At 37.3% G+C, this 128,396-nt stretch overlaps 1 protein-coding gene and 9 non-coding genes across 12 annotated transcripts; all 10 read right to left on the bottom strand.

The window, feature by feature from the left end:
- Positions 1-9,423: 9,423 nt before the first annotated feature.
- On the bottom strand, positions 9,424-85,329 carry chn1 (chimerin 1). 3 transcript variants are annotated; one of them, XM_067410325.1, is made up of 13 exons: positions 80,121-80,171; positions 79,960-79,998; positions 79,783-79,838; positions 69,880-69,911; positions 69,016-69,129; positions 64,644-64,932; positions 31,041-31,118; positions 28,847-28,931; positions 19,140-19,313; positions 16,519-16,596; positions 14,938-15,075; positions 13,730-13,832; positions 9,424-11,418 (listed from the first exon to the last, which is right to left on the bottom strand). In XM_067410325.1, exons 1-13 carry the CDS (start codon positions 80,146-80,148, stop codon positions 11,247-11,249), a joined length of 1,386 nt encoding a protein of 461 aa, XP_067266426.1. In that variant the 5' UTR covers positions 80,149-80,171; the 3' UTR covers positions 9,424-11,246. The 3 variants fall into 3 exon arrangements, with proteins under 3 accessions (XP_067266426.1, XP_067266425.1, XP_067266427.1); XM_067410324.1 differs by having other exon boundaries at positions 9,455-11,418; positions 13,730-13,835; XM_067410326.1 differs by lacking the exon at positions 80,121-80,171 and adding an exon at positions 84,983-85,329 and having other exon boundaries at positions 9,456-11,418; positions 13,730-13,835.
- A 14,232-nt stretch (positions 85,330-99,561) lies between these two features.
- On the bottom strand, positions 99,562-99,632 carry trnag-ccc (transfer RNA glycine (anticodon CCC)). Its single transcript has one exon. It is a non-coding gene; the product is annotated as a tRNA-Gly (tRNA).
- Positions 99,633-99,932: 300 nt separating this feature from the next.
- On the bottom strand, positions 99,933-100,014 carry trnaa-agc (transfer RNA alanine (anticodon AGC)). Its single transcript has one exon. It is a non-coding gene; the product is annotated as a tRNA-Ala (tRNA).
- An 872-nt stretch (positions 100,015-100,886) lies between these two features.
- Positions 100,887-100,968, bottom strand: trnas-uga (transfer RNA serine (anticodon UGA)). Its single transcript has one exon. It is a non-coding gene; the product is annotated as a tRNA-Ser (tRNA).
- A 726-nt stretch (positions 100,969-101,694) lies between these two features.
- Positions 101,695-101,765, bottom strand: trnag-ccc (transfer RNA glycine (anticodon CCC)). The gene has a single exon. It is a non-coding gene; the product is annotated as a tRNA-Gly (tRNA).
- Positions 101,766-102,002: 237 nt separating this feature from the next.
- Positions 102,003-102,073, bottom strand: trnag-ccc (transfer RNA glycine (anticodon CCC)). The gene has a single exon. It is a non-coding gene; the product is annotated as a tRNA-Gly (tRNA).
- Positions 102,074-102,310: 237 nt separating this feature from the next.
- trnag-ccc (transfer RNA glycine (anticodon CCC)) lies at positions 102,311-102,381 on the bottom strand. The gene has a single exon. It is a non-coding gene; the product is annotated as a tRNA-Gly (tRNA).
- A 245-nt stretch (positions 102,382-102,626) lies between these two features.
- trnag-gcc (transfer RNA glycine (anticodon GCC)) lies at positions 102,627-102,697 on the bottom strand. Its single transcript has one exon. It is a non-coding gene; the product is annotated as a tRNA-Gly (tRNA).
- Positions 102,698-103,265: 568 nt separating this feature from the next.
- trnag-ccc (transfer RNA glycine (anticodon CCC)) lies at positions 103,266-103,336 on the bottom strand. Its single transcript has one exon. It is a non-coding gene; the product is annotated as a tRNA-Gly (tRNA).
- A 367-nt stretch (positions 103,337-103,703) lies between these two features.
- trnas-uga (transfer RNA serine (anticodon UGA)) lies at positions 103,704-103,785 on the bottom strand. The gene has a single exon. It is a non-coding gene; the product is annotated as a tRNA-Ser (tRNA).
- Between the last annotated feature and the right edge of the window lie 24,611 nt (positions 103,786-128,396).

Below are 128,396 nucleotides of genomic sequence, written 5' to 3'. Positions count from 1 at the left end.
GGAGTGATTTAGATTTTCGTTTTCCAGATAGTGGAGTCTGACATCCATTTCACCGCCGCCCGCCTCCAAAAGATTCAACACAACCTGCCCCCACCCACAGACCCGCTGCCCAAAACCACAATATCACTGGCTGATGATCCCAATAAAAGCACAGCCAACCACCACCAACTAAATCTATTGCTTTTTACCTGCCAAACCCCAAATCTCCAGAATGAAAGAACTACCCCCACCCCTGCAGTGTCTGAAATCCTCCCCCATCCTGCTGAGCTGCTGATGGGGTAAGCTTTCCCCATTCCTCCCCTTCACAGGACACACTCAACACCATGCTTCATTCATCTTACTTAGACCCAGACTGTCACATTTGGCAACCTCTGAATTAAGAGAGATCAGTACTCCACCCGCCCTTCAACACCCTGTGCCGCATGGATTCCAGCCCCCACACGTGTCCCCTGCAAATATTAAAGCCATTCGACCTTGACCGAGAGGAGAGGAGTCAAACGCAGAGCTTTCTAAAGCAGAGCACCGGAGCCCTGCGTCCCAGCAGGGGCACACAGCCTGCCCTTTTCTTAATGTGCTTTTTACATTTGATTACCGGCCTTGTAAAAGCTCACTCTAACATGCGGACCATGCTGAACATCTGTTAGCCATGCTGGGAGAGCCTGAACTCACCCCTGTGTCCTCTCCTGTCCCACAAGCATCAGGCTCAGTCTGGATTATAGTTTACTCTATGGGCATTGGAGTGTAATTAAATATTTTTCATTATTGTTTGTTCTACTGTCAACAAAGACATGCATTAGACAGCCTGCCTGTCATCATCTACTATTAGGAACATTTTAAATACATGCATGAATGGTTAAAACTGAAATATTTAATCGTGTACACCAGGATATATATATTTAGAGGCAATATGAAGAGTGCATTATGTATGTAATGCGCAATTCTCAAAAACATTTTGTCCTATGACTTAGTACTAATTTAAAACCCTTTAAAAATGGTATAAAATGAATAACGAAATTAAAAAAATATATTATTATTAATTCAAATTATTATTTTTATATTAATCAGAATATAAACTAATTTGCATGTTTCCACATATTAATGGGAAATTTACAATAGAAAAAAAGATTTTGTCTTAAAGGAGGCTTTTATTCATATTAAAATGTCATTTCATTATCAATATAAAAAACTTTTTTTTTCTAAAATTATGAATTTTCGAAAAATTGGTTATAACAAACTTTTCTGACTATATTTGAGGAAACGTTTCTTTTTACCATGATATATCTCTAGCAAAAATCCGTTTTTCATTTTTAATATTTTTAACATTTCAATGGAAAAATACATTCACATTTTCAATGTTTTATGGGAAAATACTTTACAATAAGGTTTAAATGCTTTAAAACTTATTGTCACATGTCTTATCTGTGTTTCCCTTCTGCATTGTGTTTTTGGTTCAGTCATGTGACCTAGTTTTCCTAGTGTGTCTAATTAGTAATTATGTTCACCTGTGTCTTGTTCATTATCTTGTTAAGTTTCCTTTGTTTGCATATATATATATATATATACATACATACATACACACATACATATGCACACACACCCTGTGTTCTCCCTTTCTCTGTCGGTTCTCGTTCGTTTGATTGTAATGTGCTTTTCTCCTTTGTTTCTCCTGGTTCCTAAGTATTTTGTTATTAAAGTCTGCCTTCTAGTATTATTCCTCATTGTGAGAGTTTCTACACACCAGTGGCCCATTTCAGAAAGGAGGTTAAGTGAAAACTCTTGAGTATGTTAACCCTGAAATGAGGGAAACTCCATTTCATAATGGGAGGTATGTCAAACCCTAGAAAGAAGGTTAAGTCAAGCCTGTTTCTGAAAGAGAGGTAACTTATACCCAGAGTCAGTTACCATGGTCGGGAAAGAAGTCAGGGTCAAAGTGAACAGTGCATCAGTGGCCTCAACTAGTTTTTTGTGTCAAACAGATGAGACAAATTGAAGTATATAAACAAGCACACAGCAAATACCAGTCTAGAAACATATGGTGTGTTCGCGTGAATGGTGTCTTAGTTACCAACCTAACCTGGTCAGGAGCAGGTTTTCTTTTCAGGTTTCTTTCGGTCTCCTCCCCCCTTTTAAACTGCAAGTGATGTTTAAATAGTTCACACATTCATTCACGCTGCAAAAATACAGTATTTTTTTTACTATTTCAAGTACAAATATCTAAAAATTCTTAAATCAAGTTGGATTTTGCATATAAGAAAATTATATAAGATATTTAGTCTTGTTTTCTGAGGGGAAATTTTAAATTAAGTGCATTTTATTTAAGTAAAAGGATCACTATCTCCCAGTGTGGTAATAAAAATAATCTTAATGCAAATGGAAAACAAGATTATTTGGAGTGTCTAAAACTAAGTGCAAATTTACAGTAGCTCCACCCCCCAATGTCAGACCAGGTTAAAATTGACGGGGTTCGAATCCGCCTTCTGGTGAGCTCCCTATTCTCCCTTTTCCCATCAGTACATTGCCTAACGAGTGTTTAATAATGATAAAATCATTTACACTCTTATTATTGCATCCAGCATGTGGGATACCATGAAAATTAATATTAGTTCAATAACTTACCATTCTACCAGTTTTCACCTTTGATATTATAAAACTTACATTGACTCAGAAGTATCCGGACATCCTTTTGTCATGTGCTGTTGCCATGGTGAATCGTAATATCGGAGCTCTATTGATGATGGCTTTTCATAGTTGCTTAACTCCGAGTCAACCTACTCAGAGTCGATTGAACTAGCTCAATTCAGCTTTTATGAAACTGAAAACTCAGTTTCCCATCTCAGAGTAAGTCAACTCAGAGTTCAAGTTTTAACTCAGAGTTGGTTGAACCTCCTTATTGAAACGGGCCCCAGGTTACGTAACACATATATCGCTCGTTGTCAGTTCATGTTAGCTGATGCATTAACTACAGTTGACAAATGAAACCTTATTATAAAGTGTTATCGGAAAAACAAGTACGAAAGATATTGATTGTGAATAAAGCGGAGTGGTGCAATGATACAGTATTTGCTAGGACATAATGATCTAGTAGCCACACTGACCCCTGACTTTCAACTCCAAAACATTTTGAACAGAGTTGTTTTGAAGGAAAGACGCCATAATGTGTGATTTAGAAGGTACACGGAAACAGAGTGATATTACAATACTTTACTCAGGTCTATATATTTGATTTCAAAATATATATTGAATTACGAACATATGTGAATTTGTTGCCCTTGTGCATCGATGAGCCTTGGGAGCCCAACATCCTGTCGCCCGTTTGTAAAACTGTTGGTAAATTCTCACCACTGACCGGGAACAACACACAAGCCTTGCCGTTTCAGAAATACTCTGACCCAGTCACTGTGCCATAACAATTTGGCCCTTGTCAAAGTCACTCAGATCTTTATTTCTGCTGAATCCAACACATTGATTATGAGAACTGATTGTTTGCATCTAATCTACCCGGACCTTAATATGTAGCCTCATTAGGAGATGATTAATGATATTTGCTTAATTGATTCACCTGTGCCTGATGATAATGATTTAGCTCACCAGTGTAATGTACCACTGTAGGGTTAGTAACAATAAATAGCTTATGGCACTTTGCAAGGCTGTTACTATATGTTTATAGGTTTGGAGGTAATAAAGAATTAGCCATTGAAAAATATATATTTGTTGGTCACTAATCTTATTAGGGGGTGGCGGTGACTATGCACTATGCAAGTAAATAGCTCATGTCCAAGAGTCACAGGACATCAGAGCATTTGAGGTCACTACAACACCTCAGGTTATTTCAATATTCATTGTTAGCATTTGCCTAGCGAGCACACCATGTGTGGAAAGTCTGAATTAATGTCAATCGGCCCACAGAGAAAGGTCACTTATTTCATGGGTCACACACAAACACAAATACCTATTCCTTCAAATTGTAATTTATGATTGTGCTGCAGCCGTGGCACATGTCATGTGATGCATATGGAGTGTAATTCAAGCATTATGACATTACCTTCACAGCAGCCAGGCGGAAATCGCCTTTTTTATTCAGTAGACGGACTCTTTACTAATGGAGATGGATTACTAATTTAGACAATAATTCTCACCATAAATTATTCTGTTTTGGTCTATTTGATATAAAGTCAGTGGTGTGAATCCGAACTGTGAAAATAATGTATTCAAACCGTAGATGGAAAATGATGTAGTCAGTCTGTTAAAAGGGGAACAGTCTGACTGCGAGATATTTCAAGATAGGAGTGTGTGTTTGCGTAGAAACCATCCTACATTTGATATAAGACAGGGGTGTCCAAACTCTGTCCTGGAGGGCCACTGTCATGCAGAGTTTAGCTCCAGCTTGCCTCAACACATCTGCCTGAATTTCTAGTATGCCTAGTAAGACCTTGATTAGCTGGTTCAGGAGCAAAGACTATAAAATATCACGAGATGCGTCACTGTTTTGAATGGGAGAAAGTGCAACACATAAATAGGGCGGAATAAGTCCCGCCTTCTAAATAAGAGCCAGTCACCGATTGGTAAAGTCACCGCATCACTGCAGCGGCCGTTAGAAGCTCCGGTTCCTATAGAAACAGCTAGACATGCACTTCCTATAGAGATGTGCACTTAGGTCTGCGCATGCGCATTAGCTTGATCCAGCCTGAAAAATAAAGTTTTTTGTCGTGATTCGAGTGTTTAGAAACAAAATTAATGAGACAGTTGTTGTCAGATTTCATTGGTGATTTCAAATATGAAATTTAATCGAAAACTTGGCAAACAGCTTTGGAGAATTTGATGTTTCCCCATTCAAAGAGAATGCCCGAGAGGCATTTCAAAGATGGCTGCCCAGTGAAACGATTGTCTTAAAGGGTAAGTTCACCCAAAAATGAAAATTCTGTCATTTATTACTCACCCTCATGCCGTTCCACACCCGTAAGACCTTCATTGATCTTCGGAACGCAAATTAAGATATTTTAGTTGAAATCCGATGGCTCCGTGAGGCCTCCATAGGGAGCAATGACATTTCCTTTCTCAAAATCCATATAGGTACTAAAAACATATTTAAATCAGTTCATGTGAGTACAGTGGTTCAATATTAATATTATAAAGTGTCGAGAATATTTTTGGTGCGCCAAAAAAAACAAAATAACGACTTATTTAGTGATGGCCGATTTCAAAACACTGCTTCAGGATCAGTGAAATGAATCAGTGTATCGAATCAGCTGTTCGGAGCACCAAAGTCACGTGATTTCAGCCGTTGGCAGTTTGAAACGCGATCCGAATCATGATTCGACACGCTGATTCATTGTGCTTCGAAGCTTCCTGAAGCAGTGTTTTGAAATCGGCCATCACTAAATAAGACATTATTTCATTTTTTTGGCACACCAAAAATATTCTCGTGGCTTTATAATATTAATATTGAACCACTGTACTCACATGAACTGATTTAAATATGTTTTTAGTACATTAATGGATCTTGAGAGAGGAAATGTCATTGCTCCCTATGCAGATGTCATTGCTCCCTTTCCTTACAAAACAAGTGTAGCCCCTCTAGTTTGCACCTGCCTGCTCCAAGCAGGATGCAAACCCGGTCCCTTCCGCATGGGAGGTGGGCGCTCTAACAAGGAGGCTAAAGACTGCAGTTGCTAGAGCAGCTTTTGAGTTCAGGGGAGTGAGGTTTACTTACTATCTTATGTCTGTTACACTCACCCCCCTAAACCTCTCTCCCATCCGGGTCACGGCACCAATGAAACCCCTCTACCCAGGTCCTACTCGCCCCGCTCTGCGCGGGCCTCGAACCTGGGTCTCTGGCGTGGAAGTCGGACACTCTAACAAGGAGGCTAAAGGCTGCAACCTCTAGCATCATAGCTGACAGTTATCCAGACTTTAAAAGTTTCTACAAAATATAGTGAAACAATTAGAATATCCCATGAAGTACATTCAAGCGTCAAGTCAAACTTATTCACAATAGACCTACACATCGTTTCCAAGCATTATTCCACAAAACCATAATGTTGTCTATAATGCATTAATGCTATAAAAATTTTTAGAGATGAACGATATGACGATATATAACGATGATATAAGCGATCATCCGGATTTAGAGCTACCTAAATTGTATTTGTAGTGTTGTCTAGCAGATAAAGCGTTCACAGGCTTTGCTGTTTTATTTTGTTTTCAGATCTCCGTCTTGTAAACGCCCCTAATTAATGTCATTATAGCATATAAAAGAGCACAAGTCAACACCCAAATATTTTACATGGGAACGGCGAGCTGCTAGAATTGCTTAGATTTACAAATACCCGTAGTACTCCAACTCTCTGCCTCAAGGAAAAGTGCATACATAAGCAATTTTCCACGTCAAACACATTTATATGTTTATGTTTTTATAAATGTTAAAGTTAGCATGGAGTACACACACTCTAAGATCAAATCTGTGCGTACATTCATTTTTGTCAACTGATTCTGGAGTGATTTGGTTATAATACATTTGTTTTATTACAAAATTTTGAGGTTGGTAAGATTTTTTAAAATGTTTTTGAAAGATAGTTTTTATGTATGGAAAAGGATTAGGGCCAAGCAATAATAAAAAAAAATAAAACCATCTCGAGATTAAAGTTGTTAAATTTCGAGAAAAAACTCGAAAAATTTCGAGAAAAAAGTTGAGAATAAACTTGTTAAATTACGAGGAAAAACTCGTTAAATTTTGAGAAAAAAGTCGAGATAAAATGTTGAGAATAAACTCATTAAATTACGAGAAAAAAGTCGTTAGATTATGAGAACAAATTCGTTAAATTATGAGAAAAAAAGTTGTTAAATTTCGAGAAAAAAGTCGAGATAAAATGTTGGGAATAAAGTCATTAAATTACGAGAAAAAACTCGTTAAATTATGAGAACAAATTCGTTTTATTTTTATTCAAATTAGTTTATTCTCATTTTATTTAGACTTTTTTCTCGAAATTTTATGATTTTTTTCTTGAAAATTTAACAACTTTAATCTCGAGATGGTTTTATTTTTTTTATTATTGCTTGGCCCTAATCCTCTTCTATACTTGTGCTCTACAAAGCTGCATTTATTTGATTAAAATACAGTAAAAATGGTAATATTGTGAAATATTGTTACAATTAAAGATAAGTGTTTTCTATGTCAATATAGGCTGTTAAAATATATTTTTTCCTGTGATGCAAAGCTGAATTTTCAGCATCATTACTCCAGTCTTCAGTGTCACATGATCCTTCAGAAATCATTCTGATATGATTTGGGTTCAAAAGTTCAAAAGGACAGCATATTGAAATAGATTTTTTTTTTTTTTTTTTTTAGTAATAATGCAAAGTCTTTAATGTTTCTTTTTCCAGATTAATGCATCCTTAAGTATAAAGTATAAAAGTATTATTATTTTTTTTTAAAGTACTGACCCCAAACCTTTGAATGTTATACATGTTGTCTGCAGAATTAATATTTTTACATTCATATATGACAACTCTTAGTTTACAATGAGGAATGACATTCAAATAATCAACAAAAGGTCACACAATCTAAAAGCATGGCTCATCAAGCTTCATGGATTTTTATGAGTGCACCTCTGGTGGCCATTGGTTACCAGCAAAAAGAATGGGAGATAATTTAATGGGATTTCATGGAAAATGAAGGCTCTGCAGCTGACAGAAGGGTCGTGACTGAGGGAGAGCTGACTGACCTGAAACACAGAGCTCTGGGAGAACGGCGAAGAAACACACAACCTGCTCTGATGCTAATGAATGAGGACGTGATCTAAAGGCTGTTACTGCGGGACGAGCCATACAGTGCTATGTAAATCTCTTCTGAAGCTATACATGTACATCTAGCAATTAAAACAGGGATGTAATGGGAAGAGAGCTGCCGCAGGACTTCCTCTCTAAACACATCAGCATGATTGAGACAGACCTGGAGGGCAGTGGGTCTTCAAATCAACCGTCACACTAGATATTACACACAGAAGCCCTGCTTTATCAAGGTCATCTGCTATGATTAAAAAAAACACAATGCATTTTTTTTTTTTGCTGACAATAATTTGACTAACAGGGTAGAATGGTTTATCTTAAATGTAGTCAACATAATTTGTGTACAAACTGAGAAAGTGAAAGTGACATTATTTACTTCGTTGCATCCCAAATGATGCACTATACACTGTGCACTATGTACTTATACACTATGTACTCATGCATGTAGTGCGTGAATTGTATAAGGTTATGCTTAAAAACTTCATAGAACAGTGCATAAGTACGCGAATTGGGACACACCTCGTCTTCCCATCATGCTGCAGAAAGGGTCCATGATGATGTCACTTCCTAGATGTCACAATATTATGAAATATTCCATATTTTAAACAAAATATTATTTAACAAACAAGTACTGACATTATTTCAAGCAAAAAAACAAATTAGGGATGCACCGATATATTCGTTAATATCCTCCAATAATCCGTTAATAATGGCAATTATTGACTGTTAGCCATTGGTTGGGGTCGATTATATCAAATGGGGGCGGAAAAACATGTCAGACTGCAACTCATACTGTGTGTGAAGAAAAGGACCCTTGTGTCAAAGTTAACGTGACAATAACGCATTAAAGGTGCAGTATGTAATAATGTTGTAGAGGTCGCTAGAGGTCTATTCAAAACAAAGGCGTAGTTTGATGATGCCAAGTTTGAGAGTGGAATCTTGGGACATGTGGTCTCCACCTCAACGGACGGTGCAAAAGAATAGGGATAGGACTCGGGAAGAAATCATGTTCATGGATGCGATTATTAACGTTACTGTAGTATGAAGCAGAGCAGGAGCGAGTGTTGTGGAGCTGAACGAGGAGCTGGAGCGATTGATCAACACACGCCTCACGAGCAGCGGGACTTTTATTATGACACAGTCGCCGGCGCCGCTTCCGCTTTTCCGGTCATGAGTATGAGGTAACACAGCTCTGTTTATCATATTAGATACATCTGAGTGTGTTGAAAATGCATTCACTCAACGGCTGCTGTGAGACACTGTTACACACTGCAGTAAGATAGATTGATTTTACAATATCAGATTAAATGCTGGATGATTGTGTTGATAAATGACATGCAATTAATTTTAAAACGTATTGTATGATGGAGAAAATGCTGTATTACTGTTACTAAAAATAAAGCTGCATCTGATTATGCTATGTTAGCCACTTCACAAAAGTGTTTTTCTCTGAGGCATGGTAAAGCATGAGACTCGCAAATAAATCAAGAAAATTAGATTTAAACAATAAGACTAAACGTGTTGAGCTATTTAACAATATTTATTTTTCTCTAAATGAATATATCAAAACAGTTGTTCCCTTGTCTATTAATACATGTAAATATTAAAGCGTCTATGGTGTTTCCATGGTTTCTACAAAATAAAACCGGAAACCGAGGGTATAACGCGAGTATGACGTAATTGACTCCTCATATAGTTTACTCCTCACACGTCCTGGAGCCTTGGGTAAAATTGCAATTTTCTCACGATTTACAAATAGTTGGAAACATTTGGGATACTGAAAGTACTCAACTGAACAAAATATATAACACTGGCCTAGTGGATTTTGGATATTTCACTGCAAAAATATTACATATTGCAACTTTAACAGTTAAAAAACAGTGATGTTAAAGCAGGCTGTATCTGACCCTATGAATCAGCCGTAGTTCAAGTCAGGGTTGCCAGGTCCAGTTTTTCCCATACCAAACATTATTTGTAGTGCTCATCACATCCAATAATCACAAAGAGCTTTGTTCTTTGTTACTTCTGATAAGAAACAGTCTCAGCTTTCAAATTCTGTCGCTGTAGCGCCTCAGTTCCAGCAGCAGCGGTTTTATACTTTAATAGCAGTTTTACACTTTAATACTTTTACGTTTAGCACGCACAAGCATGAATTAACATCAAAACATGTTGAAAGTTACAGTACAACTTGGCGTCTCATGTAATAACTCAATTATTCACTGTTAATTACGTGTATGTTTGAATAGACACTTGCCTTCATGACAAATTTATGAAAACTACCTTTTGTGCAGTTGAGTTGTATACAAACATTTCGGTTTTTATTTGAGTGCATTATATCTGAAAATATATAGCAGTTGAATATAATAGCTCTGTTGTTAATTTTAACATTTATTGTTATAATAATGTACCAAACGAGTTCCCTGTATAGTTTACAGCATTAGTTGGGAGAGATTTGTTTTTCCCTATCATTAGGTATCATTCTGAATAATAAGCTATCTGCATCGGTGGAGAAATTTAGTATCGGTGCATCTCTAATTTTAAGAGATATCTTTCTGAATCTTTATTTTTATGAATTAAATGACTCAGAACACCATACTAAAAGTACATTTTAATAAATTAACGTATTCATGCTCAAATCAAATACAAAACACAGAACTAAAAACATCAACCAGTCATGTTGAGAGCGTAAGAAGGTTTTCTAAAGTCGAGTCTAGATCAAGGATTGTGAAATGTACATGGACTGTAAGTATTCCTCCTGAATGTGTGTCTACAGTAGAAGTAATTCTTTCGACTCTCATGTAGAGGTCTGGCATGTGAAGGCAGAACCGAGTCAGATCAACCTGACAGAAGGAATAAAAAACAACCAAAAAAAAAATAAAAAAAAAAAATCACAGATTTTGAAAAATCACTGGTGACGCTTTACCTGCAGAGCCAGAAACGTGTCACAGAAGATAAACATTCATAGCGTACACAAACGCTGAATAACAAACCTCTCGTAGTCGAGCTGAAGAGTTTATGTATCATATGAAGAGATTATCATGTCTGCACAATGTCACCATCTTTATTTACGGCTCTTCAGATAAAGCGTCTCCAAAACTGACAATATCAAATTCACAATGTTTTACAAAAACAAAACAAAAACGGCCATTTGTAACAGAAGCGCGATCTGTCGGACTCAAGCGGCAGACGACCATCCCATAATAATGCTGAAGTATGCCCCGCCCACTGTGCTGAGCTCCACACTTCAGCTTCAGCGACCCCCGACAAAAATGGGGAGGAAGACATGCAAGATATAGGAGCATAACCCATCAGACAGGGAAAAAAGGGTAAGTACTGCTCCAAAAAATACTATAATACAAGAGTCCTTCATATTCAAGTCCAGACAAAAAACAAGAGCGCAGCTCTGAGCGGCGGTAAACAGTATCGTGGTTCATTCGCGCAACAGCGGAATGACGGTGATGCTAAAAGAGGATGTCTTCATTCTTGATGAGTAACTCCACCACCTGTCTCTGGTAGCGGATGTCGTTCAGAGCCGTCATGGCGTCCAGATCGGGCGCCCGCATCAAAGTTGGGCCAAACACGATCCCGAGATTCTCAGCATTCATCAGGTTATCCTTCTCGTTCTGAGTTACCCTGCAGACACACACACACACACACACACACACACGTATATCAGTATGTGACATACAACTAGTGTTCATTTCGTTAATGAAATCTATGATGAAAAATGAACGTTGATGACCTTTTTTCCTTGACTAAAATGAGACGATGATGAGACGACACCAACACTATTAAATGATAACTGTGACTAAATCAATATGCAATATTACTGATGAAAAAAAACAGACAAAAATATTTCAGGCCGTTTTTAAAGGATTAGTTAAAATTTCCTGATAATTTACTCACCCCCATGTCATCCAAGATGTTCATGTCTTTTTTTCTTCAGTCGAAAATAAATTAAGGTTTTTGAGGAAAACATTCCAGGATTTTTCTCCATATAGTGGACTCATGGGATTCAACGGGTTGAAGGTCCAAATGTCAGTTTCAGTGCAGCTTCAAAGAGCTCTACATGATCCCAGACGAGGAATAAGAGTCTAATCTAGAGAAACCATCGGCCATTTTCTAAACCCCTAAAAATTATATACTTTTTAACCATAAATGCTCATCTTGCACTGCTCTGCGATGCGCCACGCATGACGTAATCATGTTGGAAAGATCATGTGTAACGTAGGCGGAAGTACCGCGGTAGGGCGAAAAACTCCATCTCATTTTCTCCTCCAACTTCAAAATTGTCCGTTATCATTGTTTTACCTTTTTTTGTAAAGGCTGTTTGACTTAGTCTTTGCACGTTCGCTTTGTAGACACTGGATCGGTACTTCCGCCTACGTCACGTGACCTTTCCAACATGATTACGTCATGCGTGGCACATCGCAGAGCAGTGCAAGATGAGCATTTGTGGTTAAAAAGTATTTAAGTTTTTATTGTTGGTTTCTCTAGATAAGACTCTTATTCCTCATCTGGGATCATGTAGAGCTCTTTGAAGCTGCACTGAAACTGACATTTGGACCTTCAACCCACTTTTATGGAGAAAAATCCTGGAATCTTTTCCACAAAAACCTTAATTTCTTTTCAACTGAAGAAAGACAGACATCTTCATCTTGGATGACATGGGGGTGAGTAAATTATCAGGAAATTTTAATTCTGAAGTGAACTAACCCTTTAACAAACCCCTTTTACGAGCTTTCATGGTTGCGGTTGCCAGATGTCAAGATTTGAAATCCCTCAATCAGAGCTTTTCTTTTAAAGGTGCCCACGAACGTTTTTTTTATAAGATGTAATATAAGTCTAAGGTGTCTCCTGAATGTGTCTGTGAGGTTTCAGCTCAAAATACCCCATAGATTTTTTTTTTATAATTTTTTTTAACTGCCTATTTTGGGGCACCATTAACTATGCACTGATTTCACTCGACGCCGCCCCTTTAAGACGCGAGCTTCCTGCCACACGAGCTGTCAACTATATTACAGCGCATTTACAAAGTTCACAAATCTAATATAACCCTCAAATGGATCTTTACAAGATGTTCGTCATGCATGCTGTATGCATGCTTCGAATTATGTGAGTAAAGTATTTATTTTGATGTTAAAGTTTAATTCTGAGTGAATCTGAGGCTGGCTAACGGCTAATCCTACACTGTTGGAGAGATTTATAAAGAATGAAGTTGTGTTTATACATTATACAGACTGCAAGTGTTTAAAAAATGAAAATAGCGACAGTCTTGTCTCCGTGAATACAGTAAGAAACACTGGTAGCTTTAACCGCATTTAACAGTACATTAGCAACATGCTAACGAAACATTTAGAAAGACAATTTACAAATATCACTAAAAATATCATGATGTCATGAATCATGTCAATTATTATCGCTCCATCTGCCATTTTTCACTATTGTTCTTGCTTGCTTACCGAGTCTGATGATTCAGCTGTGCACAGATCCAGACGTTAATACTGGCTGCCCTTGTGTAATGCCTTTGATAATTGTTGGGAACGAGGGCTGGCATTATGCAAATATTGGGGCGTACACCCCGACTGTTACGTAACAGTCAGTGTTATGTTGAGATTCGCATGTTCTTCGGAGGTCGTTTAAACAAATGAGTTTATATAAGAAGGAGGAAACAATGGAGTTTGAGACTCACTGTATGTCATTTCCATGTACTGAACTCTTGTTATTTAACTATGCCGAGGAAAATTCAATTTTTGAGTCAAGGGCACCTTTAAAAGGACACATTTTTCTGCCTGGTGTTTTACTTAACACAAACAAGCAAGCTGGAGTTCAGCGATCTACATTTAAGATATTCTGCTTAAATGTAAGTGTCATTCAGCCAGTCTGTTCCTTCACGAGTTTTGATGAATGATGACAGATTTGATCACTTGATCAAGTTTCTCACCTTTTTAAATGTGCCATTAGATAGCGCAGTGTTTCGCAGTGAGCAGGAGGCAGCAGTTTCAGCGCTTCATGAAGAGCTTCCAGACGCTCATCGGGGTCTGTCACTTCTGACACAAACAAGCAAACAAGTCAAAAACTGTGATCTCTCTCCACTCATCTGCAGTATGATTGTCAAATGATCTGAAGACACATACAAACAGTAGCACGCACATCATGTGCAGATAGCGCGCACAGAAAAATTCAGTAGATTTTATTTATCGATAAAATGGCTTAGAAACTGAAAGGTTCTAGCATATATTTCTTAGTAACTAAAACCCTTAGTAGAGAGAGAATTAATTCACACGCAATCGCTCTCTCACTAATGCATTCATATAAATGTAATCTTTATCTGTAAATGCTACTTTATCTGTATCTGATTTAGGACGTAGAAATCTGTGAGAAAAAGAATGACCCAAATACAAAAGAACTGATAAAAATAAGCTGTTATGTACAATAGCCTTGTGGGCAGCACTGTATTATATGCCATTGCTGTGCATAAGGAAACCCGTGTTCGAGTCTCAGCTCGAGGTTTTAGACTCATTTGTTCAATAATGACATCATCAGCGACTAGTCGACATCGACTTGACTTTATTCACAAATGTTGATTTAAAAAATAATCTGAAGGCATTCAACCCCTACTGTAGACATCTCAACAAGACTTAGCAGGCAGCAAGACTTCAGGATATCAAATGAAATATTATATGAGCTGCTTTATTTTCTATTTATTGTATTTGTGGTCTGCAATTTTTTCAATCCTGTGACCAAAATTTGGGACCATTTTAAAGTTTAAAACCTTGATGTCTGCAATTATTTTCATGGAATAAACTTTAAATAACAATGCAAATTAGAAGATAGATAGATAGATAGATAGATAGATAGATAGATAGATAGATAGATAGATAGATAGATAGATAGATAGATAGATAGATAGATAGATAGATAGATAGATAGATAGATAGATAGATTTAGATAGATAGATTTAGATAGATAGATAGATAGATAGATAGATAGATAGATAGATAGATAGACAGATAGATATGAAAATTGCATTAAAAATAGTCAGAATGGGTAACAGGGATGCAAATAACAGGGTTGCAGATTTTAAATACGTAGGAAAGAGCCAGAATTCAGTGTCAGACACATAATAGAGAAATCTAAGGTGTGACTCACTGGCAGCCTCGATGAAGCGTGGATATGCGTCATATGTGATGACGGGGATAGGCAGGTCCCTGAAGTAGAGTTTAAGAGCACCTGTGATGACGTTGATGTCTTCATAGATGTTGACGGAGATGTCTGCTTTCTCTCCATCTGAACACATTGGAACACAAACACATTTCACCCACGGCTGCGGGGAGAGCGAGTCCTCTGCCACTGAAGTCATGTGATGTGATGGGAACTGCAGTGATCAGCGCTCTTGTTTGGCTCTAGGGATTGAGCATGGAGACATTCGGCTAACTTTGTCTTATTCTGGGTTTGTGAGGTGTATTGTGAAGTATTTAGTGTTATGATAACTGTTTTCTATGTGAATAAGTGTTAAAATGTAATTTATTCCTGTGATCAAAGCTGAATTTTCAGCATCATTACTCCAGTCTTCATTGTCACATGATCCTCCAGAAATCATTCTCATATGATGATTTGCTGCTCAAGAAACATTTATGATTATTATCAGCCATCCTACTGTAATTCTGCTTTTTCATCACATGAATAAATGACATTATAAAATATATTCAAATAGAAAACAAATTTCACAATTTATAGTTTTTCAGTTAAGTAAATGTAGCCTTGGTGAGCACAAGAGACTTTTTCCATAAGCATTAAAAAAAGTATTCCAAACTTTTGACCAGTAGTGATTTTAAGTATTTTATTTTAATTTTAAGTTAAGTTTTTGTATTTTTTTTTTAAGTTTTGTAAATAAATCTATTTAGCTTTAATTTATTTCTGTTTTTTTCAACTTATTTTAAAGTCACCATGAAATCAAAATTGATAATTCTTAATTTTTATGGAATATTGTGTCCTCGTAATCAAACTAACTTTCCCTCCTCTTGCAGCGACATCTCTTCTCTTCTCTGATGATGAGGGTGGGGCATATCTTTTTTTTAATATTTTTAGTTTTAGTTGAAACAGACAACCCTGATGGGTTCTAAACAAACAAACAAACAAACAAACAAGCAAACAAACAAACAAACAAACAAACAAACAAGTATGCAACAGGAATTACTGTACAAGGAATCACTAGAAGAATCCCAAAAGATCCTACTGGATAAACGGAAATTCCTACAAGGTCTTTTTTTGATTCATACTGTATTTGTTAGAGTCCTACTGGATATTGTGTAATCTTCATCAGAGCTCTACTTGCTGCAGCCATCACTTCAGCCAGCAGAGACCTGTCGAGATCATATTAATTCTTTCTCTCTAGCTTGAGCATATTCTCTCTCACTGTCTCCGATACTGTCCTCATGTCATCTGAGAGTTATTATGAAACAGTAATGCATCTGAATAAGAACAGATGGGCGAAAATCCTCCCACAAATGTGCCACTTTAACATTTAAGCAGCTCAGAATATTTCATATTACATAAACCCACAGCTCTATATGCAAGACAAAGAGTGACCTAAAAAAAAGCAGTAGTGAGCATGTGTATACGATTCATCAGGATTACACACACAGATATGTGTGTAGGCATGCGTGTGTGTAGAAATGTGGGGGTTTTGACGGATCAGTACTGTACACAATCACACAAAACGCCACTCACCTCTGTCGAACGATAACTTCACATCTTCGATTAAGTCACTGAACCCAGAGATTCGATAGAGACCCTCTGACTTCAAACCTGAGAGACAAGACAGTTCAGATTAACAAACATGAAAATTGCATTAAAAATAGTCAGAATGGGTAAACAGTATAAACTATATAAAAATGGTCAAGGTAATAATGTATAGTGCTGTCAAGAGTTTGACATTTTGCCTGTCCTTAAGAATCCTTAGTATTAGAGAAAAACAATATATCATTGAAAATGTTGTGAAAACAAAACACACAAAAAACCCACCACAAAACACAACAAAAGAAAACACACAAAAAATACCACAAAACAACAAAAGAAAACAAAACACACAAAAAACACCACAAAACACAACAAAAAACATACAAAAAACACCACAAAACAACAAAAAACATACAAAAAACACCACAAAACACAACAAAAAACATACAAAAAACACCACAAAAAACAAAAAAACACCACAAAAAACACCACAAAACAACAAAATACATACAAAAAAACACCACAAAACACAACAAAAAACATACAAAAAAACACCACAAAACACAACAAAAAACATACAAAAAACACCACAAAAAACACCACAAAACACAACAAAAAACATACAAAAAACACCACAAAAAACAAAAAAACACCACAAAAAACACCACAAAACACAACAAAATACATACAAAAAAACACCACAAAACACAACAAAAAACATAAAAAACACTACAAAACACAACAAAAACATACAAAAAAACACCACAAAACACAACAAAAACACAAAAAACACCACAAAACACAACAAAAACACAAAAAACACCACAAAAAACAAGAAAAAAAACATACAAAAAAACACCACAAAACACAAGAAAAAACATACAAAAAAACACCACAACACACAAAAAACACCACAACAAAAAACATACAAAAAAAACCCACAAAACACAACATAAAACAAAACAAAAACAACATACAACAAAATCCACACCACAAACTAGTGTTAATTTCGTTAACAAAATCTATGATGAAAAATAATCACTGACAACTTTTTCCCCCATGACTAAGACAAGACGATGACGAGACAACACCAACACCATTAAATGATAACTGCGACTATATCAAGACGCAATATCGTTCATGAAAAAAGACGAGACTAAAATGCAGTTAAAAAAATAAAAACTTTACCAAAACCTCTCTTTGTTTTTGTCAGAGACAAAAAATTACAGACTGTTTTTAATAAGCCACTACGAGCTTTCATGCTTGCAGTTGCCAGATTTCAAGAATTTTCTATTAAAAGAATACGTTTTCTACCCGGTGATTTACTTAATCTTTGCAATCAGGCAATCATATGCACGTGCTTTCTTTACACTGTGGAAGAAGTGCGGATGAAAAACACAGACATACAAGTAAGCTGGAGTTCAGCGATATTCTGCTTAAATGAAAGAGTCATTCAGTCGGTCTGTTTCTCCACAAGCCGCTAAATCTGCGACCAAACACGATTTGTGATTAGAAATATTTGAAATAACTGCACTTATGCAACCTCTGTGTGACTATACTAAGTCTTTTTGCAGCTGTTTTAATAGAAAAACTACGGTGGCCGAGAGAGCTCAACGCGCTGCAAATGAGAAAACATCTTCATCAGTTTGACAACACACGCGCTGCAAACTCCACATGTTTTCTTTATTTGCAGCGCGTTTCACCATTTGTAAGTGTTGTGGAGTTTGCAGCACGTGTGTTGTCAAACTGATGAAGATGTTTTCTTTATTTGCAGTGCGTTGAGCTCTCTCGGCCACCGTAAAAAACAATAAAGTAATTGGGAATTATTGGATTACTAGGATTACTATTATTGGATTACTAGGAATTTCACTGTTTTAAATTTTTAAGTTTCTTGTTTTACCAGTAGGCCTATATGATAAATAACCTATACTAAATCATGAAACTAGACGAGGTAAAATAAAACAAAACACGCCACAAAATCACAACAAAACACAAAACAACATATCACAAAAAAACAATACACAACAAAACAAAGCAAAGCAAAGCATTATACAAGCCACTAGACATAACATTGGCTATCAGTATTAGCAAGATAGAGAAAATAAATAAATAAATAAATCACGGAACACAAAACATAAACCATAACCATCCCACCATGGGCATAAATAAACAATAAGCATCCCACTTTATATTAAGTGTTTTTAACATTAAAATTAATCATTTGACAATGCACTTATTGTGTACATGCATGTTTTATTTTTTTTACATTGTGCTTATACTTAAAAAAAATTCTGCATGTAATTACATCTGTAATTCATTTCTGTAACTACATCTTTAATGACACTGTTGACCTTCTCTTGCCTGTTAACCCACACTTAAACCAACCCATCCCACCAAACCTGTCCTAACCTTCCCTGTATCCACCTCAATATCAGCACAAAATGTTTCACAATACATCAACACAAGAACTACACTGTTCCTAATAATTTGTTTTAATTTAAGTACATAGTAGTTAAAGACACCTAATATATAGTGTCAAATCATTTGCAAGATGTTTTATATCCCTGCATCGCTCTCTGTTTAGCATAAATAAAAGTCAGTGATGTACTCACCTCTTGATTCGATCTCTCGTATGCACATGTCCACCACCATGGGTCGTTTTGCGTTGTGAGCCTTGACGAGTGTGGTGAGGTCACAGCTGTAAACCTTCTTCACGTGCTTCAGGTCCGGTTTGCAGTCGTTGGGCACCATCTTAGAGCACTGCTTATGGACATTCAAGCCACAATCTGAGGAACACACAGACAAAACACAGTAAATACCCTTCAGCTGACCAGACATTACCATTCTAGTCTTCAATCATTTCATTATTCCTGCCAAAACAATAAAAGGTCAATAAATCAGCAAATACAGCAATAAATCCACCACGTTCAGTCACATGCTGAAATGACTGAATAAGTGTCTTGTGTGTGCGGCGCAGCAGTTTCATGCCGATATTATTGATCCTGAATTGATATGCTGTAGTTAAATTAGACCCTGTTCGTTTTGTCCCAGAATGCTGAGCTTTCATTCTGCTTAATCAGTGACCTCTCTTGACCTCTGATCAGTGATGTCAGCAGATCTGATTGGCTGATGGTGATTTCAGTGGTGTCACCTTGGCGATGACAGAACATGCCAGGACTACAAATGGTGCCTTATAAAATATGCATGAGCAATTTCAGGCACCTAACAGCTTCATAAGCCCCAAAAATAAATCTCTGAGAACCTGAGTAAAGTGTGTGTAACTCACATCAGATGTGGAAAAAAAAAGAAAAGAAATAAAAATAGCTAATTGAAGAGATAGTCAAGCCGAAAATCAAAATTCTGTCATCATTTACTCACTCAACCAAACCAAACAATTTTGGTGACCACTGATTTCTACTGCATGGACCAAAAAAAAAAAAAAAGTTATAAAAGTCATACAGGTTTATACAGAGTGAACAAATGATTACATAATTTTCACTTTTGGGTGAATTTTTCATTTAAGGACAATATAGGACTAAATATTAAGCATACTAAAGCAAATATGTGACCCTGGACCACAAAACCAGTCATAAGGGTCAATTTTTGGAAATTGAGATTTATATATCATCTGAAAGCTGAATAAATAATCTTTTCATCATTGACGTATGGTTTGTTAGGATAGGACAATATTTGGCAGAGATACAGCTACTGAAAATCTGGAACCTGTGGGTGAAAAAAAAAAAAAAAAAAAAAAAAAAAAAAAAAATAATAATATATATATATATATATATATATATATATATATATATATATATATATATATATATCATAGAGAAAATCGCCTTTAAAGTTGTCCAAATGAAGTGCTTATCAATTCATATCCACTCATTTTTTATATATTTACGGTATGAAATTTACAAAATATCTTCATGGAACATGATCTTTACTTAATATCCTAATGATTTTTGGCATAAAAGAACATACAATGTATTGTTGGCTATTGCTACAAATATACCCGGTTTTGTGCTCCAGGGTCACATACATATTTCTCTAAAATATTGCTAATAATTATAGAAAATATAGTACTGAAAAAACACAAACATAAATTGTTTCCCTGCAAAAATAAGGAAATGCTAAACTAAAAATTTAAATTTATTAAAAAAAGCAGAATGTCAATTGTTACAATTTACATAAAATGTGACAATTTATGCGAGAATAATTGTATGAATGTGAAAATTTACACAAGAGCCGTTTAAGAATAAATTTATATGAAAATGTATTTTGCTCCTGTATCACAAATGAGCCCGAATTACAAAAATAACTTTTCTCAAACAGGTTTCTCGAACATTCCCTCTGTCTTCCATTGGTGGGACAAACAGATAGTCCCGCCTCTAACTCATGCTAATGGATGAGCCATTGTTATGTCAGGCCTCTCAAACAAACTTCTGGGAAATAAATGTACGAAATTTTAATTAAAAAGTAAAGTAACACAAAAACACATATTAGCGTTGACTTTGTTCGTTTGAACAGCAAACACTTAGCAACCCCCAAACTGCCCTCACGCAACCGGTCCAGACAGACTCAAGGGCTCACACGCCATATGCAAATTTAGGCAAATTAGCTGATTAATATATAATGTGGCCTCCTAAATGGGCCAGCTGCTTCAAAGCAAGTACCAGAGAGACATGGCTGAAGACGGGAAAAAGAGAAAGACTGAGAACGCAGAAAAATAGAGACAAGAACCAGCTGAAAAAGAGAGCTCAGGGCAGATGTGTTCAGTGTGAGCGACTCTGAAAACAATATGACCTGGAGGAGAGAGAGAGAGAACGAGCTCTATTGCTCTTCAGATCTGTACTCAAACATAATGGTGGAGTGGGCAGTGATTGTCAGTCCTGCGGGCGACACCAGACCTCATTTCCTGCAATAAATGGGCCAAACGCTCTGCTCTGCTCTCTGACCGCTTTAAGATTTAAACCCACAAGACTGTAATTCTGAATCCTTTCATCAGCCTTTGATTGTCTACAATTAAGGATGAAAGGCAAAAATATTATGAAAATGCATAGAAATATAATCTTTGTATTCATGTTGATTCCATACATTCCTGAAAATGTTTCATTTCCATCCAAAATTTTAAATCATGAATATAAAGGGATGATGTTATATAAGTCAAATTATGTGATATTTTCCAGAACATCAGAAAATTCTCTATATGACATTGTTTCCTGTTTTATGTTCTCTTGTCACATGGCAACAAACATTTTACTGCATGTTAGTTAAACCTACATAAGAGAACAAATTCGTTAAATTACAAATTTGTTCTCATAATTTAATGACTTTTTTCTCATAATTTAACGAATTTGTTCTCAACATTTTATCTCGACATTTTTTCTCAAAATGTAACGACTTTTTTCTCATAATTTAACGAATTTGTTCTCATAATTTAACGACTTTTTTCTCGTAATTTAATGACTTTATTCTCTAAATTTTATCTCAACATTTTTTCTCAAAATGTAACGACTTTTTTCTCATAATTTAACGAATTTGTTCTCATAATTTAACAACTTTTTTCTCGTAATTTAATGACTTTATTCTCTAAATTTTATCTTGACATTTTCTCAAAATGTAACGACTTTTTTCTCAAAATTTAACGAATTTGTTCTCATAATTTAATGACTTTTTTCTCGTAATTTAATTACTTTATTATCAACATTTTATCTCGACTTTCTCAAAATTTTACGACTTTTTTCTCATATTTTAACGAATTTGTTCTCATAATCGAACAACTTTTTTCTCGTAATTTAATGACTTTATTCTCTAAATTTTATCTCAACATTTTTTCTCAAAATTTAACGACTTTTTTCTCAAAATTTAACGAATTTGTTCTCATAATTTAATGACTTTTTTCTCGTAATTTAATGACTTTATTATCAACATTTTATCTTGACTTTCTCAAAATTTAACGACTTTTTTCTCATATTTTAACGAATTTGTTCTCATAATCGAACAACTTTTTTCTCGTAATTTAATGACTTTATTCTCTAAATTTTATCTCGACTTTCTCAAAATTTAACAACTTTTTTCTCATATTTTAACGAATTTGTTCTCATAATTTAACAACTTTTTTCTCGTAATTTAACAAGTTTTTTTCTCGTAATTTAACAAGTTTATTCTCAACATTTTATCTTGGTTTTTTTCTCAAAATTTAACAAGTTTTTTCTCGTAATTTAACAACTTTAATCTTGAGATGGTTTTATTTTTTTATTATTGCTTGGCCCTAATCCTCTGCTGTATAAACCACACTGGCAATTGGTGGACAATTTTAATTCATAAATTAATATTGGTAATACTTTATTTTAAGGTGACATAGTTACATGTTACTACATGTACTTGTTATAGTACAGTAAATTGTGCATAATTACAAGTAACTAACCCTAAACCTAACCCTAACTCTATAGTAAGTACATGTAGTTAATTAATATTACTCAATAATTATTTAAGTACAATGTAACTATTTTACCTTAAAGTAATGCAAAACCTTAATATTTCAGAACTGCTTCACTACATATTTAAGAAACCATAACAAAAGATTATACCAAACTACTAGATTTTTTTAGCTTTCTTTCATTATGATCAGAGTACAGTTAACTGAAAACATGGAAGATTTTATGGAAATCATGGAAGTCATTGCCTGAACCACATTTTATGGTCTTTTTTAAATAAAAAAAACATGTCAGGATGTAAAAACTGAACGTTAGCTTGTTGACCCCAAAATATAATCTATAGCTGGCGGCTGGTTTAAATTTTTACCTCAAAACAATAAGTGCCAATAGATTTTTTTTCTTCTTCTTTTGACTCCTGGAATTAGAATGAAGTCTAATCGAAACCATTCAATGCAAACACACTTAAAAATACAGGTTCCAGTGCAGTGAAGCCATATTGGAGAACCATCCTGGCTTCCATAAGAACCTTTCAGGGAACAGATCTTAAAATAACCATTATTTTCTTAGCGTGAAGAACATTTTAATCATCTAAAGAAACTTTAGTGCATTGGAAAGGTTCTGTGGATGTTTAAGGTTCTTCACAGAACCATCAATGCCAATAAAGAGCCTTTATTTTTAAGAGTGTACTGAATTACCCGCTGACACTTATTGTAAAGATTCTGCGACGTGTGATTAAAAAACAGCCCCTTGAGCGGCTCTGTCGTCGTGAGACTTCAGCCATGCAGAACTGTAATTATTTTTTTAAAAAGAAGAGCGAGGTTTATGATAAGCGGAGGAGACAGGCGTTAATAGAGGGCACATCTCTAATGCATTCAATCTGTTAGCTCGGGTCTGCTGAGCCCTTGTTCAGCAAAGAGGCGTAGAGGTGACCCCTGGCCCACATCGGGACATGCATATATACAACAAACACACCTCGATTTCAGTGCGTGCATGTACTTTAAACTATCGGCACAGATAAAATGTAAGATTTCCTTTGTAAGCGCTATTAGATGCAAAAAAGGGGTTTGTTTGAATCCAGTATTTAAAATGCATTACAAAGATATGCTAAAATACTGTTGTTTTAATATCATTGCTATTATATTTTTAGTTCAAATTTTGCATTAGATTTTATTTTTTAGATTTATTTTTAAAGTTTTTGTCAATTTTTTAAAACATTTTAATATGTCTATATTATTTTTAGTTTTTAGTATAGCTCTATAGTTAAAAAAAAGAAAGAAATTTTGAATTAAAAATTCTGAAATAAAATATGTTTACTTTTTTGTATTTTATTTCCGTTTTTATTTCAAGTAATGAAAATGTTTTTTTATACCTGGTTTTAGTTTTAGTTAATGATAATAACCTTGCTAAAAATAATTATAATGCATTCACAATCCCTGAGAAGACATAATAATCTACTGTAAATTATTCTGGTCCATTGAATTATTGAAAATGAATGCACGCCCAAGGTGACAATGCATCCTCTGCACATTCATTTTCATGGTTCAGAGTCAAATGTTCTGCTTAAGCCACAGTTAAAAGACAGACGAGCCATTTTAAATAATTTATCTCAGGACATTTTCAGGTTTTATCAAGGATAGGCATGTAACAACAACTGTGGTTATAGCATTTCTGAAAAAAATGTGTGTATTATTATCAATGTAATTCATTAAGAACATTTCATAATGCATTATAAATACAGGCTTGTTACCCAAAAGTGTAATAAAGCAAATATCTTGAGCTTTATTCAGGCATCTTCTCCTTCTGTGGGAGTATTTTTGTCTGATGCTGTTCCTGTATCCTGAAATTCCCTCTCTCTCTCACACACACACACAAACTGTGACCCAGTGCTGCTACGAGCCCTGAATTTCAATGTGTGCGTGTGTGTAAAGTGGGGCTGGTTACGAGCTCTCAGCCCCTCTTCTCATTATAAAGACATGCCAGCTTTGTTTTCAGACTCTGCCATGATGGACTCGGTCGAGGGGGAAGGGGAGGGAGTGGGCTTTATCCTCTCATGAGGCAATGTGGCACAACATGCCCGGGCACTGGGGCTGGCAGATACCCACAATATAGCTCAGAGACAAAAAGCAAAAGAAAGAAGAAAGCATGTCAGATCACAACGCTGAATGCAAATCTCTACATCAAATGAGATTTCAATGCCCTAGTTTCTGGTGGCATCACAGAATGAAAGAGAGAGAAAGAGAGAATAATATGGGGAGAGGTGAGAAAAGGAGGTGGATACAAGTAGCGTAAAAAGAGTCTCAGAATAGGGGATTTTGAACACAAGCCACTTTCAAAATAGTTTCATGCATTATTCATTGAGTCAGTTCATGAAAACATATGTGTCGCTCACATTATCCTATAAATAAACCATTATAACAAACACAACCAACCACAATATCATTCCTCAAAGAATAAAAACTGAATTCAATGGAGATAAACTCCTAATGTGTGTTTAAAAACATTCTTTTTGCACTGAACACATAAAATGATGGACATGTTATGTCTTTCATATGATTATGAAAACAATGAATAGTCTGAAATAGTAACAAAACAATTAAAAAGAATAATTAGAAATTAATTAAATAAATTGTATTTTAAAAAATGAAGATAAAAACATTAAGCACTTGATTCACTATTCATGGCAAAAATATGCATGCCAAAATCAAGCAGTTCACTTTAAATGCCTGAAAGTGGAGGGATATTCTTTTAAAATCATGTCTGTTGTAATAAGGAATAAAACATAAAAATAAGTCTTTATCGGTCTGCTATCATCATGATGTCAGTGTTCAGAACAATCTGTTTCTTGCAGATGTAGGCCAGTCTATGTTTATTCCACAGGCTAATCAGCATTCACATATTCATCGTCTAGAGCGAACACACTGACCTATATGAGCGCTACACACACACACAATCAGTCCAGCAAACTGATCATGTGTGTGAAGAAACACGCCATCAACTCTCCATAAGCACCACAGCTGAGATACATGCAGGAATCCTCGCTTCACAACCCCAGAAGAAGCTATTGAACACTTCAGAGGGGGTTCAGGAGGTGTAGGTTGATAGATTAAATAGCACACAAATTGCATTACATTTATAAACACGAGGGCGTAACATTGTATAGCAATAGAACCACAGGGGACCCCTACTTTTAGGAATGTTTATGTTCGCTGGCAGCATTTCAATTGTTTACAGAGAACCTTTTTAAATCATTCCTACAAAGGTTCTTTATTGGCATCCAGGGTTCCATGAAGAAGCTTTAACATCTATGGAACCTTTCAATTGCACAAAAAGATCTTTATAGTGGAAAAAAGGTTCTTTAGATTATTAAAAATGGCTCTTTTAAGAACTGTTCACTCAAAGGTTATTTTGCGAACCAAAATTGCTAATTCTATGTGTAATTCTGCTGTGAAAACCTCCTTTCAGAACCCCCTTATGGTTATTAACTATTCAGTGTTTTCAACCACATGCAGTTTAATTGAAGTTTCAGACAATTAAATAGACATTAAATAGGCTATTAGCCAAAAATACATTTTGTTAAATACACACTGATGTTTATGGAATGCGATAATAGGCTAATCCCTTCTTCAATTAAAATCTGATGACGTGTTTTATATCAGATACACGTTGTGCAGTTAACTATAAAGTTTACTGTGTTTTTTTCCAGTTCACCGGCCCCTTAGTTTTATGAATTTCGGGAGAAATTGGTGAATTTAGGCTTTAATCTGACAGATCCGATTCTCTGAACTGCGGTGGCAGCACCCATCGTGTGTAATAGATCAATTGACGATTTAAATGACAAAACACATTCAAATATTTGACAATAGGCCCCAATTTATGTTTCCGAGCCATGAGGACACTATATTTGAGAGTGTGCGAGTTTTGTGAAGAGATTTGTGCTGCACATTACATCGATGCGCACTCGACATACGCCGTTAAAAATGGCATAGTAACTGCCTCAAGTATAAAAAGGAATGTCGCGTCTGAAAGCTGCAGTCATTTTTTACTGTTTAAAATTAATGGAGAATATCTCATGTTTTTCGTGGGTGCTCAGCGCCTATAGCCTATAGTTTATGATAGACTTTAGTTAACCCTTTATGACCTGAAGGCCTTTTTAGATATTTTTCTGAAGTAGAGTAAAGACTCCTAACTCCAAATCATTTGTAATGCTGAGAAACTGCTGATAAAAGACAAAAAATATATATAATATATTTTTTAGAATTTTTCATTGTTTTTATTTGACATGGAATAACTCAGGAAGGCAATAAGATCAGAGAAAAATCTTTTTTGGTGATGCTCTCTTACATGTGAGCTGCATCTGGTTCAAATTTTGTGGTGATAGCATAAAGTATACAGCTAGATGGCGCCCACAGGCAGTAAACTACGGTTTAGAGGCACTTCTCAGCACTCGTTAGGAGTTTTAGATGCATTAAAAAGATGAGTTTCTAAGCTTTAAAATGATATTTATTTTGTATTATTCCACATTGGAAAACAAACATGGATGGTTCAGGGGACATTGGATACACACTGCATACCGGAAAGATGAGAGACTTGTTTTTAGCCAAGTATGTTACATCATTCCATGAGTAATATCTTGTGATCAGAACAATATATTATGTTCATTTTAATCATTTGAATCTGCTTTAAATAATAATGTGCCGTTTTCTACGATCTGTGCATTTTTCATGAATTTATGAGCACGTGAAATCTACATATTTGTATTCAGTTAGCGTCTGTGCTGTTTCATTCAGAGTCAGAGGGTGAAAACAATGCAACAGAAGCAGGTTGGAGGCTTGATCTAAACGTGTAAAGTCTCTGGTTTTGTATGCAAAAATAATTTTTGTGCTACCTTTATGGGTTCAGTTTTTATTTTATTTACTCTTAAAGAGAGACACACGTAAATGGGAGTGCGGGCACTCCATCCGGTCTTAAAGGGTTAACAAGTTTTTGAATATTCTGAATAAGGAAACATTAAATAAAAGTGATACATCTGTCATACAGCGTAATTGTGCCTGCGTGAAACGTAGCCCCCAAATTAATAATAAATGTGCACATATTGTGAATTAATTTAATGAGCTTGGTAACCTAGCTTCCTTGCTAGCCTTCACTAAATTAACTTCTCTAAGATAATGATTCATATGTTTACTTTCATATTTCCATACTGATCAAAAAATAATCGAAATTAAAAAAAAGAAGGAAAAAAAAAAAATCAAGATATCATTGACCCAAAACATTAAATTCAGTCATCATTTACTCAACCTCATGGTCCAAAAGTTTGTGTAATAAATTCTATGTTGAATAAAATAAAATATTTATTTCTGAATCTACTTTTGCAATGTCTATTTGATGCTTTACACAATAATGACTTCAAATTATTTATGGACAGTAAAATAAATCATGTAATTATTAATTAGATTAAGAATTTTAACCGCTTCCCAGCCCTAATATATATATATATATATATATATATATATATATATATATATATATATATATATATATATACACACATACAATTTATCTAAAATAAGGCAACACTTTATTTTAAGGTGACTTATTACACGTTACTACATGTACTTACTATGTAATGACAGTAAATTATGCATAATTACAGGTAACTAACCCTAACTGTAACTCTATAGTAAGTACATGTAGTTAATTAATATTACTCAGTACTTATTTGAGTAAGTACAATGTAACTACGCCACCTTAAAATAAAGTGTAACCTAAAACAACATAATAAAATAAAATTGTTGTAATAACTACATCATAACTATGTAATAACTATGGTAATAGGTGAAAACCATGGTGGTCATTTTTGCATTGGGTGTGTGTTCATTTACCTGCACATTTGACTCCCTGAGCGATGAGTCCCCACATGAAGTTGGCGCAGTACTCGCACCAGTGTGGCCCTCTGAAGGTGTGCACCTGCGAGACAACACCAAAACACAGTGACATATAAATCAACTTCTGCTCGTCTGAGTCGTTTAAACCTGCTAATAAAGATGAATGTGTGATCGGAGACACTAGAGCAGTGTCAAATCTGACCGCTGCTTAATCCAATCACAATTAATCAGCAGAGAGGGAGAGGGCATTAATCAGGAGGAAAGCCCTGCTCTCTTGCTCTCTCCTCTCCAGGTAACAGCTCATCCAATCAGACGCGTGAAAACGCGCTTACGGGACAGGCCCGCTGGCTCTGACCTCCTGACACACCAGCAGCCCCATCAGGTCTAGTCGCTGCAACGGGAAGGGTTTGCAGCCATCTTACAGTAGATGATGAAATCAGTGTACATCAAACTGACATCAACTTGAGAAGTGCCCTATTTACATATAAAAGAGGTCTGAGGAATTTAAATGATTTAATATTTACAGAGCTGTGGGGATTTTAGCAGTTTATGGAAAAGAGGACAAAGAAATGCACGCGGTTTACTGGATTATCAAAAGAAAGCCTTGTTTCTTATTCATGAAATATATTTATGATTACGGCTCTCTGGAATACTTGATTCTAATTGTAACTGTATAACTGATTGTCGTCTCTGGCATCAATTACCTACAAAACTGATGTGCTAGAGTTTCATATTCCTCTGTACTCTTTCTCTTCTTACATAATTTAAACTCAAATCAATATTCCATTTCCTTCCTTCCTTCTTTCCTTACTGTAATGGAATGCTTAGTGTAACAGCGACGATTCTACGGTTACAGTATTATTAACTGTACTGCTGATGAAACCAGCCACGATACAGTATCCGAGCATCTATAAAGGGCAATAACCATGCGACAACAAGGAAAAAAAGCATGCATGAGAGAAAGAAAGGAGCAGAAGGAGCTCTTTGTGGAGTCAGCAGTCTGTGAGGTTTTGCAGTACCTCTGTCTCTGGACTACAGACAAACTGAAACGTGAGGGGGGCTGGGGGTACCTGCTGATGATAGAAGCCAAATGAGGAAACGCCACAATGTTTACCAACCCTCTATCAGTTCCTAATCTCTCCATCTGTCACCCCAAACAACCTCCCTCGCTCTCCCTTCCTCTCTAATACAAAAAGAACATGTATTTATTCGATTTGTTTTTCTGAACCTCTGGCAGAACTGCCTCTAAATAACCCTGTCTTAAACAGATTCACGGCTTAGAGCATGTGAACTCTTCCAACGTCTCCCGAAACCTGCACCCGCTACCACGGCAACAACATTCCCCTTGGGATGTATTTAAATCACATTTGGGGAGAATTTGCATAACATCCTATGACATATTTGCTCAAAACAACAACGTAAGATTTAAAACAACATAAGATTGCTAAAACAATGAATCGTGGTAAAATTGAGATGCACCAAAATTTGATACACCACAAATAGTATTAACAATATTATTTACCAAAAATATTACCAAGTTTATTTTATTTTGCTAATCCCACAAGCAAATAGTTTTTGTTCTTGTTTTAAGCACAAATCAAATTCAATTATTAGAATTTGAATTCAAATTCAAGTGAGCTTTATGCATAAAACAAGAAAAATATGCAATCATGTAACAAAAATTAAATTTAAATTATTTTGCAAAAACTGAAAATTTACACACACAAAAAAAAACATTATGGTATCCCTTTTTTAAGACTTTTACAATGTCGCAACAACATACAAATTTACAAAACAATTCAATGAATTCCAGAAACAATTTGACCATTTTGACAGAAACAATGTAAAACAATGTTGATACACCACAAATAATATTATTACCAATATTATTTATTGGTAATATACCAAAAAACATTACCAAGTTTATTTTTCTCATCCCATTAGCAAATATTTTCTGTTCTTGTGTTGAGCACAAATCAAACTCAACGAAGTGAGCTTTATGCATAAAAAAAAAAAAATCCAAGCAAGTAACAAAAATAAACTTCAAATTCCTGTTTTTCTCTGAGAAATCTGTCAAACAAGTGCTGTATTCGTTTTTTCAACACTTTAATAATGTCTTCATGCTTGCATGCATAATTTCTAGCAAAATAATTCCCATTAAATCAGGCTATGAGCCTTTGCAGGTCCTTACCTTGAAGTTGTGGACTTTCTCGTACTTGGGCGCCCGTTCGCTCTCCTTCAGCGTGGCTCGACGGACCAGCGACGTGAGCTGTGAATAAGCAAACAGTTTGAGAGGTTGCCAGAGAGTGGCCGGAGGTTTCTGAGGACTCATCTTCATCCCCAGAGCCGCAGCCACTATCCCCTGTTCCTTGCCCTCTGCCTTGGCCTTGTGCACCAGGGACTTTTCCTCCTTACGGAGCACGTAGGACTCACGGGACGGCATCTCGCACACTTACGGAGCGATTCCACACCAAAGACACCGACTAAATAAACTTTGCACAACTCCGAGATATCCTAACAGACTCTTCTACATCTTTTGATGCCAGAGATTTGATGCCAAAAAAACTATTCAGAGACAAATCGCCAATATGACCGTCCAATTAGTCCAAATAGAGTTTCTTCAACGACTGTATGAAGCCCTGAGTGTGTGTCAGTGTGTGAAGACCCGTGTGGTTCTCCCTGGGCATCTATATGTAGATGAGACGAGTTGCTGAGTTAATCCCGTCCTGCCTGCGAGCAGCAGATATCCTCTCTGGAACGGTGCCTCAAAGAGAGAGCGAGCGAGAGAGAGGGGGGTAAGTGAGGGAGGACCCAACGACAGTCACACTGAATTACACAGCTCAAATCAGCCAATCCCAGCAGAGCTAGCCAGGGTTTATAAGTGAGCTCACCCCTCCCAACAGCAACCAACCCCCCAATCCACTGCATCAGTGGGCAGAGAGAGAGAGAGAGAGAGAGAGAGAGCGTAGGGGGAGATAAGAAGAGGGACTGTAATGAGAGGTGAATGAGTCATGGATGAGCTCTGAGCTCATTCTCCTCCAATAAAAGCACAAAGCTAGCACAGGAACACACCATAAACACAACCCACACTATGCTTTAGGGTTTGAAAAAATACATATATTATATATTATATTATATATTATATATATATATATATATATATATATATATATATATATCAACAATAAAAAAAAGTTTACTGTGCTTTTTTGTAGGGCTGCAAAATGTTGTGATTAAATATCAATATTAGGGCTGGGATTATACATCGAATTTTGATTCGCGATACAAAGAATCTGGAGCGATTCTGATATTTTCCGATGTCGCGATTCTCTCTCGAATCGATTCTGAGCTTGGTTTTTAAACAGCAGATGGCACTACTGCACGTGCTTTAGAAACACTCGTACACTGCCTGCTTCCTAAGCATGACTATCAAATTTTCATGTTGCGATAACTGCTGAAGCTTTGATCACGGTATACGGTATTATCGCGATATTGAAATAAGTTGCAAAAAAAATGTCATAGTACAAAAGTTTTAAGAAGTCTTTTTTTTATAACAAAAAGAACTTTGAAAAATATTACATTAACGCAATACACAAAATAAAAATTAAAAAGTAATGTTTCAAACTGATTAAAGTGCAAAAGAATTAAAACGAACAACAGGTAACACTTTACAATACATTAGGTGATGCATTAACTAAGATTAACTAATAGCTACATTTGTTACAGAAGAAATTATTTTTGTTAATGTTGGTTAAAAAAATACAACTGATCATTGTCAGTTTTAGCACAGGTCCATTACAACTTTTGATTTTAGTAATGTTATTAAACATGAACTAAGAAATTAACATTAAGATTAATACATGCTTTATGAGCATTTTTCACTGTCTGTTTGGTAATAATGAATTAAGTAAACTAATGAAGCCTTAGGTCACTAAGTTTTACTGATCAAAAACAAATAATCAGAACTTTTTCAGTCATTATAGGGCATGTTGTAGTCCACATTAAAATATAAAGTATTTAGTTGGTATTTGTATTTGGTGCTGTCATGAACAACATTGCAAATACAAAAAAACTGAATGGCTGTTTGAAGCATTTGAAATACTGTTCAGTAGCGCAGCTGCTTTGTTTTTTGCATTTCCGGGGTAACCGCTGCATTTCTTGTTTACACTGGGCTTGTTTATGTGCACGTCTCTTTGACACACCTCACAGCGGTGCATTTTTTTTATTTGTGCATTTTAACTTTGCATTATAATAATTTAATAATTCATAATAAATAATTATTAACGGTATTTTGAAGTGCCCGCGATAACAATATAGTGCATATTCATTATTGTGATATATTGTATTAATGAATATCGGCACATCTACTGCTTCCAGTTCCTTTACACACACACCACTTAAAGGTGCTAAAGAGGATGTTTTGTTTTATACATTTTTGCAATATTACTTGAAACGGTCTTTACTAACTGATAAAAGACTATTTATTAGGTGCACTGAAAGGAATAATATTAATATACATCATCTGTGCACGAGGTAGGGCCTTAAAAACATCAGCTAATCGTTTACGCGATCATCGCGTAAACGATTGGCCCTCTGGCTTGTCAATCACTGCCGTGACGATCCATGTGAGAGACGAGCGCGGCTGCGCGCTCCAGTAACTTTCCACACTCCACAGGCGCCGCATGCGATGTTTTTGTCCGGAGACAGGAGTTACAACTGCAGATTATGAGTTACCTGCGGTGAGTCCGACATAATGAATCCACTAAGTGTGTGCGCGGCTTTAAGTGTAAGGCCAATTATGAATGTAAATTGATACTTATGACTGATCGCGCTCAAACGCGTCCAGTCAGAGCCAGTTGCGTTCAGTCTGCGATTACAGTCGGTGTTCAAATTCCATGTGAAAGTACATAAATCTGCTTCAGGAGCAGGAAACTATCGCTGTATGTTGAGCACAATCAGAATGTTTTAGCTAGTCGTTAAATGTGTGCCCGGCTTAATACAGCGAATGCCTGTGGTAAACACTCGTGTTCCGATACTCGTGCACGAGTTTTGGGAGGCGTTCCCTCTAAATGAGCTGCGAAGGAGGGGGGTTGTTTTTACCCATGCGCTCATTTCAAAAACTCAGTCGACAAAAAGAACCTCTTTAGCACCTTTAATCCTAAAATAATCATTCATAAAGTTCAAAATGGTTGAAGCGTATTACAAATCTCATGTCATAAAAGCATTCTGAGCCTAGGTGCAAGTATATTTAACCACTTAGATTTAGACTCAGTCAAATGCACGAGTGCTGTCCAGCAGTCTTCTTCATGAGCGTTTGAGAGTGTGTAGTTAAAAACTAGCCTAGAGCGCCATCTGCTGTTAAAAGCTAAGCTCAGAATCGATTAGAGAGAGAAAATATGAGGATCGATCAAGATTAATTGTATCGAGCGAGAATCGATGCATCACCCCAGCCATAAATAATATGCCTATCCAGTTATTATTACTAAAATAAAAAATAAAAAAAATAAGATATTACTATTGTAGTATGTAACTGAAAAACACTATAAGCAAAAATGACATTACAATCAAGTATTTAAAAAATTACTATAATTATATATCATAAAATTAATTTAGATATATATTTTTTTAATTTCAAACGTTAAACCATCAAACTTTTATTCTGATGGGAATATGCATGGAGCCCTTAAAGTTTCTCTTTTATTGATAAATGCTGACCAACCAAATTCCCATCTAAATCCTAGATGTGCTAGTTTCATGTCTCTTGTCTCATGTCAGAGATTTCAAATCAATATTTCATGTCACATTTACTGTTCAATAAAATGGATTTGTCATAATACATCAATAAAACATCAGCATAACATTTAAGCCCAATTATTTGACAAAAGTGGAGTGAATTTCCTTATTGGACACTGGGATTCACCAGGCCCGAACCCATTCACTGTGTGTAATTAAATCAACTTCCTGCTTCATAAACGAGCACATGAGTCTTTCCTCTCCATCACACACGAACACATCAGATACTCCAATCACTTCATAAATCACAATGACAGCATCAGCCAAACGACTCTGGATCATTCCCAAAAAGATCAGACAGAGATTATGTCTACACAGTCTCTCTTTTCATGTGCTATTATTATTCTGTATATTAGTGATACACTGATATATTGGCCAGGATGATTAATTGGCTGATAACTGCCTGATATTTTGAAAGCCATTGGTCAACAACCGTGCCTGTCTGTCCCAAAATCCACCTACAGCTGTCAATAGCTATGTTTTCATCCACCTATTTTCATGTGCAATTTTTGGATATCACACAAAAAACATTTGATGAAAACACCAAAATGTGCATAAATTCTAAAAATGCACAAAAAAAAAAAAAAAAAAAAGATAAACTTTTATATCCGATAAGAAAACAAGCGTATAAACTACACTGGAAACACTTTTTTCTTCCAGTTTATCAGGAAGAGACAATCTTTTTCTCTTCGACTCGCTGAATGCTTTATTCGCAAATGTTTGATGCGATATTCCAATTTTGCGCATGAGTTGAATTCACAACTTTGGATGGAAACACAGCTAATGTGCACACAGATGATGCACACTGCACTTACATATATTTTGAAGGAAATGTTGTATAAAATAAGCTCAACTGATTTATTTGATTTAATGTCTTTGAAAGAAGTCTTTTATGCTCACCAAGACTGCATTTATTTGATAGAAAATATACACTCTAAAAAATGCTGGGTTGTTTCAACCCAAATTTGGGTCAAATATGGACAAACCCAACCGTTGGGTTAAAAAATGCATTTAAAAATTTAACCCAATGGTTGGGTTTGTCCATTTTTGACCCAAACTTGGGTTGAAACAACCCAGCATTTTTTAGAGTGTAGTAATATTGTATTTTGTTAGAGTTTGGATGGGCAAGCACAACTCCCATTTTAATAAAATGTAAAACTCTTTTTTTATTATTAATTAACACATACGAAGCACTTCAGATCTGTACTCTTTAATGTAAAGTTTGAACTGAATTTTAATTATAATGAATACACTCTTCCTCTATCTTCCTCTCTTATCTCAGCTGGATTATCTTCTGAAAGCAGCATGTTGGATCCAGACATGCCAACACACACACACACACACACACACACACACACACACACACACACACACACACACACACACACACACACACACACACACACACACACACACACACACACACACACACACACACACACACACCATGCATTTCCCTTTGATCAATACCAGAGGACTCGATTCTCTCCAACGCCAGTGAGCAAAGTGCTCAAATGTAGGGCTAGATGAGAGACCTCCCGCCTGCTGGCTTCCAGATCAATAAGCCAAACAGAGGCAGAGAATATGAGACTGCTGGAGCCAAGATGAAACGCTCAGCGTCTCCAGCGGTGACAGTCTCTCAGCAGCCCTGAAGGAACCTTCACACCATGACGGTTGCCCGTGTCAGGTGGGTTCACATGGCCTCCCGGATAATTTTTATACGTTCACACCATTTCAAGGACTGCAGTTCCAGAACTCAACAGCATGCTGCGTACGGCCAGTATGTCTGACAGGAAGTGGGCTTTCTGTCCGATCTCTAATTGACAAGATTGATTTTTCTGCTTTCTCAAATGTGTCTGGAGCAAAACGGTGGTCATAAATGGGAGGAGGCGAAGAATGGCTAATTCAAGGCCATTTCCTTTCTTCTCCCAGAACGACACAAGTGAAAATCCATCTGTCTCTGCAATCACTCATTCAGTCTGACACACAACACCTGATGGGTTGGACATCCTCTGAGCCAGATTATCCCAGAGAGAGATAGTGAAACATGCACAGAATAACACAATTTGGACACACTATCTGCTGATCTGATGTAGCAGCATTATCACAGTTAAAAGTGATATAATTATTTTATGTTAAAGAGGTCCTATTATGCTTTTTTTCCATGTTCTACTTTCTTTAGTGTGTAATGTTGCAGTTTGAGCATGACAAAGCTCTGCAAAGTTACAAAGTAACTCCAGCGGGAGTTATTCTCTATATCACTGTCACTGTTTCTGAACTCCCTGAAACACCTCCATTGTAGTCTTGGGTTTTCTCAACTAAAATGCCATAATATTCCTCATTTAAATAATTCCTGCCCAAGCTATACGTGAAAAAAGGGTGAGGCCTGGTTGAGTTGTGTTAGTAGTGTGTTGTCCAAGAGATGCTGTTTTTTCTTCCCTGAATCTAAACCCCCTTTTTTCAGCCTTCCTAAGGCAGACTAACTTAGGAATCAGTGGTTACAAAGTATTTTTAACAACCTGGTCACATGGAAAGTCATACCCTGTGGGAACGTTTTTGCGAGTCACGAAAATACGTACCAATACGTCCATATCACTGCAGTCTCCAACAGAAATGAACACCAGAGGCAATAAAACAGCAAGTGCTTTAATTGTTTTCATACACAGTTATGGTTACTGGGTCAGATTATGGATTAATAAAGATTTGTTTTTACGTCTCCTTGCACAATATTATGTTATGACTTCAAAACACTTTTTAACAAAGTGCGCGATTTGTAAATGGATATATTTTGGACTTTGCATCGGTTAACCAGATCTGTATGTTTCGCTTTTCTGACATAAGCTTGCTCGGTAGCTCAGCTGATACGGAGTTCGACTTAGGACGAGGAAGCCTTGGGTACGAATGCGGGGAAAAACGAGTCACGGTAAAAGAGCTTAAAGATGAGAGATCAAAACAAGCTAAACAGCACGATTACGGATGCTTTTAATGGCACATTTGCTTTTGTTAACACTATCGGGTAGGTTTAGGTGTAGTGTTGGTGGTACGTTATTTTAAAAAATAATGGAGCATTACACTTTTAGCGCCCATCACCGGAACTGCAGTGATAATAAAAAAAAAACAACAACATCATAAAAACTCACGTTTATCTGTTTATAACACTATTCCTCAGCAGTACAACCACAACCTTTTGTTGTGTTCTCACCATTTTCCTAACAACTGTTTTCTGAACAATGCATTTCTATGCAGGTCAGATGTTATAAATGACACAGCTTTGACATCACATCTGAAATGTAAGAGAGATATAAAATAAATAAATAAATAAATAATTCAAATATTAATAATTGTTTACGGTCTGTGATGCACAAGACGTGCTTGCGAAGATAATTCGGGTCGATCAGCTTCTTCTTGACTCATTATCAGAATCCAGCTCAAACTGATAATGGCATAACTAACGCCATAGTTACAGTAGTGTTTACAGTGCCTCAGGAAGCTTCCAGAACTACAACTCACCCTTTAGGGTAAGGGCAGTTACATTTCTGACACACGCTCTAGTGGTAGACCAATCACAAAAGGCTGGGGCCAGCTGACCAATCAAAGCAGACTGTGCTTTTCGAAAGGCAGGCTTAAAAGAAACTAGTGCTGCAACGACGTGTCGACGTCATCAACGTCACATTGTTTACATTCACCTCTCGTAATGGCGGCTTCTGCTCCTGGGAATGGAGAAAGTTCTATTCTATCACAAAAACCTAGACCACGATAATCAAAAGAATGGAAATACTTTAAACAGAGGCCAAATAAAATGGTCCTTTGTTCCCTTTGCAAAACCGATATGGCGTACCGCGGCAGCACAACTGCGATGCACGAGCACTAGGGGTGTGACGCGAGATTAAAATGTGACGAGATTTCTCGTCAAGGTGAAAAGTAGTCTCATGATATTGCCATGACAGAGTGTTAGGATGATTAGGAAAGAATATGCCACCGCTACGTTTACATTACGCCTCCATTGTCCTTTTGCTTTGTGTTTAAATAAAAAACATTTAATTCAGTTGGATAATGGCCGCCGCCGCTCCATATTTACAGAGTACACGTAATTGCGAAAGTAAACAAGCTTGCATTCAAACGCAATTTCTGATGAATGCAAATATCTCTCAAAATGAAAGCTATCTTAGGCTGAGCAGTGTAGTTGTAACCATCTCTTAGCTCTGTAAAAGAAAAAGTTGGTCTTATTTGCACTTTGAATATTGAGAGAGTGCGATTATGGTTGCACTTATTGTAAAGTGTTACCATAAAAACGAATAACAGTTTTCTCTTAATCATATTAGGCACAAACAGTAAGGTTTCATTTGTTAACATTAGTTAATGCACTGTGAACTATCATGAACTAACAATGAATGACAATTTTTATTAACTAACATAAACAAAGATTAATAAATACTGTAGCAAATATATTGCTCATTGTTAGTTAATGTTGATTAATATATTAATGTTAATAAATCAGACCTTATTGTAAAGTGTTACCATTTTTATTTATACTGTTTTTATTTCTAGATCAGTTTATGGAAAGGAGTTGTGTTAGGAGGTCAAAAGTTGTAGAAGCTCATAAATCACATGAGAAGTCAGTCAGTTGAAAAAAATAAAAAATAAAAGTTGAAATATTATATTAGAAGTTTAATTTTTTGTAAAGTTATCCAAAGGATTCATTAGCTAATCAAAAAAAGAACACTAAATTAATAATAAAAAATAAATAAATAAATAAATAAATAAAAATAATCATTAGATTAGTCGGCTAATAAAAAAAAAAAATAATCGTTAGATTAGTCGGCAAAAAAAATAATAAAAAAAAATAATAAAAAAATAATCGTTAGATTAGTCGACAGAAAAAATAATCGTTAGTTGCAGCTCTAAAAGAAACCAAAACTACAACAGAGCATAAATGGCCAAAGTTCCAAAAAATGAGTTGGACGTATGACGGAGTATTTCTGTGCCAAATCCACTACTAAAGGGTGGAATTCCTTGTATGTGGGCGCACTTCTCCCAGAAACGCCCATCAACGCGCTTCATTCGGGTTATGGAAACCGAATTTTATTAGTTAAAATGAATGGAGAATATCGCATGTTTTCTGAGGCTGTTCGAGCCCTCAGGATCGGCGCTAATGGATTCATAAACAAGGCCCGGTTCGCCACTTGACTTACAAATCGTTTGAAACTGAAAGATGGAGAAAGTTTTTAAAAAATTATCCCGGTCATGAGTCGGAACTGCAGGTGGTGAGTAAAACTGCATCAAATGTCTGCTTTGTTGGCAGTCGGCACATAAGTGGATATAATGTAAACAACACACATGTATAATGAATCAAAAGTTATCCATGGATAATGCAATGGTGTATTGTGTGTATTTAAATACATTTGTTTAGCTGACCATCGATAGCTTCCCTACGCAAAAGCTGTGCATGCTCGTCACTCTTTAGCTCCGCTCAGACGGTACGCCTCCGGGAGCTCGGCTGTTTTCGGAAAGACTGGGTATAGCACATTTTTCTTTTATAAATATTATAAAACTAAAGACCTTTCGGAGATATGAAGGATGCTATACTACTCTATAGGTACTCAAGAGATTGGCCAAAACTGTGTGTGTTATGTACAATTTAAATGATGTAAATGTATTCTAGTAGACCCCATAAACAAAATCATAAACCTGTACATGAGCATAATAGGACCCCTTTAAACTTTTTTTTTTTTTTTTTTTTTACATAATTCCACAGTGCTCAGTTTATGAGGATTTAAATCACTATGACTCCAATGTTGTGTTAACCAACGGGTTGAGAGTCAATTTGACTGACCAGTGTTTAGATGGTGGGAGAGTTTGGTAAATAAACATTAATAGTGCAGAAATTACACTTTTTACTCAAGATTGCTTTCAAACTATTTTTTTTTAAGGTTAAATACAGCTCCATCAACATCTGGACTGTTTTAATAATAAATAATTCTGCCTCTTTCCTGAGTTTGTAAAAAGCTACAAATCAAATCACACTTACAGTATCACACTTGGGGCAAGACATTCCCGGGGATTTAACCCTTGTGCATTAAAAAAAAAAAAAGTTACACTTAGGTTAAAAATGGACAAAAATGTCCATGCCAAAAAACTGTCATAGAAATATGATGTATTAATATTTTTTTCCACTTTCACTGATGTCAATTTTTTAACCAGCATCTGTTCTATCCATAGATACCAAACATTCATTAATTTTAAGAACTTTAACCCTTTAAATGCTGGTTTGTTTACATAATGCCATAGGTGTTTTTTTATGAAAAAATTAAAAATAGTAGTTAATTTTCATAAACTAAATGCTAAGCAGAATTTTTTTTCTTTGCTTATTAGATTCTTGGGTGGGTCAATGAAGAACAACAACATTAATTTTGAGGCATTTATATTTTTTATGTAGTGTCAGATTTTTTACAAAAAATAACACTTAGGTCAATAATGGACAAAAATGTCCATGCCAAAAAACTGTCATAGAAATATTATATATTAATATTTTTTCCACTTTCACTGATGTCAATTTTTTTAACCAGCATCTGTTCTATCCATAGATACCAAACATTCATTCATTTTCAGAATTTTAACACTTTACAAATCGGTTTCTTTACATCCTCGGCTTCTAATGCACCTGTGTGCTCAGTGTCAGTGGGCAGCACTAGTTTCAGAGCTTCCTCTGCTGAGTAACGTCTCTTCAAACAATGAAATGATCAACCCCTCAAGCACCACATATGTATAGGTTTGGCTGTGAGGATACCTGTGTGAACTCAAACTTTGTATAAAATCTACCAGACTAAAAAATCAGTATTTTCTTGTGGTGAAAACTAAAATAATGTGTTTAGGGGCTTCTGAACGTCTACTTCAAATTCAAGCGTAACTTTTATCTCCGTACAAAAACAATAACAAGTGAAAAAGTGCAATCAAGGGTTAAGATGTGTGTTTGGTCAAAAAGAAGAACCTTAAAGCCTTCTTTGACCTTTTTCATAGTTTTCACATGGCCCTATGACCCTGCCAAGGGTGTGACTCATACATGGAGTGGGATTTTTGATTGCCAGTATGATATAATTTATTTCAAACTAATTACACAAATAAAATTTTCAATAAACACCTGCAAACTACACTCTGACATCCTTACCAGTATACCCACACAATTATAGCTGCATTATTTTTCAAATTGACTTTATCATAGACTATAATATGCATAAGCAGAAAACTCAAATAAAGCGAGTATTTCTTTTATATGCCAAATTTGAAAATATGGCACAATCTAGTAAAAAATGGTAAAAATGTAAAATTTGAAGCCTTGCCGATAGAATGAATGCCTATTTGCAAATATTGTATCATTTTATAGTCAAATGGCCCTGGGTTAAAAAATTGCAGTTTTAATGGGTTTCAATGTGGACATTTTTGTCCTTAAGGTCCTAAGTGTGAGTATTTTTTGTACGGAGGGTAAAATTGATTTTTTGAAGGAAATGAGGGTAAAATATTAAAATTCCAATAAAAATAAACACCTGAGCCAAAATTCATGTAGTTGGCATTAACAAAGGCACACTTATAACAAAAAACAAAACTGAAATGGACAAAAATGTCCATAAGGATGCACAAGGGTTAAAAGCAGCAATTTCAAGCAAACCTCTTTGTTACAGCACTTGCATCAATTATTCAGTAAAATTATGTATTACCCAAGTTGTAAAGTAATCTAAATCATTAGTGGCTTTGTTTCAGGACCCAGATTTTACATTGACATTAACTGATGACCATACACAATACAAAAATACTTTATTGTAACAAAAGTGTTTATTAAATGAAACTTTGAAATGTAGTAATATTACCATATATAGGCACAAAAACTGTTCATGTTGGCATGTGATTCATGTGATTCATACTTCTACCAAACTACACATGCATTTAAACAAAACCAAAAAGCAGAGTTTGAGTTTGATTGGATGCACAAGCTCTGACAACCTTTTTATCAGATCAGATACTGCATGAGGTTTAACAGACTTTACCACACTTAAAGGGGTGGTTCAATGCGATTTCACTTTTTTAACTTTAGTTAGTGTGTAATGTTGCTGCTTGAGCATAAACAGTATCTGCAAAGTTACAACGCTGAACGTTTAATGCAAACGGAGATATTGTCTTTTAAAGTTATGGCATTTTATTGCCTACAAAAATGGCTGGTTTGGACTATAACAAGCTTCTTCCCGGGTTGGTGACATCATAAATCCTTGCTATTAACATAAACACGCCCCCGGGAACACGCAACAAAGTGGGCGAGGCCATGTGACAGTTTAATGGAAGCGGAAGAGTTGTTTACACCGAACGCGAGCTTCGCGACGCGTCAAAAGATATAGAACCCATTATAATCTGATATTTTCTACACTGGATGCGGCGCTGAAGAAGCTTCCTGAATCTACAACAGTTCAATGCTGGATTTACACAAAGACCATTACTAAAAGATGAAGCAGTTCCCACTTTAAAAGCAGAAGCTGCTGTTTATTGGCTTCAAACTGTAAGTACGTTTTATTGTTTGTCTTTTAAACGTAATGTTATAGTTCTGTTGCTATTGTTAATGCATCAAGGACATATACAAAGAGCAACTCGTTTTTGCTAGCCAGTTGGCTAAGTTCTAGTGCAACAAACACCAACGAACTTCTCTGTTCATAGACAAACAGTTTCATGCTATAAATTAAACGCTACCTTTACAAAAATGCGACTACTCAGGCATGTATTTACTACAGGAAAGCTTTAATCAGGATAAAACTGTATATTGAAAGCTAACAAACAGCAGTGACAGCATCTAAACACTTTGACACAAATACTAAATGAAATACCATTCATAAACATCCTTTAAAAGCCGTGATTGCAGAGGTTCTGCTTTACCCTCTTCATCTGGGTCTGATTCGGCTCAATTTGATACAGAAATATAGACACCATTATTTACATTTCCAGCTTAGCGCGTAACTACGAATGGTAATGGGCGTGTCGTTTCCGGACGCTTCAGCGACTCATGATACACTGGGCCAGCTACCAACCTGCCAACCAATCTGAGCACATCGCGTATTTCGGAGGGAGTGGCTTCATAGAAGCAGGAAGTCAAGCCGTTCATATGACAGTGGAAACAGAGGTGTAGAATAAAGCTAAAATATATGAAAAATACAGCGTTTTCAAAAAAACAAAGCATTAAGACATGTTAAACTGTGCCCCAAAAACACAATCAAGCCTAGAAAAAAAACACGTAACCACCCCTTTAACTCCTATGGCTGTTGTGTTTATGCATTACTTCAATGTGTAATTTTTTACTGGTTAGTGTTCTGAAATGTTTAAGTCATTTCTGCTGCTAAGTTTCAATAAATGATCTTTTTGGTCTGGAGTTTTGAGTTCTGAAATTTAGAGTATGATCATGTACAATGACCTCTTTAATCTCAAAAGAGCTAGAAAAATCGCCATGAAATGTCTCCTTTCATATCACCCACTTCTTATAAACACAAGCCTCTTTTTAGCAAACCACGCAAAAACTGGAATGAAAATGTTCTGGTTATGTAAAATGTTAAATGCGCTGTTGAGTTTGCATAATAACCGTCAGCTACCTAACCTCATTTCCTGTTCATCCCTCTATCTTCTTCCCTCTCTACTTTTTCTAAGCAGCATCAGTAACATCAACATCGTGATTTCACAGGCTTCCAATCATTGAAATGGCTTCATTCCATCAGTGCTCTGAAACACAGAGTTAAGTTTGAGAAAGTTTTTTTCTCTCAGCACTGCAGTGATGTGGGTGGTTATGTTATATAACGTTACATAAGGACGGAGTGATGCATAATCACAGCGCAGGCGATCAAACACTCAAAGCACCATATATGATGAATGATCATGCGGACCGGAACTGGGAGGCAAGTCTTACCACGCACATCATCGTCATCCTCGAGGAGAACGAACAATGTTACTATAGCAGCACACGCATCCCCTAACTAGAGATATTAAAAGAATATTTGGTTTTCAATACAAGTTAAGCTCAGTGACCAGCATTTGTGGCATAATGTTGACAACTTCAAAAAATAATCAACTCATCCCTTGTTTTCTTAAAAAAAAGAAAAGAAAAGAAGAAGCAAATCTAGGTTACAGTGAAGCATTTCTAATAAAAGTGTGAAATGTGAAAGGTATCATTTTCTAAAATGAATACATACAAAAGGACATTTGAAACGAGGATACAATCATACGTAAACACTTATTACAAAAACAAATTAAAAAATGCAAAAGAAAATGTGTATCATATTGAGGAAGAAAAACCTTAAAGAGCTTAACTCCAGAGTTATTTCATGTAAACGTACATTAATTCAGAAAACATTTTTAAAAAACTAACTGACCCCAAACTTTTGGAACCAGCTAGCAATACCCTAACGACCACAGTGCAACACTAATAAAATATTCATAACACCTTAGCAACCGCATAGTGCTTAAAGCCACAGCACTGTCGCAGAGAGCTTGACACAGACAAGCACAAAAGTCCAGTTTTTGACAGAATTTTCAAATTCCAGATTTAGTCAAAATTGAGTTACGACTTACTCTTATACTATAATCTGTCCTGTGACAAATGTGTTCAGCTCAACTATGCTCATATTCGGGAAAAAAAAAGACTTGATATCAATCTAAACAACAACAACAACAAAAAAATTAAACAAAACCTTTCCAGTGGTTTTGCTCAGTTGGAGTGTTGTCATAATTTCAGTGTTTAGGCTTTGTTATTGTTGTTCATGCTGAGCGGTGAAGGGTGGGATGAACAAGTGCAGAACTGCTTCTTTATCTCCATCTCTCTCTATACTAACTTTCTTCTTCACTTCCTCTGACTGTCACACAGTGTACCGCTGATCGATTGTGTTACGCAACTCTGCTACATTCCTGTCTCCCCCGCATGACAGCAGAGCAAGGACAGACACACACTAGAGACAGTGTCGCATGGGCTACAGTCAAGTGTTTTTAACCCATACCTTGTCACAACAGTGGTATATCTATAACATCCGATCCATTTGCTGTAGTTTAGAGATTTCAGACCGTCACTGGCAATACATTAATTCCAAAAGACAATCTTTAAAACCTCAGAAATGTTTTGAAATAGTCATAGGGGTCTAAAACAGTTGAGATCTGTGCTGAGATTAAAGCCTATCAGTGTACAAACACAAAGCAAAATCTAATCTGTGTATAGAGGAGTTTACAGATAGCTGTGAAGCTTTAGTTTCAACAATCAGATCAGATATGTAGCTGCTAATGTAGGTTAAAGGGTTAGTTCACCCAAAAATAATGTCATTTATTACTCACCCTCATGCTGTTCTACACCCGTAAGACCTTTGTTCATCTTCAGAACACAAATTAAGATATTTTTGATGAAATCCGATGACTCAGTGAGGCCTCCATAGCCAGCAATGACATTTCCACTCTTAAGATCCATTAATGTACTAAAAACATATTTAAATCAGTTCATGTGAGTACAGTGGTTCAATATTAATATTATAAAGCGTCGAGAATATTTTTGGTGCGGCAAAAAAACGAAATAACGACTTATTTAGCGATGGTCGATTTCAAAACACTGCTTCATGAAGATTCGGAGCGTTATGAATCAGTGTATCAAATCATGATTCGGATCGCGTGTCAAAACGGCAACGGCGGAAATCACGTGACTTTGGCGCTCCGAACCGCTGATTCAATTCATAACGCTTCCGAAGCTTCCTGAAGCAGTGTTTTGAAATCGGCCATCACTATATAAGTAGTTTTTTAGTTTTTTTTTGGCGCACCAAAAATATTCTTGTTACTTTATAATATTAATATTGAACCACTGTACTCACATGAACTGATTTAAATATGTTTTTAGTACATTAATGGATCTTGAGAGAGGAAATTTCATTGCTGGCTATGCAGACCTCACTGAGCCATCAGATTTCATCAAAAATATCTTATTTTGTGTCTTACAGGTGTGGAACGGCATGAGGGTGAGTAAAAAACATTATTTTCATTTTTGGGTGAACTAACCCTTTAAATGACAATTATTATAGTAACTACTGTGAAACCTGTGAATGTCAAGGAATTATTAAAATCAGAAGGTTTCATCTAATAACATTGTTTAGTAAATGCAGCAAAAATTATGCAATTATGTATCTTAAGAGTCGAAGAATTAAAGCTTTTCTAGTTGACTAGTGCTCTACAGTACTAACTCACCCATCTAAAGATAATGAATACTACTAGGAGAGCTAATTCAAGAACAACTTCATGTTAGCAAAAAAATATGCTAAAACAAATATTCATTAAATACTCACTCAAAATCCATTGAGAAGTATTTTGTAAGCCTATTTCCACCACAAAATAAGATAAAATTTGGGGGGGGGTTGTTGTTGTTTTGTTGTTGTTGTTTTTTTTTGTCAAACTGCAAGATGTTAATTCAACATTGTGAGATATAAACTCAAAGTCAGAATTGTGATATAGAAATTCACAATTATTACTTTTTTATTCCATGGTGAAAACAGGCTTCCAGAACAATGCACATTTTCAGTTTTCAAATACTTCTCAAAGGATTCTGAGTCAGTATTTAGTGAACTGTGATTAAAAAAATCTCACAATTTTTAAGGTAACGCCTCGCAGTTTAAAAGACATTGGGCCCTAACATATACCAAATATTAAAAATAAAAGGATTACAATGTAAAAGTTTTTTATTGTGTACATAAAGATAAAAACGCCTACATGTCATAATGGATAGTCATTGCATGTATCAGAATGACCTATTTGCAGTAATGATGAATGAAATTTGACCAATCGTGGCGATACACACATGTATTTAAACTGACTCATGTTGAGGGTGTCTATATTCCACCATGTAAACAGCAATCCGCCATGGTGCAAGCACACCTGGCATTTAAAGCGAATGGGAGACGACACTCTGATTGGTTTATTGCACGTTACGCCCAAAACACACCCATGACTCATTAAGAGACTACGCACAACCCTTTTTGACCATGCGCCTGGCACGCCAACCATTTTTTCCATCGTCAAACTTGCAAAAGTGGATTCGGACATGCCCTAAGTGCACCTGCTCCATGTGCTTCAGACCATGAGCTTACATCCTTAAAACAGAGCCCAAAATGATCAAATCAAAAATGTGTTATAAACTGGCAATTCTGAGAAAAAAAGGCAGAATTGCGAGATGTTACCTCAAAGTGTGGGTGGAAAGTCTTCTATACATTGTTCACTGTCAAGGTCACCTGTAGATTTTAGGACTTTGGGACAATTTTGACACAGTTACTGGCAGTTAGTAGTCTCAAACCGGCCCAACAGATAAATCACTATCACATGCTATTTTTGTATCCGAGGTTCAAGCTATACGGAACACGTCAAGTGTGACGTGTGCATGTTTCCTGCATGGATGAGCAGTGCTTTTCCAGACTGCTGAACATCCGCCATGATTTCTGTAAACTGTAGCACTCCTGAATCACCTTTAGTGTCTGAATCATTCAACCTGTTCGCCTGCTGAAATGATTCATCGAACCGAAGACATGCACAACTCCTACATCAGAGCCCTCTTCACTGACGCAGAGTGTTTATCCATGTTAGAGAGGATATCTGAACAAACAAGTTTTATATTTAGAGCCTCGTTCATGAGTCAAACGTACAATGGAAAACTGTAGAACGTCGGCAGTAATATTTACAGATGTGCGCAATGATGGTGAGGAGGAGTAAAGAATATTAATCAAACAGAATAACGAGCGTATGATAAATGAAGGGCTGGTGTTATTCATACAACTAGAAGGAAATTCACAGAAAGTGTGACGTGTAAGATGTGACATTAACACAATATTTCAAAAAACATTTCAGCAATGACTAAGGAGCATAGCTATGACATACACAGTTGATAGTCTATCACAGTGGGGATTTTCCATTGACACACACACAGACGGACACACTGGAGATGCATCAGTCCAGTGTGCTCCACAAATGTCAGGCTTGTTTTATTTGATCTAATGAGCCCTGCGGCTCTCGCTGCAGCAGTTACACCAGAGGGATTTCAAAATTAATCATCATGAAGAATACTGACACTCACACACGCACTCACTACCTCATTTTGCTCACAGGATCTCAGACCACCAAATAATTTTACATAATATACTGTATTACACATCATACCACTAGTTAGTAGATCGCTGCACCAAAGTAAGGCTGCACAATTAGGACAAAAATCATAACTGTCAATTATTCCCATGAAATTGTAATTACGATTATTACAGTTACATTGGATTATGTTTTGAATAGCTTTATAACATTGTTTGAAGCAACTGCATGCCATATTATTTTATGTAAAAAAAACAAAACAAAAAACAAGCTGAAAACACATTTTTTATTGCTTTCATTAAGCCCCAAATGTCAACTATACATTGGTTTGGTTTCTTCTTTAAATTAAAAAGTAAACACATCCATATAATAATAATAATAATAATAATAATAATAATAATAAATATAGCTGCGGGCAGCGATGGCGGGCCCAAGCCCGGTGGCACCGCCACCCCGGTGGCTTCAGGGCAACTGTGCACAGCGGGCAATAGGCATTTAAAACGGTTAAACATCAAAGGACTGTCAAATTCACTCCACATTTACTGCACTACAAGGTGCTTCAAAGGATTACATGTGCCAAGTTTTAACATTATTCTGATGAATTTTGAAGCAAATCAGGTAAAAATAAGAGGGTGATCTCAATGTATGCTAAAGTGACACATTTTCTGCTTCCAGTTGGTGGCGCTATGACTTTGAATCACAATAGTCACATCTATGTGATCAGCCTTGTACAACGAAGACTAAGCCAAAGTTTCATCAAAATCAATTAATGTATGCAGAAGTTATAACACTTTGTTTCCCTTTTCTTGCCATAAATTCGTTGCCTCGCCACGGCCAAACCGTTTGAGATATCCAAAATCCTTTTGCAATTAAACAACTTCAATGTGTTAACAAAAAGGTAAAAATAGCTTGGTGTAAATTGGATAAACCCTGTAGGAGTAGTAGTATAAAATTCATAGCCTGTTTTTAAAAAAAATTAACATTCAAACAAAAATAGCCGACTTCCTGTTTGTCGGAGCCAATGAATGTAAATTAGAAAATTGTTCGGCTTGATGAGAATAATATGTGTACCGAGTTTGGTGACTGTAGGAAAAACTAACCCCCCCACTTTTGGTCAAAAGATGGCCTTACTGAGCCCCTCCACCACGCCCATTTCTATGGCTTTGTCCATGTCTACTGGTTGACAATATTGATGTGTGTGTCGAGTTTCATGCAATTTGAAGCATGTTAAGAGCCTCAAAAACACTCAAGAATATTATTACAGTTTGACCTGTTGCCATGGCAACAATATTTCAAATATCAAAAATCCTGTCATAGGTCTACATCTGCTGTGTATTGACATTACACTGATGAAGTTTGAAGCAAATCAGGTAAAAATAAGAGGGTGATCTCAAAGCATTTCAACAAGTGATACTTGTCCTTCTGCCAGTTGGTGGCGCTATAACTTTGACTCACAATAGTCACATCCATGTGATCAGACTACTACAACCAACACACTCATGAAGTTTCATAAAGATCAATATATGTATGCAGACGTTATAACATTTCCTGTTTCCTTTTTCTCGCCATAAATTTGTTGCCTCACCGCGGCCAAACCGTTCGAGATATCAAAGATACGCTGGCAATTTTTAATCATCAATGTCTTGACTTTAATCGCATACAAAATAAAAGTTTGAGTTTGCATAATATATGTGTGAGTACTGCGTGTAATTAATATGTATATATAAATACAAGTTAATGTATATATTTAAGAGAAATGTGTTATTTATGTACAAAATATTTGTATTTATATATATTTACATTTACATTTATGCATTTGGCAGACGCTTTTATCCAAAGCGACTTACATTGCATTATACTACACATTTGTATCTGAGTATGTGCAATCCCTGGGATCGAACCCATGACCTTGGCACTGCTAGTGCCATGCTCTAACCACTGAGCTACAGGAAAGCTATAATATAAATTATATATAAATATAAATAAATACATATACTTGTAAATATTTCTCAAATATATACATGAATGTGTTTGTATTTATATGTACATAATAATTACACACAGTACACCCACATATATTAGGCAAACAAACTTTTAGTTTGTATGCGATTAATCACGATTAATCGTTTGACAGCCCTACAGCGTACACTTGCGTCACTGGTGGGTCCTTTTGTGCTGGGTTAGACCTTTTACACTCTGAAGTAGTTGTGATTCGCCTCTCACAACATAACATGCTCTTAACATACCTCTAAACATGCAGAATAATGTACGTGGATCTTTTTTGTTGTAATTGTGCCTTTGAACGATTAAAATTTGATTAATTGTATATATCTTTATATATACGGATATATAATTGTATATATCTGTATATAATTGTATTAATTGTATATATTAAATTTGATGAATTTTATATATCTAGTATATAGTACATACACAAAAAAAATCACCAAAACACTAGCTGATTAAAAGACATTAAAAGTACAATATGTAAGATTTTTGCATTAAAATATCCAAAAACCACTAGAACATTGTTATATATTTTGTTGACCTGTGTTACATTATTCCAAATGTTTCCGACAATGTTTAAACCAGAGAAATCTGCAATTTTAAGCAGTAACACGGCCGTGTCATTGCATCGCCTGTCAAAGGCGTCATATCCGCGTTACCCTCGGCTGTCGGTAGAAACCATGGAATAACAGTGCGCTTCCTGAAAAAATACAGAAGTAGTAGTTGTAGCGTCAAAGCTGACGATCTCTGGTAGCTTCTAGCAAGCTTGTTTGTTTTGCACATTTGCAAAAATGGACCATATGGACCACAATTACTCATTAGTTGTTGCGGGTTCTGTTGCTAAAGAAAACCCCATAAAGAAAAAACAGCTGGAGGTGAACATGACAACTCCCATGATTCCATGCTCCGTCAGTGCACCACCAAGCTACACCTTTGTCATTGTTTTGAATAAGCGACCTCTAATGTTAATGCTGACCTCTAAAGTTAATTCTGAGATTAATACAGCACTTCAATTGAAAAGTTAATTCAGCACTTCAACACAGATTCCAGTTACTGTATCTAAATCAACATTAATACATTTAACTTAAGTGTCCATATACAGTAGTGTCCTAGAAATATTGACATCTTATGAACACATGCAAAAACAAAAGATAACCAATTAAATATTAATAACTGATTATGTTATCAGTGTATGCTTTTTACTGTGAGCTTTTTGTTTTACTATGCATGTTTGCATAGTAAAATAAAACCTGTAGCTGTAGTTTGCCAGATAATTTTGTCAGAAAAACACCTTTACCAAGTCTTGTGTTTTGTTTTTCCTTCATATTTAAAATATTTGATAAAAATATAAAATATTTTCCTCACATTTTGACTTGTAGGGCCATAAAAAACAAATAATGGTGACTACTGTAACTTTTGAGGCCAATGAACAGGGACACAGTGGTGTGTTGTTTCTTTTTTTAAACATGTGATAATCTTTTAACAGGCCTAATGGGGTTGAATAGAGGGCGACTGCTCCATACTGCCAAGATACACAACCGCAAGTAGCCGTCAAATAACCAATCAGCTCTCAACGGAGACTCCTCTCCAGCGCTCTGCCCTCGTCTTATTATCAGAAACGTATTGTCCGTTAAACAGAGGCAGTTTCTCTCTCTTTACTGTGACTGTTCCACTGCCAAACAAAAACAAAGCAGCTGATTGGTTAATCCAAACATTCTTAGCCAATCTGTGACGTTCCACTGCCAAACAAAAACAAAGCAACTGACTGGTTAATCGAAACATTCTTAGCCAATCAGAATGAACTTAATGGCTTTGTCTGCACTGGCCTGAGTAAACGTGTAACAAACTCAAAATGAAACGCTGCAGTGAGGAACACTTTGATGTGGCAGATAGTGAATCTGACAGTCAGTGCATCAAGCTTTATTAAATAAGTCATTTCCAATTTTCATTTTTGAAATAAAAAAAAAATTTAATTGAATGGAAAACTAACCAACTTTCTCCACAGTCTTAAATGAGCAAAAACTGCAAAAACTTTACAATACCATTTTTCACACCTGGTTTATTTAGAGCATTTGTTTCAGAATCTGAATCATTTTCCCCCTTATGATGGGTACACTAAAAGATTTTTAAAATGCAAGAGACCACGACTGTGAACACTGGAAATCTCACAAAATCTATCTATATGACGATAATACGGACGATAGGCAGGAAGAAACTGCGATGATAGTGTTAAAAAAAATGAAAAGGGTTTGGGTGAAGTCGTGAAGACGGCGGGAACATGGTCTTTACTTTCTGCTGCGCCATGACTGTTTGTTATACTTCTGTCAACTCTCTTTCTGATTGGATATGGTTTCGTTTCAAGTGACAATCTCCAGTGCATCTTTGTCCTCAGGGTTCCCCGCACATCAGGATTTGTGATCGTAAATATTCAACATGTTCGCAATCAAGGAGGCTCCGACGTTCTTCAGAGCAGATTTAGTCACTCTTAACACACCTCACACCACAGGGAAATCTGACAAGATAATCTGTAGAACCATCAAGATAATCGGGACATTACCTAGGAATGTTGCAAGGGGAGAAATCAGTTTATCCTGTGGTGTGTACTCAGCATTACTTTGGTTTGTTTAGGCATAAATAAACATTCGCAATCATGCTCGGGTCCACATAAAACACACACACAAAACAGTCTGAGATCACCTGAACGACGTGGACTCAAATTCTGGAGTGATTCGCTTGTGATGAGAAGACAAACTGACCCAACGGACCAACAAACTAGGCTGTGTCATAATGCGTTACGTAAAAAGCAGCAGTTCTGATGGATGAGCCCCTCTTATGCTGTCTAATTGCTCTTCACTGAAAAAAGGTACATTGCAAGAATGCCTTTCTCATTCTAACTGATAAATTATACAAACCCGATTCCAAAAAAGTTGGGACACTGTACAAATTGTGAATGAAAACAGAATGCAATGATGTGGAAGTTTCAAATTTCAATATTTTATTCAGAATACAACATAGATGACATATCAAATGTTTAAACTGAGAAAATGTATAATTTTAAGGGAAAAATAAGTTTTTGAATTTTATGGCATCAACACATCTCCAAAAAGTTGGGACAAGGCCATGTTTACCACTGTGTGGCATCCCCTCTTCTTTTTATAACAGCCTGCAGACGTCTGGGGACTGAGGAGACAAGTTGCTCAAGTTTAGGAATAGGAATGTTGTCCCATTCTTGTCTAATACAGGCTTCTAGTTGCTCAACTGTCTTAGGTCTTCTTTGTCGCATCTTCCTCTTTATGATGTGCCAAATGTTTTCAATGGGTGAAAGATCTGGACTGCAAACTGGCCATTTCAGTACCCGGATCCTCCTTCTACTCAGCCATGATGTTGTAATTGATGCAGTATGTGGTCTGGCATTGTCATGTTGGAAAATGCAAGGTCTTCCCTGAAAGAGACGACGTCTGGATGGGAGCATATGTTGTTCTAGAACTTGGATATACCTTTCAGCATTGATGGTGCCTTTCCAGATGTGTAAGCTGCCCATGCCACACGCACTCATGCAACTCCATACCATCAGAGCTGCAGGCTTCTGAACTGAGCACTGATAACAACTTGGGTTGTCCTTGTCCTCTTTAGTCCGGATGACATGGTGTCCCAGTTTTCCAAAAAGAACTTCAAATTTTGATTTGTCTGACCACAGAACAGTTTTCCACTTTGCCACAGTCCATTTTAAATGAGCCTTGTCCCAGAGAAAACGCCTGCGCTTCTGGATCATGTTTAGATATGGCTTCTTTTTTGACCTATAGAGTTTTAGCCGGCAACGGCGAATGGCACGGTGGATTGTGTTCACCGACAATGTTTTCTGGAAGTATTCCTGAAGCCATGTTATGATTTCCATTACAGTAGCATTCCTGTATGTGATGCAGTGCTGTCTAAGGGCCGAAGATCACGGGCATCCAGTATGGTTTTCCGGCCTTGACCCTTACGCACAGAGATTGTTCCAGATTCTCTGAATCTTTGGATGATATTATGCACTGTAGATGATGATAACTTCAAACTCTTTGCAATTTTTCTCTGAGAAACTCCTTTCTGATATTGCTCCACTATTTTTCGCCGCAGCATTGGGGAATTGGTGATCCTCTGCCCATCTTGACTTCTGAGAGACACTGCCACTCTGAGAGGCTCTTTTTATACCCAATCATGTTGCCACTTTACCTGATAAGTTGCAAATTGGTCCTCCAGCTGTTCCTTATATGTACATTTAACTTTTCCTACCTGTCCCAACTTTTTTGGAATGTGTAGCAATCCAAAATGAGCCAATATTTGGCATGACATTTCAAAATGTTTCACTTTCAACATTTGATATGATATCTATATTCTATTGTGAATAAAATATACGTTTATGAGATTTGTAAATTATTGCATTCCTTTTTTTATTCACAATTTGTACAGTGTCACAACTTTTTTGGAATCAGGTTTGTATATGTAGCCATCACATAATTGTGTGTGTAATGACAGTTACAGATAAAGCCACAATAATGAACAAAAACAGGTGTAATCTGACCAATAAGAGGACAGTTTCACTCACATGTGACTTGCATAAACACATTTTGGTATGCTTTGAAACATTTCCTTGTGAAAACGAACCGAACCAAGTTGAATATTCAACATTGTAACAATTTCTCTGTTTCAGAGCAAAGTAAACAATTAAAAAATGCCCTCAATCAAGTCATGATCATCCACATTTACATGCCAACTTCCATCTCTTATTGGCTTTTAGCAACCCACCTTATTTTCACGTTAAGGGATTAGCCAATCTTAACAGAGGACATTTACATATAGAGGTTTTAAAGGTACACAGCAAAACACTTCAGATATGATGCGATCACAAACTCCAAATGCAGCCTTTCACTGTGTGATAGTGTGCGTGAATAAAGTTGCTCGACACACGCGCACTAGAAAGTTTCATCTTTGTTCAGTGTCTGTGCTATTTCTCTCTAAAAGTTATGAGCATTAAAAATATCCTTGTTTAAACTACAGTTGTGTGTATCTTTTAACCCCTTCACATTAGCACTATTCAATGTGGCCATCTTGTTTTTGTCTTCCCAGGAATTTGTTGTTGTTCGGCTTTGTCCATTTCTTTTGTAAAATAACGTTCCGGGCAAGTGTTGCCACCTTGTGGACAAAATAACTGCTGCAGAAAATTTCAAAGCACATATACGAGCCGAGTACGCATAAGATTCGCATAAAAACTTCAGGCTTACTTTTTGCTGAGTGAAGGGTCAGATAGAGTGTGAAAAGGGGGCATAAAAACATGTATGCTACGACTGCTTCAAACATTGTGTTTAAAATTCAGCCTAACCCTCTACTAAAACTGAAAACAGACTTGCAAAGACAGCAACATTGCTTAATATGAAAGTGCATCCAACAGAATAACCGCATCTTACATAAGTGTCCATGAAACAAGCTCATAATGTCCTACAGCAACCAAGACACAGTGTCTCTCTTTACTGCCACGGGTAACCATGAGAAACCAGGCCATGTTACACAACACTCACTGCAAACATCAGCTGACTTAGAAATACTTTGATAACTCTTTCAGCCTATGATGATTCTTAAGATTCAGTAAAGAAAAATCGTTGAACTTTGGACTGAAAAGTGTGTAAGCGATTAGAAATAATGGTTCAACGGATCACAAAACGCACGGTTCAGATCATATTATGGTATTTGAGTCATGGATCGGAATCTGGATCATTTTTCGGATCAGCGAGAAAATAAATAATTGAATTAATTGATTAGTTCAATTTCCATGTATTACTTAAAGAACACTTCAAGTACTTCAATACCACAGCAAAAACTATTATCCTAACTAATAAAGTTCAATCAGTCAGAAAAAAAATATATAGAAGAATTATGTAGTATTCAGGTAGGCTAGAGAAATGTAAAATAACACTATAGTGTTGTTCACTGTATAAATTAAATATAGATTCATCTTTGTTAAAGATGTGTTTTGTTGTTTGATTATCATTAATGACTTACACAGCAGCAGGTATTTATAGGTCAATGTGACTTTAAGAGCAAATGCACAGATCCTGTTTATCCAAATAATGATACACATCCAATTTCTTTCTCAACTTTTTAATGTTGACTTAAGACATAACCAACTATGTATAGGAGAATACTAGTCGAGATGGGTTTTTTGATCATTGTGTGTGTACGTGTCCGTTCAAGCTCAAGGAGATGCGAAAGATGAGTCAATTCTGTGTTCTGAAAAGCGCCTCTGTGTGTGCGACTGTGCGCTCAGATAAGAGTGCGAGTAGTGAATTGAGTTCTCTTTTGCCTCTTTTTGTGCTGAAATGGTTTAAAATTGCTTGAATGTGTAAATTGGCAAGACAAAACACGCCCAAATGATAAACTCTCACTCTATCAGTGGTGTAGTCGGGGCCATACGCACGTATACGCCGTATACTTACTTTTTGCCCAGGGCTGTTTGCGTATTACTATTTCTGAAGATCAGAATTTGCATATACCCACTTGTATTTTTTGCATCGAAAGTCCATCTATTGTCATGTTAACTATGTGTCCAATGCTGTTGCGTAAACTCAGGATTCTTTGTTGTAATTGGTGCATTAGCACTTCTCTCATTCCACCTTTTCCCACCCATCGTTGAATAAAAATATCAGGCCTGACTGTGCGTGTTCACGCTGCAACGGTGGGGCCTAGTCCGTACGGATCACGAATATTAAATTTCTGGCTGATATAAGGATAAGTTGTATGTGTCCCAAAGTCAATTAGCTAATAAATTTCTCATCTGAGGACTGATATTAAAGGTCAAGGGTCAAAACCCAGAACTGGACACCGGAATGTTGGCAGAGGGTTTTGTTTTTCCAATATCTTTGCTCATATTACCAAAGACTGTGTGTTGCTGATCTACTGCTGACCTGCTTTGACCACAACAGGATCTCACTGTGTCACTGCAACACACTATTGATTTTAGATACAGTTACACTGAACAGACAGTCCCACAAAACAGACTGCGCAGGGAAATTCATATTTTCCCAACACGGACCTGAGACCCAAGATTAATATACAAATACAGTCATCATAATATTTATACCCTTGAAAATGCCTTTTCCACCCATTGTTTGTGAACAGATTGAGCATGGGCAGAGGAGACCAGCGAAGAGCCGCTGTGAATAATTACTGCACGTTTAAATCATCACTGATTATCTGATTACATGCATGAATTAATGTGGAGATAAATTCACTGTGTGCATCTGTCAGCTGCTCATTAACTCAACATCAATCACATCTGTACAGCAGGACAAATCACCCACACACCTGCAGGGTGACATTTCTGAAAATTAATGATTGTTTTCAAACTTGTAGCTCAAACTCTTCTTTTGGCCACCTCACCTTTAAGTACAGATTTATTTTTACTAGATCTGCACTGATCGGCCGGCCAGGGACCGGAATCAGCTGATTTTCCACATGATCGGCCCGGACCGGTGACCGCCACCGTCTCACATCTTTCCGATTCAGAGCCTGTATCTGTAACAGTACTTAACTCCCTGAGGTCCGAAAATGCGCCGGCGCGTTTTGGAGGATTTTTTTTCACATTGCAGCAAAACAGACTTAAAATACTCTGTCATTTCTTGTCATAGAGACATAAATAATATATCAATTGAAACTAGAATGTCTTTTTTTTTTGTGTACACTCAGAGTAAAAACACGATGTTGTGTTTTTTGTAAAATAAAGAAACTAACATGATTCGTGATCTCTCCTCTCCCTCTGAACGAAGTCCAATCTGATAGTTCTCAGAAAATGAACTGTAACTTATGAATACTTGATGGATCCGAAATGGTCAATATTTATATTCATGCACTTTTATTAATATTCATTTTTAATCATTTATGGCTTATGATTTATCAGTTTTACTTTTGCTTTCATTTATTTATGTACTCATACTTTATAGATTAATTCTTATCATATTTTCAAGTATTTACTTGCTATTGTACCCTTATGGTTATTTTTATTTTATATCTAAGAGCATGTATGTATGTTCAGTTGTTCTTCAAGTGTTCCAATGTGACAGGTCACGCTGACACGTTTGTGGTTAGACATTGGACGCCTGCAGAATTAACCATTTGAATTCTGATCAAAATATGTCTGTTATTTTTCCTGATGACATTTAAAAGGGTAAGATTTGCAAAATTCCCAAAGGGGGTCAAAACAACTTTTATATCTATTTTTGACACTGGGTAAAACCATTTAACCTTTTCTTTTAACAAACACATCTGTTTGTGTGGGATGTAAATTTCCCTATATGCTCATGGTATAAAGCTGACCAAGTCATTGATAATTCAGCTTTTTCCCTCCTTTGCTCTCCTTGGCTTCTACTTCTTGTCTCTTATCTGCAAATGTCTTAATTATTGCTCTTTTTGATCTTCATCTATTAGATACAATACTCTAAATTTTACAATACTCTAAATTTATTATTAACTATTGACTAATACTTTATGATGGTTATCTTGCCTTTTGGTTTTATTAAGTATTTTTCATTATCGATTAAGGTTTTTGTGTGAGGCTAAATTTAATTGTAATGAATAAATAATTTTCCATCAACTTTATCTACTGCCTGGATCTCATTTTCACAAGTTTTTGCATCAATACTAATGACAGAAAAAAAATGACACTTATGTCTAAAGAAATGTTGAAATGACAGGTTTTAAATCGTGCAAGTCAAATCGAAAATAAACATTCTGTGTTTATGTAATCTGTATGAAAAGAGAGCCATGTCAGAAGTCCGATTCAGCTCATTATCAGCTAATGCTGCCACGCCTACGGAGCCAGTGCTATTCAGACGCAAATTCTGAGGCAATACATGCATTCATCATCTCAATCGTGTATTTATTGTCTTGAAAAGTGTTTATTTGGATGTTAAAGCCATGGTTAGCGATCTCTAGAAGACATGCCGTTAGTTCCTAGTTCCTTTTCTTCTTTATATGAATTTGTGGCCTAAAGGTGAACAGAGCGCCCTCCGGCTGCAAGTATGAATTAAAAACACAGTATCCAGCACTCATAGTGATGACAATAGATATTACTTCTCAGTATAGAAAATTGACATAAATATATAAGAATCCATCAATATTTCTCCAAATGTGCATGCTTTTAAGCTAAAAGCCTATATGAAATGCCTTAGAGGTAACATAATTGTGCAGACACTTTGCATCACAGAAATACATTATATTTTAAAGAATATAATAGAATACTATTATTTTAAATTGTAATAATATTTCACAGTATTGCTGTTTATGATGAGCTGAGACATTATTTCTGAGGGGTTTTTTTCACAGCCTACTTGACTGAAAGGCCTCATTAATATGCAAGTAATTTTAGGTCATTATTATGTGATTCTTTTGTTTTCTCAGGTGTAAATGGTCCATTATTCATGATGATTCACACCTCCAAGCATACAGTGTTTCTTGACAAAAAGTGTCTTACAAAAACTAAATCAATATATTGTTTTATATGAAGGAGTAGGCAGCATAATTTTTTCATAATTCTGAAGCAAAAACTCTACACTCTACTCTACTTAGTCTACAACCTCCAATACCCAGAAGTCTTGTGAACACAGATTTTAATATACTTTTTTTGGCCTTATTTCAGTGACTTAAGTTTTTTGTTTTTTCAATAATCACGCATAAACATTATTCCTTCAAAAATACATGTACATACATGTTCCTCACATATTATTGTAGCCTAGTTTGTGCTGAATACAGAGTAATGACACTTTTGTCATTTATATGTTTATGAACAACTGAAAAAAGCACAAATGTCAGGGCATGTCAAAACTTCTCCAAGCCCCAAATCAGCCTCAGACTCCAGAGGATTAAGCATTTTACTCATACTGAATGTAGGCTCAAAGATGCACTAGTCCGACACCTGAGAGACATGCCGATAAAAACAAAACAAAAAAAAAACTAAAAAAAACAATTGATTCATAAGATGAGAAATCATGTTTATATTCTAAAATCAAAATAAAACTGAACACCTCAATATTGCAATAAATCAAGGTTGACAACAGCCTTTTAAACGTCTAAACTCTCTCAGTTAAGCTCAAGTGCACAAAAAAACCCATAAGTAAACCAATATCTTTCAAAAAGGTCTTGGCAATAAAGCGTATAAATAAAATAATGTTAAGTAAAATGAACTAATCAAGTCTACTTGCACTGGATGTGCTGGTTTCGGCCTCATCGCCGGCTGCACTTATGACCTCATCTAGGGCCCTATGAAATCTGTTTTATTTTGTCCAAAATTCCATTTTTTCCATTTAAATTTTTCTGGATTCTTTTTTTTTTTTTTTTTTTTTTTTTTTCTCTGTTTTTTTTTGACTCCATTTTAATGGTTAAATTAAATCTTAATAATCAAAAAGCATGTCTAATCAATGGAAATAATGAAACTTATCTAATTTACCAACAATTTATTAAATTACGTTTTATTCTTTCCCCTCAAATTCTGTTTTATTTTTACCAAATTCTGTTTTCTGTTTGAACTTTTCTGGATTCCATTTTAATGGTTTAATTACATTTTAATAATCAAAAAAGCATGTCTGTTTAATTGAATTCTTAAAATCAACGAAATTATTTAATTAAAAAAGTATTTTTATGATTTTTTTTTTTCGTATTTTTCTGTTCCGTATTTTAATTTTTCCGGCAATCAAATGAACGCAAACCATTTAATTTATCTTTTAATCATGAAATTAAACTTTTTTGTCAAAAAATGTTTTGCACAACAGAGCTTTACTGTTAAAATTTAATAATTTATTATTAAATAAATTTATCTAAATTCTACTCTACAACACTAATATGTTTCTCTCAAGTTAAATCGAACTTTTATTTTAATGGGTTGCCGAGAGCTTTGAGTTTCTCTGTGTTTATGACAATAGTTTTCTCAAACGAAGCGGTTAAATGCTGATGAAATGACTTTCAGAGCGGCTCTGGAGATGAATTATGTGCGTTCATTTCCTCATATAATGAGGCGACAGAGGATGAAAACATTGCGAGCGTCGCACGTACTTAAGTGTGCGTGTGTGAGGTAAATGAAATCGCGCTTCCACGTCATTCATTTCAGAGGCTCACAGACATGCAGGGATTCATATTTAAATAGTCTATTTGCGGTTTAATATTCACGGACACGGACACATCTCCTAAATCAAACCTCTACGATTCAGCAGCTACCTGCTAGTGCACTCGCATTTGTGAGTAGCCTTGTTGACAAGTTTGGGCACAAGATATACTACCTTCAATGCCCTTAGATGGAGATATCACTTCTTTATAGCAGACAAAACCTGCTGCAGAAAAAGTTAGGTGCCATGCAAAATGTAATTTGTAATTGCATTACTCATCACAAATGTATTGGAGTAAAAAGTACATTTACTTGTTTAAAAATGTAGTCAAGTAGAGAGTAAAAGTTGCCAATATCTTTGATAATCAGTACAACTACAAAGTAGCCAAAAAGATACTTAAGTAGAGTAACTAATTACATTTACTTAAATAATTTACACCACTGCAATGCGCAGTGTTTCCATGACTGTCCAAAGAAGGCAAATATGAGTACGCGATTGGTTGTTGCTAAGCATCTGGCTGTAATATTCTAACACTGCATTGTTTGGCACCACAATGTAGGGTTAATACCATAAAAGTAGTGCTAACATAACTCTGGGTTAAAAGCGGTGCTAACCCCGCTTCTAAATTACAAATGTGAAACGTTCCTTTACCCAGGGTTAAAAGCTGCGTTTAGAATGATGATAACCCAGGTTGAGCACAGTTTGAAAATCCCTAATTGTTGGTATAATATAGTATGTCCAATACCATTCAAAAGATTGGGGTCTTTTAACGATTTGAAAAGAATTCTGCTCATATTCCGCTCACCAAGGCTGCATTTATTTGATCAAAAATGCAGTGATATTGTGAAATATTAATACAATTTAAAATAACTGTTTTCTATTTGAATATATTTTAAAATGTAATTTATTACTGTAAAGGCAAAAAAATATGATTTGTGTTTTTTTCTGGAAATGGTGATACTTTTTTTCTGGATTCTTTAAAGGTGCCCTCGAATGAAAAATTTAATTTATCTTGCCATAGTTAAATAAAAAGAGTTCAGTACATGGAAATGACATACAGTGAGTCTCAAACTCCATTGTTTCCTCCTTCTTATATAAATCTCATTTGTTTAAAAGACCTCCGAAGAACAGGCGAATCTCAACATAACACCGACTGTTACGTAACAGTCGGGATCATTAATATGTACGCCCCCAATATTTGCATATGCCAGCCCACGGTCCCAACATTATCCTTATGAAAGGCATTAGACAAGGGCAAAACGTCTGGATGTGCACAGCTGAATCATCAGACTCGGTAAGCAAGCAAGGACAACAGCGAAAAATGGCAGATGGAGCAATAATAACTGACATGATCCATGATATCATGATATTTTTAGTGATATTTGTAAATTGTCTTTCTAAATGTTTCGTTAGCATGTTGCTAATGTACTGTTAAATGTGGTTAAAGTTACCATCGTTTCTTACTGTATTCACGGAGACAAGAGCCGTCACTATTTTCATTTTTAAACACTTGCAGTCTGTATAATTCATAAACACAACTTCATTCTTTATAAATCTCTCCAACAGTGTGTAATGTTAGCTTTAGCCACGGAGCACTATCAAACTCATTCAGAATCAGTGTAAACAATAAAACAGCATACAATCACATGCATGCCGCATGCATGACGAACACTTTGTAAAGATCCATTTTGAGGGTTATATTAGCTGTGTAAACTTTGTTAAGGCACTGTTTAAGGCAAGCGCGATCTCTGTGGGTGTGGACCATGGGATTTAAAGGGGCCACAGCATAAATTGGCGCGTTTATAATGATGCCCCAAAATAGGCAGTTTAAAAAATGGGGTATTTTGAGCTGAAACTTCACAGACACATTCAGGAGACACCTTAGACTTATATTACATCTTTTAAAAACATAATCTAGGGCACCTTTAATGAACAGAAAGTTCAAAAGAACTGAATTTATTTGAATAGAAATATTTTTTAACATTATAAATGTGCATACTGTCACTTTCAATAGATCAATTTAATGCATCCTTGTTTTTTTTTTGTTTTTTTCACATTGACCTCAAACATTTCAACATTAAAAGTTTAAATAGGCCTTAAGCACATATTAAATATAAAATATAATATTGCCAACTTAGCTTAAAAGTAGTTAGTAACTATTTATTAGTCACCTGTAGAGTAGATGACTTATTTAAAATGGGGAGTTTAGCTTGACCATAGTTGGGCTATAGGAAAAATTGCATAATGGAAAAAGAGCAAAAAGAGCAGAGCACAACGCAACCACAAACCACAACATTCTGTTGGGCCAACAAGATATGCCTTTTAAACCTGCACTTAAAATATGGCTTAATGGCTTAAATGTATATTTAATTGTACTGTCTCTACTTTAACATCATCCTGCCCAGGGACTGCAGATGCAAAGTACCTTTATAGCCAACTCTGGCAGAAAACAAACCAACTAAACGTTCTGAAAACAGCAAAAACAAGTTAACTAAGAATTACACGCGGAGTCAGTGTGGTGCACAAGACCAAGATGGCAATGAGGGATCATATTCCACAGCACAATTCATATTCATCAATGATGTAACTGAAATCTTCACCCCAGTAGCACATATGGTTGAGACAGAGGTCATCTAAGGGCAAAAACTCATGAAATCTCATCACAGTTGACTCTAATTACAGACTGCAGTCTGAAGAAGAGCAGACAAACACACAGATGCATGCTGGGTAATTGCATTCCTGTATCTCACCCTCTCCTCCAGGCCGGTCTCTTCTCCGGGCGTCTCTTTCCCGTCGGGCAGGTCTCTGCAGACGGGCAGCGCTTTCTTCAGCGCCGGCTCTCGGTTCAGGGTGGTGTAGCCCACGTGCTCGTAGATGGGGTTGATGGTCATCTTAGATATGTATTCAGCTGCTTTGGTCTCAATGTACAGCGTGATCAGACCGTCCGTCACCAGGTCGTGGATCGACTCGAAGCGTTTTTCCCCCACAAAATGCTTCCCATCGTAAAAGAGACGGAAGTTTCGGGTCTGATTCCCAAAGCTGAAAGAGAGAAAGAGGAAATGAGTGTGTGTTGGACTCGAGCGCTGTAACACACAGCTGTGAGAAGATCCAGAGAGAAATGATGAATGAACATGGACACACACACACACACATACTGAACATCTCTGGTTGTATCATCTTCCTGTACTTGGGCTTGTAGTGGTTATGAGGGCGAAGAGCTCAAATGTTGATCAATATGAAGACCGGATACTCTTCTTCCACACACACACACACCATAGCCCAGTTTACTTTACACCGACACACAAATTTAAACATATATTATTGTATTTTTTTAACCTAAACTTTAATTATAGGCTTTTGCAACAAACACTGATAATTCCACCCATTGATATTTATTGCATCTCCACCCTCTCACTGACCTGCGGTATAGAATAGGCCGATGTTGAGATGTCTATTTGTACATGTTTTATTGTCAAATTTTTCACTAACATCTTTGTCTAATCTTCTGCCGGAACTAGACTTGCTTACGGCCAAATAAATATGGATATTTTTCTTACACAAACGCATCGCTTCACTTCAAAAGACCTTTATTAACCTCCTGCAGTCGTATGGATTATATTTATGATGGATGGATGTGCTTTTTTGGGCTTCAAAATCTTGAGCCCTATTCAGTACCATTATAAATATTTTTTAATATAACTCAGATTGTGTTCGGCTGAAAGAAGAAAGTCATATGCACCTAGGACGGCTTAAGGGTGAGTAAATTATAGGATAATTTTCATTTTTCGGACCCTTTAAGGCCCCAATATACTCACAGTTGGGGTGCAACAATACGTCGTTATATCTTGATCTTTGTTTTATCCAAGGCTCAGCTTACTGTATTTATAAAGTATAATTCACCCAAAAATGTAAATTCTGTTATCATGTACTAACCCTCATGTCGTTTCAAACCTACAAGATTTTTGTTCATCTTCTAAACACAAATGAAGATTTTACGAAAGATTTTATCAGAGTTTTCTATGGAAGTAAAATAATGCCATATTTAAAAAAAAAAAAAAAAGAGCATGTTGAATTGCACTACTTGAAAAAAAATATGCATTGCATTAACCGTGCTTGTATTTTAATGTATTGTATTTTTAAGGCTTGCATTTTTATGGGCTGAAATTCAACATGGTTGTATATTTAAACTGTGAATATTTCAATTCAAAACAGTTCACACACATTGTCATTGTTAAAAATTCAATAATACAAATTTACCCTTCAGGTTTCACTTCCAAAATATTCATTCTGTTTAAAAATACAACCTATAATATTCAGAAGGCAATTTTATTTCGCATCCACAAAATTCAGAAATGAATGACTTGCTCTAACTGTTGCTCTGCTCTTCGTCAACACGTGTTTGCACCACCTGCTGGTGAGGCTGACTAACAGAAGATGGAGATTATGCTCGGCAATCTACTGCTATTCCTGCAGTTCCCGGATGTGAAATGTTGAAACTTGAACCACTGAATATTATAGGTTGTATTTTTAAACAGAATGAATATTTTGGAAGTGAAATCTGAAAGCTGAATATGGATTGAATTTTTAACTATGAAAATGTGTGTGAACTGATTTGAACTGAAATATTCACAGCTTAAATATACAATCATATTGAATTTCAGCACATAAAAATGCAAGCCCTAAAAATACAATGCATTAAAATATAAGCACGGTTAATGCAATGCATTTTTTTTTTTCAAGTATTGCAATTCAACAAGCTTTTAATTTCAAAAACATATGGCATTATTTTACTTCCATAGATTTCTGTCCCTCCATTTAAAGTCCACTGCTTTAAAACTTAAAAGATCCAAAAAATGTCAAAGGCACAGTAAAAAAAATAAATTGAGCGGTCTACTCCAAGTTTTTTGAGGAGACATGATGGCTTTATATGATGAACAGTACAACGAACATACTGTAGTAAACACGGGTGTTCAAATGTGTGAGAAACGCAAAAACGGGTGAGCAAATAAAGATAGAATTTTAATTTTGGATGAACTAATAAAGTTTGGAAATAGTAATTCAGACAACAATTTTGATTACAACTGTCATTGATCATCTGAAGTGGCTCTTTTTAAAGTGAAATAGCAAACATTATTTAAAGCAGCAATCCTCGAAGTGAAAGCATAATTTAACTCACCATATCAAGTTTTTAGTTTGAGTATTATGATGATTCAAAGCGTTTTAGATAGTATATTCTTATGTAATTGTATCATCTGCACTGGGGGCTTCTCTGTGAGACTCAATGAATGCCTGCATTGAAAGTGTACTGCATTAGAAAAAAAAAGTTTACAGAGTTTCAGTAACTGTACTAGATTAAACTACTATATTTACTGTTGAATATAATGTTTTATAATGCACTATTTGTGGGTCCTGATAATGCCAAATGTCTGATTTTACCAGTAAAAAATGGCTTACATTATTTATATGTATAGTATAATAATTTATTTCATGTTCAGAATCATGAATATTTATTCTGGTGTCACCACTGTTTTACTGCTTTAAGAAGTTCTCTCTTATGATAAATGTTAAAATTCACTTTTATTGTTTAGTGACACACCTATTAAAATCAACTATATTAAGTTGTATGTATAACAAAGTTATTAAAAATTGTTAATGTTTTGGAAATAAATCCAAATTATTTGAATTTGAAGTTTTTCATTTTGTTTAAAATATTGTGATCTAGAAGCGCGGCACTGTGCTCATTTACACATGTGCAGCTCATGAAAGTGTTGCAGAGCAGCTTGGTTTATTTAAAATGTCAATCAAGGAATTAACATATGACTTTAACCCTCTGAAAAACACATGCATCATTTATAACGTCAACAGTACAAGAATACACTGATTCAAGCGCAAAATAGCCAAGTATAACTGATTGGAATAAACTACTCTTTTGGGTTTGCAGTGACACACACATGCATTTCAAATATGTTTATGCACACACCATTACAGCCAAAAATGTCATTCATTGATACTTACTGTATGATAATCAGACAACACTAAAAACAACATTAAGATTGTCATAGAAAATGAATATATGTTCATATTAGTTTAAATATTTGTATCAATCAGTATTAGAAAACTGCAGGTTGACAATCTAATGTAACATGATCAGAGATGGTAATGCTGTTATGAGCCACTGGACAGGACAGCTGAGCTGCTGAGGTTTTATAACGCCTGTGCTTCCTGTTCGAGTTCCCACAGAGACACACACACACACACCCAAAATCAGATGCACGCAGACGAATCTGAAAACAGTTACAGATACTCACAACAAGGAGTTTATATCAGAAACACACAGTTAGAGATTGTATGGCTTCTTGACTCACATATTGGAAACAGACGCACCACACTCACAGATACACACACAAACATATGCACAAAGGCTAATGTCATTAAAGCCTGATGGCAATAGAGCTCTTTGATGCTAAAGCTTTTGCGCACAGGACACAACAGATGCTTTCTCTGAGGAATCACATGCCTGAGGAAGAGCACATGAGAGAGACTGAGAAACAGGGAGAGAGAGAGAGAGAGAGAGTTTGGACCAGATACCAGCCGTGTGCAGCGTGTAGCAGTGTGTGTCCGTCTGCTCAAGTGAGCAGATTAAAGGGATTATCTCTAGACTTTTTGTGTCTAGGGCGCGCGCGCGCGCGCTCACACACACACACACACACACACACACACACACACACACACACACACACACACACACACACACACACACACACACACACACACACTTTGTTTCACTATATTAGTGAGGACATTGCATAGACTTCAATTGATTTTATATCAGGTTAAAGATATTTTCTATGGCTTAATCCAACAGATACCCCTAACCCTACCCATCACAGAAACATGTGTGATTTATAAGCCTTTTGAACTAATGAGGACCACTAATGTGTGTGTTCTGCTAATAACACATCAAGACTGAGGATTCAACTACACTGACTGATCACACATCAGCCAGAGCTAAAATAAAACAAACACCCATGGGCCAAGACTAGGTCAAGACAGGAGAAAGAGTGAAGATCTGGGTTAGAGACGGGTGGGTCGGTCAAAGGTCATTGTTGAAGGTTGATGTACCGTAGAGCTAAAGTGTATGTGCCCGGCTGTCTCTGGCTCTCTCGGATCAGATAACTTCCTTCAGCCACACTGAGCAGTTGGTCGGCTTCCTCTCTGGAGATCATCCCATGATACCTTTACCGCAAACCAATCAGACAGAGAATATTAATAAATCAGTGCATTAGAGCTCAAATCAAATTTGCTTTTAAATAAGAGAATTACACTATTAAAGGGTCAGTACATTTACATAAATAGATATTTTATTCAGTAATGATGCATTAAAATTGATCATAAGTGCATTTATAATGTTACAAAGACTTATTTTCAAATAAATGTTGTTCTTTTGAACTTTCTATTCATCAAAGAATCCTGAAAAAAAAAATTAAGAATGTTTCTTGAACATCAAATCAGCATATTAGAATGATTTCTGAAGGATCATGTGACACTAAAGACTGGATTAATGATGCTGAAAATTCAGCTTTACCATTGCAGGAAGAAATTACCGTCTAAAATATATTAAAATAGAAATACTGTTTTTACTATATTTTTAATAAAATAAACTCCGCTTTGGTGAGCATGTGACTTTTTTTTTTCAAAAACATTAAAATCACACCAACCCCAAACTTATTAACAGCAATGTATGTACTGGCAGTCCAATCCTCTATTTAAAAAAACCCCCGAAAAAACAACGGCATGTACACACAAATGCATACTTCAAAAATCTATTGTAAATACTATATAGTAGAACTATTTTAAAAATACTATGATTTTAAAATATGTACTATTAAAGGTGCCATAAGCAATTTCTATGAAACACTGTTGATATTTGAAATCACCCCAAACAGACACACCGCTCCCTTCAGTAATGCATGTAATGAAACTCACTCTCGTCCGTAGTACTTGGGCCGATTTTCCACCTGCAAAGACAGATATATCATTATTAAAAGTTATTCATTTTATCAAAATACTTCATTATTACCCAGGAACACACACAGACTTGGAGAACAGTATTATGAGAGACTTGATAAAGATGCCTCTCTTAGGAACAGTGTGCATAAAAAGGGGCCATCTTTCTCCACTGCTGGGGTAAGTTGACCCCCTTCCTGGGGCAAAAGCCCTCTAGGGTAAGCTTATCCCAGCCGCTTTTGCAGAATATGTAAAATACAGCTGATATCATTCTTAATAATTTATGTCTATGGAAAAGGTGCCATGAATGTAAAATACTAAATCCAATATTCTATGTAAATTTATGCATTGAGACAATTTAATTGAACAATTCACAGGCAAATTAAATAAAGAAACTGCAGTCAAAACTTAAACTTATTCTATGAATTACACTTATTTTATTCAATGTTTTTAATTTGTATTTAATGGGATCTCATAATAGCAATAAAGTACGATTTCCGCTCAGATGGCCTGTGGGTTAATTATGAGATCTTTGAAATTTGTGTATAATTCAAGTAACCATCAGTGGCTCAGAGCACTAAAATCATGTGATTTCAGTAAACAAGGCTTTGTTACATCCTAAGTGTTTTGAAGCTTCAATAGTTCACATCTCTTTGGCAGTTTGTTACGCTTTACGAACCAGTGATTCGAAACAAAAGATTTGTTAATCTCCCATCACTAGATATTGTTGAATAAAGTCACTATTTTGTTTTTGGCGCACAAAAAGTATTCTGGTCGCTTCATAACATTATGGTTCAACTACTGTAGTCACATGAACTGTTTTAAATAATGTTTTTAGTAGCTTTCTGGGCACTGAAAAAGGAAATGATCTTGCTGTCAATGGAGGCCTCACTGAGCCATCGGATTTTATAAAAAAATATCTTAACCCTTAAATGCATACCTCGGGTCTTTAGTGACCCGGGGCGCCATTCCCTACCCTCCTCCTCATACATTTTTTAAAGTTAGACTTCTAACTTCTTTGTATTCCTCAATGAATTCATTATAAAGAATATAACAAGAAAAAAATCATAAAATTATAAAAGAATGCCTATTTTTCGCTAACGACCCGAGGTGTGTATCGGTGTATGTATATTTTTTTCTGCACAACAATAATTGAATCTTAGATGACAGAATAAGTGCAATTCACCTTTATTCCACAAGGTGGCAATGTCTGATACACAATGATGAAGTGACGATTCATTCAGACAGAAAACGAAATAAGAAAAACATGAAATGACTCAGCGATTTACTACAGAGCAAGTACTGAACGCAATCAAATATGACTAACTGTTACTGGATGGATCTGGTGAAGCTGTTAGCGATCGAATTATTGATTTTGAAGATGTTCAAAATTATATAGTTCTAAGAATATGTTTGAGATCGCATTTGGGCTCATATTCGCTACCTCAAACATAAAACTAGCCTATTATTTGCTGAATTTACTGGAAAATGAGCTCTGACGAGGAAAGTGATGATGACATAAAACATCTGCTCAAACTGAGCCCTTTCAAGCTCCAAAAAGGAAACAAAATATGATTTATTTTATTCTTCTGTAATTGTTACTCTAACATCAGAGGAGTTTTATATTATCAAGACAGGTAGAGATCCTTCCGTGTTATATATAGATCCGGGTCGCTAAAGACCCGAATATGTAATTAAGGGAACCAAATCATGCATTTAAGGGTTCATTTGTGTTCTGAAGATGAATGAAGATCGTACGGGTGTGGAACGACATGAGGGTGAGTTTTTTTTTTTTTTTCTCTTTTTCTTTTAATTAAATGAATGAAAACATTAGCAACATCACGCCACTGAAGACCTTCTGGTACAATTCTGAGGTTGACGGGGTCATTTTACTGACTTACTCCAAGGGTCTCCAAATTACTGTGAACCATGAATCCCTCGTTAACAAACAGACATAAAAATTTTAATATCAACATAATAAAAATATACAAAAATATTTGACAGAATGACACAACTGGCCAATTAAAATCAATTACTACAGACAGCGGTGTAATAAACGCTGCTAATCTGGATTTTGTTAGTAATAAATAAATACACAATTAGGATTTATTTATTTTTAACCAATATATGTTCTTTCAAATATATTCATATGCATTTTACGCTCATTGCTGTGAAATCTGTCAGGACACACTGCTTTACACGTGAATGTAATTTTAATGGTAAAAGACTGTAAAAATGCATTTTGCAGTAAAACAATGTATTTTTTGGAAGTAAAAATAACTTATTCCATTGATTTCTTATTTCTTATCATGTACATCAGGGTATTATGTTACATCTCATGTTGTTAAACTAATGTTTACTGCAGTATTTTAGTGTCATGTGTATTTTCAATAAATGTCCGTTGGTGACATTTAACCCTTGATCCAACAACTGCATCTAAAATCAGCAGAATGAAGCCAAAACACAAATAAATGAGCATAACACCCTCCCTACTGATTAACCTTGAGCTTCCAGAGACAGAGAGAATCAAAAGCACACAGCATCCACATCGTCCCTTCCCCCAGTCTCTCTCTTACAGGAAACACAAACGCAGGGCAGAAGAACAGTGCTGTGTGTGTGAGGAGGTTCACAAGGCTGCCTCATGTCTGAGTAAAATATATATATGAACTTTTAACAATGACATGAGAAAAACAAAAGGTCCTACACAATGCGAAAGTCAGAAAACAAGAAACATAACACCCCTGAAATATATACAACCAATTCAGCTTTAAAAAGTAATGAAACAACACGAAGACAATGAGAAGTGTCAGTCAGTGAATGACTGAACGTTTCTGGTTAAATGGGATGTGAACGAATAACATCGTTTCCTCATGAGAATAAAGGCAGAAAAGTGTTTTGTAAAGCATGGTTGTGCGTTTGTGCGTGTGTGAAGCGGGTTGTAGGTGAGATGACCGACGGGGTAATAAAACCAGCTAATGATGGGAATCAGCAACACTATAGAGCTAATCAATCACTGAAAGCCAGAGTTTAACAGTCAAAGGGCCTGTGTTTGTGTGCGTGCTGAGTGTGCAGTATTTTCTGCGTGAAGAATGAGAGCGTCTGATTTCGGTCTGGGCTTTCTCTATCAGCATCCTTAAATGCTAATATCAGCAATGACCAGGTGACATTGGAAAAATGAGCCAATTGTTTCACACATTTTCACCCCATTTCTCACATCATTTATAATGTTAATTTCATTACATTTGTGTCTTTCCCATTTTAGAAAGCAGGTGGGGGAGGAGGCATCAAAATTGGCCCCATTTACTAGAATAAATGTTCCCGCTCTTAATGTGCAAAATTCATCAGTTCATAGATAGGATTATATAAAAGAAATCTTTTTTGAAAAAAGGTACAATATGAAGAGTTTGGTTCCAAAATGCGTTAAACGCCATTTTCAAAAAAAAAAAAAAAAATTGAGTTTCCGCCAAAATTAGTATTGTATAGAAAAAGTCATTTATTAATTTTGCGCAAAATGCGATACCCGTCGTGTTATTCTGTCATGTTTTCTTCCTTTCTTTCCAAAATGCAACAAACGCCAGTCTCCTTTTTCTGCAGATATCCGCTCAACCAATCACAGAGCACCATTCCACCCACTGTAAACATTGAAGGCTTTTTTAAAAAGCAGTTTTTAACACCAATGTACTCGGCAAATGTGTTTATTCAACCGTGCGGTGGCACCAAATACTCTTTAATCGGTAATGACGAATAATTCATAACATTAACAAGATGACCCATTGAATTCATTTTGGGAGCGACGGCTGAATGTATTTCTAGTAAAATGTCTGTATATAAGATAAATATTGGCAAAGTTTAGACTCTGTTATATATGTGAATTAACTTATTTTGTTGTGTATTTTCAATTTGAATAATTTTTATATTGATGGATTAATTGCATTTTGAAAAAAAAAAAAAAACGGTTCATGGATTTATTGCATTTTGCGGAAAAAATAATCTGTTTTTATAATAAACCTTTTAAAATCAAAATGTAGATTTGAATTTTTTATTTTTTGTAACCAAAAGATGCCATGTGAAAGTTTGAAACAGAAAATAGTGGTTTTCATCTTGCCACTTTCTTGGTAAAGAAAATGCCTTCATACTCAAAATAATCAAAATGGATTCATAGCGTTTTGGAACCAAACTCTTCATATGTACATTTACATTTGCAGTTACATTAAAGCTACGGCTGTTTTTTCACATCAGCTTTAAGGTCACTTTTGATCAATTCAATGCATCCTTACAGAAGAAAAGCATTAAAAAAAACATATATGACATCAAACTTTTGAAAATTATTGTAGGTCACTAAATCTGCCTAAGGAAACCCATGTTTGCATGTACAAGATATTTGCTAAATCGCTGGAATAAAGTGATGTCAGTCAACAAACGGCTCACAGACTGCACATAAAGCTAGAAGAAAGGGTTTTACTGACGAAAAATTACACAACGTTAGCTTTTAAACACATTACAAATGTTTTGGGTTTTAAAAAGCATTTTTTGTGCAAAAGTTAGAAAAGGAATGCCTTGACGGTATAGGCAGTAAGGTTCCACCACACACTGTGAGAATTACTCAAGACTCTCTCACAGGGAATGAAGGCTGGGTTCTTCCATCACACAGAAATACATGATCTTGATAACTCCAAAGTAAACCCCTCATATCAGATCTAATGCTTTGATATCGTGTGCTGTGTGAGACGAGTGGGTCGTTGGTCTGTAGGACAGACGGGTCGTGGCTTCGGTCCTAATGAACAGAGATCTCTGCAGGAACACAGATCAGCACGGAGACGACACACTGAGCTCCTGAAGCACAACACAATTCATTTACAGAGCTACACACAGCTGAGGTCATCCTCACAGCCTTTTCAATCTCTACATCAGAGCTAAAACAGATTCCTCACAAAATGCCTTAAAAATTAATGGAGTATGTTGCGAGCAGAAGAAACGTGACTGATGCTCCACACAGATTTTCAAGGTTGCAAATTATTTTACAGTAAAAATTGTTCTCAGAATTCCAACTGAGGGTGAAAACATCTCTAATATCTAGCATACTAATTACTGTATGAATTACACAACGCATTTATTCAAGCAATCAGGCCAGTGGGACAATTAAAAGAAAAAAAAAAGAAAAAAAACACTAATATTAGTAACAGTAAGGTCACTGATTAATCATGATGGATCTATGAAGCCTCAATGAGGATTGAGCTGAAGCTTGCAGCAATACATAATTCAATTACGGCAAGAAAGGACGAACACGCTCTGCGGTGCTAATGAAATCTGAGAATGCGGTGAAATCAAACCCTTAACACTCTTACATGGAGGGTAGTCTGCGGTTCGGATTCGCATATCCAGAAAATTTCATGTAAACATATTCTTCATTAATAAACCAACAGAGATAAAACTAAAAGCAAAACTGGTTTCATTTTTTGGAATTATTGTACTTTTTACGGCCACTTTATTATGTACACTTTGCTAGTTTTGTCTTCAGAACTGACTTTGATCTTCATGGCATTGATTCAACAAGGTGCTGGAAATATTCCTCATAGATTTTGCTTCATATTGACATGACGGCATCACAGATTTGTCGGCTGCACATGCATGATGCGAATCTCCCGTTCCACCACATCCCAAAGCTGCTCTATTGGATTGAGATCTGGAGGTCATTTGAGTACAGTGAACTCAATGATTATGTTTATATGGACAGCAGTAATCTAGTTATTGACCTTATTCAGAATAAGACAATATTCCGATTAAGGTGTTTACATGAGTTGCTTTTAGAATATTCCTTTCATGTTCCCATTTTACATGTTATAGAACATAGATCGATTAATGGCACTCGTCATTATGTCCCAATGCCACGCCGTCCGATGTTCCCTCCAGAAGTTCATGTATCAACATACAGTTCGTCTTCATTATGGTACCATATACCGTTTTGGTTGTTTCATTTTTAAATTTTACGAAAGCTTCAAGTACAGTTAATTATTAGTCATGCTATATGAGCAAATAGATGACGGCGGATACAAATTCTCCAGCAACAGACCTCCTCTGTACTTTCATTCGGCAACATTTCATTCATGCCACCGTGACAAACTCCAAGGTAATGGATGAGAGATGAGATGAGGTGAGGGGAATTTGATTTGTGCCTTCTTGTTTGAAGCCGTGTGTGCATGTGTCCTGACGCAAAATGCGGCGAAAACTCCCACAAGGTGTTAATAGTGTGTACGTCTTCGATAATGCAACTAAAATAGGAATACTCCACATCTTAATTCGATTTGTGTTTACTTCGTGTGTGACTTTAGCCGGATTAAGGTAATCAGAAATCGCTGTTTACATCATAGTTTCTTAATAAGAGTATTGTCTTAATCAGGTTAATATTGGAATATTGCTGTCCATGTAAACATACTGAGCGTCATGTTCAAGAAACCAGTTTGAGATTGAGATAATTTGGTGTGTTATCCTGCTGGAAGTATTCATCAGAAGATGGTACACTGTGGTCATAAAGGGATGGACATGGTCAGCAACAATACTCAGGTAGGCTGTGGTGTTTAAACAATGCTCAGTTGTTACTCAGAGGCCAAAAGTGTGTTAAGAAAATATATAACACACCATTACACCAGCAGCAGTCTGACCCGCTGATACAAGGCAGGATGATCCATGCTTTCATGTTTACGGCAAATCCTGACCCTGCCATCTGAATGTCTCAGCAGAAATCGAGACTCATCAGACCAGGCAACGTTTTCCCAATCTAGGTGACCCGTGTGAATTGTATCCTCAGTTTGCTGTTGTCAGCTGACAGGAGTGTCACCGGTGTGTCTTCTGCTGCTGGAGATCATCTGCTTCAAGGTTGGACGTGTTCAGAGATGCTCTTCTGCAGACCTCTGTTGAGACGAGTGTTTATTTGAGTTACTTTTGTCTTTCTATCAGTCTGGTCATTCTCCTCAACAAGGCATTTTCATCAGCAGATCTGCCGCTCACTGGATATTTTCTCTTTTTCAGACCATTCTCTGTAAACCCTAGAGATGGTTGAGCTTGAAAATCCCAGTAGATCATCTGTTTCTGAAACACTCAGACCAGCCCATCTGGCACCAACAATCACGTTCAAAGTCACTTAAATCACCTTTATTCCCCATTCTGGTGCTCACTTTGAACTTCAGCAGATCATCTTGACTAATGCATTGAGTTGCTGCCATGTGATTAGCTGATTAGATATTTGTGTTAATGAAAACAAATTTTGAAAATGAGCAAACTAGAAAATTAGAACCGTTAAAGAGTTCTAATTAAACACAAATAAGTCACAAATAATTATCTTGTTCCTATAATTTTAGGAGAAAACATTCACAATTTCACCAATTTGTGTTGGATGAACACTTAAAATGGAAAAACTACAAACAAAAGTGGGCAAGGTAAAATATATTATGACCTAGATTACAATGAGTACAAGTTATGGGTTTAAAATTAGGTAGGCCACTGAGGTCACCACTTATGTCTAATGTAAAATCAGAGTCCTGAAGCAAAAGCACTATCTGTCTTCAAGACTCTTGATAAAAGCAAAGCCGAATGCTTTTGAAGTGTCCAGTGAGCTGTGTGCTGTGCTCTGGACAGTGTTGTGTGTGTGTGTTTAAGGACTCTGATCACTGATTTGCATGTTCTGAATGCACACAAAAATTGTGGGGCCTTTTGAAGGGGATTAAACAGGGTTAAACCTCTTGCCACAATGACCCTCCTCCCTGCACAGGACTGATGCGCTTTACAGGAGCAGATAATGGCCAGCAGCCCAAAGCAAGGACCGGTCCAGAACGAATCCTTAAGAAGCCCTTGAGATAAACATGAAGAGCAGTGTGCATCTGTTTAATGTTAATCCACCATTAATTAAGAAGACGTCCAGTCAGCTGAGGTGGGCCGAGGAGGGGGGATGGGAGTAAAATACCTGCTGAATCGTGCTAACAGCAGGAGACACCGTCCCACCGTCAGCAGATCAACATCTTATTAAAACTCCTTCCAAAAACACGCGCATCTGCGGCTTTAAGAGTCACTACAGCATATGGCTTTCTGGCAGGAGCATTTTCTTTATGATCAACGAGAACATCAAAATATATAAAACTTCATATAATACTAATGTTATAAAGAATTGTTGCCTTTTTTTTTAAAGCAAACACAAAAAAGCTCTGACTAAGAATTAAGAAAAATAAAGTCATGTCAGTAGAAGAGCAGAAAATATAAGGGTGAATCATATGAAACCTGCCAAGAAATATCCAGGTCATATTTAATCGCAAAATTAAAAGGAAGAAATAAGAAATTGCATTGTGCTTCAAGAAAATTAAACCTATTTTATGTTTGTATGTTTTTTACAATTTTGTATCCATGCAATAAATAATTAAGAAAAATAAAATTTCAAACCTTTTGTATTTGTTATGCTGCCAATTTATGATGATTTAAATAATAATAATAATAAAAAAAACATTGTCGTACAGTAATTTTTACTGGGGATGAATGTGTTTTATGTGTCATAAAAATAAGCAAAAGCAAAAAAAAAACAAAAGAAAAACAAAAAAACAACAACTTAGGCTTCAATTTCTTTAGGCAAAAAAATAAGAAAAAATAAGAAAAAATAAGTACAAATTATTGTTATTTTGGCATGAAATGTAAATTTTTTAACTTAATTCTGAAATAATAAATAAATACATATTTTATATATACATATATATATATATATATATAAAAATTTAACCATCACAGTATTTGTTGTGCTGCTTATCATTTCTGCTGATTTAAATAATTAAAGAAAATAATTGTACCACAGTAACTGTTACGGGGGATAAATGTGTTTAATTTTCATGAAAATAATGTCACAATGCAAAAAAAAAAAAAAAAAAGGATTCATTTTCATTTTCAAATAACTTCTTGTTTTTCATTTTAGGAAGAAAAACTTGGTCATGTTTTTTCTAAGTTAAACTGACAAAGATAGAATTGATTATTTAGGCCTAATTAAGATCAATTCTTAATTATAATATTAAAATAAAATTAAAAATTAAATAAAAATTTAAATAGATAAATAAAATAACCCTCAAATTATTATGAATACCAATATGATTACGAACATATTATAAATTCCTAATATTCTCATTAAAGAATCTTCCAAACAGCAGCTAATAGTGACCATCAGATTTGATAATTAATGTTCATCTGTTCATAAACCCCTGCAGACTGAGATGGGGCAGGGTGGGCAATGAGTTTAAATGTTTCACCCCATGTCTAAACGCAGCACTGGACCGCAGGCAAACACGAGATTATCATGATACAGATGAATAATTCAACAGCATATCTCGCTCCTTAATTACTGCCACTAATATCTGCCTGACTAATGGAGCAGCGCTGCTTCTTCTCTTCTGTGTTTATACTGCATCTCGCCTCTGGAGGCTACTAGAAGTCTAGACCATCGTGCAATTAAGACGTGCATTTGTAATTCAATGAAGATGGGTGACCTAAATAATACTCCGGCTGATCCCAAAAGATTTACTATACACAGAAATATCAACAAACTATATGAAGTGAAGATGGTTACTGAACAAACAGCACAGGACATGGATCAACAGAAGCATAATGAGTAGAGTAGCCTATCCTGAAATACTAAGCTAGCTAGTTACAGTTTTGTAGATGTGATGAATGTGTCTTCCTCCAGGGGGCGCTTGGAGTCTCACAAACCCCAATTCAAATTCTCAAGATGTTTTTTTTTTTTAATTTTGAATGCTTAAAAGTCCTATATTTATGCACTCATTAAAACCTATTCATTTTTAGAGAGCCTATTTATGTTATATTGCAATTCTAGCCGCTTATTCGCTTATATCCACTCACCTCAGATGTGCACGTGACTCTGCGTGGATGCGGCGCCTCCTGCTGGAGCTGGTACACTATTACAACAAAACAGGACAAGCATTTCAGAAGGGAGATATAGGTATACTGAACATGCATGATTCAGTTGAAATAGTTTTGCACTTTTATATGTTGCTGTATTAAAAAGTATACACTTACAATAGGATTTCCACACAGGAGGTCTGTACTCATCATTATCTGAGAGAAATAAAAGACATGATTATTCAATTAAACAAATGCAAACGCATGAAAATGACACATTTGAAAGAAATGCAAGTACAATTTATGTCTACATCTTTATTCAAGGAATTAAACGTAACCTCTGAGTGCTAGTCTTAAGAAAAACATTGCACATGTACTGTAAACAGCAGAATTCCCCAACAGTCATTTCAGCAACTCAACAGCAGTGATTTATCAGTGATGGGGCGCAGGAGATGAGCACGTGTTAGCCAAAGCAAACATCACTAGTACATTTTCTTTTACTGTCTATGTACATTTCACACGAGCCTCACATGTCTGTGTGTTGATGGTGTGAGACTGCCGTCTGCTGGACAACAGTAGGATTTGCAGGTTTTAAAATTATTTTTGTTAAAGATCTTTTTTTCTACCAAAAAAATAAAAAATATTTATACTATTCATTAGTAATTGTGATACTAATAAACAGTTCATTACTATTCTATTCATTTGATCTGATAATGCAAGACAGAGGAATTTTATATTATATTATATTGGTTAAAAGTTCTGAATAAATACAATTTTTAAAAATGTTTTAAAAGAAGCCGCCTCTTATGCTCACTAAGCCCGCATTTATTTGATACATATTAAATATTGTTACATTAAATAATATTGCAATTTTAAAATAAATGTTTTCTATTTGAATAGATTTTATTTCCAATGCAATTTATTCCTGATGAAAACTGAATTTTCAGCATCATTACTCCAGTCTTCAGTGTCACATGATCCTTCAGAAATCATTCTAATATGATAAGTTGATGATCAAGAAACATTTCTGATTATTATCAATGATGAAAACAGTTGTGCTGCTCAAAACTGTGGAAATCGTGATACACCATCATTCAAATATTTAGGGGGAAAACAGATTTAAAAAAACAATAATACTTTTATTCAGCAAGGACACATTAAATTGATCAAAAGTGACATTTATAATGTTACAAACAATTTATATTGTAAATAAATGCTGTTCGCTTGAACTTTCTCTTCATCAGGAAATCCTGAAACAAAACTGTTTCCACACAAATATTTAGCAGCACAGCTGTTTTCAACATTGATGATAATCAGAAATGTTTCTTGAGCATCAAATTATCATATTAAAATGATTTCTGAAGGATCATGTGACACTGAAGACTGGAATAATGATGCTGAAAATTCAGCTTTGATAACTGGAATTAATTACATTTTACAAAATATCCACACAGAAAACAGCTATATTAAATTGTACTAATATTTCATAATATTACAGTTTTACTGTATTTTTCATCAAATAAATGCAGCCTTGATAAGCAGAAGTGACTTCTTTATACTTCTTTTGACTTAAACTATTGGACATGTGATAGGCTAAAATACAGTGCTCAGCGTAAATGAGCACAACCCCTTTGAAAAGTAACATTTTAAACAATATCTCAATGAACACAAAAAACATTTCCAAAATGTTGACAAGAGTAAGTTTAATATAACATCTGTTTAACTTATAACATGAAAGTAAGGTTAATAATATAACTTAGAGAACAAAATTTTCAGTTTTACTCAAATTAGGGTGATGCAAAAATGAGTGCACCTCACAACAAAAACTACATCATCTAGTACTTTGTATGACCACTATGATTAGCACCAAGTCTTCTAGGCATGGAATGACTAAGTTGGCGACATTTTGCAACGTCTATCTTTGTCCATTCTTCAAGAATGAGCTCTTTTAGAGACTGGATGCTGGATGGAGAGTGATGCTCAACTTGTCTCTTCAGAATTCCCTATAGGTGTTCGATTGGGTTCAGATCTGTTCTTCTTCAGAAATGTGTTTGGGATCATTGTTATGTTGGAAAAGTGCAGGACGACCAAGGGCACGGAGTGATGGTAGCATCTTCTCTTTCAGTATAGAGCAGAACATCTGTGAATTCATGATGCCATCAATGAAATGCACCAGCAGCTCTCATGCAGCCCCACATAAGGACACTGACACCACCATGTTTCACTGTAGCACCATGCTGTTTTCTTTGTATTCCTCACCTTTGCAACACCATACAGTTTTGAAGCCATCACTTCCAGAAACATTTATTTTGGTCTCATCACTCCAGAATATAGAGTCCCAGTAGTCTTCATCTTTATCAGCATGAGCCCTGGGAAAATCTAGGTGGGCTTTTTTGTGCCTGGGCTTTAGGAGAGGCTTCTTCGTGGACGGCACCCATGCATGTCATTCCTCTGCAGTGTACGCCGTATTATGTCAAGGGAAATAATCACCCCAGTTTGGCTTTCTACTTCTTCAGATAACTGCAGTGAACTTGCATGTCGATTTTCTTCAACCCTTTTCATCAGAAAACGCTCCTGTCAAGGTGTTAACTTCCGTGGACGACCTGGAAAACCCTTAAATAATTTTTTACCACTTTTGCAACAGTATTCTGACTGATAAATAAAGTTTTGCTGATCTTCTTTTAGCCTTCACCTTTCTGGTGTAAATAAATAATTTTCTTTCTCAGGTCTTGTGACATTTCTCTTCCATGTGGTGCCATTGCTGACAGCATGAAATGGGGAAGCGGTTTTAACACCCTTTTATAGTCAACTGTCAGCTGGACACCTGTGTGATGAATAATTAGACTCACCTGTGGAAGAATTCTTGTTAAATTAGACATTTGTAGTCGAAAATTTAGCTTTGCTCCAGAGACTTTCAGTGGGGTGCACTCCTTTTTGCATCACCCTAATTTGAGTAAAACTGAAAATTTTGTTCTCTAAGTTATATTATTAACCTTACTTTAATGTTCAACAGATGTTATATTAAAGGGTTAGTTCACCCAAAAATGAAAATTCTGTCATTAATTACTCACCCGTAAGACCTTCGTTCATCTTCAGAACACAAATTAAGATATTTTAGTTGAAATCCAATGTCTCAGTGAGGCCTCCATAGCCAACAATGACATTTCCTCTCTCAAGATCCATTAATGTACTAAAAACATATTTAAATCAGTTCATGTGAGTACAGTGGTTCAATATTAATATTATAAAATGACGAGAATATTTTTGGTGCGCCAAAAAAACTAAATAACGACTTATTTAGTGATGGCCTATTTCAAAACAGTGCTTCAGAAAGCTTTGGAGCGTTATGAATCAGCGTGTTAAATCATGATTCAGATCATGTGTCAAACCGCCAAACTGCTGAAATCACGCGACTTTGGCGCTCCGAACCGCTGATTCGACACGCTAATTCATTACGCCCCAAAGCTTCCTGAAGCAGTGTTTTGAAATCGGCCGTCACTATATAAGTCGTTATTTTGTTTTTTTTGGTGCATCAAAAATATTCTCGTCACTTTATAATATTAATATTGAACCACTGTACTCACATAAACTGATTTAAATATGTTTTTAGTACATTAATGGATCTTGAGAGAGGAAATGTCATTGTTGGCTATGGAGGCCTCACTGAGACATCGGATTTCAACTAAAATATCTTAATTTGTGTTCTGAAGATTAACGAAGGTCTTACAGGTGTGGAATAAGTGACAGAATTTTCATTTTGGGGTGAACAAACCCTTTAAACTTAGTTTTGTCAACATTTTGGAAACTGTTTTTGTGTTCATTGAGATATTGTTTAAAATGTTACTTTTCAAAGGGGGTGTACTCATTTACGCTGAGCACTGTATATAACAATAAACATAATAATCAAACTTTTTTTATTAATACAACAAAATTATTTTGCATAGGATACAATTTTATTGGCGTTTCTGAATGAATTTGCCGTTAAGCTGACAGCAAGACGTTGATGCTTCTTCCAAGTGTTCATTATAGGATTAATGAATACTAGCAGGAAAACCCTGTCGAAATCCCCTGCAGTAAGCACTCCATGAACAATAGAGCACAGGAGAGGGAGAGGCCCTTCACATCACTACTGACTGACTTAAAAAAAAACCTGGCCCCGCTCCACAATACTGCGGTCCTGCTCATTACACGAACTCACTCTCACTCTCTCGAAGGAAAGACCCTCGGACAGTTTCCTCTTCCTTTCACAGAAACATCCAAAATAGAAAAGAAACCTTTCTATTATGTTATTCACAAAGGGTACTTCCAAGTTTGAAGCATTTGAATACATTCAAAGCATCCAGGAAAAAAAGAGCAGTAGAAATCCTGAGTGTTTAACAGTGATGGAGAAGAGTTTATATCTTCTTCTAACAGCCACACACTAGACATCCCTTACTACTGATAATCTGTGTATGATTCAGCAGTACATATTAATAGAAAATGGATGTTTCCTCATCCAAAGATAAGAACATGTTTCTTCTCCATGTTGTCAACAAGTGTTTGAGGCTGTATATTTGATATGTCCTTGAGCTTGTTTTGAATCAACTCCAGGTTTAAGGTAAAATTTATATCAAGTGTGCAATTTTTCATTCATTTGAATCACCTTTCACAAGTTCCTTTGAAATGGTCCTGCTGTGTGACATTATTTTTGATAAAATGTATAAATATTCCATAGTCCCATAATGAATATGAGCATCGTGCATATTAATTATAGATGATGCACAATCAAAATACAGTTTAAAATATTTAAGATGGAGTCTCAGAACATGTCAGCATGTCCTGGTTCAATCATTTTTACCTGTTGCCATATGAAGGACCACAGTGTGACTGCTTCAACAAAGCAAATACTGACGATGGAGACAAACAAAAGAGAAGAGTAACCTGAGCTGCTTGAATAACATCAGAACAATGACAGACTGCAGGATGAAGTCAAACTTATTTTGACCACATGATCTCATTGTGTTCATCTACACGCAATAATGCAAACACTGATGGTCAGAGTGGCTATTGTTAAACGATACAATATATCATGTTATGAAGCGAGTGTTAATATCACACGCCCATGCTCTCTGTCAAATGTGTTTGTCTTCACACACATTACACACAGCGATCTGTCGTCATACAAACTTACAATAAAAGCAATCAAATGTGATCGACTCACCGAACACATGGATGGCCATTGCAGTCAGTGATCCAGATGGACAAAGGTTTAAACAACACACACAATTTGCCTTATATCTTCACATCCACAATTATTCCATAAGGAATGAGACTGATTATATGACTTATATTCAGAAGGCGGAGGGTTTGATGAATTGTCCAGTGTAGGAATCCTGCATAAGCGATGGTACAAGCTGTTGCCGAGCTAAACTTTGATTCCCACCGAGTCCAACAGCAGCGACTGAACACCGAGCACTGGAAAATGCATGTGCGGTGTGATGAGAGATGATCGGGAATGAGCTGTAGATCCTGACCGGTGGCTGTAATGCGCGCTGTGGGTTTGATGTAGCTCTGATTCACTCCTCACATCCCAACACTGAAGTCGCCATCTTGTGAGACCACATGACCTGATCCACACACGCGCGCGCTCTTCCTCAGGGACTGCAGCCTCCTCATGGCGCGTTACCATGGATACCCCCTCTATGTGACGACGTGATGCTGTGCATGTTGTGTTGATTAGAGCGCATACGACACTTCTGTGCATCTAAAACTTTGGCTATAAAGATGTACGTTCACGCGATGTGTTTTACATAAAGAGATCTCATAATGTCTTCGAACAGTGTACAAAAAAGGATAAGACCATTCATGAATTTACTATTATAAGATATTATAAAGATTGTCATTAACGATTTTCCCATTGTCGAAATATAGTCTATACGTGCAATGACATGAAAATAGCCTATTGTTGTGGTCTGCAAAATTGTACTGGTTCTATAAAGAGAAAATTCGCAATATTAGCATGTATGCAAAACTACAGTGTCTTTTCAAAGAAGATTATTTACATTTTCTGCTGGCTGATATCCATACTTCTCTGTTTGAATCAAATTCACAAACACATGATGATTGGATTCTAAGGGCACGTTTACACAACAATGACGTACTAAAAGTTTCTCCTTTGTGTTTTTCACATACAAATGATAATATTTTCAAAACGACCCCATTCGCACTTCTCCACGCATCCGATCGATAAAACTTAGTCTGCTTCCAGGCCAGTAGTTGGCGATTTCAATTTGTAAAGAAACAGTGCACATGCAATAGAGTACCTCAGAGATGACTTGTTTTTGTAGGCCAACCCGGAAGCTAGCGGCACACGGGTTCCCTCGATCGTAAGCCATTTTCCCCATAGACTTTTGGAAAATCGCAGAAAATAAGCTCTGTGTTTAACAAAGGGTTATGACACTTACACGTTTTGTCTATCAAGATAATCTTTACAAGTTAACACAACATTTATACATTTTGAAGCCTAAATAAAGTGGTCAGATATAAAAAGCTAACAGTAGGCTATAAACGGACTACAGCACACCATGATCAATGTCACCACCACCAAGCTTCCTCAATCTTTATTTAGAAAACAACTTTATTTAAAAACATGCTCGCTGATTATGAGCTGTGCTGTGTATGAATACTTTTCCACTTTTTCATGAGAAATGCTGTCCAAATGTCCTGTTTGTCATGATGACGTCCAAAGGAAGTTGCCTAGTCCCTTTTAGCAACTTGTTTTTAAGACACAATAAAGCTTTAAAAAAATCACAAGTGGGTTATAACTGGTGTGTTTTATGTCATAGATAAAAATGTGAAAATATTTAGAGGCTTTGTTTTACCACAGACCTTATTTCAGGCAATTTAGCAAAAACCCATTTAAAGGTGCCCTAGAATTTCTTTTTAAAATATGTAATATGTAAGATGTAATAAGTCTAAGGTTTCCCCTGAATGTGTCTGTGAAGTTTCAGCTCAAAATACACCATATATTTTTTATTTAATTTATTTTTTAACTGCCTGTTTTGGGGCATCATTAACTATACACCGATATATAGATTGCGGCCCCTTTAATTCTCGTGCTCCCCCTCCCCCGGAGCTCGCGCTTGCCTTGAACAGCATAAACACAGTTCACGCAGCTAATATAACCCTCAAAATGGATCTTTACAAAGTGTTCGTCATGCATACTGCATGCATGCGTCGGATTATGTGAGTATAGTATTTATTTGGATGTTTACATTTGATTCTGAATGAGTTTGATAGTGCTCCGTGGCTAAAGCTAACATTTCACACTGTTGGAGAGATTTATAAAGAATGAAGTTGTGTTTATGAATTATACAGACTGCAAGTGTTGAAATAGCGACGGCTCTTGTCTCCGTGAATACAGTAATAAATGATGGTAACTTTAACCTCATTTAACAGTACATTAGCAACATGCTAACGAAACATTTAGAAAGACAATTCACAAATATCACTAAAAATATCATGATATCATGGATCATGTCAGTTATTATTGCTCCATCTGCCATTTTTCGCTATTGTCCTTGCTTGCTTACCTTGTCTGATGATCCAGCTGTGCACAGATCCAGACGTTAATACTGGCTGCCCTTGTGTAATGCCTTGAACATGAGCTGGCATATGCAAATATTGGGGTCATACATATTAATGATCCCGACTGTTACGTAACAGTCAGTGTTATGTTGAGATTGGCCTGTTTTTCAGAGGTCTTTTAAACAAATTAGATTTATATAAGGAGGAGGAAACAATGGAGTTTGAAACTCACTGTATGTCTTTTCCTTGTATTGAACTCTTGTTATTCAACTATGTCAAGATAAATTCAATATTTAATTCTAGGGCACCTTTAAAAAACCCATTGACTTTAGGGCGATGGAAGTCCTAAGTCCTAAAATATTTTTTTATAGTTTACACAGTGGGTAATATATATTTTCTTCTCAGTTGTAATTATAATATTGATAAAATACCAGTAAAACTATCTGAATTTCATCACCAGGCATTTTTATCGTGGTCATTGATTTTCAAACATAACTTTTCACCACATAAATAATATAAACGCAAATAACTTTTTCTGAAACATTGGTTTGATAACATTATATTAATTCAAATGGTTTTCTTTTCACTTTTAATGAGTTTTTGGCATATTACAAGATTCCTGTAACACCAGGGGACTATGCAAAAGTTTTTGGAGCAATATCTTCTCAAGTCTGCATGCTGTTCAGATTTCAGAAAAGAATTAACATTCAACAATGTATATCTATAATTAACTGGTATGTAGGTGATATTTGTTTTTCTCTTAATTAAAAAAAAACAGATCTATAAGAGTGTTATTTCAAAGAAATATTGTATGTTTGCCTTATATTTACTCATATTGGAATCGGTTGACAGACAATATTGCTTGGAAAAAGGTCTGGCTTCAAAGTCAAAGAGGTATCATTCAAAATTATACTTAGGATTAACCCAATGAATCATTATTTAAAAATTATATTAATATTAAATGCACTTTCTGTGACATTTGCCCTGAAACTGTGATTCATCTGTTCTGGCACTGTACATTGGTAAGACCATTTTGGCAAAATATTTGTGATTTTATGGCAAAAAATATTGATTTGATATATAAAATATTTTATATTGATATATAAACTTTTCTACTAAATCCTTTCTAACTCTTAATGGCAAAATTTCATATTCATAAATGCAAGTTTTCTTGCAAAAAACCCTGTTTTATATCTTTTAAGAGAGAATTTGAACATAGTATTGACTCTATACAATATTCTTTGAAGCAAAAAGCAATTAAAACTTAAACATTTGTAAACTTTTTGATATTTTTATGTAGATTTAAATTAAGCCATCTATATATAAAAAAAAAAAAAAAAAAAAAAAAAATATATATATATATATATATATATATATATATATATACACACACACACACATTTGTGTTCTGAAGATTAACAAAGGTCTTACGGGTGTGAAACAGCATGATGGTGAGTAATAAATGACAGAATTTTCTTTTTTTGGTGAACTAACCCTTCAAAACATTACCAAAGTAGAATACTAATAAATTCTGATATTTATTTGGTTTACATTTTGCACAATTATGCCAGTACACTTGTATAAAATTTGTACTCTTAGTACTTTTCCCTTAATAATATCACTATATGCTACATTGCAAAGCCTTTGAAGCTCTGCTAAGGCTTGTACCTTGCATTGGTTTAAAGTAAAACAAACTCTTCAATATGTTTCCCAGATGGTCGTGTCACCCTGAACTGACAGAAGTTTAAGTGAGTGCACACATTAACAGGAAGTTCAGACAATAGCCACCCAGTGGTTATGCTCAGAGGACTTGAGCCCCTGACACTACATTTATTGTTCAGCTCTCATTTCCTGCCGCTGAATAAAAGTAAATATACTAAAGAGTCTGTTGAATACAACAAGACTAAAAAGAGGTGCAAGGCATGTTATGTGTTGGCTGAAGCAATGATTATTTTTGACCAAAGAATTTCATAGATCTTCTTTTGGAAATGGCTTGGTTATATGTTAGGGTCCCTTGTGATAATGCTAGATTTAATTGACCTGTTGTTAAATAATTATGCAATAAAATAAAGACATATTTAGAAATCACGTCCTAAAGGTTGAGAAAATATTTCTCATTACTGCCATAACAATACACTATGCAATTTCAACAGGTGTATTGATAGTTTATGTCCTTAAATTATTCAAAGTTTAAAATGAGTCTGAAAGCAATAATATGGTAACTCACATTGGTGCTGGTGACTCAGTTAAAATGATTTGGTTTGACGTGTATTACAGTGACTGGGCGCTGGCAGTCTCAACAGACTGAAGATGCACTCGCCCAGAAACACTGAAAAGGTCAGTAAAGCCACACTCTGTTTAGTCCCTCTCAGACATGTCAGGCTAAAGCTCATGGTTGAGAAAACAATGTGATAAGTGAGCAATGGTTAACACACTCATTGAGGTGTGGGATGAGTAGCTCCACGTCTGTTGATAAAACAATACTAGGTAAAACAGCAGGGGGAGCAGCATCACTGCTGCTCGTTCTTTTGAATTGGTTTGCAACAATTATGGTGTGGTTAACCATATATACAGTGCTGTCCACAAATATTGGCACCCTTAGTAAAAAGAGCAAAGGCAGCTGTGAAAATAAACCTGCATTGTTTATCCTTTTGATCTTTCATTAAAAAAAAACTCACAAAATTATAATCTTTCATCAAAGTAAAACAATTGAAAATGGGGGAAAAGCTCATTATGAAATAAATGTTTTTCTTTAGTTCATGTTGGCCACAATTATTGCAACCTCCTTTTGCCAAGATAACAGCTCTGAGTCTTCTTCTATAATGCCTGATGAGTTTGAAGAACACCAAGAGATCAGAGATCATTCCTTCATGCTGAATCTCTCCAGATCCTTCAGATTCCAGCTCCATGTTGGTGCTTCTTCTCTTTAGTTCACTCCACTCATTTTCTTTAGGGTTCAGGTCAGGGGACTGGGACGACCATGGCAGAAGCTTCATTTTGTGCTCAGTGACACCTTTTGGATCATTGTCCTGATGGAAGATCCACGACTCATTATTGGATTTCTAGCAGAAGCGGTCAGGTTTTGATTTTTATCTGTTGGTATTTGACAGAATCCATGATACCATGTATCTGAACAAGATGTCCATGACCTCCAGCAGAAAAATAGGCCCACAACATTAAAGATCCAGCAGTATATTTAACCGTGGGCATGGGGCACTTTTTATCCATGTGTGCACCAAACCCATCTGGTGGGTTTGCTGCCAAAAAGCTCTTTTTTTAGTTTCATCTGACCATAGAAGCCAGTCCCGTTTGAAGATACAGTCATGTCTGACAACTGAATATGCTGGAGATGTTTGGTAAACTTTTTTAGGCTTTCTGAGACTCAAGACTCAACTAATTTCTGCAATTCTGCAGCTGTGATCCTTGGAGAGTCTTTGTCCACTCAAACTCTCCTCCTCATTAGGACGATTTAGACACACTTCCTCTTCCAGGCAGATTTGTAACATCTTTAGTTGATTGGAACTTCTTAATTATTGCCCTGATGGTGGAAATGGGGTTTTCAATGCTTTAGCTATTTTCTTACAGCCACTTTCTATTTTGTGAAGCTCAACAATCTTTTGCTGCACATCAGAACTATATTCTTTGGTTTTACTCATTGTGATGAATGATTAAGGGAATTTGGCCTTTGTGTTTCCTCATGTTTATACTCCTGTGGAACAGGAAGTCATGGCTGGACAATTTCATGTTCATGATCACCCTGGTGTGCTAAAAAAAAATTAAATATGAATGGGAATATACTTCAGAGATATTTTACTCATAAAAAATTCTAGGGGTGCCAATAATTGTGGCCAACGTGTATTGGGGAAAAACATTTATTTCATAATATATGGAAAATAAAATAAAAATAAATAAATGATATACATAGAAAAGCAAAAAAAAAAAAAAAACATATTAAATTAAAAAAATAATCCTTATTTATGCTTGTGTCAACTTTACTGTAGCCTATATGTGCGCTGGTTCGATCCTTTCTGTGTTCTGACCGGTGTCCAAATCTCAATAAAACACAAGCCCATTCATTCAAATGATTAATAATGGGAAATAACAAGCGCTTCCATTTCAGAGTCCCTGTTATCAGATCTGCTGAAGCTGTTGCTGTTCATGTTTGCCAGAGCAGGACATTTTACAAATCCAGACCAGACGATGTTCAACGGCCATGTCCAGAATAAAGAGCCTATATGTCACACAGTACAGTTAGAGTGATATTCCTTAACTCGTGAGATAAGATTTTGTCCATACTACCCATCCATATCATTCATCCCAGTATCAATGTCAGTAGGCTACACTATTTCAGGCACACCACAAGGTCTGGCCTACTCTGAGCTCGATTTCTATATCTGAGGTAAACCACACCCTCTTCATTACCCTACGGACAAAGAAACGTAAAAACACATAAATGTAAAAATAAAGAAATGCAGAAATGAACAAATGTGGAAATGAACAAATATGGAAATAAATACATAAATAAATAAATGTGGAAATAAATAAAAATCTAAATGAATAAATGTATAAATAAATGTAGAAAAAAATAAGTGTGTACATAAGGAAATAAATATATAAATAAACACTACAGTAAGGTCTCATTTGTTAATATTAGTTAATGTATTAACTAACAAACAGTGAGCAATGTATTTCTTACAACATTCATTCATCTCTGTTAGTGTTAACGTTGTTCATTGTTTGTTCATGTCAGCTCACAGTGCATTAACTAATGTTAACAAATACAACTTTTGATATAAAATGTATTAATAAATGTTGAAATGAACATGAACTAAGATCAGCAATGCTGCAGAAGTATTGTTCATTGTAGTTCTTGTTAACTAATGTAGTTAACTAATATGTTAACAAATGAATGTCACGGAATGAAGGGAGGATGCAGATGCAAGTTAAATCTCTTTAATAGAGCTTCACACTGAAGGTAGTCAGATACAACATACACAAAAACATATGACAGTCAGCAGGAGAGTGGTAACACAGGGACGTCGATGGGCGGTGAAGATCCGTGAGGAGTGGTGACCGAAGAGAAGTGTCCATGTAGTAATCCGTGAGTGAAGTCCAGAGAGTAATCCAATGAGAACACGAAAACCAGGAAGCAACGAATAAAAGTCCAGTCCAGGGAAACACACAACAAGCAACACGGGAAACAACATGCGGACACCACACAACGATCTGATAAACATGAGACGAAAGACAAGGCATTATATAGGCAGATGGTAATAGCTCACAGCTGCCGCTGATCAACAATCAGCGGCGACGCCCACACAAAACAATCAGGTGACACACCCACACCATCACACAGACACCAGAATGAGACAGCGGATTCATGAACCGTGACAATGAAACCTTGTTGTAAAGTGTTACCAAATGATTCATATCTTTGAGTCCATATAATGCAAGTGGATGGGCCCCTTAAAGTTGATACTTCAAAAACCAGACAAAGTGAATACAATGGTAATCTATACAACCCCAGTTTAAACCATCGCTTCTGGCCAACATACACACATACTCATGAGTTCATTTTGTGAAGCGTGAGATGAGCAAATTGTGAAACTCAAGAATGCCACTCCTCTGTTTCTGCATCACTTCTCGTGTGAGCTTCAGAATGCACTTGTGTCACGTTTCACGACGATCTCATTAACCTGTGTGTGACCATTGACTGGGAGTGAGTGTTATAAACTTAAACCGTTTTAAATATTCGTTTTTCTCTTACACACATTGATTAGTCAACTCGCATCATGTGAATTACCATTGTTCACTTTGTGTGGGTTTTTGAAGTGTCAACTTTGTCACTTTGTTTCATACACTTGAGTTAAATGACACAAACTGAATATTTTTCAAAAAATCTTTGTGTACATCTGAAAAAAGAAAGTCTCATACATCTGAGACAGCATGAGAATGAGTACATGATCAGAGAATTTTCATTTTTGGGAGAAGTCTTCTTTTACAAGATCCTTTTTCTGCCGAGCAGGGGTCTAGAGCTCATCACATTCCTTCTCCAAACTGTCTGTTTTTCCTGCCATGGTTAAGAGATTTTGAGAAAAAGAATAGTTATTAGCTGTAGTACAGCATATAGGGTAAACGTACCAATTAATCTCAGCAAAATCTACATTGAGATATTTTTAGTGCACAGGATATTGGTTTCAGTACAAAAAGTTATGTTAAATTAAAATATAAATCTCTCACACAATAATATTTAATTTTATTTTAAATGACAAAAGCATTTCAATTAAGATGTACATCATTAAATGCAAAAAGTCTGGCTATGCTTCATGGGTACATTTCTGTACCATTTAAACACACCCCTGTTCCCATTAAGCTCACAACATGTTTTATTAAAAAATTCTTGTTATTTTAAATGACTTTAAAGAATCAAAAAATGTTTTATTTGAAGGTACAGAGTCAATCACAAAAAAAAAAAAGAAAAAAAAAAGACTAAAATCAAGCTACAAAGCATTCAATTTGATCAGTTATATATTCATAGTGAAGTGTCATTCAAACACATTGCAACATCTAGACTAGTCCTTGTTCATCTAAGTTTTTAATAGCATAAGCTTTGCTGCCTTTTGCTGTTCAAACTAATAGTGCTGGCTGGGTAACAAACTCAAGCTCCTCTTCTCTTGTATCGAAATCCTCAGACATTTCTCTTGTTTTAGACTTTATTCTTGTTTTAGAATTCATGACCGATGTTTTGTTTTGCTCTATCATCTGCGCTTCCGCATTCCACATTATATTACCTGTCAGGTCAGAGTTCACTATTTCTCCATAAATCGACATGTACGGCCGTCTGTCAGAAGCTAGTTATTTTAGTTTTTTAAGTTTTAAGTATGGATATTTTTCTTACACAAATGCATCGCTTCACTTCAGAAGGCCTTTATTAACCCCCTGAGTCATGCAGATATCTTTTATTATGGATGGTTGCACTTTTTTGGGCTTCAAAATCTCATCCTCTATTTACTGTCATTATAAAGCTCGGAAAATCCAGGGCATTATTTAATAGAACGAATTGTATTTGTCTATAAAGAAGAAAGTCATATACACCTAAGATAGCTTGATGGTGAGTACATTTTTATTTTTGGGTGAACTAACCATTTAAGTCTATGAAAATAAGTTATTAATCATTTTATAAAGATTAACCATCAGTTAATATTTAAAGTCTGTTTATGAAGTATTTACATAGACGTTCAATGTGGATGAGCTTAAAGGAGCACACTGAGATTAAAATTGGAGCAGCAACAATTTTATTAAATATTTCATGAAATGTAAAGGACAAGATTTTGCAAAATAAATAATCTAGGTCATGTATTAAGTTTATAACTATTATTGACAATATCTATGAAATTATACTTTTTCTTATCAGTGTCACACTGAAGCTGTGTGATTTCCATACTAGTGCATCCTTTAAGCTCACCTAACAATAATATTATTTCTTTAAACATTGCAGCATTGTAAAACCACAGACCATCAATAAACTGTTAATGTATAATATTATGGATTTAACAGTATGAGCCAGTAATTTCTGTAAAGTAATATATTAGTGTAGCAAACAATCTTATACAGTGTTACGGTTCTGGTATCTTAGAAAACTCACGACATAGGTAATAGCAGAAAACACAGTCTTTAATCCAACAGGAGAGCATAACGTGTTACACCAGTAACATCTTACATTATACACCATGACTGACAAAGAACACAGAACAGGCAGGAACTTAAATACACAGATAATGACTACTAAACGGGAACAGCTGACGAGATTTAATTAGAAACCATAATGACTAATGAGGACTAATGCAGACAAGACAGAATAGAGGTAAACAGAACATGCACGTGACATACAGCTAGTAAGCTAACAATGTTCTGTAGCATCTGCGCTATGTTGCTAAAATCTTTTGGATCTCACTGTAATTATTTCCCATATCCAGGTTCCATGCAATATGCAAAAGTCTAAACATTAATCTCTTAATTTTGCAGTAAGTAGTTATACTTACCCAAAATAAAGGCTTAACCACCTTAAAAATGCACATTTAAGGAGCTCCTCTTTTGGTAAAAGTTTTCAGACAGCTTTCAAAATGGCTGCCAGACAGTGTGAACACATGAATACCCATATCTCAGTGTGTAATGGGCTGATTTTCTTGAAATTACAGGAAAAAACACATCAATTGGTTATTGATATGGGAAGAAATTATCGAGATTACATTTTTGCCATATTGCCCATCCCTACTTAATATCTAAATATATAAGATTGTAACTTAACTTAACTTTCTAATGTGACTCGATTACAACATATCCAAATCATTGTGAAGTCTCTTTCCTAAAAAAGACAATGAGTGCATTACCAACTGGATTAAAAAAAATAATACAAATAAAAGCATAGACAAGTAAACAGACAGTAAAACACAAACAATGCAAAAATACATCTATTTACTTTATGAATTAAACATACGCTGACTCTTTTTAAAGCTAGTGAGAGATTTTCTCTCTGTTGTTTGATTCATGACAGAGGACAGCAGGTTTATTTGTCTGAGGTCACCTTGAGACAGAATGCACGGATCTATCATGAGATACTAATATGAATATCATACACGTCTGATTTTCCCAACTGCAAGGCGATCATTTGTGTTCATAAAGCATATACAGTTGTATTTTTCTTTAAGAAAATAACTGTCGTTTCGCTAGATAAGACTCTTATTCCTCGTCTGGTATCATTTGAAGCCCTTTAAAGCTGCACTAAAACCTCTTTGTGAGGTTTGGTTTGGAGTGGCTAAAATGCATCTTTACGCACAACTGCCAGCCTGCATGGAGAGCTTCTTGAGACTCTAGAGACACCAGCAGCTTCAAATACCTGTTTGCTGCTCAACACTGGCTTTTTTATAGCTGTCCTTTTAATACAATACTTTTTTTTTTGATAGGAACTTTCCTTAATAAGCCTTTATCTGACCAAGTTCTGCTGTGCTCTAAATCACTCACAAATCTTATGATAATTCGATAACCTCCATTCAGTTTCACACAATATTAGTTGTTTTCATGCCTTTTGCACAACATTGCACCATTTCATGCTTTTCATCTTCAGAAAGATCTTTCTTCCTCCCCATATTGCATGAGAACTGTGATTTGCTTAAAATGTGGAACAACCTCTAAGTAGGGTTTCCATAGATCTGGCAAATTATTTTGTCTGAGATTGATACCAGTTATCTAAAAAGACATGGATAAATAAACAAATGTTTATTATACTGAAATCTTACTGATATGTCAATTGTATAATATTTTGGAATGCAGTGTATGTAGTAACAATAAAATCTAACTTATTTATAGAAATACTCACTGACTGTACGGAACGGTCTTCGGCAAAACAAGATGGCCGTCGATCAGAAAGTTCTAAAAAAAAAAAAAAAAAACCCTGAGAAAACCAAGTCTTGATGACGTCAGTGGTCACGTGGCTTGCACGGAAAGCAAACACAGCAATTTGGTTTGAAACAAAAGCTTAAATTACACCTACAAAACTAATATACTAATAAACTAATTTACATTAGACCAATCACAAGACAGAAAAGTAAATTTATCGAGTCAGATCAAATAAAACAATTCTTTAGAGTAATGACAAGGCATGCACTTTTTTCAGTGTACTGCATGTCCCACAGGTAAACTAAAAGGGCACAATCTTAGAATATTTCTCTAAGAATGTAGTCCCCCTTAGTGTATAGAGGCGAAGCATACTGCGTACTTCATAGTGCTAAAAAGAAGAGATGCACCGATTCAAATTTTCTTGGCCGATTCTGATTTCCATTTTTTTTTTATAAGTATGACCTGCCAACACCATTTTTTTCTGATTCCAATTTTCTTTATAAGAACTAAAATTGACAGCATATACAAACAAAAATGTACTTTTCTTCAATGCTAAATTTTATTTTCATAAAAAGTAATAAATGTCAGTATTAAAATAAGAACAAATAAATTTCAAACAACAGCACAAATAAATACAATAGAATAAAGAGAGACACTTCTGACGCTGTCTGTTGTTCAAGAGTGGCTTGAATGCGACAGCTGAAACCCATGTCTTGCATACGTCTGTGCGTAGTGGTTCTTGAAGCACTGACTCCAGTTTTGTTTCACAATCCTCTCCAGGGTGTGGTTATCCCTATTGCTTGTACACTTTTTTCTGCCACATCTTTTCCTTCCCTTCATTTCTCTATTAATGTGCTTGGACACAGAGCTCTGTGAACAGCCAGCCTCTTTTGAAATGACCTTTTGTATCTTGCCCTACTTGTGCAAGGTGTCAATGGCCATCTTTTGGACAACTGTCAAGTCAGCAGTCTTCCCCATGATTGTGTAGCCTACAGAACTAGACTGAGAGACCATTTAAAGGCCTTTGCAGACATTTTGAGTTAATTAGCTGATTAGAGTGTGGCACCAGGTGTCTTCAATATTGAACCTTTTCAATATTCAAATTTTCTGAGATACTGAATTTGGGATTTTCCTTAGTTGTCAGTTATAATCATCAAAATTAAAAGAAATAAACATTTGAAATATATCAGTCTGTGTTTAATAAAGGAAAGTTTCACTTTTTGAATGGAATTAGTGAAATAAATCAACTTTTTGATGATATTCTAATTATATGACCAGCACCTGTATTTGCCAAGATGGGCATTTTGTCATGGTCACTATCAGTCTCACTGTCCCTGAACTCCATTTCCCAGCATCCCTCCTGTTTCCACACCTGCACCCAGTCAGCTCATCATCTCCTCGTTTCACAGATTCCCTGCACCTGCACATCACTACCTGTTCTCACTATATATGCCCTCTTCTCCTGCACTCCTTTATCTGGTCTTGTCAGTGACTACGTCTGTGTCTGCTACTTACCTGTGAACTACTTACCTGGACATTCTGCCCGTCTTACACTTACCTGTTGTTCCTGCTAACCGTCCTAGTTCTCCGTCGTCTCTACGCTCCTCTGCCCCCCTCTGCCCCATTGGATCTCCTGGGAAAACACAAGGACTGTATCACACACAGATAAGCCACACCAAGATATTCCCTCTCCCAGCCTGCTTACCTGGACTGCTGTCACTGCTGTGTTATCTTCATCACTGTTCAATAAACCTGCTGTTGATTGTATCACTTGCCTCTGTGTCAGTCATATGTGTGCTGACACATTTGACATAATTTTGTGTGTACTTGACCTTTTAAGCACAGTAAGCCACTCATTTTGGTATTTGCGACTCACAAGCTATTTGAGAGAAGGCTTTGTGTGCACTACTTATATAGATCAGTATTGCACATGCTTTAGGTGTAAGGGAAACCTGCGGGAATTACTAAAATGATGTACAGTACAAGAACTATTGAACTGGAGAAAATCAGGTGAGTGAGAGGAGGCACCCTGGTGGGTGTGTCACATTGCCACCAGATAGCAGAAGGAGTGAGTGCGCATCTGGTATTGGTGTATCAATACTGCAGAAAAGGTGTATTGGAACAGTTTCAGATATTTCAGTATCTATACATCTCGAAATATTTATATTTTTGACAACAAAAGTGTCTAATTAGATTTATTCCAAAGTTTTCGTGGTGGTTTCCCCACGGTTTACTTTGGCCTTACAAGTATTTCAAATTGTGAACACAATTCGCATAATATCTGTCCTAAAGTAAATAGTAGGGGTGTGACAAGAGTATGGTAGCTCACGAGACGAGACACGAGATTGAGTTCACGAGAACGAGATGAGATTTTTACACCTACATATGTTTGCATGCGTCGGGGAGCCGCTTTCAATATGGGCTCGCCTTTACTTTCACTTTCGTGACCGCGTGTACTCTGTGAATAGGGAGCGGCGGCAACCGTTATCCAACTGAATTAAATGTTTTTTTTTTTTATAAAAGACAAAACGACAGTGAAGGTGTAATGTAAACATAGCGGTGGCATATTCTATCCTAATTTCACCCTCACATTCTGTCATGGCAATAACACAAGACTGCTTTTCACCTCGACGAGAAACCTCGTCACAATATAATCTTGCGAGATCTCGTGACACGAGTAATGCACAGTGATGACAACATTCATAATAGCAGGTTATTGCCCTTGAGCTTACAATGGCCATCAGTAATATCGATTAGCAGAACTTACATAACGAAGCTTTAAAGAACCACACTTCCGGCACACCAGAAGACACTTTTTGCATTGGCCGGGAATCGGACCCGGGTCTCCCACGTGGGAGGCAAAAATTCTACCACTGAACCACCAATGCTTAGCTGCATTGACATCTGTGCTCACAGGAACTGAGGGTATGGTCCCTAGCTTGTTGTAAGAGATGGAAAATGAAAAGGAACTCGATGTCGGCTTTGCCTAACAAAAAAGGCCTGCCTTGACCTGGACTCAGCCGGGGTTGCTGCGGCCACAGCGCAGAGTACTAACCACTGTTTGATCATGGCGCACCACTTACTCGCCCCTGTGGATGACAGCTGCTTGAGTACAAAAGGACAATGGCTTGTTTGTTTGATCTTTCTTAAGCCCTCATGACTTCTAACGCAAGGGTGTCACAGGAGCATGTAGTTGGCAGGATTCAAACCTGCACGGGGAGACCCCAATGGATTGCTAGTCCATCGCCTTAACCACTCGGCCACGACTACAGCAAGCTTAGTGTCCTCTGGACAGTTTTCGTGCAACATTGTCCCAACAAGGAGAAACCGAGCTGCCACGTCTCTGGACCTGTGGACCTACAGCAGTGGACATTTTGTATGTCTCTCGTATCCGGCACACTCAGTTGACTTCACAGGCACTTTTTCCCAATGAGCTGATGATCTGAATCAGGTGTGTTGAATAAGGGAGGTTCACAAAACGCGCAGAAGCTCGCCAGGTTTGAAAAGTGCTGAGGACTCCAACAAAGTGACTGCCCCTTTGCTCGAACAGGGACTTGAACCCTGGAAACTCAGATTAAAAGTCTGCTGGTCTACCGACTGAGCTATCCAGGCCCATGACATCTGTCTGCCCCTTGCGCTATAACAGCCGTTTCCCCACAAAGTGTATGTGCTCTGTCCGCCAGAAGATCATTTTCCACATGCACTGCAGGATGAAGGCCACAAACAATAAGGACAGAAAGAGATGGCCTGCTCCTGGCAACATGAACACCTCTGACAAGAAAGGGTGGGACTTCTTCATGGTGACTTGCCAACTCCTCTGAGGTCTGGACAGAGGAGCAATTCTCACTGGACTTTCATAACAGGCAGGGTTCAGTTTCAAGAGTCTTAGAGGGCACTTAGCAGCTCTTGCCGTGGAGGAGACGTGCGTCATCAGTGTGAGACTTGTCTCTTGTGAAATCAGAATCAGTGGTCCTCAAGAAATGCAGTGTTTCATAGCTCCGCTATGCACGTTTCTATGCAAACCATAACACTGCGCCAAGCGAAGGCCGTGAGGTCATGGGGGGCTACCAAAGGGATGGCCAAATGCCTTGGAAGGCACAAATCTCATCACAGAAAGCTAAAGCAAAATGCACAAGCCTGCCTGTAGTCGGCAGGGTTCGAACCTGTGCGGGGAGACCCCAGTGGATTTCAAGTCCATCGCCTTAACCTCTCGGCCACGACTACGCCTGCTTGGTATCCCCGTGTTCTGTTGGCTGGATATGGGCGGCACAGAACAAAGGAGAGCTTCAGCCACCAATCCAGCTGAAGGATGGAGGTGGCAGAAAGGAGCTCGACGTCGCCTTTGCTTATCAGAAAAGGCCTCCTGTGACCTGGATTTGAACCGGGGTTGTTGCGGCCACAACGCAGAGTACTAACCACTGTACGATCACGGCGCACCACCAGCTCGCCCCTGTGAGTGACAGCTGCATGAGTACAAAAGGACAATGTGTTGTTTATCCCATTAACAGACAGACCACTAATCTATGCGAGGGACGTGGAAAACACACACAAAAAAAACAACAACACAGCCATCTGTCCTAAGCCCTCATGACTTCAAGCACATGAGTGTCGCAGGAGAACGTAGTCTCACTGGAAATTCATAACAAAGCTTTAAAGAACCACACTTCCAGCACACCAGAAGACACTTTCTGCATTGGCCGGGAATCGGACCCGAGTCTCCGGCATGGCAGGCGAAAATTCTACCACTGAACCACCAATGCTTAGCTGCGGTGACATCTGTGCTCCCAGGAAGCTCTTTTATGAGGGGCACATAATTTGGGGCTGAGCAGTCATGACATAATTCATAATATTGCCCTTGAGCTTACAATCACCGTCAGTAATATTGATTAGCAGAACTTACATAACGAAGCTTTAAAGAACCACACTTCCGGCACAACAGAAGACACTTTCTGCATTGGCCGGGAATCGGACCCGGGTCTCCCGCTTGGGAGGCGAGAATTCTACCACTGAACCACCAATGCTTAGCTGTGTCGATATCTGTGCTCACAGGAACTGAGGGTATGGTCCCTGATTCGTTGTAAGTGATGGAAGATGAGGAAGCTCTTTTACAAGGGGCACATAATTTGGGGCTGCACAGTGATGACAACATTCATAATATTGCCCTTGAGCTTACAATGGTCGTCAGTAATATCGATTAGCAGAACTTACATAACGAAGCTTTAAAGAATCACACTTCCAGCACACCAGAAGACACTTTCTGCATTGGCCGGGAATCGGACCCGGGTCTCCCGCTTGGGAGGCGAGAATTCTACCACTGAACCACCAATGCTTAGCTGCATCGACATTTGTGCTCACAGGAACTGAGGGTATGGTCCCTGATTCGTTGTAAGTGATGGAAGATGAGGAAGCTCTTTTACAAGGGGCACATAATTTGGGGCTGCACAGTGATGACAACATTCATAATATTGCCCTTGAGCTTACAATGGCCGTCAGTAATATCGATTAGCAGAACTTACATAACGAAGCTTTAAAGAATCACACTTCCAGCACACCAGAAGACACTTTCTGCATTGGCCGGGAATCGGACCCGGGTCTCCCGCTTGGGAGGCGAGAATTCTACCACTGAACCACCAATGCTTAGCTGCATCGACACTTGTGCTCACAGGAACTGAGGGTATGGTCCCTGATTCGTTGTAAGTGATGGAAGATGAGGAAGCTCTTTTACAAGGGGCACATAATTTGGGGCTGCACAGTGATGACAACATTCATAAATCCAGATTATCGCCCTTGAGCTTACAATCGCCGTCAGTAATATCGATTAGCAAAAGTTACATAACAAAGCTTTAAAGAACCACACTTCTGGCACACCAGAAGACACTTCCTGCATTGGCCGGAAATCGGACCCGGGTCTCCCGCGTGGCAGGCGAGAATTCTACCATTGAACCACCAATGCTTAGTTGCGTCGATATCTGTGCTCACAGGAAGTGAGGGTATGGTCCCTGATTCGTTGTAAGTGATGGAAGATGAGGAAGCTCTTTTACAAGGGGCACATAATTTGGGGCTGCACAGTGATGACAACATTCATGATGGCATAATATTGCCCTTGAGCTTACAATGGCCGTCAGTAATATCGATTAGCAGAACTTACATAACAAAGCTTTAAAGAACCACACTTCCAGCACACCAGAAGACACTTTCTGCATTGGCCGGGAATCGGACCTGGGTCTCCCGCTTGGAAGGCGAGAATTCTACCACTGAACCACCAATGCTTAGCTGCATTGACATTAGCTGCATGTGCTCACAGGAACTGAGGGTATGGTCTCTGATTCATTGTAAGTGATGGAAGATGAGGAAGCTCTTTTACAAGGGGCACATAATTTGGGGCTGCAAAGTGATGACAACATTCATAATGGCATGATATTGCCCTTGAGCTTACAATAGCGGTCAGTAATATCGATTAGCAGAACTTACATAACGAAACTTTAAAGAACCGCACTTCCGGCACACCAGAAGACACTTTCTGCATTGGCCGGGAATCGGACCCGGGTCTCCCGCTTGGGAGGCGAGAATTCTACCACTGAACCACCAATGCTTAGCTGCATCAACATCTGTGCTCACAGGAACTGAGGGTATGGTCCCTAGCTCGTCGTAAAAGATGGAAAATGAAAAGGAGCTCGATGTCGGCTTTGCCTAACAGAAAAGGCCTGCCTTGACCAGGACTCAAACCAGGGTTGCTGCGGCCACAACGAGTGGTAACCACTATTCGATCACGGCACACCACTTACTCACCCCTGTGGATGACAGCTGCCTGAGTACAAAAGGACAATAGCTTGTTTGTCCGATGAACAGATAAACCACTATTCCATGTGAGGGATGTGGAAAACACAAAATCAATAAAAACGACACCACCATCTTTCTTAAGCCCTCATGACTTCTAGCTCAAGGGTGTCACAGGAGCACGTAGTCGGCAGGATTCAAACCTGCACGGGGAGACCCCAATGGGTTTCAAGTCCATTGCCTTAACCTCTCGGCCATGACTACGCCGGCCTGGTGTCCCCGTGTTCTGTTGTCTGGATGTGGGCGGCACAGAACACAGGAGAGCTTCAGCCACCAATCCAGCTGAAGGAGCTTGACGTCGACTTTGCTTAACAGAAAAGGCCTTCCGTGACCCAGATTCGAACCGGGTTGCTGCGGCCACAACGCAGAGTAGTAACCACTATACGATCATACGATCGCAGGAGAATGTAGTCTCACAGGAAATTCATAACAAAGCTTTAAAGAACCACACTTCCGGCACACCAGAAGACACTCTCTGCATTGGCCGGGAATTGGACCCCGCGCAGGAGCCGAGAATTGTTTAGCTAAACGGCCCTAAACTGTTTCCCATTCATTCTGTATGGTAGTGCTAAACCACTATGGATGCAATATTCTTTCGGCCACAACACTCTTGTGGCGCTCTTCCGTGTTTTGACACCCCGGGAAATTCGAAGTCACCATTTTCACCCAGACATGGAGAGTACAGTGGAGATCTGCCTCGTTCGTTTTATTCAGCACATCTATCAAAGGTAAGTTACTTTATGTATGCATAATACTTGATAGCATGCTGGTGTGAAATCGCATTTGATGTTGAGTGAAAAAGCCAGCTTCGCTCTGTGAGGTATTGATCATTACCAAACTTTACCCTTTTAGGTTTTATTTACTATCATATCGTCATAGTATGATTTGCACGTAAAATCATGAATGATCGTTTTATATATTCATACAGTTTTCACGTCATGAGGTTAAATAATCTAGTCAGTCTGTATCTGACAATCTTGTGTTGATGTATAACCTCAGCTAACAAGCTAACGTAAATAATGAATGAACATGATTGTTTTTTTACATTAATGTGAATGCTTTTCATATTGTGACGTTAAATAAGTGGTGTATAGCATATATTTCACTAGTAATGTATTGATAACTTGCTAGCAATGCTAACATGAAAACATACTATAGTAATTTATAGTAAATACTATAGTGTTTTGAACCATACTAGTACTGTATATATTATAGTATTTATAACACTTTGTTAATGAATGTTACAGCATACTGTAGTATAGTTGTTATGTTACCACAGCAACTAACTTACAGAATTACCACAAATTAATTCAAGTACTTTAATATATTATGGTTCAAAAATACTATAGCATTTACTATCAATTACTATAGTATTTTTTTCAGATACTGTCTTACAGTCTGACCAATTATACATTCCACTGACCAAAATAGCTTGACTACCAAGCTATTCATACCATCTCAGACTCAACCATGAATTAAAAGAAATTAAGAATTAAGCTTTTATCAGGACTATGGTATTACCATAGCAGGCTTTCAGAGAGTTAATTGAAGTCTGTTTACAATGACCTATGAAACACTTCTGCCCCGCTCATCCTTCAGCCCCCTTCTTGCTCTCTCTCTCTCTCACTCACTCACTCACAAACACACACTTGTATATGTGGTTTACGAGGACTAGACATAATGTTTTTTATACTGTACAAACTGTACACTCTTAACCCGGATTAAAATACTAGAATTACTAGAAATTTGCGTGGAAACCCGTTGCACTAAACCATTTTAGTTTTTACACAGGATGAAACTAAACAGGTTAAGTTGTATGAACATAGAATCTTAAGCGGTGCAGTAGACAAATCAAGTTAACATTAGTAGTCTTTACTAAAATTCATTAGTTCACATTATTAATGTTTTTGAGCATAATTTTTATAAAATAACTATTAAGTTAAACAAATGATTTTAAGTAGAAATAAATGTTATATTTAAGTAATGTCTTATAATTTAAATTATACTACTAAGATTGAAATGTTATGTATTAATTAAAAGAAATTAAACAACATTTTAACAAACATGTTTTTTTTTATTATTGTTGAAAAACAGGTAACACTGCAATGTACTCAACTTCTCAAACTTGCCAATTTTTTTGCTTGTTAATTGTAAATTGTTCAGAGGAACATACATTATTCAACAATATGCAGACAAGCATTAAACTGGATGAAAATAAAGTGAAAAGACAACACATGCACACATTCCTGCACACTGTTGACAACTTTTGAGTTGACAACTGTTAACTTGTATCAATAGAGCAACAATATGCAGTTTTAACATACAGTACACTTTTAGTGCAGAACACTGGTAAATGTTAGAGCACTTACTGGACTGGACAATCCGAACAAGAATCTGTTCAAAGATTCACATTTTGCATCTTGACAACAAAAAACAGGCAAGGTTTCTGATGCTAGCTTAGCCCTGATGGTAGTTAACAATTGTAAATGTTTTAGAGGAACACAAACACACAGTATTCAAAAATATTCAGATAGGCATTAAACTGGAGCCAAGCCTCAAACCAACTCTAAAAATGAAGGGAAAAGACCACGCTGACTCACGCACTGCACACTCACGCACCGCATACTCACCGCACACTCACTCACACACGCACCGCACACTCACCATTAACAACTTTTGAATTGACAACTTAACTTGTATCAGAGGAACAATATGCCATTTTAAACATCCAGTACACTTTTAGCACAGAACACTGGTAAACTTTAGAGCACTTACTGCAGTGACTGGACAATCCGAACAAGAATTCAAACAAGAGTTCAAAGATTCAAATTGTGCAAAAAAACAGCCATGGCTTCCGATGGTAGATTCTCACAGTTCCTTTGTGAAAATCAAATTGTAAGTTGATTTTTCAATGTTTGTAACTTGGGTTTTAGTTCACTGTGGCCCAACATGAGAAGAACTTGTTGGATGAACTGGAATGTGTTCTTCAGTGATTTGGGGTAGTTGAGATGCAGTGCGTATGCAAGTCCAAAAAGAATGCACACAGCTTTTGGCAAGTCTTCAATGCCTTCCATCACAACTTCTCCCTCAATGATGATCTTGATTGAAGCTGGATTGAGATGAAGGGAAGATGGGAGCACAGCACCTTCATGCTCAACAAGGAGGATCCCAAAGTTGACATCATGAATGCAGTGCAGCACTTCCATGTTCTATGTCAGAATGCCAGCTCATTATTGGCCGGCTCCTGCATCAGCATCACACGCATGTGTCATGCTGATCACGTGAACAGCCTCGGCCATCACGGAGCCGGCATTCAGATGTAAACACGGAAGTGCTGCACTGAGTTCATGATGTCAACGACATATACCAGTCTGACAGGGAAGAGAAATTGTTGAATAAAGTTATTTTTTTGTTTTGTTTTTGCACACAAAGTATTCTGGTCACTTCATGATATTAAGGTTGAACCACTGTAGTCATGTGAACTATTTTAATGTCTTTACTACCTTTCTGGACCTCAAAAGATGCAATGATGTTGCTGCTTATGTGTGGTTCAGTAACCCTCAGATTTTAATCAAAAAATATCAATTTTTTTTGTTCAGACAATGAATGAAGGTCTTATGAGTTTGGAACAACATGAGGGTGAGTAATTAATGACAGAAAATGAGAAAATAAGATACTTACAAAGCAAGCCTTGAAGAAGTCCATGGGGTTGTCACCAAGTACTATCGGGAGCCCTCTGAGCACCAGTGACCTAATATCAGTTGGCTCTTGAGTCTGTTGGGTAGTAAAAAAAAAATAAAGTTACATAGCAATAATAGCAAGAAATGATCTACAAGAAAACTGAACAACAAAGCACAATTTTGATTGTATTGGACAACCAAAATAGAATCACTTATTGTGACATGTTTTCATGATTTAAACCATAAAAAACAATGCAACAATACAAGTGTATAAAGGATATGGACCAACCTTGGTTTGTTGTAAAAGCTGCATCAACAGCTGTCCAACATTCCCTCTCTTAGATCGAAAGATCTCAATTAGACGAAGACTGTGTCGATCAATGCTTTCATAGAATTCCTGCTTGAGGTTCTTTCCCACAATCCTGTTGAATTCCAAGAAAACCTGCAAAATAAGAGAAAAATACAGAGCTGTACATTTAAAAACTAAATTATACTGAGATTTAAGGCACCTGTATTGTGTGTGAGAAATAATTAAAGGGGTACTTCACACAAACATAATTTTCTCATCATTTACACACCCTTATGCTGTCCCAGATGAATTTCTTAATTTCTTGAGATGAAAGGAAACTAACATTTTCAGAAATCATTTCTGTAAGCTTATGTAATGTAAGTGTATGGGACCCCCAATAGATGCTTCAAAAACCACACAAAGTGAACATGATGGTAATCCAAACAAACCCACAAGACATTGATTCATCATCTGTGGTTGTGTGGATTATCGTGTTTGCTTTGTGTGGTTTTTAAAGCGTCAACTTTCGGGGTCCTGTATACTTGCATTAAATTGACTGAGATTAACAATTTTTCTAAAAATATTGAATATCTGAAGAAAGAAAATCATATACATCTGTGAGAGCATAAGGGTGTATTAACGACACTGAAAAATGACATCAATCAATAAAGATTGATATGTTAGAAAGAAGAGAAGTTATAGCACTCTTGAACATACCTGATCTTCTGTAAAAAGAGCAGGCCAGCATTCTACCATCTGGCTTATGGCAGGCTCAGACTCCACCACTTCTTTTCTTCTTAGTGCAAACGTAAGGTCCATCTTCTCTTTCACAAGTCGTCCGTTGGGTGTTCTTTTCTGCATTTCATCCACCAAGACTTTGCGTGCATCCTCGAGGCCTGTCTGATCAATTCCATCTGGAAAGTTGGGCAAGTAGTTGAGTTCACCTTTCTTTGCCTTCTTTATATTTTTGTTAGCTGGTTCTCCTGGGGTTGAATGCCCTCCACGCTTACCAGCATTTACCGCAACATCAAGACATCCTGATTGTCTGCGTTTTGAACGGTAGTTAGCCATTTTATATTTTAAACTATTCTTCCAACCAGTACAGTGACTGGTTGAGCCTTTTTCCTGGAGACAGGGGTGCTTGTTTATCAGTGCTGCTGCAACACTTTCAAACTGAGCATTGTTTGGGTATAGTGTGAAGCCATACATGCTCTCTGCCAACCTTTCAAGGATCTCGTGTTTAAGATCTTCCGTTACTTTAAGGTGTGTTCCATCCCTAAAATACAGCAGATTTGCTTGCCTGAGTCTATATTCTACATCAATGGAAAAATTTGGGACCTCAAATAGCTCTGGCCACTGCGTTTTTCGCTCCTGCGATGATTGTGAGAGAATTTCTGTATCTCCTGTACTTTGGTTGTCATCGAAGCTTTCTGCAGATGCTGAGACAGGTACCAGCTCAAGTACAGGGATGACTTTGATTGTTGGTTTTTCTGGAAGATCTGCAATATCTGACAGATTGCATAGCTCATAATTAAAGTCAGGATCTTTGTATTGGAGGCTGCAGCTGTAATCAAATCCCAGCAATTCTTTAATATTGCTTATCAATTCCTCCACTGTAGCTGGCCTCCTATTCAGTGTGACCTTTCTTATATCTGCCTCAGTGAGAATGACCCTCAGTGTCATTTTCTGGTCTGCCATCACTAAAAAAAAACAAAAAAAAAACATTATAAATAAGCATGTCCTCATCAACAGATAAGTATGAAAGTAAAATAAGGTATAGGGGAAGGTTAAATTACATAATTTCTTTTTCTTAAAGATATAGTGCATATTTAAGAAACAGTTTGGGACTATGAAAAAAAAAAAACTGAAGTGTGACCATTTAGGCTATGAATGACTGCATCAGAAACACTCATGGCTGTTTAACACAGAATATAGCGCCTGAGGGTCACTATGAAATTGTCTCTAAATCTGTATGCTGGAAGAGGGAATACATCATTAAGCTCATTTAGTTGCACCACAGACAGAGAGGGGTTAGTGCTGTCACTGAGCTCAAACGATCTGAAATGCTCATGGTACCATGCAGTCATGTCTTTGCAGACAAAGAGGATCTCTGAGTTGACTGCCACAATCTTTTTGATCTGCTTGAATTTAGGGAGGCCAGAGCATGTACCAATAGAGAGCATCATATCAGCACAATATCTTATTCCATTTAAAAAGACAGAAGATGCAACAAGAACTGATGCAAGCTGAGGAAGTCTCTGGCAGAAAATTTGCTGGACATTCTCAGGGAAAGATGTGATCGATGATGAAGTAACCTTGTCCATTTCGACTGAGGGCTTAAAAAATGAGCTTGAGCCATCATTTTCTGATGCTTTACAGCAAGTGTAAGAGCTACATTCCTGAAATTGTGAGCATTACGAATGACTTGTTTAAAGAATTTATGCTTTCCTTCAAAGCGCATCGTCCAGACATCCGAAAGTGGACCAAATGCCTTAATCATCTCAGGATAATGCTCAATGAAATGGTGTTTTGGGCGTAATCTGAAATCAGGGAATGTAGTTTGCAGCAGTTCCCTGTGTTCTGACACTTTGCAATCAAGAAAATGTATTGACTCTTCAGTGTGCTTTGTTGCCACCACCAACTCAACAATGTCTTTGAGGAGCAACAGAATGTTCCATGCATTGTCTCCTTCAGGCACTTTATATATAAGAAGTGGGAGGAGTCTGATTAGAGCCCAGTTCTCATGGCCATTTACATCTATGGTCCCTTTGGTAGAGAAGCCATGGGTAATAGGCTGAGGCTGGTCTGTGGAGTCATTAAAGGCATATGCAAATGTTTTGATAGCATGGTTCAGTGTTTCCAAGCTGAAATATGTCTTAAAAATCAGGTCTGAAATGCAGAGTGATAGCTCAACAGGAACAATCCCTTCCAAAAGGTCATGCAGGATGTCAGGTGGGTACCCATGAACAACATGAAAGTGCTCCAGACTGTCTGTTGACACACATTCTTCTTTCACACCATACTGTTTAGCTAAAGTGGGATCTTGACGTACCTCCTGTACGTGCTGGTTGTGACTCTCTTTAGTTCTGGGTTCAAAGGTGCCTGAAGAGACGTCTGTGTCTTGGATGTCACTCCTTGTCGCCAAGCAGAACCTGCAGAACTTGTCCACTGCAAAGCTCTCAAAGAATCCTGCCAAAGAATGAGCAGCCAAGTTATCAGCAGCCACATATAACACTGTGCCTTTAATACAAGCTCCCAGCTTCTCAACATATATGCCATGTTGCTCTAAATAAACCAGATCTTTGACAAGAGGGTGGACAATTTTAGCATAGCCATAATCTTTTACATCAGAGGCTTTACATAAGAGAGCAAGCTGGATAGAATGGAGAGTAGATCTGTATTTTGATGGCAGATTAGCTATCACCCAATACACTGCATTCCATTTGTGTTTCTTTTTTGATGTTCCTAAAGGGTTGGACACTTCAAAATCATCTGTATAAAGTCCAACAGCAATTTTGAACTCCTCCCCTTTAAGCAGGTTGTTATCTTTACAGTTTGAACCATCTCTGTATGTACTGTACTCGTGTGGCACATGCTTCTGTAGTGGAAGAGCTTTGTCTAAAATGTCTGCCCTGTTCAACATTTTCTGGAGCATTTCATTTAACGGAACATATACAGCACTATATTTTTTTTCTTTATCAATAATATACTCCACTGGCATAACCACTGTAAAATTCTTGCTCAAATATGCTGCTCTCCGTTTAGTGGTTGATAAGGAGCCTTCCTTGCCACAAAATCTTGTAATGACATTGCTGTCTGAGGCAGCCCTGACTAACTGTCTCACAATTGAATCCTCTATATCTGTGTATTGTTTGAAAATTTCCTTGACTGAATTATGCAGCAGTGGCTGGGACAGTTCACAAATCTGTACAAGCTGTTGTATGACCTCTTGTATTGAACTTTCTGGAATGTGAAGGACAGTTTGCATCTTTAAAAAAAGAGCTGCAAGGTTGTGCTCAAACTGCTTCCCTAAATCATGAACCTCATCATTGCTGGAATCCTCACTGTCCTCTAAATCAGGGGAGTCATTTGGAGGCACATGTTCTCACTTGGGCCATTTCATCAGTTACACTACCAGAGACTAATTCTGGCTTGAACATCCTCCAATTGTCTGTTCTGTGCTTTTTACTTCTATGTGCATTAAATGTGGAGTACACATCAGTATGAAAGTTACATCCTTTATATGGACACTGGACTCTTTGATTAACTTTTAAATGTGTACTGCGCAGGTGAGTGAAAAAATCAGCTTCTGTGCAAGGCACAGAAAAATCACACAACTCACAGCATAAGGTTACTTGGCTAGTTTCACACAGTTGAGCACTGTGGGCTTTCGAGTGAATCTTAGACAAGTTGACCTTAAGTGCATTAATTGAGTTAAATGTGCACAAAGAATCTTGATGTAGGCAATAAAACGGTACAGTTCTGCTGTAGCTTCCATGTTTTAACCTATAATGTTTTAATAGGTAACCTCGTTTGTCACATATAAAATCACAAAACTTCCACTTCCACTGCATCTTCAACAGAACCTGTGAAAACAGAGAATAAGAAAACTTTTAGATTAGCAAATCACTTGCAGATACAATTTCACTGTAAAACGTTACTGAACATCTGCTAATGACTACATCTTTTAAACAGGTTGAGTTACTACTATAAACAAACAAAAAAATAAAAGTTTCAAAAGAAACTATGAATTTTTTTTTGAACGGTTATCTTAATACACAAGGCATATGCTAGCGTTAGCGACAAGCATGTGCATATGCATACACATGCTGATATGAACCAACGGAAAAAAAACTTATGCCAACGAAATACAAACGTTTTAGGTAAACTGTGAACATGTAGAAATACACTGGCTAACGTAAAAAAATTAAAGTATAAAATTTGACCTGCCAGAAATAGCTCATTTAAATGTTAAACTGTGAACCGACAGAAAATGAGAAAAGGTGGAAAAAAACTAGCATCGATCGTCACATTAACACTACGTTAACTTATTAACGTTTAATTAACATCGGTTTTAGGGTAATCATTTTTGTCATAAAGATTTCTAAAGATTAGACACTCACCGTTTCAAGCTGCTTTCAAAAATCCACGTTTTGCGCGTCGTGGACCAGTACTCTTCAGATAGCGCTCTGCTTCTCACTGTCATGACTCGTCACGACCTGTTTCAATAGGCCCCTCCCCTCTCTTACAAAAGCGTAACCTACTAAGTTGTCTCTACTTAACATGATCATTGTACTCAGTATTTCATCTGAATAGTGCAAACAACTAATTTGATTTAGTAGTGACAACGTTTTAAAAAAAAAAACGACAAAGAATGAGTAAGGACCACTTAAAATGTTTCATTAATACAAAATCTGGGTTTAGAGTGTACATTCTATCCCCCTACACTACCCCTACCCCAAAAAAACACTGTTTAGTATGTTTTTTAAGCCATTTGGTTTACGAGGACACAGGAAGCGTCCTCATAAACCATGTTTATGTTGTAATACCCATGTCATTATACACTTTTGTGTCATAAACAATGTATATAAGAATACACACACAAACACAAACACAAATGTGTACGTGCAGACAGACACACACTCTGCCCTCTCTCCATGAGGGTGTACATAAGGGTGAAAGAGGTATGAAAAAGTATTGTCTTCTTGACCTTTTGAACTATGTGGCTGAAGTTCAGGAACAGCAACAAGATTTGGCCAAATAATTTCGAGTCAGATAAATAACTGTAATGAAACAAATACTGATATTTCAGGTATTGACAAGTATTTGTTCTTAAAGTATCATCTTAAATTAAACCTAAAATTCTATTTTTCCTTTATAGTACATTAAGATGCAGAAGAAAGTGCTGTTCTTCCTAGGGAGAATCTGTGTTGTGTTCCGGGACCACTTGGATTTCTCTTCCAGGAGCCGTCTAAAGAAGCCAGATGGATTATGGATGACCCCACTCTGCAGGACAAGTCTACGCCCATAAAGGTGGACATTGTGCGGCAGAATGCTCCGACTGTGGTCTGTCAGAAAGGAGGGGAATATCTCTGACAGGAAGGAGGTCCTGGGAGACTACATTCTGCAGTTTGGAAAGTATAAAGGGAAGCCCTTCAGGTGGCTTTTAGAGAATGGCGTAGGGTACACTATGTATCTCATCAAGAACCTTCAGAAGGAGGAGGCATCAGGCATCCCTGTGGCCGAGGGGCATAGCAAGGACAGCCTTCTGTCATTTGTTAATTATGCTCTTAGTTTTGAAGAGATCCAGTCTCTTCTCACCTACAGTGGTGGTCAGAATTATTGCCACCCTTGTTAAACATGATCAAAGATGGCTGTAAAAATAAATCTGCATTGTTTATCCGGGGAGAAAGTCACATTATGAAATAAATGTTTATATCCAAAACATGTTGGCCACAATTATTGGCAACCTTTTAATCAATGGTTTTTGCAACCTCCTTTTGCCAAGAAAACAGTTCTGATTTGTCTTCTATAATGCCTGATGAGTTTGGAGAACACCTAACAAGAGATCAGAGATCATTCCTTCATGCTGAATCTCTCCAGATCCTTCAGATTCCAGCTCCATGTTGGTGCTTCTTCTCTTCAGTTCACTCCACTCATTTTCTTTAGGGTTCAGGTCAGGGAACTGGGAAGACCATGGCAGAAGCTTCATTTTGTGCTCAGTGACACCTTTTTGTGTTGGTTTTGTTGTTTGTTTTGGATCATTGTCCTGATGGAAGATCCAACCACGGCTCATTATAGGATTTCTAGCAGAAGCGGTCAGGTTTTGATTTTTTATCTGCTGGTATTTGATAGAATCCATGAAACCATATATCTGAACAAGATGTCCATTAAAGACATTAAAGATCCAGCAGTATATTTAACTGTGGACATGGGGTACTTTTTATCCATGTGTGCACCAAACCCATCTCGTGGGTTTGCTGCCAAAAAGCTTTTTTTTTTTTTTTTTTTCATCTGACCATAGAAGCCGGTCCCATTTGAAGTTCCATTCATGTCTGACAACTTAATATTCTGGAGATTGTTTCTGGATGAGAGTAGAGGATTTTTCTTGAAAACCTCCTGAACAACTTGTGGGGATGTAGGTGCTGTTTGATATTTTTTCTGAGACTCAAGACTCAACTAATCTCTGCAATTCTCCAACTGTGATCCTTGGAGAGTCTTTGGCCACTCAAACTCTCCTCCTTACCGTGCATTAGGACAATTTAGACACATGTCCATGTCCAGATTTGTAACATCTTTTGTTAAAGGTCCTCTGAGCGATGTCACGCGTTTAGGCAAAAACATTTTTTGTCACATACAGCAAACATCTCCTCACTATCCGCTAGCTGCCTGTACCCTGAACACACTGTAAAAAAAAAACGCGGTCTCTGTAGTCGCCACAAGCTCCAAAAATGGCAACAAAAACAAACGGGTGCAGCCTGGACCACGAATCATAATAAACATGCTCCAGCCAATAACCGACAAGAATGATTTTAAATGCGCGTTCATGACTGTTTCAGGAAGGGATTTGGCCTTTGTTTCTCCTCATGTTTGTACTCCTGTGGAACAGGAAGTCATGGCTGGACAATTTCATGTTTATGATCACCCTGGTGTGCTTAAAAAAATGTAAATATTACGGGGAATATACGTCAGAGATATTTTACTCATAAAAAATTCTAGGGGTGCCAATAATTGTAGCCAACATGTTTTGGAGAAAAACATTTATTTCATAATGTGATTTTCCCCCCACTTTCAATTCTTTTCCTTCAATGAAAGGTTAGATTTTTACAATTTTTATGAAATAAAGATCAAAAGGATAAACAATGCAGATTTATTTTTACAGTCATCTTTGATCATATTTACCAAGGGTGCCAATAATTCTGAGCACCACTGTATGAGGCCAGTGGAGTGGGTGTTGTGTCAGCCTCATCGGAAGATGACCCGCTGGTTGGCTTTGGTTCCTGGGCCAAGAACACCTGGAAGGAGATATGGGATAGCAGAGCTGATGGCTACGCAGACTTCATCATGAGGAAGAGATGCATCCCAGGGACACGAATGTACAAGCTACAGCAGTACCTGCGGAAGACGCATCTGCCACTGCTTCCACACCTGCTGCCTCAACGACCCCAGGCTAGCTAAACCACTGGGTAAGTTATCACATTAATATTTTCATACATTTTTTTTAAAGATTAAAATGACCATTTATGTATGACCAGAAATAGTATTTTAAATATTTCCTGCTTTTAATTCATCCTAAATTATGCAAACAAACTCTGGTCTGTGTCACAGTGATGGATGACGATGAAGAGCTGGAGAGGGCAATGTTGAGCATCTCACCCACTAAGCTACAAGTGCAGAGCTGTAAGTACACTGTTATTACACTGTCACAAATGTCAGAATTGATGATGACCTATGGTCTATTTTGTATCTGCTGTCTCCCCATTTACATCTTTGTGTTTTGTGTGTCGGTGCTAGCAGCAGTAGCAGTTGCTGCCATACCCGGTGTGTCACCAGGAGCAAAGACAGGTTTTTGAATAAGAGGTTTCAGGACTGGAGTATGATGAATTGCCCTCCAAAACTGAACCTTGACTTAAACTGTTATATTGTTTACGTTTTGGCCATGTTCCGGTCATGTTCCTCCAACAATATGGTTGTATGCTGGCATTATACTAACAGTCCTAAGGGACTATGAATTCCTGCCATGATGAACTGATTTCAACCACAATGAGGGTTAGAATGCATTTTATTCTCCATTACTGTTATTTAAAAACAACTTTTAAAGGTCCCATGGCATGAAAATTTCACTTTATGAGTTTTTTTAACATTAATATGAGTTCCCCTAGCCTGCAAGCTGGCTAAGGCCACACCCACCCTCTACCTTGCCCCTGCCTCTCTCCTCCTCATTAACATTTAAAGCTACAGACCCAGAAACAGCACATCCTGAGGAAAGCTCATTGTGGGACTGGCTTGTAGGGGCTGAAATTCTGCACCAAGGCTGAATTTCGGGAAAGAGACTTCAGATACAGTACTAGGGACCACTTAGCAACATGTGCTAAACAAACCAACAAAAACAAACCATTCATTATTTTTAACCATGTCAAAGAATTATTTCCCCTGTCGCTGATTACGTTCCACTCCTTCGCGGGGGCGTGCCCCCGTTTCTTGACTCCACCCCCACGTCAAACCAGTGCCATAAAGAGATCCGCACAGAAAAGTGCAGCGCAAAAGAAAATCGGTATCGTGAGCGCACACTTGACTGAAATGCAGAATAAAATGAGCGTTGCAAATGATTTAGTAGGTTAGAGCATGAAAAATATGTGGCAAAGATAAAATAGGATTACAGCTGTCATTGATTTTTGTAATTGATTAAATTTTTTTTATTTTTGCAATTTATTATTTTTGTTTGCAAAACTTATTTTTTTCCCCCTCAATACTTTATTTTTCCTTTGCAATTCTTTATTTTTGTTTGCAAAACATTTTTTTATTGCTCAATTTTTTTTTGTGTTTTGCAAAACTTTATTTTTGTGCAAAACTTTAAGGCATTAATTTGACTCCATAGTTTTCCATTTCAGAAATGCAGGTATATCAAACCCGAGAAAGCAGGGTAAGTTAAGGTCGTTTCTCAGTTACCATTGTAACTTACTCTGTGAACCTAACTGGTCGGGAGCAGGTTTTCTTCGGTAAACCCAGAGTTTATTTCAGTCTCCTCCCCCTTTTTAGATGTTTAAATACTTCATTCACGCTGCAAAAATGCTTTTCTTACAAAGTATTTTTGTCTTATTTAAAGTGAAAATATTTTAAAAAAAAATCTTATATCATTTATATATAGCATTTTCTACTAAAAAATATATTTAGTCTTGTTTCCTGGGGGGAATCTAAATTAAGTGCATTTTACTTAAGATTGCTTAAGAGCTTTTGCCAAGCTCGCTCTTCTCCCTTTTCCCATTACATATCACCAGTGTTGGGCACATTACTTAAAAAAAGTAAGTCACACAAAAAATTACGTCACACAAATAGTAACTGAGTAGTAACTTACAGCATTATAAAAGTAACTAATTACCAGGGAAAGTAACTATTGTTACTTTTATTTATTTATTTTTTAAATATTCCCCCAATATTAAATATGTTAAATGAAGGAAATTGACATTAAATAGAATAAATTATTATTATAAAACATTACTAGTACACTAGTCTACACCATTTTAATGTTGCTGTGGGATAATGTGAGAGATACCTAAAATTCAATATATTACTGTAAATATTATTATTACTATAGTGGAATAAAAAAACACAATGGATGGTTTAGAACTTTTAATATTTTTTTGCACAGACCACAACTGGCCAACAAATAAGTCTAAAAATAAATTATGCTTCTTAAGAAATGTACCAAAAATAAATAAATAATAATAAAAAATATACTTTTTTATATACACTCTTTGTAGTGCAAATTAAAATGATAATATACATGTCACGACCACCAGTTGGAGTGCCCTGTCTAGCCACCAGAGGGCACTCCACCCCGGACCTTGGTTCACTGTTTCAGACTACATTTCCCATAACTCACTTCTGGACTCGTTATCCCTGTCATTACACTCAGCTGTTTTGAGTTCTGTAATCAGTGTCTGTCTATTTAGTCTGTGTTTGTTCTGTTCTTGTCATGGTGGTTTAATTTACGGTCACAGGTTTCTGTTTGTGTTTTCCTGTTTTTGTTATGGACTGTTGGATGGATTTTGATCTTTGCTTGGACGACTATGTTTTGGATTAGCCTCATTAAAAAGCTGCACTTGGATCTACTTGCCTGTTTCTGTGATTTCCCGTGACATAAACCACCATCATGAACAGATCCAGCAGCAGGAGGGATCGGCCAGTCTCTAGTGGCTGGGGAGGTCGAGGCAGTCTCCAGGATCTAGCGGAGCTTCAGCAGAGGGGTATGGAGGTGCGGAAATTCACCCAACGGTTTTGGTCGCAGGCGGAGAGATTTAATCTCCTGATTTGGTCCTTAGGGACATGTTTAATCAGTGTCTTGATGAACCCCTGCCGCAATGGGAGATGGAGTTTGTGGGAAATTTAAGTTTCTGGAATTTCTCCAACTACCTGTATCTGCGTGGGAATGGGCAGATACGGATACCTCCAGCACCCGCTCCAGTCCATCAATCCGCTCAAGTTTGGGAATCCTCTCCAGCCCGTGAGCTCGCTCCAGCCAGCAAGTCCGCTCCAAAGCCAGCTCCAGTCCGTGAGTCCGCTCCAGAGGCCTCAGAGGAGGTGGGCACTGAGTCTCCACTTCCCACATCTAAAAGGAGGAAGAGGAGGAGGAAGGCTTCCATCCCTCAAGACCCGGAGGCCTCCCCAGAGCCCGCTCCAGTTAGTGAGCCCGCTCCAGTCAGTGAGTCCACTCCAGAGCCCGCTCCAGTCAGTGAGTCCACTCCAGAGCCCGTTCCAGTTAGTGAGTCCACTCCAGTTGGTGAATCCTCTCCAGAGCCCGCTCCAGTCAGTGAGTCCACTCCAGAGCCCACTCCAGTCAGTGAATCCACTCCAGAGCCCGCTTCAGTCAGTGAGTCCACTCCAGAGTCCGCTCCAGCTAGTGAGTCCGCTCCAGCTAGTGAGTCCGCTCCAGCCAGTGAGTTCACTCCAGAGCCCGCTCCAGCCAGTGAGTCCGCTCCAGCCAGTGAGTCCGCTCCAGCCAGTGAGTCCGCTCCAGCCAGTGAGTCCGCTCCAGAGCCCGCTCCAGCCAGTGAGTCCACTTTGGGTGAGCCACCGCTTCACCCTCATAAGCGGAGGAGAAGGAGGAAAAGGGCTTCCTCCGTCCTACAAGGCCTGGAGACCACTTTGGTGGTTGTTCATGGGTTACCGAAGCGCCTTGCCCTGCCGGCGCCACCGAAGCGCCTTGCCCTGCCGGCGCCACCGAAGCGCCTTGCCCTGCCGGCGCCACCGAAGCGCCTTGCCCTGCCGGCGCCACCGAAGCGCCTTGCCCTGCCGCCGCCACCGAAGCGCCTTGCCCTGCCGGCGCCACCGAAGCGCCTTGCCCTGCCGGCGCCACCGAAGCGCCTTGCCCTGCCGCCTGAGCAGCCCGAGCCTGCTTCCATCACCGAGCTGTCCGCTCTTCCTGATACGACCACGGAGGTCGTCCCCGAACTGCCCGCTCTCCAGTGCCGCCCTGGCATTCAGCCAGGACCCCGACCCTCATGGAACCCCCATGGTCTGTTCCTCCGGCTCACCCCTGGCCCTCAGCCGGGGACTCTGGTCTGGGCCCACCATCCCGCCCCCTGGTCCTCCTCCGGTCCACCTCCCTCCTGAGTTTTTGTTTTTTATTGGGTCTTGTTGGAGCGTCTGGGATCCGCTCCGTAGGGAGGGGGTACTGTCACGACCACCAGTTGGAGTGCCCTGTCTAGCCACCAGAGGGCACTCCACCCCGGACCTTGGTTCACTGTTTCAGACTACATTTCCCATAACTCACTTCTGGACTCGTTATCCCTGTCATTACACTCAGCTGTTTTGAGTTCTGTAATCAGTGTCTGTCTATTTAGTCTGTGTTTGTTCTGTTCTTGTCATGGTGGTTTAATTTACGGTCACAGGTTTCTGTTTGTGTTTTCCTGTTTTTGTTATGGACTGTTGGATGGATTTTGATCTTTGCTTGGACGACTATGTTTTGGATTAGCCTCATTAAAAAGCTGCACTTGGATCTACTTGCCTGTTTCTGTGATTTCCCGTGACAATACAAAGTAACTATTAACTAGCTACTTGAGTAGTTTTTTCATTGGATACTTTTTCTACTCTTACTCAAGTAATTATTAAGTTTATTACTTTCACTTTTACTTTGAGTAAATATTTCTATAAGTACTTGTATTTTTACTTGAGTACAGTTTTTGGATACTCTACCCACCTCTGGCCTTTCTTTAAAGTGAATTTCCGTTTTGTAAAAATTGTATCTTAATTTTAATCAACGTTTCATCGACCAATTGCCTGGATTTAATAAATAAGAAGCAAATATAGCAGACAATATAATCATGACATGGAGGCACCAGCGTGATCACTTGCGCATGAACTGGGGTGCATCTTATAGGCTAAATTAACTGAAACTCAGCGTATAGGCTGCTTGACTCACAGACATGAGAAATATATCTATAGAAAGCTTGAAATGTCTACTTTTAAACAAAACTATTCAAAACAAAAAGAAATAGGCTACTCCCCGATTATGTAATCCAAATGAAATGTGCATTCTCTCTTATTTTCTCTCTTTGAGCTCACGCTCCACTGGCATGCTCTGACACAGACACACACAGACAGCATTGTACATAATTATCAGTTTCAAATTATATTTGTGTATGACTAACCAGTACTATTTCTTTACAACCAAATGCTTTGCAGGTCTACCATCTCTAGCCACACACCAAGCATCTAATTACTATTAACACTTACTGCAAAGAACTGCGGGTAAATACAATATATCTGTTACCATGGTGAATTGTAATATCGGAGCTCCACTGATCATGCACGTGCTTAACTCCGAGTCAACCTATTTAGAGTTGATAAACTAACTCAATACAGCTGTTCTGAAACCAAAAACTCATCTCGGAGTTGGTCAACTCAGAGTTCAAGTGTTAACTCAGAGTAGTTTAAACCTTGTTATTGAAACGAGCCCCGGTACAAATGCAAAACAAAAGACTGCACTTTGTTTCAGAACTCTGCACAAGTGCTGCTGGCACCTCTGCACACAAAGTGTGTGCCTTTGAGGACAGTGGTAAAAAGGTAAGAATGAACTGCATGTACACAAACCCTCCGTTTTGTAAACTCCTGACACTAAGATGTTGTCTTAACTCTGCTTTAAACATTTTATTTATTTACATTATTTCCATATTAACTATGCTATCTATAATAATAATTTACATTCTTTTTGCCCTTGTAAATAAAAAAAATTCCCTCAACTCAGCCACATGTTCCTGTTCTCCTGCCGGGGCATGACCATGACACAGGCAACTGGAGCTGTTCTCAACATGTGGATGAGGATGGAGCTTCAGGATCTCGGGCTGTGGCCTGGGTCTAGTTCAGTGCGAAACCTAGGGAACACAATTTCCCTGTGGCGTCTTCCTCCACAACCCAAGCTTGTCGATATGGTGGCTGAGCTCCCATCCCCCAACTTCTTCTAGCTCCACCCATTTTTCATCTGGAAGCCCGAGAGTCAAATCATGATCAGCTTGAGAAATAATTACATCCTGCCATGTCTGCATGGATGTACTCATCCACAGGTGGTCTCTGCAGGAGTGGGCAGGCCTCGGGTGATTGTTGGCACCAGTGGTCAGTATTACATCTTGTCCTCATGACTCTGCTGCAAGGCATGTCGGAAGAACTGGTTTGCTGACAATCCATGATGGCTTGAGAAGCTGCCCAAGCAGTTCACCAACATTCTGCCTGCATTCCTGACCTAAAAGAAGGCCATCTGCAAGTCTGTGATGGATGAGCTGAAGCGCACTGGCAAGTCACCAACAGACATGGCAAACCAGGTGAATGAGCTCATGCACCTCAAGTATGAGCGAGCTCACCTGGCATGCCTGCATGCCATAGAAAGTGTTGTAGTGGCAGATCCTTAGTCTCTTTGTCCCTTCAGATCTGGTCTCGAAGAAAAACTCACATAGTCGAAGTTCCAGGTCTCAGAATTATTTAACTTTTCAACAAAGTAAAATTCCATCTTTTTATACATTTTTCTTATCTCTTAAAAACACACCAAAGTAATATCATTGGCTGTTAATATTCACCCTTACAGTTATTTTACATGATATCATCTACGGGGGCTCTCCTCTCACACCTCCTTCCCATGTACTCCCCGACCTTTCTACCATAGTCATTTCACTAATATAATTGCAGGTGTTTCTTATGTAAGAGACATTTTTTAGTAAGGGTGGCAGACTGCCACCTACTGTACATCTTTTACCTTAATCTCTCATGGCCTTGTGCCAATTGATGGTCAACCCTTTTCCCACTGGCCAAATGACCCTTTAATGATGGTCTCGTTCATTTCACAGCCACCTGTTGTCTGGTGGAAAATTACCAACAAAACATGCTCAGTGGCCAAGTAAACTTGTTTGACCCTTAGTTAAATAGGCCAAGAGGCCTCACAACACTTCTAGCTTTTATAGTAAGCAAACTAATTCTACAATTGTTTTCTATAGGATGGATAAAATACTCCATCAGTGTCAGGGATGCTGAGGCTGGTGTATATTGACAGAGGACCATTGGGCAGTTCCTGAGGAAGGAAAACAAGGCACGTGCTTTCAGGTCATATGATGATCATGATGGCTGGTATGGAGTCTCCGTGTCCAGCTTCTACCTGACCGACTGCCTACTGGATGAGTTCAAACGTCAAGAGCCAGCCATGACCAAACTCCTCCAGGGCACTTTTAGGCAGGTCTTCAGGTCTGACCACACCAGAAAAGTTGCAAGAAAAGTAACACTGGCATCTGGGGTCATGTCCAGTTATGCCATCATGAATGAGAGCTGGCTGATTGTTTCCTGGGTTATGGTTTAGTCTGAGACTGAGAGGTCCTTGGAGCCAGTGTACCAGGGACTGGCCAAGAGGTATAGAGATGCTGAAGTGGAAAAGGCAGGCTTCCACTGGATGGACAGGTGAGAACAGCCATCTTCTCTTATCACTGCCATGCAAACTGCCAATGTCATGTCTAATAAAAAATTATTTTTAAAAAAGTTTTTAAAAAACATATCAATCCAAGGCACTCGAGAATTTAAGGAAAAAAAATATAAAAAGCCTTTATTCAATCATGGTTTAAATATTTAATAACAAGTAACCACACAAGCGTTGCAGCTAAGGAGCCTTCATCAGGGTGTCACATCACAATATAGTGCAATATGTTAAATTACATTTTGATGTGACGTGTTTTCTTATTTTAATTATTTAAATTTGCTCTCTTGTGATTGTTTTATATTACGTAGTTAGGTGACTGTCATGTGACTAATTGATTTCTGTATAAAAGTAAATATTTATTTTGTTCACACCCTGATGAATGCTCATTAGCCGTAATGTGTTGGTGTGTTACTTGTTTTTAAATATTTAAACCATGTTTGAATAAAGGCTTTTTATACAATTTCCTTAAATTTTCAATTACCCAAAGAGCACCAAGATATGGATTTTACACCATGTGCAGCACTTTTTGTATTCTTTGCTTTATAAAAAATTCTGTTTCTTTCTAAATCTAAATCTACATTGTTCTACATCTTTGTGTCTTGCATTTAGGGATTGCTGTGCTCCATTTAAGATCCCAGACTGAATCCCTGGTGAACATCTAAACTGGGATGCCTGGAAGACTACCGCTTCAATTGTTGCTGGAGCCATCTCTGGACCGATGGAGAACACCTGTGCCCGTCGGTTACATTTCAACAACAACAACATCATGGTGAAGCTGGGCTTGTTCCACTGCCTGAGGCGTTTTTCACGGGAGTGCACCTCTGGGCATCACCATCTGCCAGCTCCTCTCCGCAGCCTTCTTTGTGGTTGATCAGGAAGACCTAAGTAGGCTCCAGGACTCCGGTTCTGTGATATCAATACAGCCAATCCCACTAAACAGAACACTGCAGGACCAAAATACCACAACCCACAGAGCTGCTGGACAGAGTGGAGAAAGTCCTGAAGCATTTTCACCTGTCCATGGACCCCAACGTCTTCAAGCCATCCATGCTGAAGATGTGGTGCATACAGAGAGTTCTCCGCGGTTGCCTCAGTGACCCTGAACTCTCAGAGGGCATAATGTACCGGTATGGTGGAACTCTGGCGCTTTCACCAGGTACATGATTTAGCTGAAAAGTCCCCATTTGGATCCCTGTCAGAGATGCGTCACAGCAGGAAGGGTACCATTTCCAACAGGCCCAGTGGATCACAGGGACTCAGTTCTCCACTGAATTGTTCCCGGCCCAAGGCATGACAGGGGTGGCATGGTGGAACCACCAACGGCTGCTGGACCTTAAGCAGCCAAGTGTCATCCTCCCTGCTGTGTTTGATCCAGCTCTAATGGTTGAGTTCAATTCTGCCTCCAAGAGAGTGACTGAGCAAGAGAAGTACCCTATGCTTCATCTCTCTGACAGAGACACTGGAGAGAGGTTTGGCTTAGAGTACGCAGAGCCAGGCTGCTGTCCAGTCCCTCTGGATTGGGACAAATATCGAACCCAAAAGAGAGATGAACCAGCTACTCTTGTGCCTCTACACCTGTGCAGACACCCGCTACTGCCCAAGCTCAACCTCCAGACGCAGCACCCTCCTTCAGTCAGACATCACTCTCCAGCACTGCATCCCCTAGACCAGCACCATCCATCGGTCATTCGCTGTCTGCTGGTGCACTTTTAAAACAGGAGATGCCGTCAGTGTACATCCAAGAACCTCCTGCAGCAATGGGTAAGTTAACATATTCCTTGTAGACATACATTTTAATGTAATAACATGAACAATTTAAGAACTATTATTGCTTTATTGTGTTCCAAAAAAATTGTGTTCACATGCCTTGCACCTTCCAATGAGGTCCTCGCCAAGGAGTGTTCGCACAGGGCCCATAAAGACAGATGGACGGGTTTTTGTGTTGGACCACACACGCTGGATGCCACCCATGAAAGAAGCTATCAACAGCTTGCTGCAGAAGTACCATGGGGAGAAGGACATTCTGAAGCTTGTGGATCAAGACTATGCAGACATGGTCCATCAGCCTGCCACAGATCACAATAGCTTGCTGCACCCCACAACCAAGCTGCACATATCACGCTATGTGAAGCACCTGGCAAAACTTCTCAACACCAGTTCTTCTTTGAACACAAGGCAGGAAAAACTTCGAGACTCAGCAGCTGTGGCACTCTTTAACAGAAGGGAGTGAGACGGCTTTTGTGCCTGTGGTCACCATTGAACCCGCTATTGTGAACCCACCTGCACCTGCCCCTCCCCTGTCCACATCTCTGACACAAGGTTCCATAGACAAGATTGTTGAGAGCATCTTGGAGAAGCAACAGCATCAGCCAGAGCAGAAAATAAGGCAGACAAAGACATGTCTTGCTTGCAGCCCAAGTCTCAATATGAGACTGATGGACCCTCCATCCACTTTTTCCACCAGCAAGGGCCTGTGTGCAATTTCTATTGTTCTAAGAAAGTGTATCAAAGTTATACTGCTGAGGGACTTTCTAACCCCAAAATGCCTTTTGAAGAATTTGCAAAGACAGAATTCTTCCAGAAAGAGCTGGAGGCCACCAAGAAACGGGTGGAGGAGAAGATGCAGAAAAAGAGGAAAATTCCAGACACCCAGCAAGCAGGCTGCCTTTGCAGATTCTGCCACATGGTCCTTAAACAGGGAACAAACAGCCCACACATCCGTACAGGCTTCCCTGGAGTGCAGGGATATACATTTACTGCCCATCTAAAGTGTACTCTCTATACCAAGATAAGGGCATGGCCAAGGAGATGAACTGGAATGAGTTTCAGAAGTCTCCTTACTATGAGCCAGTGTCAAGTTTTTCAGATTTTCATTTCAGCTCTGGCCAAACTTGAAAAGGACAACTCATCGAACTTTACTGTTTTATTTACTTCTGTTTGCAGAGGTGGTGGCAGAAGTAATAGAAGAAGCAGCAGCACAGTAGTTGTGTTAGGTTGATAACCTTTAAAAGGTAGATTCACAAAGAAAAGAAAACAAAATATGCATTAATATAAATAAAGATATTTAAACTAACATTTAACCACTATTAATCACCAACTAAATCAAATGCCTTGAAAGTATATTATAATGTTGACAAACTTAAAGCACAACTCTCAAATTTAATTGTTTAACACAAATCATACTAAGCTTAGCATCAATCAATACAATAACAAGTTACATCAAATAAGCTGAGAGCAGGAGAGAATTTCGGCTGATATAGTCTACACAGTCTTCCCGGCTCTGAGTTCTGGCATCAATGGGCCTTTCATTAGTGAGGTTGGCAGCCATGTTGAGAAATGTTTGAAACTCACTCCACGTGAAGACTCATTCTCCTCCCAGGTTTTGCAAGACCCGTTTCACAGTGCAAACAGCTGCTTCTGCAGGTCCATTCCTGTGTGGTGAGTCTGCCGGATGGATTTTCCAACTCTATTCTGTTCCAAATTTTGAAGCATCATTCTCGAGTTCTGACCTCTGGAATTTGTCCAGGAGTACCAGTGGAGTTCCTTCGGGGCAGGTCTGGCTCCCACAAAGTTTTTTTCCAGGGTCGGACCAGAGCTTTCTTGGATGCCCTCTCAATGCTGTGAATCTTTGTTAGGCCAGGAGAAAACTTTCAGTTAACTGGTCACTGACAACATCTGCATGCATAACTCTGGATGCCCATACCTTAAGCTTAACTTTCTTTCTTACCTCATCCTTCACTACATAAGGTCCAAATAATTCCACTGTTGTGTATTCAAATGGTTGTGCTTGTGTTATATGCTCTGGTGGAAGGTCACCCATGATCTGCTGACATTTTCTTCCTCTGGCTTTTCTGCATGCTACACAGCTGTCAACCACTCTCTTTACTAATTTTCAGCCTTTTATTACCCAAGCTTTCTTTCTCATCCACAGAAGAGTACCTGCTATTTCTTCATTGTTTATACTGTGGGCTTCTTGAGCTAAAAGAGTGGATATCCATGTGTCATATGGTAGAATGGGTACTGCAGTTTTTTCCTTATCGAAGATTTGGAACCTTCCTCCACAAAGTAAGAGTCATGTCTCTTCATCTCTAAACACTGCAAGTCTGTTGAGAGTGGTTTCTTGGAAGGTTATGCCCTCCTGAGTCTCAAGTAAGAGGTCTCTCAATGCGTCTTCACATTCTCCAACAGTAAGTACAGCATGTTTGACCCAAGACTTCACATCCTCTGTTGAAGGAAATTCCTCCCACTTTGTCTTCCTAGAGGTTAAATTCTTTCTCAATACAATCTTCCATTTCATTGCAGCTCTCCATATCCAGGCAATGACTCTGACCAGCTTTGTCAGGCTACTGAACTTCCTGGTATCAATGAGCTTTGTTACTGCAAAGTTAGCTGGTGCTCTTCGGATTACAGACTCGGGATCTTTTTTTATCTGAGTTATTTTCCAGTGGACAACCTGTGTCTTTTTCCTCCTCACCTCTTAATGAAGATTTTAGCACTGTTTTGATTCCTTTTAGCCAGTGATCTGGTCATTGCTGCAGAAAATGATTTTCTTTGGAGCTTGTCTATGCTTCCTTTATTAGATGCAGCAACTTCTTTGGCTGATTTTTTTTAGCCGTTCTTCTACATTCTGCCTCACAGAATTTTCCTTAAGGTCTTCTGGTGTTGCTCCCCTTGTTATGATGTTAGCCACATTTAGATCTCCTGGGATCCACCACCAGTCTTCAGCAGACCCGACTTTCTGAATCTCTCCAACCCTGTTTGCAAAAAAGACCTGGTAACCATAACTGTCTCTTTGGATTGCTCCTAACACAGTTTGGCTATCCAGTAGATGGAACCATCGATCAATCTCTATTTTACTGTGCTCTTCAATGTATTTTCTGAGTCGTACTGCGAAGACTGCACCACATATTTCAGCTTTGACCGCTTCTCCTTTTTGATCTAATGGTGATAGATTTGCTTTGGACTCAACCAATCCGGCTTGGACACCCGTTTCTGTCTCCCACCTGAAGTACACCACAACTCCATAACTCTTGTCACTTCCATCAGAGAATGTTACTCCCCAAGGCTTCCCAATCCAGTTGGCTGGTGTGAGGCTTCTATGGAATGTGACTTGGCTGAGGCAAGCATATTCCTCAAAGAGCTGAATGGCTTCTTAGGTTCCTGCTTCCTGAAA

Source organism: Chanodichthys erythropterus, chromosome 14 (assembly GCF_024489055.1).
Source record: "Chanodichthys erythropterus isolate Z2021 chromosome 14, ASM2448905v1, whole genome shotgun sequence".
NCBI lineage: Eukaryota > Metazoa > Chordata > Actinopteri > Cypriniformes > Xenocyprididae > Chanodichthys > Chanodichthys erythropterus.
This window is presented reverse-complemented; position numbering and strand designations above follow the sequence as displayed.

Coding starts and splice junctions, on each gene's coding strand:
- chn1 (XM_067410324.1), bottom strand. CDS start 80,148: ATGTTTTTCTTAAGACTAGCACTCAGAG. Junction 79,839..79,959: donor TCCTGTGTGGAAATCCTATT/GTAAGTGTATAC, acceptor TTGTTGTAATAG/TGTACCAGCTCCAGCAGGAG. Junction 11,419..13,729: donor CTAATGGCACATTTAAAAAG/GTGAGAAACTTG, acceptor GTGTGTCTGCAG/GGTAACTCAGAACGAGAAGG.